General features: G+C 42.7%; 1 protein-coding gene across 1 annotated transcript; it reads left to right on the top strand.

The window, feature by feature from the left end:
* Positions 1-74,955: 74,955 nt before the first annotated feature.
* Positions 74,956-143,668, top strand: LOC311128946 (von Willebrand factor C domain-containing protein 2-like; the record flags this gene model as incomplete). The annotated part of the gene is made up of 4 exons (XM_084161183.1): positions 74,956-75,408; positions 115,759-115,884; positions 134,101-134,230; positions 143,517-143,668. The coding sequence occupies 4 exons, from the start codon at positions 74,956-74,958 to the stop codon at positions 143,666-143,668; spliced, it is 861 nt and encodes a 286-aa protein (XP_084017309.1).
* Positions 143,669-144,179: the final 511 nt, after the last annotated feature.

Genomic DNA, 144,179 nt, shown 5'->3' with positions numbered 1-144,179 from the left:
TTGCAGACAGGATTTCCGATCTTTCAGTGGATTTGGACAGCCAGTTGAAGCAAAAAGTAAAGTCATTTATTGCGTTTTCGGTTGCAATTGATGAAAGCACGGACATTACAGATGTTGCACAACTGGCCATTTTTTCATCCGCGGAGTTGATGACACATTGACCGTCACCGAGGAGTTCGTGGAGTTGGTGCCGATGACAGATACAACGACAGCAGCTGATATTTTTACCGCACTCGTCGGCGCGCTGGACAGGGTCGGAGTGGACTGGTCCCGCGCTGTCAGCCTGGCTACAGATGGTGCGCCCTCAATGATCGGGAAAAAAGCAGGCGTTGTGACAAAGTTCAGAGAGAAAGTGCAATCTGCAAATGGAGGACGTGATTCTTTGACTTTTCACTGTATTTTGCACCAGGAGGCTTTGTGTTGCAAGTCATTAAAGATGGATAACGTCATGAAGGTGGTCATCCAAACTGTTAATTTCATCCGATCCAGAAGCCTGAATCACCGTCAGTTTGACAGCCTTCTCAGAGAGAAAGACCACATCTATGGCCTGCCATACCACACTGAGGTAAGATGGTTAAGCCGAGGTGCTGTGCTGAGGCGTTTCTTTGATTTACGAGAAGAAATTGAACAGTTCATGGAAGAAAAGGGCAAACCAGTGTTAGAATTTCATTCCGCAGAATGGATGCCGGACCTTGCATTTATGGTGGATGTTACAGAGCACCTGAATAACTTGAACAAACAGCTGCAAGGGCGCAACAAAGTTGTCACGCAGTATTATGACAGCATACGTTCTTTCAAGTTGAAGCTGTCATTGTGGGAGACGCAACTTGCCGGTGGTGATGCAGCTCACTTCCCCTGTCTGAAAAATGTGTGCGCGACCCAACATGTGGCAGACATGAAGAGGTTCAAAGATAAAATAACTGGACTGTTACGGGAGTTTGAGCAACGCTTTCAGATTTATGTTTATATGTTTTTATGTTGATGTGCTATTGTTTTTAATTGATTTTATTTTATTTGTATATTTAACCTATTCTTGACTCTGTGGTTCTTGCACTTGTTTGGGGAACAGGATTTCATTATTTTTATCTACATTTCTGCCTGAGAAATGACACCCTGATATAGTTCTGTGATCTGTGATATACTTCTGTGAATCACTGATGCATTGTGTGTTTGTGTGTTCTTTGTCCTCAGAACTTTCAAATAACTTGAGGTGTTTTATGATTAATAGTGATGTTGTGCTTTTGGACACTGTCCTCAGGCTCCAGCTTTATGTTTATATGTTTTTATGTTGATGTGCTATTGTTTTTAATTGATTTTATTTTATTTGTATATTTAACCTATTCTTGACTCTGTGGTTCTTGCACTTGTTTGGGGAACAGGATTTCATTATTTTTTATCTACATTTCTGCCTGAGAAATGACACCCTGATATAGTTCTGTGATCTGTGAAACAGTTCTGTTAATCACTGAGGCATTGTGTGTTTGTGTGTTCTTTTTCTTTAGAATTTTCAAATAAACTTGACGTGTTTTATGATTAATAGTGATGTTGTGCTTGTACTATTTTGGACACACTGTCCTCAGGCTCCAGCTTTATGTTGTATGTTGATCGTATTAAAACAAAGAAAACAATCTGAAGTTGTTGTTTTTAAGTTATATATACCATGATTTTTCCGGTCCGGCCCACTTGGGAATAGATTTTCCTCCATGTGGCCCCTGAGCTAAAATGAGTTTGACACCCCTGGCTTAGACCGTAAAACCAAGTGTTTAGGATCTGAACACATACTGTAACTAAACACTTTTCTGTAACACTTTTTAAATGCATCAAGGCATTTAGAATTTCAATGAAAATGCGTCACAGTGTTTAGATTGTAAACACCAGAACATGTTTATTCGCTGTAACACTTTTTAAACACATAAACATGTTTATGCTGCACAAGGCGTTTAGGTTTTGAACACTTCTGTAAGTTGGAAAGCCGTATTTTAATATTTCCCAGCATTACAGTGTTTGTCAGTGACAGAGACATGGTTGTTGCATACAAAAGCTAAGTTAGAAGTTATCACCAAGTGACTGTCAATGTGTCTGTATAGCTATGAAAATAAATCCCTTAATGACACGATATTATATATACATTTCATAAGGCCTATAAGTTCTGGCCTAGTTATCTTTGACATTGTGGTCTAAAAATCCTGGTTCATGAGCCACATCAGACCTGCATGTCACAATTATTTATGTTTGATGACGGAGCTCTGAGGCAGGAGTCAAAAAACATTAAGCAGCGAACTTCGAAGCAGTGTGCCGATGCGTATCACTTTATCAGAAGTATGTCATCAATGATGTCCGAAGCGTTGTTTGATCACGTGCTTTTTCAAACCGTGTGTTGCAAAATGCGAGATCCCACTGATTTCGCCTGTGGTTCCGGTGCTTTCTTTGATTCCAAGCTGCTTTCAAACACAGACCTCTACTGGGCACCGTACTTACAAATATAGTTAGGGTGTTGTACAAAAAGTTTCACCTGACCGGTAGCTTAGCAGGTAGAGGAGGGAACTATGGAACATTCAGGGACATGAAGGTATGAGGTTGAATCCTGTTGAAGACACACTATTTTGAAAATGGTTTTATGTGAAACCACACTTTCTACAATGTTGTTCAAATAATTGTTTTATTTAGTATAGTATAAACTTCTGTCTTAAGCATCCTAAAAAATGCCATAGATTCAGTTTTTGAAAAATTGTCAACTTGAAGGCAAAAAAGGGAAGCATGATGTAAGATGCGAACTTGCTATTCCAACGGATCATAGGCTACTAATGCCAACGACTGGTGGAGGACCAGAGCAGACCAACGACCAGACCAGCCAACACCAAGACCAGACCAGAACCAACACCCTCCTTCTCCAAATCGTGTGAACCCTCCAAGTTCACAGTAATTCTACTCTCAGACACAGAATCAAAAGTAGTAGAGATTAGTATGAAAATGTATGCACTAACTGTAAGTCGCTCTGGATAAGAGCGTCTGCTAAATGACAAATGTAATGTATGTATGTAATGTAGTTACAGTCCAATTCGAAGCTGTGCAGCATCTGCAGCCAACTGGGCCATCTGGCCACAGCCATCATCTGCAGAATCTGTAAAGGAGACCATCCCACCTCAAACTCTTGTTAAATGTCCAATATCCCCGCCCTCGTGGAAAGTATGTCGTAGTTAGATGGAAGGCTATAAACTGTGGTCTGATCGCATTCAATCCTCAATCTGTTAAAAAAAATGTGGGCACCATAGAAAAGGATACTAGAAAATAATCAATCCGACTAGCTTGATTAAGCCTCCTCCAAGTATATCTTACAAGATCCGGGCTTTTAAGCCTCCAAATATCCGTCAATTCCAATGTGTCAATATTATTCGTAATCTCTATGAGCACCAGAGGGTGATAGCTGGTAGTATGATTACCTTTATAGTCCATTGACGTACTTAAAACTGTGTTGTAGTCCCCCACCATTATAATAGAGTTATTTGTATCTTGGAGACTAATTAGATTATTATAAATGTTTTCATAGAATTTTGGAACGTCATTATTTGGTCCATATAGATTTATGATCCATAACTGTTTTTCATCAAGTAGTATATACAAGGCAATCCATCTTCCTTGAGGATCTATTTGAACGGATTGTACCAAGATCCAAATTGACCCACATTTTTTATTTAACAATTGCTAATGGGGCTATCCTTAAAATCTGGAAGGTGGCGCATTTCCTCCCCCTTCACAAAGGCAGGGATCCTTTTGACCTATATAACTACTGTCCAATTTCTAAACTATCTTCCCTTGCAAAAATATTAAAAAACTCTCAGCTAGAAACTTTTTAAAATTCAAATGATATACTTAATGTGCACCAGTCTGGTTTTGGACACAGACATGGCACCTTTTCAGCAGCTACGGTTGTCTTAAATTATGTGTTAAATTGCTTAGATCATAGGAATCACTGTGCTGCCATATTTATAGACATATCCAAGGCCTTTGATACTGGCGACCATCCCCTACTCATTCAAAGGTTGTCTGAAATGGGCCTCGACCAGGCATCTTGCAAGTGGTTTGGGAACTATCTGTCAGACAGGACACAATGTGTGCTTTCTGATGATGTCAAGTTACTGCAATATTCCTAAAGGTGTCCCGCAGTGGTCAATTTTGGGACCTGACCTCTTTACTATTTATATAAATAATATTGGTCTATCTGCAAAAACCTGTAACATTCATCTGTTTGCAGATGACACTGTTATTTACGCAATTGCCCCTACTGCTGACCAGGCTATGTTAGAGCTGCAATCTGATTTTGTTGCCTTGCAGAAAGCCCTTGTTGATTAAAAATGTCAGATGGTTTACATATTTATGCATTGGATGGTTCTCCATCGAGCAGGTTCCAACCTATTAATATCTGGGCTTTTGGATTGAATGTGACATTTAAAAAACATACGGATGAGCTAGTTAAGAAGCTGGGATTTAAAGGAGGCTTCTTTTATAGAAATAGATCATGCCTCTCCCTAAACAGCAGGAAGCAGGTTGTACAGGAAACCTTCCTGCCAGCTCTTGATTATGGTGACGCCATTTATCAGAATGCAGCAGCCACTACTCTAAAATCCTTGGATGCAGTGTACCATAGCGCACTTCATTTTATCACAGGTGACAGGTTTTAAAACTCATCACTGCATTCTTTATCAGAAGGTAGGCTGGACCTCTCTAAATTCCCAAAGATCACTTCATTTTTCCCTTTTTGTTTACAAAGCTCTGCTGCACATATCTCACGTCTCTGTTAAGGTAAAAAAAATACAAGGCAGCAAACCCACTCACAGGGTTGGTTAACTCTTGAGGTCCCTCGTGTCTCTACCACCCTAGGTAAATCAGCCTTTAGTTTTGGAAAAATTTACAATCCTCATTACATCTTGAATCCCTGGTGCCAGTAGTGCAGTTTAGAACGCTAATGAGGAATACATTCACTGAGGTTTGTGAGTGTTTTGGTTGATTGTAATATTTATTTGTGCTGTGGAAATGTAGTGTCATTTTTTTGCTGTTTTATTGAATTATCGTGTAGATTTTTTGTTCTCAGGGCACCATTGAGAATGAGACCCTGGTCTCATTTGGGCTCCTCTGAATAAATAAAAGTAAAATTATATATATTTTTTAAATGGTACCCATGAGTTCATCTGACTCTGGGTAGATAAAGTTCCATTTATTTGGTTATTCCAAAAGCTAAAATGTCCAATAAATGTGGTTAAAATTCTGGAATAATAAACAATACAAACAATAAGTAATCAATCCAACTTAAGCTAATCAAAAAAAAATTTGGAAAATTATGCATTCAATCAAAAAAAGTTACAATAATCAGTCTGTCAATTAGTTAGTCAGTTTGTCCACAATTTGTTAATTTTCATTTAACTTTTTTATATTTTTTTATGAGTTGGCATAGATTGTTCTGGTTTGGAGTCTTGCTTTGTTGGTCTGGTGGAGTGGTTGACGGTGTGTTTGTGTCTTTGTATTGGGAAGGGGAAGGTGTGAGGGGCTGGCAGTTGCTGGATGACAGTTGTGTTTGGTCGGTGCTGTGTCCAGGGTTGGTGCTGGGATTGGGAAAACCTGGGTCGGTGTTGGGGCCAGGTTGGATATCGTGCTGGTACTAGGGCTGGAAACTAGTGGTTGGTGCTGGGTCTGCTGCTGGGACTGGGGACCTGGGAAAAACAGAAACCTGGAACCAGGAACTGAAGCTGGCGCTGGGTCGGGATATGAAAAGAGGGGAGGAAGGACAACCTGAGAAGCAAGTAGACACACAAGGAAGCCCTAGACCCAGGTCAATTATGGCTCTCCCCTGTGGTCCGCTCGCTCCGGTTGAAGGTCTAATCCAGGGTTCTTCGATTCCGATCCTGGAGGGCCGAAACACCTCTGTTTTTCATCCTCTCCTTCTAATCAGGGGCTAATTCAGACCTGGGACACCAGGTGAGGGCAATTAACTACCAGGTAGAAATAAAAAACAGAAGTATTTCGGCCCTCCAGGACCGGAATTGAAGAACCCTGGTCTAATCTTTGGTCCTCCTCTGTGCCTCGTCTGGTGGTCTGGTGCTGGGACTGGTACTGGATCTGCAGAGGGGAGGAAGCAGACACACCTGGAATCACAAGACCCGGAGGTCAGTGATGGTAATCCCCTGTGGCCATCTCGCTTCAGGCTTCATTCACAAAATCTCAAAGTATCCCTAACATTTGATGACAACAGATGAACCGGATTAACATTTACTTTACTCTCACGGGTGGCCAGAAATATATATTTGGAAGCCATGCCCTTACTAAGCCACGCTTCCAGGAAACAGCTAAACTAAGTGACCTAACTGGCTTGGTTAAAATAACCCAACGTGTGTTCTGTCCACCCAGTTTTTAACCCAGCATTTTTTTTGTGTACAGACAGCCTCCAATTTGAGGAAGACCCTGATGATACAGTTAATTGATACTGTAAGTACACCACGTTATACAATATTTTAAACAAAACCTTCCATTTCCTGATGGAAATGTGTGTGCTTGCATCTGCCAGTATTTTTATGGTAGTGAAAAAAAGCTATTGCTGAAATTCTAGTTGTTCTACTTCATGTTTCGTCCGGCTCCTATGTAGTGTTAGTGAGAGAGAAAAAGAGATATAAAGAGAGAAGGTAGTAAATATAGAGATTTGTTTTTATAAATGTAACCTCCACTGAGTCTCTGTAGAAATCCATAACGATCACATCAAGACTGCATGGATATTATGTTTTTGTTTCCTTTATTATTCTAAGAAATGTTTTATTGGATGCCATAACTTTTACTAGCCTTGCTAGACTCTCATCACATTCCACCTTGAAACTTTACAGTTTGTCCTCCTTGCGTCACTGGCTATGAGATATGTAGACATTTGTATTCGTCCCATGATAGGACACAAAACTTGCATTTTGTTCTTCCTTTACCTTTTCTGTTCAAAGTACTTTGTATGGAGCTGAACTATCTAAACTAACCTCTCAGGTTAAAAAGTCTCTGGATGCATCCCAAATGGCACCCTATTCCCATATTGTGCACTACTCCCTATATAGGGAATAGGGTGCCATTTGGGATGCAACCTATGTATTTCTTGATTTTCTTTGTAAGCATACTATTGACCTTTACAAGAGGAAGAGGATGAGAGGAGCCTTGTTAGAAAATGAAAGGTTGTGACCAAGTGTGTCTCTGGTAATTACACAAACAAGAATGACTTAAACACACACTGGCAAACACACACACACACACACACACACACACACATTACCACAACAGCAAGACTGCCTTTCAGCAGATTCATACCCAGGTAGATTCATCCGCAATACCCTGACAGCTTTTCCAAGTCAGTAAATACAATGCCTTGCAAAAGTATTCATCTTTCTTGGTGTCTTTCCTATTTTGTTTCATTACAACCTGAAATTTAAATGGATTTTTATTTGGATTTCATGTAATGGACATACACAAAATAGTCCTAATTGGTGAAGTGAAATTAAAAAAATAAATGATGGAAAAGTAGTGCGTGCTTATGTATTCACCCCCTTTGCTATGAAGCCCCTAAATAAGATCTGGTGCAACCAATTACCTTCAGAAGTCACATAATTAGTTAAATAAAGTCCACCTGTGTGCAATCTAAGTGTCACATGATCTCAGTATATATACACCTGTTCTGAAAGGCCCCAGAGTCTGCAACACCACTAAGCAAGGGGCACCACCAAGCAAGCGGCACCATGAAGACCAAGGAGCTCTCCAAACAGGTCAGGGATAAAGTTGTAGAGAATTACAGATCAGGGTTGGGTTATAAAAAAATATCTGAAACTTTGAACATCCCACGGAGCACCCTTAAATCCATTATTAAAAAATTGAAAGAATATGGCACCCCAACAAACCTGCCAAGAGAGGGCCGCCCACTCATGGACCAGGCAAGGAGGGCATTAATCAGAGAGGCAACAAAGAGACCAAAGATAACCCTGAAGGAGCAGCAAAGCTCCACAGCAGAGATTGGAGTATCTGTCCATAGGACCACTTTAAGCTGTATACTCCACAGAGCTGGGCTTTACGGAAGAGTGGGCAGAAAAAAGCCATTGCTTAAAGTTTGGTGTTCGGCAATAGGCATGTGGGAGACTCCCCAAACGTTTGGAAGAAGGTACTCTGGTCAGATGAGACTAAAGTTGAGCTTTTTGGCCATCAAGGAAAACGCTATCTCTGGCGCAAACACAACACCTCTCATCACCCCGAGAACACCATCCCCACAGTGAAGCATGGTGGTGGCAGCATCATGCTGTGAGGATGTTTTACATCGGCAGGAATTGGGAAACTGGTCAGAATTGAAGGAATGATGGATGGCGCTAAATACAGGGAAATTCTTAAGGGAAACCTGTTTCAGTCTTCTAGAGATTTGAGACTGGGACGGAGGTTCACCTTCCAGCAGGACAATGACCCTAAGCATACTGCTAAAGCAACACTTGAGTGGTTTAAGGGGAAACATTTAAATGTCTTGGAATGGCCTAGTCAAAGCCCAGACCTCAATCCAATTGAGAATCTGTGGTATGACTTAAAGATTGCTGTGCACCAGCGGAACCCATCCAACTTGAAGGAGCTGGAGCAGTTTTGCCTTGAAGAATGGGCAAAAATCCCAGTGGCTAGATGTGCCAAGCTTATAGAGACATACCCCAAGAGACTTGCAGCTGTAATTGCTGCACAAGGTGGCTCTACAAAGTATTGACTTTGGGGGGGTGAATAGTTAAGCACGCTCAAGTTTACCGTTTTTTTGTCTTATTTCTTGTTTGTTTCACCCCAAAAAATATTTTGCATCTTTAAAGTGGTAGGCATGTTGTGTAAATCAAATGATACAAACCCCCCAAAAATCCATTTTAATTCCAGGTTGTAAGGCAACAAAATAGGAAAAATGCCAAGTGGGGTGAATACTTTCGCAAGCCACTGTATATGTGGACTTGATTGAGGGCAGGAGAGAATGGGGTGAAGACGTGAGACAGTGTGTGGAGAGATACTGTATACAGTATAGATAATCTGTTTTATTCATTTTCAAGGATATATACAGATGTTTTAATGGATCCAGTCAGTGGTAGGGTGGGGGCAGGGGTGTATATCCCAGATTTCAATGTTAGAGTATGTAAGCGGTTAACTGATTATGTGTCAGTGTATGCAGCTGAGTTGATGGCCATGATTATAGGTTTGAGATGGGTGGAGGAGGTGAAACCACTCAGAGTGGTGATCTGCTCTGATTCGGCTGCAGTGTTGAGTAGTGTGAAGACGGGAAGGTCGGTTAGGGGAGACTTGTTTGTGGAGACCATGGTGCTGTTAATGGGATTGGAGAGGATGGGAGTGGTGGTAAGCTTTTGCTGTGTCCCCTCCTATGTGGGTGTGGAGGGTAATGATAAGGCCTATGTGATGGCTAAGAGTGCTATTAGGAGAGGAGGTAGATATTCAGGTCCTGCTGGGCCGCAGGGAAGTGATCCGGGCAAAAGGGCTCGATCTTTGGCAAAGGGAGTGCGATGCTAGTAGTAAGGGGAGGCAATTTTATTGTGTAAACAGATCAGGAAAGTAAGAGTATGGGATGAAGGAGAGAGGAAGTTGAATGCCATGTTGTGGATAATAGGGAAACAGGTCTGTGTGATGAGTGTTTAGTGGTGGAGCGTTTGTTTATATTTTGTGAACTGTATGACGTAGATAGGGAGAGATTGTGTGAACTGGTTAGAGAGGCTGGATGGGGTTGGGGTTTGGGTGGTGTAGAGGGGGGAGGAAAGGGGAGGGAAGTGGTGTCTAGGGCTCTATTTAACTTTCTTAGAGGAACAGGAATAATGAAGAGAATTTAATGTAGGTAGGCCGTGATTGGCTTCACACTCCAGTACAGTAGATGGCGGTGTATGCACCTTAAAAGTTGGATGCGCTCCACCAACCCAAGAAGAAGAACAAGAAGAAGAAGAATAAGAAATGTCAGTGTTTGAGTTGCTTTGTGTATCACCAAATTTGCTTGAGGTGATTTTACTGCAACACTGCATCCAAGTTTCTTGACATAGGTCAGTCAAGGCGAGCCTGTTTTTTCAAACCTCCTGGTAGTTAGCCATTAGAGGATAAAGTAATTTTTCTCAAATCTTGAGCATTTCTATCCCAAATAATATTATGGGTGTTTCTTTTGTCACTCAAAAGGCTATTTTACATGGGAATCAGAATGACTGATGGGGGCCTTTAACCCAGCATTTTTTAGAGTGTGGTATTGATTAAAGAAAACATTGGGTTGTTTGTAAACCAACTGGCTGGGCATTTCTTACAGTGCATACGTATTTCATAAGGCCTTATTTTGAGGGCCTAGTTTTACCCTAATACCGGGGCCTGAAACTCATACACATCACTTTGAACCAAACCCTCGCACATCTTTATCCTATTTTCCAGCATGCTCTATTGCAGGTTGATTTTTAGATTTTTTTCTTTCAATATCTATGTTTGTGCATGTACATTGATTGCTTGATTAATCTTACGCTACACAAAGATAAATAGCATACCATTTTCTAAACTAATCTTATCGGTTAAAATTTTTTGCACCCATTACTGAAATGTTTGTTCCAGTTTAAATGCCTTAGGTAATATTACCTTACTTATTATGAAAATATGTGTTACTTCATTTTGAAGCTGCAAAAGTGGTCTACTGTAATGTTGAGGTGATTCCATGTCCCTCATGTATTTAATTCTAGCTATAGACTATAAGATTAATATCTAAAAGCCCTCCAAACCATGTGCTTATGATCATATATTTAGACTAATTCATCTAACTGTTGTAGTTTTAGTTTCTTTATGAAATATTTGGCAGCCATCAAGTAAATATTTTTTTTGTTTTCAAATAATTTGCATATATTCAAATACCTTGAAATATTATTTGGTTTTCTGAGAGGAATTGAAAATACTGTACTTTCAAATATTATTTGTTTTTCAAAGATCTGTATTTGAATATCGAAGAAAATAATTGCCTTTTAGTTGAAACACTATATAAACTATATTAGACTATCTTGAGTTTTTGAAATACAACTATTTTCTACCCACGTCTGCATCATACGCTCACTACCGTTTAAATATTTGTTGGGTAGTTCTTCTTCTTCAGTCTTGCCTTTTACATCATGCTACATACTGACTCCTACTTGTGATAGAGATGCATGCTCTGTACAGTACGTAAAAGTTAACAGAAGTGTACTGTAACAAATCAATCCATTGCAAACTAAACAAAATGGTTAAAACACTGCTGATAGGATAGGAAGGGCTGGGTGTTTACTTTTGACAAAGTCCCAAATGGCACCCTTTCCCTACATAGTGCACTACAAGGAATAGGGTGCCTTTTAGGACTCAACCTCGCCTCAACCTAATACAGAAAAGGCTAAGATAAACGGATGTTAGGAGAAGCTGACAGAGTAATATGTTTATGTTCCATCGTTGTTACACACACACACACACAAACACAAACCATTTTGCGACAGTGCACGAGTAGTACAAGAGTATTTAAATGATTTTGAGCCCTATGTATGTAGCAAATAGTGTGCTATTTAGAGATGCAGACACTGTGTTCCCTGTAGAAGGCTTCCAGGGTTTTTTAAATATTCATCCATCCTTTTTAAAGGCAGGGAACAAAAGGAAACTGCCACAATGAAAGGTAACCCATGGAAAACTGAAAATCAACGTAGTAGACTATCCAGATTCCAGCACCATTTTCTTTCTTTTCATGTTGCTGGAACACTACTCCCTCAGTTGGTCATAATGACAGATACCTAAAACCAGTTCTCAAATGACAATAAGCATGAAGTAATAGGAGGGAGTAAGACACAGATTGTGAAAAAAAAATGTTGCAATAAATCATGATTGGAAATAAGATTGTGTCATGCCAGGCATGTTACTAATCATGTCATTGCTACATTGGATGGACGTACTATAGAGCAAGTCAAAGTGTACAAATATTTGGGAGTGTGGGTGGATGACAAGCTGAGCTTCACTGTTCATGTGGAGTACTTGATAAGGAAGCTCAAGCTAATAATAGGTTTTTATTACCGGCATAAGGCTTATTTTTCTCTGGAGGCACAGGAAGGAGCTGGCACGATGTACATTACTGGCGGCTTTAGATTTTAGTGATGTTATATATATATGCAGGCCTCAACCACTACCCTGAGAGCACTTGATTCAGTATATCATGCGGCCCTCATCCAAGATGGCGTAGCAGTGCGGACGCTTTTATTTCATCGTCCTGTGTAAATATCCCGTTTCTTGTTTTTTTTGGTCTATTTTGTATATATTTCTCAATTTTTACTTTCATTCTTTAACTAAATATACTTTCCTGCAACCCGCCTCACCCAACGTGGAAAGGATTCTATTATTTCTTTATAACTTTCATCAAGAACCTTAAACTGAAACGTGTGTAGCCGCAATCTGAATTGGCTACCTGCTATTAGTTACCGTTAGCGTCTTCACCACTGTCCGTGGCCTACACTATCCACCAGCCAGCTCTAGCTCTAGCCTGGACAATTCGTCGGCCAGTCTGCACAGCGTGCTATCGACCCAGCGTGCTATCGACCCAGAGCTTATTGGACTTTCTGCCGGAATCACTGGACCCTAGCGCCGGATCATCACAACCAGCTAGCTAGCTGAGTGTAGCCGCAATCTGAGTGTAGCCGCAATCTGAATTGGCTACCTGCTATTAGTTACCGTTAGCGTCTTCACCACTGTCCGTGGCCTACACTATCCACCAGCCAGCTCTAGCTCTAGCCTGGACAATTCGTCGGCCAGTCGGCACAGCGTGCTATCGACCCAGCGTGCTATCGACCCAGAGCTTATTGGACTTTCTGCCGGAATCACTGGACCCTAGCGCCGGATCATCACAACCAGCTAGCTAGCTGCAACCTGTTGTTGGCTGATTACCATTGCCCTATAGCAAGCACCAGTTAGCCTTGAGCTAGCCTCAGGCCCATTCTCCCGGCTATCTACCTCTCTGTCAACCGGACGGGACCTCCTAGTGTTGACACTGAGCCCCGCCGATCCAACACGACTGGTTTGCCGACGAAATAGTCTGATGTGGTTTCAACAGGCTTCCCGTTGCGACGACCACGAAGATCCATCTGCCAGCCCCGGCCCGCTAGCACACGCAAACTACAACTGTGCTCCCTGCTAGCTGTGCTGAAGCACCAATTTGAACTGCTCTCGGACTCACATATTGCTGTTCACTGGACCTTATGATCACTCAGCTGCACAGCTGATGCCTGCTGGACTGTTCCTTTACACGGTACCCTGTCCTGTTTATTCTGTTTAGTCTTAGCCCAAACGTTATCGCTATTTCCAGTTGTGTCTTAGCTCTCTCTAATAACACCTGTGACTGCTTTATGCCTCTCTCCCATGTCAATTATGCCTTGCCTATTGCTGTTTGGGTTAGTTCTTATTATACAATTTCACTGGAGAACCCCTAGTCCCTCTCAAACTACCTCATATAGTTCCTTTGTTCCACCCCCCATACACGCCAAGACCGGCTCAATCGATGCCTCCAATGACGCTATCTCTTTCATTGTTACCCAACGCTTAGGGTTACCTGAACTGTACTCATATCCTTCCATATCCTTTTCTGTACATAATGCCCTGAATCTTTTCTACAACGCCCGGAGAACTGCTCCCTTTATTCTATGTACCCAACGCACTAGAAGACCAGTTCTTAAAGCCTTTAGTCGTATCCTTATTCTAGTCCTCCTCTGTTCCTCTGGTGATGTAGAGGCTAACCCAGGCCCTGCAGCCCCCAGTATCACTCCTACTCCCCAGGAGCTATCATTTGTTGACTTCTGTAACCGTAAAAGTCTTGGTTTTCTGCACATAAATATCAGAAGCCTCCTTCCTAAGTTTGAGTTATTCACTGCGTTAGCACACTCCGCCAACCCTGATGTTCTAGCAGTGTCTGAATCCTGGCTTAGGAAGGCCACCAAAAATTCTGAAATTTCCATCCCCAACTATAACATTTTCCGTCTAGATAGAACTGCCAAAGGGGGTGGAGTTGCAATCTACTGTAGAGATAGCCTGCAGAGCTCCATCATACTATCCAGGTCTGTGCCCAAACAGTTTGAGCTTCTACTTCTAAAAATCCACCTTTCCAGAAATAAATCTCTCACTGTTGCCGCTTGCTACAGACCCCCCTCAGCCCCCAGCTGTGCCCTGGACACCATATGTGAATTGATTGCCCACCATCTATCCTCAGAGTTCGTACTGCTTGGTGACCTAAATTGGGATATGCTTAACACCCCGGCCATTCTACAATCTAAACTAGATGCCCTCAATCTCACACAAATGATCAACGAACCTACCAGGTACAACCCTAAATCCGTAAACATGGGTACCCTCATAGATATCATCCTGACTAACTTACCCTCTAAATACACCTCCGCTGTCTTCAACCAGGATCTCAGCGATCACTGCCTTATTGCCTGCGTCCGTAACGGGTCCGCGGTCAAACGACCACCCCTCATCACTGTCAAACGCTCCCAAAAACACTTCAGCGAGCAGGCCTTCCTAATTGACCTGGCCCATGTATCCTGGATGGATATAGATCTCATTCCGTCAGTAGAGGATGCCTGGTTGTTCTTTAAAAGTAATTTCCTCTCAATCTTAAATAGACATGCCCCATTCAAAAAATATAGAACTAAGAACAGATATAGCCCCTGGTTCTCCTCAGACATGACTGCCCTTGACCAGCACAAAAACATCCTGTGGCGTACTGCATTAGCATCAAACAGCCCCCACGATATGCAACTTTTCAGGGAAGTTAGGAACCAATATACACAAGCAGTTAGGAAAGCAAAGGCTAACTTTTTCAAACAGAAATTTGCATCCTGTAGCACTAACTCCAAAAAATTTTGGGACACTGTAAAGTCCATGGAAAATAAGAGCACTTCCTCCCAGCTGCCCACTGCACTGAGGCTAGGAAACACTATCACCACCGATAAATCTACAATAATCGAGAATTTCAACAAGCATTTTGCTACGGCTGGCCATGCTTTCCACCTGGCTACCACTACCCCGGCCACCAGCTCTGCACCCTCCGCTGCAACTTGCCCATGCCCCCCCCGCTTCTCCTTCACACAAATCCAGACAGCTGATGTTCTAAAAGAGCTGCAAAATCTGGACCCCTACAAATCATCTGGGCTAGACAATCTGGACCCTTTCTTTCTAAAACTAGCCGCCGAAATTGTCGCAACCCCTATTACTAGCCTGTTCAACCTCTCTTTCGTAACGTCTGAGATCCCCAGAGATTGGAAAGCTGCCGCGGTCATCCCCCTCTTCAAAGGGGGTGACACTCTAGATCCAAACTGTTACAGACCCATATCCATCCTGCCCTGCCTTTCAAAAGTTTTTGAAAGCCAAGTCAACAAACAGATCACCGACCATTTCGAATCCCACCGTACCTTCTCCGCTATGCAATCCGGTTTCCGAGCTGGTCATGGGTGCACTTCAGCCACGCTCAAGGTCCTAAACGATATTATAACCGCGATCGATAATAGACAGTACTGTGCATCCGTTTTCATTGACCTGGCCAAGGCTTTCGACTCTGTCAACCACCGCATTCTTATTGGCAGACTAAATAGCCTTGGTTTCTCAAATGACTGCCTCGCCTGGTTCACCAACTACTTCTCAGATAGAGTTCAATGTGTCAAATCGGAGGGCCTGTTGTCTGGACCTATGGCAGTCTCTATGGGGGTGCCACAGGGTTCAATTCTTGGGCCAACTCTTTTCTCTGTGTATATCAATGACGTCGCTCTTGCTGCTGGTGACTCTCAGATCCACCTCTACGCAGACGACACCATTTTGTATACATCTGGCCCTTCATTGGACACTGTGTTAACAAACCTCCAAACGAGCTTCAATTCCATACAACACTCCTTCAGTAGCCTCCAACTGCTCTTAAACACTAGTAAAACTAAATGCATGCTCTTCAACCGAACGCTGCTTGCACCCGCCCACCCGACTAGAATCACTACTCTCGACGGGTCTGACCTAGAGTATGTGGACAACTACAAATATCTAGGTGTCTGGTTAGACTGTAAACTCTCCTTCCAGACTCACATTAAGAATCTCCAATCCAAAGTTAAATCTAGAATTGGTTTCCTATTTCGCAACAAAGCCTCCTTCACTCATGCTGCCAAACATGCCCTCGTAAAACTGACTATCCTACCGATCCTTGACTTCGGCGATGTCATTTACAAAATAGCCTCCAACACTCTACTCAGCAAATTGGATGTAGTCTATCACAGTGCCATCCGTTTTGTCTCCAAAGCCCCATATAATACCCACCACTGTGACCTGTACGCTCTTGTTGGCTGGTCCTCACTACATATTCGTCGCCAAACCCACTGGCTCCAGGCCATCTATAAATCACTGCTAGGCAAATCCCCGCCTTATCTTAGCTCATTGGTCACCATAGCAACACCCACCCGTAGTCTGCGCTCCAGCGGGTATATCTCACTGGTCATCCCCAAAGCCAACACCTCCTTTGGCCGCAATTCCTTCCAGTTCTCTGCTGCCAATTACTGGAACAAATTGCAAAAATCTCTGAAGCTGGAGACACTTATCTCCCTCACTAACTTTAAGCATCAGTTGTCAGAGCACCTTACCGATCACTGCACCTGTACACAGCCCATCTGAAATTAGCCCGCCCAACTACCTCATCCCTATATTGTTATTTATTTTGCTCATTTGTACCCCAGTATCTCTATTTGCACATCATCTCTTGCACATCTATCATTCCAGTGTTAATACTAATTGTAATTATTTTGCACTATAGCCTATTTTATTGCCTTACCTCCATAACTTGCTAAATTTGCACACACTGTATATTATATGTATTTCTGTTGTATTTTTGACTTTGTTTTGTTTTACCCCATATGTAACTCTGTGTTGTTGTTTTTATCGCACTGCTTTGCTTTATCTTGGCCAGGTCGCAGTTGTAAATGAGAACTTGTTCTCAACTGGTTTACCTGGTTAAATAAAGGTGAAATAAAAATAAATAAAAAAGGTTCATTACCAATCAAAAACGTGTAACACATCATTGTGTTCTCTACAGCGCCGTTGGCTGACCGTCATTGACCGTGCATAGGCTGAAACACTGGTATACACTGATTTATAAGGCCAAATTGGGTAAAATGCCACTTTATCTCTGTTCTTTTTTAATCAGGGAAGTAAATAAATATAAATTACAGTCCCATTCTCTTTTGCTTTCAACAGTACCAAGAATTAGAACAAGTCATGGTAGAAATAGTTTTAGTTACTCAGCTCCATGTTCCTGGAATTTTCTCCTGGACATTTTAAAATGTGATGATCTAGTCACATTGGTGGAGTTTAAACACTTCGATGTAAATATCATAGGAGAGTGTAATTGTCTTTAGGACAGCTGTTTTTTAGTTATGACATTTGTATTTCTTTACATAATATGTAATTGTTGAACTGTATGTGTGTTTATAGTTTTGTTCAATGTTGTCTTAGTGTATGTAAGTTGTTTTGTCTGAAACTTGGTTCCCCCTGCTGCTGTTGGACCAGGTCTCTCTTGAAAAATAGATTTTCTCAATGAGAAAAACCTGCATAAATAAAGGTTAAATAAATAATTAAATGTCTGTGTCCCAAATGGCACCCTATGGGCCCTGGTCAAAAGTGCACTAAATAGGGAATAGGGTGCTATTTGTTTGAGATGAGGGTCTACTTATGGAAAACCAAGAGAACAACCAAGATCTTGAGAAAATTGCTGAAGAACCAACCAGCATCCTTCCTGTAATTCAAGGTCAAAGGTGAGGTCCGACTGATCCAGTAGTTTGCTTTCTTGCAACTGAGTAATTATATTTCTATGGTTACAACATTAAATCATAGAATCCAGTGAGTTCCATTCATTCCTTGACCTCCTCAGGATTCTATTCCATGCGGAGAGGAAGGCAGAGAGAACAACAGACAGTATGAGGGATGGGGCTATGACACAGTAAGAGATATGGATGTAGATTGGACCAATAAATACTAGCCCAGAGACAGGGAGGGGACAGATGCATTAGTTTAATCCACTTTCAGAAAGGCTGCGGGGCTGGGAGGCTGGCTGTGCCAATAGACTCTATAGGATCCTCCTTGAAGAGTCTTGAGGGGATATAGAGCTGGATAGATATGGGGGCTGGTTTAATGTAAACAACTAATGTCTACAATATGTCAGGGCCTGTATTTATAAAGCATTGCAGAGTAGGAGTTCTGATCTAGGATCAGTTGCCACATGTCCATACAATCTTATTCATTATGATCTTCAAAGACATTATGATTGAAAAACGACATTCCTTTACGTTGTACACTTAGGGTGATACGTGATCACTGGCCAGAATGATTTATAACACAGCAAGACACAGGACATGGATTATTCAACACATTACCCACAAACATAGGGAGAAAAACAATCAACCATGTTCTTCTGTCAATACATTTGAGTTTGTCTGTTGGATGGAGAGCAGTTGTTAGAGAAAAAAAAAGAACAGAAAAGTGTAACATCCTTGGATCAACATTGTGATTGATGAGTTGACCCTGAGAGAAAGTAAATATGTCTTCAGTCCGAGTACCCGGTCCTCTATAAATCTGTTGGGATGAGGGTTGGATGCATGCAGAGATGGGAGGAATAACGTTTGCTCATGCAGAGCAAAGGACCTGCTACCCTTTCTTCTGATTCAGTGTGCATGGGCAATGCAATAGCAGGGCGAAAAGCCATCCATCAAACTGGTCCATTCGTAGTCATTAAAAGTCTCTCCTAGGCCACAACAATAGCTACAGTGCCTTGCTAAAGTATTCAGCCCCCTTGGCTTTTTTCCTATTTTGTTGCATTACAACCTGTAATTTAAATGGATTTTTATTTGGATTTCATATAATGGACATACACAAAATAGTCCAAATTGATGAAGTGAAATGAAAAAAATAACTTGTTTCAAAAAATTCAAAAAAATAAATAAAGGAAAAGTGGTGCGTGCATATGTATTTACCCCCTTTGCTATGAAGCCCCTAAATAAGATCTGGTGCAACCAATTACCTTCAGAAGTCACATAATTAGTTAAATAAAGTCCACCTGTGTGCAATCTAAGTGTCACATCATCTGTCACATGATCTCAGTATATATACACCTGTTCTGAAAGGCCCCAGAGTCTGCAACACCACTAAGCAAGGGGCACGACCAAACAAGCGGCACCATGAAGACCAAGGAGCTCTCCAAACAGGTCAGGGACAAAGTTGTGGAGAAGTACAGATCAGGTTTGGGTTATAAAAAAATAACAGAAACTTTGAACATCCCACGGAGCACCATTAAATCCATTATTAAAAAATGGAAAGAAAATGGCACCACAACAAACCTGCCAAGAGAGGGCCACCCACCAAAACTCATGGACCAGGCAAGGAGGCCATTAATCAGAGAGGCAACAAAGAGACCAAAGATAACCCTGAAGGAGCTGCAAAGCTCCACAGCTGAGATTGGAGTATCTGTCCATAGGACCACTTTTAGCCATACACTCCACAGAGCTGGGCTTTATGGAAGAGTGGCCAGAAAAAAGACATTGCTTAAAGAAAAAAATAAGCAAACACGTTTGGTGTTCGCCAAAAGGCATGTGGGAGACTCCCCAAACATATGGAAGAAGGTACTCTGGTCAGATGAGACTAAAATTGAGCTTTTTGGCCATCAAGGAAAACGCTATGTCTGGCGCAAACCCAACACCTCTCATCACCCTGAGAACACCATCCCCACAGTGAAGCATGGTGGTGGCAGCATCATGCTGTGGGGATGTTTTTCATCGGCAGGGACTGGGAAACTGGTCAGAATTGAAGGAATGATGGATGGCGCTAAATACAGGGAAATTATTGAGGGAAACCTGTTTCAGTCTTTCAGATATTTGAGACTGGGACGGAGGTTCACCTTCCAGCAGGACAATGACCCTAAGCATACTGCTAAAGCAACACTCGAGTGGTTTAAGGGGAAACATTTAAATGTCTTGGAATGGCCTAGTCAAAGCCCAGACCTCAATCCAATTGAGAATCTGTGTTATGACTTAAAGATTGCTGTACACCAGCGGAACCCATCCAACTTGAAGGAGCTGGAGCAGTTTTGCCTTGAAGAATGGGCAAAAATCCCAGTGGCTAGATGTGCCAAGCTTATAGAGACATATCCCAAGAGACATGCAGCTGTAATTGCTGCAAAAGGTGGCTCTACAAAGTATTGACTTTGAATAGTTATGCACGCTCAAGTTTTCTGTTTATTTATCTTGTTTGTTTCACAAGAAAAAATATTTTGCATCTTCAAAGTGGTAGGCATGTTGTGTAAATCAAATGATACAAACTCCCAAAATATCAATTTTAATTCCAGGTTGTAAGGCAACAAAATAGGAAAAATGCCAAGGGGGGTGAATACTTTCGCAAGCCACTGTATTGATCTCTGAAGCTATGCTTTTTTCTTTGCTTCCTTATAGACTCATTTTGAATGTCGATTCATATGTTTCAGTTTACAAAAACAAACCATTTTTCATGTCTTCATTTTGGAGGTTGCCTTGCATAAATTATAGATTTGATCACTGGTTACTGGATGTGAACTTTATCCAATGCATGTTGTATGCTTGCCATCTTTTCCTTTGCATGTGTGTATAATGATGGTAGGAATATTGTCTGCTGTCCTGATTGCTTGGGCAAGCACATCGAGTGAACGTGATTTTACTGTGTATCAGGACTGGTGTGTACAGAGAAAGAAACAGGTAAAGGGAGTGAGTTTCTTGAAGTTAGATTGGAATAAAATATGTTTTAAAAATACAAAGGTTTGTTTTGATATATCAGTTATTACGCCAATAGTGATTTGGCAGTTGTACTTGTGGCAAGTTAGTGAGATAAGCCTTCTGACCACCTACCCAGATGTAAAACTTCTAACTACCATTTCCAATACATTTTAAATGCCTTTTAGATGGAACCAGATCCCAGATGGAATTTCAATGGGAACATGTGGCCTTTTCAGTGTGCGTTCCTCTGCTACATTTGGGCACTAATGCCTTCCCTAGGCTCTAAAATGGCTGGATAAGTCAGAGGAACAGCTGACAAGACTTGCTTGGCAGATGTGTCCTGCAAATTTGAACACAATCGAGCAGATTGAGGCCTTTTCAATGGCACAGATGGGAGGACACAGAGGGAGGAAACAGGATGCTATACAACATCATCTCTAATGCAGGACATTCTGTAAATACAAAATGACCCATTTTGTACAAACAACATTCTGTTTGGATTCTGCCCAACTTTGAATAAGTTTAGCACCATCCGCATAAGGAAAAAGTTGTCATTTTATTAAAGGATGGAAGGGATGTTCTCGAAAAAACATTATACAAACCCAGAAGGAGAGAGAGAGAGAGATGAGAGAATTAGAGGGAGCATACTTAAGTTCACACAGGACACCAGATAGCCAGTGCAATGTTACATTATATGGTGACTACCCAAATGGCACCCTATTCTTTATAAAGTGCACTACTTTTGACCAGAGCACTATATAGGGAATAGGGTGCCATTTGAGACGTAACCATTAGATGCTATTTCCCTCTCCTCTCCAATCCCTGGAATGATTTTATAAGCTACCAGATATATCAGAATCCCTGGTCTTTGTTGATAAGAGTTGAGTTATATTTGAGCTGGGAGGAGGGAGTGAGGATTTGAATGGCATTTACACTTTACTGGTGAGCATTCCTTAGGGAGCATAGCTATAAACTGTTGTAGATTTCAAGGCGACATTTAAATCCCATTAAGAGTCTGTACTCAAATGCAGTTTACTTCATAATGTACGGCACATTCCTAATGCTTTGTACTATACTTCTGAGGAGCATTATTATATATTTTTATAATCTTACGGCAGTTAGGAGTCAACCATATCTAAATCACTTCATTAGCAAGCTGTCCAGCTCCTTGGAAGTAGGCAATAGGGAAATTACTGGATGCACTGCAAAATTAAAATTTTAAATAAATAGAACTAAAGTCAAGGTTGGTCATTTGTTTTTTTCTAGTGTGTGGTTTTTACAATTGTTTTTGAATACTGTAAATTACTATATTATACTTATTTTTCCATATTGCACATTTGTTTCACTAGTTTCTAAACGATTCCTGTTGCAGTTTGCATCATTGCTACAGTATGTATAGGTTGCCATGCCTCTCCCTGTGACTTTATGACATTTTATTGCATAAGGCGAATGGGTAACACTTTATGTTAAGGGTCCGTAATAAACCCTTTATAAGGCATTTACAGACACTATGCTCCCCATTTATTAATCATGACTCCCACATTTGTAAATGTTAGTAAGCTAGTTATTTACGCAGGTATATCTATTTCACTAAACATCCTGTGTTGTGTGCTTATTCTTTTAGCAGGTACTGCTGGAATGTCTACCAAAGGCATGCAATCTTTTTGTGAGAAATTGCACTGGTCACTCAAAATATTTATTAAGTATTTATTAAGCATACATAGCACTCACTTTAGATTAGGGGTTACAAAAAGACTAATGATTAGTAAATGGTTTATAAATGTGGGAGTAATGATTAATAAATAGTGAACTCACACTTTATAACGGAACCTTAAAATAAAGTGTTACCTGCTATGTTACCTTATGATAGCCAGGAAAAAGGTGTGCAGACGATTGTCTTTTTTTTAATGTATTTTTTTACTTTATTAGCTTTTGATGGCAGTGCAGAATAAACATTTTTTTTCAATCTGTGTAATCAGCCTTTTCAATCTAAGACAGGGCATTCTGCTCTCCTGTAAGCAGCTGAGAGTATTTTTCCAGTTGTAACTAAGAAGAATAATGCATGAGTAAAAAAATATACAGTACCTGTCAAAAGTTTGGACATCTACTCATTCAAGGTTTTTTCTTTATTTTTACTATTTTCTACATTGTAGAATAACAGTGAAGACATCAAAACTATGAAATAACATATATGGAATCATGTACTAACCCAAAAAGTGTTAAACAAATCAAAATATATTTTATATTTGAGATTCTTCAAATAGCCACCCTTTACCTTGATGACAGCTTTGCACACTCTTGGCATTCTCTCAACCAACTTTTGACTGGTAGTGTATATATATACTGTATATATTCTAAAGGTGACTAATCCAAAAACATCTGCCTTTTTTTCTATCAACCAACAAGCAAACGAGCGCCGCCACACCTGTTGTGTATCTAGACTTCAGATATGTGATTATGGAAAGAGGAATGATGAAATCCAGCAATCTGGACGTGTAAACTGTTTAACTCTCCGTTGGTCTCAGTGCACGGCCCATGATCCTAACAGTATGCTCCAGATGACACATATCATCAGGCTTGTATCAGTCTCTGCTCTGTTTCTCATAAATCCCAGCTTAGTGTGAATTTCTAAAACATCCCCATGGTGTTAGCGGTGCTAATCTCTACGGGAATACAGACAGTAATAAAACAGTGTGCAGACGGCTACAAATGGCCACCGCCATGGGGGAGACAGATCAGAATGACATTAAGCAAAACAGTTACACAGAATGTGCATGTATGAGTGTGTGGGGGGGTTTCTTAGGCTTGAGTCACATTGCTGTGTCTAGTAACCCAAAGTCACAATCAACTGAGTAATGGATCTGGCCATAGAGATCTACCCAGTAACCCAGAGTCACAATGTACAATGGATCTATAGAGACAGCCCCCTAACCTTCTCAGTGGATTCTCTAGTTTCTCTACGACTCTTCCCTTGGGTGCTTTGCTATTGTGTCATATCCAACGTAAATTGTTTAAAATATGTTTATCTTGAAAACGTACTTAAATCTTAATGTCACACATTTAAAGGACTATTTGGGAACAAGACAAAAGCTGGGTTAAGTGAGAGAAAATATATAATCAAACATTTCACTCTGAATCTGAGATTAAAATATTTATGATGAAAAGGCATGATTTAATCTTGGTTTTTAACTTCTATGTTTAAAAACCAAACTTAAAACAACTCTCAATTTGGTTCTGGTAACTTTCATCTTCTTCAAAGCTGTTCCCTGCCCTACAGCAAGTATTCTATTTTCACTTCCTTTTTCTCTGGTATGTTTCAACGACATACAATTACTTTCCCCAGATGGAAAACATTGAAGAAAATGTTTGAGGCCTTGTCAGAAAAGTATTTCATAATTCTGACACTTAGGGGGAAAATAACACTTCACTGACAATTAGTTTGTTGCGTGAATTTAAAGGGTTCAAATGAGAACAGTCCTTAATTATTCAAATGAAAGGAGAGGAAAAAGGAATTCAAAGTGACATTTTCATGACTTCTCAGTCACATCCATTCATGAGCAAAAGGGGATTGTTGAATTATATTTTCCAATTACTACCAATTACGAGATTCATTTTTAAATCTGTTTTCGTTTTGCACTTTCAAAGAAGAAGAGCCCTTGGCTTCTAACACTCTTCTTGCTCATACGTCATAGATAGACTGCTTTAACTGTGATAACTATTTGCTAGTGTATGAGACTAAACAACAGATAGACAGGCATATTTCTGTCATGGATAAAATAGAAACAGACAAACCATAATGTAGCTATTGCTGAGAGAACCTTACCCGGAGCTATTTTGAATGTGTCATCCACTCCTTCCTCCTCCTTTAAAAGGTGTTGTTGACCTCAATCTGTCTGTCTCACTCTCTCTCTCTTTACCAATCACTGATTCTGTCAGGCAGGATTTCAGATGGTCTCTATATCTATTGGGGTTAAACTCTGCTTGCGTGCTAAAATATATTTTATTTTATTTACCCAGCAGTGGTATTTTCTGCCACCCATCAATCTAGACAGAAGAGTTTTTACGTTTTGAATGAAATATCAATTTTTCATGTAATTGAGACAGAATCAAGGACGTTCAAATGTTTAGCGAATCACAGCACAGTTTGGCACCAACAGGGTACATCAGATCAACAGAGTCGCTGGTTGGAAACAAAGCTCTATGCCTTCATGACCAGGAAAGGGTTAGAAGTAGTTAGCGCTCAACCACCTCTGTACCAAAGCCACTCAATCGTACCCTTTGATATATGGAGAAGAGTGCTCCTCTGAATTGAGGTTTAATTTGCCTGTGGCGACCCAGGGTTTGAGAAAGCCTACTGTGACTGGCTAAGGGCAGGTGGAGGATAAGTGAAGTTGCCTTGTATTTTAATGGAGGTCATAAATGCAAAAGAGCTCATGTCTTCCCAGCCTCCATAAAAGGAAATTCTACATAATGTTACCCCTGTGAAGGAAGGGCATGAAATACAAAAATGTACTGCATAGGATTGAATTATGAAAGCTGAAATATAAAACTTCAATGAAAATCAAAATAGTTTGTGTCTTGTAATAATGCCTTTTTGATGGTTATGATATATGCTACCATTTAGCCTACAGTAATGGTCATTTAATAGCGGTATGAACAAAATAGGATTCCACAATATTAAAATAATGTTATTAAAAGGAATTATTACAACTGAACTTGTTGCCAATGATCTAGACTACACATTTGCGGTTTATTACATTCAGTCCAGTGTTCGTGATAGAGAAGCAACTCTTGATACTATGCCAGGACAGATCTGCAGGACACTTTGAAACTAGTGTAGCAGTTATAAAGGATATGCAGCACCTAGTAAGCATACAGTCAAGAAATGGGGTATTACCATCACTCTCTTGAGCACAGTAATGACCAAGCATGGACAGTACTTCACTGATAGGGTTTAGGGCTAACAACTAAAAACTGCATAAAACAAATCAAAGTTAGCTTTACTTATAAAGTAATGACTTCCCATAACCATGAAGCATGTTTGGCAAGTAAAACTATTCGTTTTATTAAGCTTTGAGCTTGCAAAAAGCTTTGTCATGTTAACGACCACTAGTTAGGTTGGCTAGATAGCTTAGTGCTAGTTTTGAGCAAACATGAAGGCTTTGAGGAGAACATGTTAGAAACTCACTAGTCCAAAGGCCGGCAGATGGCGTTATTGAGTCGTTTTATCTTACCGTCCAAAGGGAATGAATGCAGCCGGCTATACACTTGTATCCCCGTAGACCGGTTTGTACATTAACATTCTCCATTCGGGCTGCGAAAGCGTCAGTTTCCTCCTTAACTCGATTTAATGGCGTGAAGGTGAAAACATTTTGGGAAAATATGCATACTTTATTTATTAAACAACCTGATTGACTGAACACGATACACAATGTCCGGGACTAGCATTAGCTACTCTAGAATGGTTGTAGAAAATTGTGTTTCATAAAGAAAGTATTAATATTTTTTCTGCCTTCTCACCATTAAACCACATGTGGCTTGCTTGGTCGGGCACGCATGCCCCAGGGTTACGTTCAGTATAGCCAACAGTGGTGGAAAAAGTAACCAATTTTCATAGTTGAGTAAAAGTAAGATACAGTGGCTTGCGAAAGTATTCACCTCCCTTGGCATTTTTCCTATTTTGTTGCCTTACAACCTGGAATTAAAATGGATTTTTTGGGGGTTTGTATCATTTGATTTACACAACACTTTGAAGATGCAACATATTTTTTATTGTGAAACAAAAAAATAGAAAACTTGAGCGTGCATAACTATTCACCCCCCCCCCCCCCCAAAGTCAATACTTTGTAGAGCCACCTTTTGCAGCAATTACAGCTGCAAGTCTCTTGGGGTATGTCTCTATAAACTTGGCACATCTAGCCACTGGGATTATTGCCCATTCTTCAAGGCAAAACTGCTCCAGCTCCATCAAGTTGGATGGGTTCCGCTGGTGTACAGCAATCTTTAAGTCATACCACAGATTCTCAATTGGATTGAGGTCTGGGCTTTGACTAGGCCATTCCAATACATTTAAATGTTTCCCCTTAAACCACTCAAGTGTTGATTTAGCAGTATGCTTAGGGTCATTGTCCTACTGGAAGGTGAACCAGTTTCCCAGTCCCTGCCGATGAAAAACATTTATTTTTATTTATTTCACCTTTATTTAACCATGTAAGCCAGTTGAGAACAAGTTTTCATTTACAACTGCGACCTGGCCAAGATAAAGCAAAGCAGTGCGATAAAAACAACAACAACACAGAGTTACATATGGAATAAACAAAACGTACAGTCAATAACACAATAGAAAATCTATATACAGTGTGTGCAAATGTAGTAAGTTATGGAGGTAAGGCAATAAATAGGTCATAGTGCAAAAATAATTACAATTTAGTATTAACACTGGAGTGATAGATGTGCAGAAGATGATGTGCAAATAGAGATACTGGGGTGCAAATGAGCAAAATAAATAACAATATAAATAACAATATGGGGATGAGGTAGTTGGGTGGGATAATTAGAGATGGGCTGTGTACAGGTGCAGTGATCGGTAAGCTGCTCTGACAACTGATGCTTAAAGTTAGTGAGGGAGATAAGTGTCTCCAGCTTCAGAGATTTGTGCAGTTCGTTCCAGTCATTTGCAGCAGTGAACTGGAAGGAATGGCGGCCAAAGGAGGTGTTGGCTTTGGGGATGACCAGTGAGATATACCTGCTGGAACGCATACTACGGGTGGGTGTTGTTATGGTGACCAATGATCTAAGATAAGGCGGGGATTTGCCTAGAAGTGATTTATAGATGACCTGGAGCCAGTGGGTTTGGCGACGAATATGTAGTGAAGGCCAACCAACGAGAGCATGCAGGTCACAATGGTGGGTAGTATATGGGGCTTTGGTGACAAATTGGATGGCACTGTGATAGACTACATCCAATTTGCTGAGTAGAGTGTTGGAAGCTATTTTGTAAATGACATCGCCGAAATCAAGGATCGGTAGGATAGTCAGTTTTACGAGGGCATGTTTAGCAGCATGAGTGAAGGAGGCTTTTTTGCGAAATAGGAAGCCAATTCTAGATTTAACTTTGGATTGGAGATGCTTAATGTGAGTCTGGAAGGAGAGTTTATGGTCTAACCAGACACCTAGGTATTTGTAGTAGTCCACATATTCTAAGTCAGACCCGCCGAGAGTAGTGATTCTAGTCGGGCGGGCGGGTGCAAGCAGCATTCGATTGAAGAGCATGCATTTAGTTTTACTAGCGTTTAAGAGCAGTTGGAGGCCACGGAAGGAGTGTTGTATGGCATTGAAGCTCGTTTGGAGCTTCACTGTGGGGATGGTGTTCTCGGGCTGATGAGAGGTGTTGGGTTTGCGCCAGACATAGTGTTTTCCTTGATGGCCAAAAAGCTCAATTTTAGTCTAATCTGACCAGAGTATCTTCTTCCATATGTTTGGGGAGTCTCCCACATGCCTTTTGGCGAACACCAAACGTGTTTGCTTATTTTTTTCTTTAAGCAATGGCTTTTTTCTGGCCACTCTTCCGTAAAGTCCAGCTCTGTGGAGTGTACGGCTTAAAGTGGTCCTATGGACAGATACTCCAATCTCCGCTGTGGAGCTTTGCAGCTCCTTCAGGGTTATCTCTGGTCTCTTTGTTGCCTTTCTGATTAATGCCCTCCTTGCCTGGTCCGTGAGTTTTGGTGGGTGGCCCTCTCTTGGCAGGTTTGTTGTGGTGCCATATTCTTTCCATTTTTTAAATAATGGATTTAATGGTGCTCCGTGGGATGTTCAAAGTTTCTGTTATTTTTTTATAACCCAACCCTGATCTGTACTTCTCCACAACGTTGTCCCTGACCTGTTTGGAGAGCTCCTTGGTCTTCATGGTGCCGCTTGCTTGGTGGTGCCCCTTGCTTAGTGGTGTTGCAGACTCTGGGGCCTTTCAGAACAGGTGTATATGTATACTGAGATCATGTGACACTTAGATTACACTCAGGTGGACTTTATTTAACTAATTATGTGACTTCTGAAGGTAATTGGTTGCACCAGATCTTATTTAGTGGCTTCATAGCAAAGGGGGTGAATAAACCACTTTTCCTTTATTTATTTTTTAGAATTTTTTGAAACAAGTTATTTTCACTTCACCAATTTGGACTATTTTGTGTATGTCCATTACATGAAATCCAAAGGAAAATCCTTTTAAATTACAGGTTGTAATGCAACAAAATAGGAAAAACACCAAGGGGGATGAATACTTTTGCAAGGCACTGTACCTTAATAGAAAATGACTCACGTAAAAGTGAAAGTCACCCAGTAAAATCCTACTTCAGTAAAAGTCTAAAAGTATTTTTTTTAAATATACTTAAGTATCAAAAGTAAATGTAACTTCTAAAATATAATTAAGTATCAAAAGTAAAAGTATAAATCATTTCAAAATCCTTTTATTATCAAATCAAATCAAATTTTATTTGCGACATGCGCCGAATACAAAAGGTGCAGACATTACCGTGAAATGCTTACTTACAAGCTTACTTACAAGCATTTATTTTTTAATAAAAAAGTAAAATAAAACAACACCAACAAAAAAGTGTTGATAAAAAAAGAGCAGAAGTTAAATAAAATAACAGTAGGGTGGCTATATACAGGGGGGTACCGGTGCAGAGTCAATGTGCGGGGGCACCGGCTAGTTGAGGTAGTTGAGGTAGTTGAGGTAATATGTACATGAGTTAAAGTGACTATGCATAAATAATGAACAGAGTAGCAGCAGCGTAAAAAGATGGAGTGGGGGTGGGGCGGCAGTGCAAATAGTCTGGGTAGCCATGATTACCTGTTCAGGAGTCTTATGGCTTGGGGGTAGAAGCTGTTGAGAAGCCTTTTGGACCTAGACTTGGCGCTCCGGTACCGCTTGCCATGCGGTAGCAGAGAGAACAGTCTATGACTAGGGTGGCTGGAGTCTTTGACAATTTTGAGGGCCTTCCTCTGACACCGCCTGGTATAGAGGTCCTGGATGGCAGGAAGCTTGGCCCCAGTGATGTACTGGGCCGTACGCACTATCCTCTGTAGTGCCTTGCGGTCGGAGGCCGAGCAGTTGCCATACCAGGCGGTGATGCAACCAGTCAGGATGCTCTCGATGGTGCAGCTGTAGAACTTTTTGATGATCTGAGGACCCATGCCAAATCTTTTCAGTCTCCTGAGGGGGAATAGGCTTTAATGGAAAATTGTCAGGGGAAATGTATGTAGTAAGAAGTACATCATTTTTTTTAGGAATGTAGTGAAATAAAAGTTTTCAAAAACATAAATAGTAAAGTACACATACTACTTAAGTAGGGGCGGCAGGTAGCTTAGTGGGTAAGAGCGTTGTGCCAGTAACCGAAAGGTCGCTGGTTCAAATCCCCGAGCCGACTAGGTGAAAAATCTGTCGATGTGCCCTTGAGCAAGGCACTTAACCCTAAATTGCTCCTGTAAGTCGCTCTGGATAAGAGCGTCTGCTAAATGACCAATTTATTTATTTTTATTTTTATTTTAGTACTTTCAAGTATTTTTAATTAAGTACTTTACACCACTGATAGCCAAAAATTGTCAAACGTTGAAGATAGAAATGAGCCGCTATTATTCCTTATTCTACATGGTCTATCTCAGTGGTTCCCAACCTTTTTTGCTTGGAGCCCCCCCCCCCCCTACTTGTATCTAAGAAAAGCTGAGCCCCCCCCCCCCCCCTCCAAATCTTTGTTGGCAAAAATGTACATCATTTATAGTTTTTCTTTCCTTTTCTCTTTGGTTTGCCCTGGATATCTTTGTGTATAATTAACTGTAGGCCCATACACACACATTCTTACAAAAATAATAATAATGATTCATTATCAGTGTAATAAGTGATTAACATCATCTATATAGCTCTGTCCTAGATCTCCCTCAGACCAATTCACTGAAACGGGGCAGTTTGTTGCATACACACATGCTCATCATGTGAACACTGGTTTTGACACAGCTATAGTGTATGTAATATAACAATAACAAACAGTAAGTTACAATCAATAACTTTTTCCTTCCTTAAAAAACTAATGGCCACCTTGGGCCTGCATACCTCTGTGGTGTCGAGAAAATGATGCTAGTTATGCTGTGATAACAAGGAAATCCGCTTACACTGTACTTTGATTATAAAGGTTTATTATATCAAAGGATTCCAGCGTAAGTTTACAGACATCTGCAGACATCTGGAGAATAACCGGCTCCAATCTGTAATATGTTATTCTCCCCGTCCTTTGTTTTAACCCATAGTATATATCCTATGTAACCTGATATGGGTGTTTTCCCCTACAGACCAATCCCAGGACTCCACCTAACAGACTTCCTCTGCCCCTATATAACTACTCTCCAGATGCTCCCTTTAAGCTTAGTCAACATCCTCTAAGACCATTTGCAACCATTAGCAACATCATAAATTGCTCAGATACCACATATTTCACCCCTTCGAGACTAATTAAGTCTCGAAACCAAAAAGAATAGGATTATGACAAATAACAATTTTTCTCTTATTGAGTAACTTTTAACAATAATCCAAATTTTATGGAGAGTAAACACCTTTTTCTATGGAGTGTAAATACATGTCTATGAAATATGAACAAATCTTTATGGAGTGTAAATACATTTCTATGAAATATGAACAAATCTTTACGGAGTGTGAGAGCGAAAAACCTGTCTGGCAGCTTTCTTTCCAAATATCCATCAATCAATCAAGACAGTAAAATTCTCTCATGGCCCCTCTGCCCCAGGCAACCACTTAAGTACTCCAGATCAATTTATACATCTTTATCAATGCATTTTAAACTATGATGCAATTTGAATACACATGAAAGCCTCAGCAAAGAAAATACAATCAAAAATGTCCACATTCAGGCTGGTCAACCCATCGGACCCTCCTGTGGATTCTCGCTATCCCTGCCTAGACCCAATATCCCTATGCATCCACAAAATAAACAAAAACATCTGAGATCCCCACATGTACCCAATAACAGCAAATATCATTCTTCAAAAATTAATACAGAAAGAATATGACACAAATTATGTATTACACATGCAAATATGTCTATATATCATTGCAGACACTGGAATGTAGTCCACTACACTTCATCTCCTCAGCAGTGTCGACTTCCAATGCAACGTCGATGATGGAATCTGAACCTTTCCACACCTTCCTTGTTCCACTTCCTCCAGTCCATTCATATTGTCCCTTCATATTGTCCCTTCATATTGTCCCTTCATATTGTCCCTTCATATTGTCCCTTCATATTGTCCATGTTTGAGTATTTGAATCCCCTCTACACATTCCCCCATATGCTTCTGGAAGAAAAGAAAATACCAAACAGTATCTTTTGCAAAACAACACATTCAAATTAAAACATCAATATCACCTAAAAATTATATATACAATTATATATAAAATGAATCACATTCCATTTCCCCCTTTGATTCATCACAAAATACTAACTATCACACTAATGTTTAAAAACATGTGAAAAATTCTAAATTGATATCTATCCATCAATACTCCTTTGAGTCTTGACAGAAGGTTAAACCCTCTTATCATTTCATTTGCAAAACCCTTCAAATTATAGGTAATATTATCTATGTTATCTTCCAAAAATGTTACACCATACCATGGAAAAAATTCCCCACTTCTCTCCTAGACTTATCCTCCAATGGTAGGCTTCCCAGACTATTAAACTTCTCTCTTTCAGAATCAGATTTATCTCTTTCCCCGAGCTTCCCCTCTTTTAATTGTAAAAACCTCATATGGAAGCTTCAACTTCAACATGTAATAACATCCTATCCATCCATAGGGTAAGAATATATTCTTTCTCACCACAAACCCCAGATGTTTCTAAAATTCCCAATAGTCACATTACCATACAAAACTTCTCTCTCCATCAAAGTCCTTCTCTTCTTACTAAATGAAACATCAAAAGTTACATTATATTTCTCATTACTAACCTTATGTTCCTGCTTACCCAAAGTCATCATATAATCATCACCATCTGATATTCCCCTAAACATCCCCTTTCCATCATATGTTTTATTTTAACAAAAACAGCTTCTAGCCCTCACTGGTTTCACCTCCAATGCTTCATGAAGCGCTGTTAACTGATTTTCCTTCCCATCTAACAAATTCACATAGGTTAATTCATTTAACCAATAACACTTAAACCTAGGTCTAAACAAATGCTTCCACAATGACATTATTTTATCTCTTAATGATTGTTGCTGATACAACAGCCATGATAAAGCATAAGATTGACACATACTTATAGAGGTTTAGCCACCTTCTCTAAGATTCAACCCCATGTTCCTAGTGCTGAAATTCTCAACAGACATGGACCCTCAATATTCCTCACTGATCTTACAGAATGAGGTAACTTCTTGAACTAAAGATTCCTACCTGCCCATCCATCTTTAATTTCCAAACAGAAGAATCAAATCCATATGCATAGTTTCTCTCTTCCCTAACGAGCAGTATTGATCAGATATATCTTCTTGTCTTCCATCAAAATCAAACAACTCATCCTGTACCTCCATGATAGTATTCTCCCTAATCTTTCCCTCTAACATTACTCAAAATAAGTTAGCAATCACTCATAACCCTCTTCCACTTTATATCATTGTACAAAATATACTTCCTTTCACTAGGTGAAACAGCTTCTACTTCTTATCCTCATAACCACACTTCTTCTCCATAATTATCTCTCCACATGAGAGGAATGTCAGCTCTACACATTCCTTCTCTCACATCTACAAGGAAGATGAGCTGTACCACCCATCCTAACCCTAATGACAGTATTTTCCTCTAAAATTGGTGCTGGAGCGATTGGCTCCCTTGTAATCAAATGTGATATATTTATAGCTTTAATAACTGTCAATGTTGAAAGAGTTGAATTGCTTCTCACTGTTGTTTTAATAGGCTGAAGTGTTGATGTCATTGTTGTTGATGCATCTATTTTCCCCAAAGCTTTGAACTCTTTACTTGTATTTCCATCTATCACCACTAGTGTCACTACATTAACTCTCAGTCCCAACTCTAATCCCTCACTTTCAAACTGTGGATTATAAAAATTACATTTATAATCACCTTGATCCCCCTGCTGGGAATTGTAAATATAGAGACTACAATCACCCTCAATCTTCATTCTTCTCTTATCATTCAGCAACGCATACTTTCTCAATGCAACTGCTCCTAACAGATCTAAACTCCTGCCATATCTATCTTCCCACTGAACTCTAAATTTCCCTTCACCACTGTTCTCTCTCTCTTACTAACTAACATTGAAGCTGAGCTGACTGTCCTAGAGTTCCTTCAACCCTAGTTTTCATAACTTTTTAGTCTGACTTTTTCCCAAATTTTTCCAAAACCATTTCACTGATTTATCCACAAATTCCTTTCCCACTAATTTTAGGATATGTGATCGGGAAGACCCCACCTGCTTATGACTTCTTTACACAAAAACTTGAGCATCTTTTAGCTTAGTTTGTCATCTTATTCCCCTCTTGGTGTAGGAATGTAACCAAGAATAACAGTCACCCCCTGTAAACATTATTTTTCAGACAGATTGTCCACCTTCCTATGACATAGTCAATCTATTCAAGCAAATATGGTTCCCAAAAACCCTACTCCTTTATAATCTTTCTCCTAATCTCCCCCTTGCAACATTAGCTAACCCCTAGCTTCCTAAATCATCAGACCTAATAGGTCCAGAGGTGCTACTATCAACCCCTCATGGTTTCTCCCAAAACAACAAACATTCTTACTGCTTTTGAAAGTCCTTCAATTTCTGGTTCAATCCCTTGGATTGCTTCATCTTTCAATGGATACTGATTCTTCCAAGGAGGTCTTGCTCATCGTCGAAGTTCAACTTTCACCTCAATTGGGCTGAATTCACAAATCCAATATCAGTACTACTTTGATATCACAAACATTCTTGAACTTTTTGCAAAATCATCCATCTTCACACTGCAAATTGATTCATGTCTCATCCATACAGCTTATTACTCTCCTTGTCCTTGAGCCAAAATCATCATTTTCAGAAATCGCTGATCTTCACTCCTCCAAATCCCCCAATTCTCTTCCATCAGCACAAAAACAGCTTTCTCTGCTTCTGTCATCATTTCTCCTATTTACTTCTGCTCATGGCCCTCAGAAACCAACAAGGTTACATGTGGCACACTCTTCTAAATCTCAAATTCTTTATCCAGATAATCATCTATGTTTATCTTCATAGCTGCTCCTTGTGGTCCTAAAATTATTCAACATAAGCTGAGTTGAACTTTCTTTAGTTGATGACTCAACCATTCCCCTGAGTTCAATTCGGCAGCATTCTTCAAATACTTGAGCTGAGTTGAAATGGATATTCCAGAAGCCTCGCATCTGGCCTATTTTCCCCCTTAAATTTCTTCCATATCTTAGCCTGCTTCAAAAAATCTTCGCTGAGATTTCCAATCCAGAATACTATAGACTAATCCATCTCTGTCATCATCAACAATTGGTAAACCTTTTCCTTTGCACTTCTACCAGACAGCCGTCTGGTGTACATCTTATTGTACAGTTCAATTTCCACAATGCATCTCTTCCCAACAATGCAATAGGTATATGTTCTGATACCAGTATGGGTATTGTAATTTTCTAATTTTCATAGCAGAGCTCAATTGGTTCCTTAAAAGTAATCAACTGTTTTACTCCCTCAAATCCCTGTCCTAATTAGTTGATTTGACATAGTGAGATGTGTAACCTCTTCAGGCTGAACACAGATAAAAGCAGTTCCGCTATCCATTATCACTTCCAATGGTCCGTTGTTTATTTTCACCTCAATTGTTGGATCTTTTTCCCCTAACTGGTGCTACCAGCTGACACCCCCCTTTCGGATCTTCTAGGCACCCCTAGAATCCTTGCTCCTTGCCCCTATAAGGGTTCACCTGTCCTCCAGATGATCTTCACTTGCTCCTGTATCTTCCTCTGAAATTCCCTCTTGTGTTTCCTTCTGGCCCATTACACTCACAGGCAAAGTCACCAACCTGTCCACAATCATAACACACTTCTCAAGATTGCTGGAAGTATGGCTTAAATCTTCCTCCTCTTCCTCTTTCTAAGCCTTCTCGTCCTCTTCCTCTCCAATTCTTTGTCTTTCCAGAAACAGGCTATGAATATGAAACAGCTTGTACCACTAGTTGTGGCTGGTACAATTGCGGTTGGAACTGGTTCGGTTGAAGCTGTGGCAGTGATTGTTGATTTGGTGCACACTGATTCTTCATAACCAAAGCTTTTCTTTCTCCTTCTTATTCTCCCCCAGTTGTATTTCATCAAGTTTTCTGAGAGTTTCTTGGTCCTGTTCTTTCTAGTTGTGTTCCTTTTTCCTTTACAGCTCCACTTTATGGGCTATATAATCTCTATAGACACCTTTTGTCATGCTTCCAAGTCCAACCACCTCTGCCAGTTTGCTCCTTACTTGTGAGGGCAGTCCCCTCTGCAGTTTAGCTCTCAAAATCGACTTCTCAATTTGACTCACATCTGGATCATTTCCAGCAATATTTCTCCACACTTGATGAACTCTTGACACATAGGCTGTCAGATTTCCTTGTTGTCCTAGTGGGTCAATCAGAATGTTGTCAGAATGCACATTTGTTCGAAACGTATCTTTCAGTGCTCTCCACAGCCGATTTCTACTTGCAGCCAACAATTCAGGGTCATTCACTTCAGTCCCCACATATCTATTAAGTCCCGCTCTCTGAAAAATGTCTTCCATATCTGGAATCCCAAGGAGATTAGCCAAAAGTCTCTTAATGTCTCCTATGGCAGACTATGTTCCCACCATCATTTCTTCCAATTTTTGAAATCCAAGGATATGCTCCATCTTGAAGAGTAGGCAGCTTCTCAAGTATATCTGACATATCTGAATTCTTCAAATGCTTATATTCTAGGTTCTGTCCTCGAAATATCATCTGGCATCATCTTCTTACTTGTTCCCTCTTTCCTTTCCTCAATGTATTATTCTTCTCCAATTCTTGGGATCCTTTTCTCAGCAGTTTTTCTTCTCTTCTGTATCTTCAGCTTCTTGAGTTGTTCTTCCAGTTCTCTTACTTCTTCTAAATTATTCCCTTTATCCAGGCATGATACGCATCGGTCTATATCTCTTTCTATTTATTCTGTGCTAATCATTGTAGGATAAAATCCTCCTGAACATAAAGCACCTTTAATCTCCAAATCTTCATCGCTTTCTCCATCTTCACTTTCATCAGAGATCGAATCTCTAGTATCCTTCTTCTTCCTTCAACTTCCATAACCCCTTCTTTCCTCTCTTGCCAACTTCCTTCTGATCACAGAGTCATATCCACCCATGATCTCCTCTCAATCACTCTGATCATCATCATCATCATCTTCAAGTTCCATCTTCCTGAACCTCACTCCACCCTTAGTTTCCAGACATCTCGTTTTCTTCTTACTTTTGGAGTTTTGGATTTATCTTTATGGTCGTTTCTGCTTTTCCTCTCTCTATTATTCAAACACTTTCATCATGTTGATGACGTCAGGGTTAAGAATCCCTTCCACTGGCCATGGTTGTTCAATGTCACGCCAACGTTTTTTCCCTTTCCAGATAACCTTGCAATACCATTAACTAAAGGATTACTATTTTGTACTACATCAACAGGAGTAATTACTTTTGTAGTTTTGATGTCCTTTTTCCCCATTGTAACGACTCTTTTATATGTTTCCCTCCTTTTTTTTATTATAATTTTTTTTATTAATGATTTAGTTAATTAATCAATCACTTAATTAATCAATCAATCAATTAATTAATTAATTAATTAATTAATTAATCAACATATCCATTTATTTTATTTATTTTATTTTACCAAATTATTGATTAGTGGCAATCTTACCACATCCGATCAGGAAAAGTAAAGGAAAGTAGTCAACTTCAGAGCAATCCAAAAAAGAAAGACCTCTAATCCAGCAACACTACAGCACTCACAAACCCATTGCTTAATAAGCACCCAAAGACCTTCATTTTACAGAATAATGTCAGTGCTCGATTTCCCCACTCAACTCTAATCAAACCCACTCATGCACAAAAACTCCAAAATGCAATTCTTAATTACATCAATTGATCAGTCTGTTGCCAAGTCCTTGTCAAATTGTCACAACATCAAATATGCTAGGCACACAAAATATCCTCTATGTGAAGGTAAGTTTTGTAAATAGAACAGTACTAGCCTTGATTTGACTTGATCCGTTGCAGCACACTCTGTCGCGTGATGCACTCGTCAGCACCTCCTCTCTCTCTCTGTCTCCTCCTTCTTATCGTCTCTCATATCACAGAAGAACAAAGAACAGACAAGAATTTAGTATTTTATGCACTCACTGGGTATTTCAACCATTCAATATTCCTCTGTTCATATTCGCTCTAAAAAATAAGCAAACAGCTTAACTCAGGAATATTATAAATAGCTCAATAACATTTTATTTTATTTTATTTATTTAATTATTTATTTTTTTTAATCCGTCAACATTTCTCTCATTTATCAATTCAATAGATCTCAATCAAATAGTTTCATCGTCAAGCAACAGCCGATTTAACAAACAGAATACTTTAATCGTATGTAAGTCTCCATCTCCCTCTCTGTCTGCTCTGAGTCTGCGTCTCCCAACAGCTCAGTGCAGGCAGAGAGTGGCACATTTGCTCTACGTAACTCTATGCTCATAAAATCACACGCATGCGTAGTTCATGCACTACTGCGATTTCAGAGTGGAGGGAGCTCTCAAGCAGCTCTCTCCCAGCTAGACAACAGAAAGTAGACAAACCCACTGTCGCTCCGTTCTCTCCCCCCATAGACAAACAGTAACACTTAACAGAGCTCACAAACCAGCACAAAACATAGAACACAAATCCTACTCTCTTTTACACACATACACATACAGTTTAAGAGGCTTATTTCCGTTCCTACGGACCTCTAAGCATGCTACTATCATCGTGCCATTTTTCCTTTGTTCCTAAATTTTTGCTACCTCGAGTTCGCGGATATCCAATGAGCGGTTACATCAAACATATACTTTGTCAACTATAAGTTGAGCGGTAACTTGCAATCAAATGTATATACCACAACCCACAGTCCCCGGGACTGACCTAAACCCACCTAATGCGCTTTTAGGATTTTCGGCCCATCCTAATGATCGCCTCATTTGAGGGCTTTCCATAGATTCGCGATGCCCTAATTTGTATACATTTTCCTTAGTTCCTGGCCTTTCCTTCCTTGTATTCTTTTTGAATTTTATTCAAGCAAAATATCCCTATAGACACTCCCCCCTGTTTGCGTTGTTACCAGCGCAAACAAATTTAGAAATTTAGAATGGACTCCTATCCCACAGCAAATAACAGCAAAGCACACACGCAAGTTCTTAACGGTGCATTCATTCAACGCACACACACAGACACACGAACTAACCAGTGCCCAAAGTAGTGAGAAAACTCACCCTTATCTGCCGGACTCTGGAGCAAGAGTCAGCTCAGCGCCCATGAATGGAACGCTGAGAAAAGACGCAACACGACCAATACCTCGTCGCCATTATGTGGTGTCGAGAAAACGATGCTAGTTATGCTGTGAGAACAAGGAAATCCGCTTACACTGTACTTTGATTATAAAGGTTTATTATATCAAAGGATTCCAGCGTAAATTTACAGACATCTGCAGACATCTGGAGAATAACCGGCTCCAATCTGTAATATGTTATTCTCCCCGTCCTTTGTTTTAACCCATAGTATATATCCTATGTAACCTGATATGGGTGTTTTCCCCTACAGACCAATCCCAGGACTCCACCTAACAGACTTCCTCTGCCCCTATAGAACTACTCTCCAGATGCCCCCTTTAAGCTTAGTCAACATCCTCTAAGACCATTTGCAACCATTAGCAAAGTCATAAATTGCTCAGATACCACACCTCTGACCAGGGATGGGATGTCAGGTGTGATGCTAGTGACAGCCAGCCTGAAGTCCTGGTAGACATCGAGCCTGTTACGGGCTTTTGTTTTTATTGTTACAAGCGCGCTGAAGGCCGTCTCAGACAGGTACGTAGTGCTGAATGGTAGAATAACCCTTGTAGCTGCGTGTTTGGCCAGTCTAGGTGCAACAGCGTGTCCTTTGACAATCCAAAACTTGTTGTATCCGTCCTCGTGGAAATATTTATTTGACACATCGGCAAAACAGGGTTTAATTTCCTCCCGAAGCATGTTCATGTGCCGGGTAAACTCAGTGCGTAAAGACGCAGGCACTGAGTTTGTTGTAGCTCCCCTTTTGACATTTTTCCAACTCTGTACTCCAGTTTCCGCACAAAAGCGTTGAGAGCGTCTTTGTACTGCATGACGTTTCATTCAGGACCCTGCATCCGCTTGTTTGTCTCATTGTAGAGAGTGAATGTATCGGCTAGGTATGCCGTTTTGATCCAAAACGCATCAGTCAGCTGTTCGCACAGTGGTCGATTGTGACCTTGCAAGAATTCCTTTATTTTTTAATGCAGTTCCATAAAACGCACAAGCACTTGTCCACGTGACAACCAGCGTACCTCTGTGTGTAACAGCAGTGTTTGATGTGCTTCATCCTCACACAGCTGGGCAAACAGTCTCTTGTTAGTAGGGTGAGCCTTAATTAAGTTTACAACTTTAACAACAGTTGCCAGGGTGTTACTAAGGTCTTCCGAAAGTTTTTTACTGGCCAATGCTTGGCGATGTAGCATGCAGTGGAAAATTGCACACCCCAGGGCTTTTTCCTTCAATGAGCTGTTAAATCCCTTGTTTTTGCCCATCAACGCTGCAGCCCCATCAGTGCAGCATGCAACAATATTCTCGTAGGGCAGATTGTTGGATGAGAGATATGAGTCCATAGCTATACACATATATTGGCCTGTTGTTGTTGTGGCTAGATTGGTAGACATAAGAATGTCTTGTTTCAAGTCATCACCGTCATTATGTTGCACATAAACGATGAGCACGGATTTGTCTGACACTGTTGTTGTTTCATCCAACTGAATGGCAAAGGGAACATTCCTAAGCTTCTCGTGCAGCTGGTTTTGACAATCTCCAGCCATTTTATCAATTCTGTCTTTGACAGTGTTGTCAGAGAGTGGGACGGTTCTCATTTTATCCACCACCTGTGGGCCACACAGCCTCTCTACAATTTTCAGGCAGGCGGGTTTGATTAGCTGCTCTCCAATATTGTGCGGCTTTTTAGCCTTGGCAATTAATAGCGAATACTCAAATGACGCCTCCGTGGCTATGTGTAAATCACTGCCTGTACTTTCAAATTATTTTCTGATATCTGTGGATCATATTGGTAGTGCCAACTGCTTCTTCCTCTCAAAAAAATCCTGACCTTCACCAATAGTCTCCTGGTGTTTTGTTTCCTGGTGTCGTTGCATTTTGCTTGGCTTCACGCTGTCATTAGCTAGCTTCTCGCCACAAATGACACATTCTGGCCGAGTCCTGTCCTTCAATAAAACCGAAGTTAAGATAACTCTTGAGATATAGCCTTACTTTCTTTTTTGATGTTGAGTCATCAGTACTTTTACGTTTCTTAGACATGTTGTTTTATTCATAAAATAGTGATGCTCTGACTGCAGGAAAAACGAGCTGCTAGCTGAAACTGATTGAGCGTGGGTCATTGATGTGCATAATTTTCTCCCTGGAAATTACCGCTTTTACGTTTCTCTGCCTTTATTATTATTTTTTAGATTGGCCTTGTAGACCATGTAGACTATAATGTCTGCCTATAAAAAGCATCTAGTAGCATGTTGTGTAAGGATGATTAAAAAGCATAGGCCTAAATACTAGTGTATACAAAGGTATTGCAGCTCATTGTCAGGTTTCAGATAACCCTGACCATGGTCCCTGACCTCTTCATTGTGAGCTATGCTGCTTACAGTACAATAAATGGCTGGTAAAATCATCTGAAAAGTGGAACAATTTTCACAACAGAACTCCTCCACATTATTTATTTCCTCTGATTCCAGTGATGACTTGAGGCTCTGTGAAAACCTTTCACACATTGGAATTGTGTTATTATCTCCCTCTTCATTACGGACTGAAATTACCTTATTATTGCCGGTGAATAGGAGAGCCACAGAGATATGACCCAAGTCTACCCCACAGTATTAACACATTATCATGGTTTGACGCTCAGGGAAAACATATCATCCATCATCTATCTCTTTGTATTTTGATACATAATCATGGACATTGAATGAACCATTGATGAGCTCCTTTACATGTTGCAGTCGGGAATGCAAACAACCAGTAATAACAGTGCAAACATCAACAAATAATATAACATTTTATTTGTCACATGCGCCAAATACAACAGGTGTAGACCTTACCGTGAAATGCTTACTTACAAGCCCTTAACCAACAATGCAGTTTTAAGAGTTAAGAAAAATATTTACGAAATAAACTAAAGCAAAAAATAAAAGAGCAACAATAAAATAACAATAACGAGGCTACAGTTGAAGTCGGAAGTTTACATACACTTAGGTTGGAGTCAATAAAACTTGTTTTTCAACCACTCCACACATTTCTTGTTAACAAACTATCGTTTTGGCAAGTCGGTTAGGACATCTACTTTGTGCATGTGTCACGGATTCTGCCGAGGCTGCCCCTCCTCCTTGCTCGGGCAGGCTGCGGCGTTTGTCGTCTCCGGAATACTAGCTACTGCCGATCTATGTTATATGTGTCTATGTTGCACCTGTTTTCTACAGTGGGGAAAAAAGTATTTAGTCAGCCACCAATTGTGCAAGTTCTCCCACTTAAAAATATGAGAGAGGCCTGTAATTTTCATCATAGGTACACATCAACTATGACAGACAAAATGAGGAAAACAAATCCAGAAAATCACATGGTAGGATTTTTAATGAATTTATTTGCAAATTATGGTGGAAAATAAGTATTTGGTCAATAACAAAAGTTTCTCAATACTTTGTTATATACCCTTTGTTGGCAATGACACAGGTCAAACGTTTTCTCTAAGTCTTCACAAGGTTTTCACACACTGTTGCTGGTATTTTGGCCCATTCCTCCATGCAGATCTCCTCTAGAGCAGTGATGTTTTGGGGCTGTCGCTGGGCAACACAGACTTTCAACTCCCTCCAAAGATTTTCTATGGGGTTGAGATCTGGAGACTGGCTAGGCCACTCCAGGACCTTGAAATGCTTCTTACGAAGCCACTCCTTCGTTGCCCGGGCGGTGTGTTTGGGATCATTGTCATGCTGAAAGACCCAGCCACGTTTCATCTTCAATGCCCTTGCTGATGGAAGGAGGTTTTCACTCAAAATCTCACGATACATGGCCCCATTCATTCTTTCCTTTACACGGATCAGTCGTCCTGGTCCCTTTGCAGAAAAACAGCCCCAAAGCATGATGTTTCCACCCCCATGCTTCACAGTAGGTATGGTGTTCTTTGGATGCAACTCAGCATTCTTTGTCCTCCAAACACGACGAGTTGAGTTTTTACCAGAAAGTTATATTTTGGTTTCATCTGACCATATGACATTCTCCCAATCCTCTTCTGGATCATCCAAATGCACTCTAGCAAACTTCAGACAGGCCTGGACATGTACTGGCTTAAGCACGGGGACATGTCTGCACTGCAGGATTTGAGTCCCTGGCGGCGTAGTGTGTTACTGATGGTAGGCTTTGTTACTTTGGTCCCAGCTCTCTGCAGGTCATTCACTAGGTCCCCCCGTGTGGTTCTGGGATTTTTGCTCACCGTTCTTGTGATCATTTTGACCCCACGGGGTGAGATCTTGCGTGGAGTCCCAGATCGAGGGAGATTATCAGTGGTCCTGTATGTCTTCCATTTCCTAATAATTTTTCCCACAGTTGATTTCTTCAAACCAAGCTGCTTACCTATTGCAGATTCAGTCTTCCCAGCCTGGTGCAGGTCTACAATTTTGTTTCTGGTGTCCTTTGACAGCTCTTTGGTCTTGGCCATAGTGGATTTTGGAGTGTGACTGTTTGAGGTTGTGGACAGGTGTCTTTTATACTGATAACAAGTTCAAACAGGGGCCATTAATACAGGTAACGAGTGGAGGACAGAGGAGCCTCTTAAAGAAGAAGTTACAGGTCTGTGAGAGCCAGAAATCTTGCTTGTTTGTAGGTGACCAAATACATATTTTCCACCATAATTTGCAAATAAATTCATTAAAAATCCTACAATGTGATTTTCTGAAAAAAATATTCTCAATTTGTCTGTCATAGTTGACGTGTACCTATGATGAAAATTACAGGCCTCTCTCATCTTTTTAACTGGGAGAACTTGCACAATTGGTGGCTGACTAAATACTTTTTTTCCCCACTGTATGTCACACACCTGTTTCCCATTTGTGTAATCACGCCTACCCTATTTAACCCAGATGCTCCCAATGTGACTTGTGCGTGGTTGTTTTTCGTTTCGTGTGTCGTTTGGTGAGCGGGTTAGTTCCTTCCTGCGTGAAGGTATTGCTGTGTTGTTTTCTTTACTCAAGTTCAGTAAAGTACGTTTCCTTGAGTTCTGTGTCCTGCGCCTGACTTTGATCCACCGCATTACGCTGACACTTGTTACAGAACCACGCGCCATCTATGGAGTCAGCAGGTACAGCTCGTCAGTCCAAATCTATGGAGGAACGTTTTCAACGACAGGAGAGTGTCATCCAGGCGCTCGACACCGCCATGGAGAGGGTGATGAACACGATGGACCATTGGGAGAGAGGTGGCCTTCCCACACCTCCTCCAACCACTCTACCACCCATACCACAGTCCACCTCTTCTCCACCTAGGCCCAGTGGGATTCGGCTCTCGCTCCCGAGGGCATATGACGGCACACCAGCCGGGTGTCAGGGTTTCCTGCTCCAGGTAGAGCTCTACCTGGCAACCATCCACCCGGCGCCCTCGGGATACGAGAGCGTGTCCGCCCTTAAATCCTGTCTGTCTGGGAAGGCGCTCGAGTGGGCCAATGCCGAGTGGGGAGGAATTGACGCTGCATCTGTCCGCTATGAGGAGTTCACCCGCCGCTTCCGGGCGATATTCGATCATCCACCAGAGGGGAGAGCAGCGGGCGAGCGTCTGTTCCACCTACGACAGGAGAGGAGGAGCGCCCAGGATTTTGCACTGGAGTTCAGGACATTGGCAGCCAGCGCCGGATGGAATGAGAGGGCCCTGATCGACCACTATCGGGCAGCCTAAGGGAGGACGTTCGGCGGGAGCTGGCCTGCAGGGATACCATTCTCAATCTGGAGATGTCCATCAGGCTGGATAACCTGTTGGAGACCCGCGGACGTTCTGATCAGGGCTCATTCATTCCATCCCCCAGCACCTCCGACTCTACCCCCATGGAGCTCGGAGGTGCTGCACTTAGGGAGACCAGGAGAGGGGCCGTCCCCTGCACCAACTGTGGCCGTAGAGGACACACTGCGGTTCGGTGCTGGGGAGGGTCTCCAGCGACCATCTCAGGTGAGTAGGCACCCGACTCACCCAGAGCTCCCTGTTGGTCAGTTGTTTATAGAGGTTGTGTTTCCTGAGTTTTCTCCTCATTCCCAGCATAAGGCGCTAGTAGATTCAGGCGCAGCTGGGAATTTTATTGATCGTCAATATTCTCTTTTCCAGTCCACGCATTAGATAGTCACCCGCTAGGGTCAGGTCTAATCAGGGAGGTTACCACACCACTCTCTATGAGGACGCAGGGGGGTCATGAGGAGAGGATTAGTCTCTATCTGATTGATTCTCCTGCGTATCCTGTGGTGTTGGGACTTCCCTGGTTAACCACTCATGATCCCACTATTTCCTGGCAACAGAGGGCTCTCAAGGGATGGTCCAGTCAGTGCTCGGGGAGGTGTGTAGGGTTTCCTTGGGGGCTACTACGGTGGAGAGTCCAAACCAGGTCTCCACAGTGCACATTCCTTCTGAGTATGCCGATTTGGCTCTCGCCTTCAGTAAGAAGAGGGCGACTAAATTACCACCCCATCGTCCAGGGGATTGTGCGATACATCTCCAGGTAGGCGCTGCACTTCCCCAGAGTCACGTGTATCCTCTGTCACAGGCGGAGAAGGCAGCTATGGAAACATATGTCTCCGAATCGCTGAGACAGGGATACATTCGGCCTTCCACTTCACCTGTTTCCTCAAGTTTATTTTTCGTGAAGAAGAAGGATGGTGGGTTACGCCCGTGCATTGATTACCGTGGGCTTAATCAGATCACTGTCAAGTACAGCTATCCCTTACCTCTGATAGCATGTATGACGGAATCACTGCATGGAGCGTGGTTCTTCACGAAATTGGATCTCAGGAGCGCGTACAATCTGGTGCATATTCGGGAGGGAGATGAGTGGAAGACGGCTTTCAGCAATACCTCAGGACACTATGAGTACCTTGTCATGCCATACGTGTTATTGAATGCTCCATCAGTCTTCCAAGCCTTCGTCGATGACATTTTCAGGGATCTGCACGGACAGGGTGTAGTGGTGTATATTGATGACATCCTCATATACTCTGCTACACGGGCCGAGCATGTGTCCCTGGTGCGTAAGGTACTTGGACGACTATTGAAGCATGACCTGTATGCCAAGGCGGAGAAATGCTTGTTCTTTCAGGAGTCCATCTCCTTCCTAGGGTACCACATGTCCGCGTTTGTGGTGAAAATGGAGAGTGACCGCATTTCGGCCATGCGTAATTGGCCGACTCCAACCACGGTGAAGGAGGTGCAGCAATTTTTGGGATTTGCCAATTACTACCAGAGGTTTATCCGGGGCTTTGGTCAGGTAGCGGCTCCCATTACCTCATTGCTGAAGGGGGGACCGGTGCGTTTGCGGTGGTCAGCTGAGGCGGACAGGGCTTTCAATCGTCTGAAGAGCCTGTTTACCTCGGCTCCAGTGCTGGCTCATCCAGATCCCTCCTTGGCCTTCATAGTTGAGGTGGACGCTTCGGAGGCTGGGATAGGTGCTGTACTTTCCCAGCACTTGGGCAAACCACCCAAGCTCCGCCCCTGTGTGCATTATTTTCTAAGATGCTCAGTCCAGTGGAGCGCAACTATGATGTGGGGGACCGAGAGCTGTTGTCCGTGGTCCAAGCCCTGAAAACGTGGAGACATTGGCTTGAGGGGGCTAACCACCCTTTTCTCATTTTGACTGACCACCGCAATCTGGAGTACATCCGGGCGGCGAAGAGATTAAACCCTCGCCAGGCAAGGTGGTCAATGTCTCTCACCCGTTTTTGTTTCACCCTTTCGTACAGGCCAGGCTCCCAGAATGCTAAGGCAGATGCTCTGTCCCGACTGTATGACACGGAGGAGAGTTCCGTGGAGCCCACTCCCATACTTCCGGCGTCGTGTCTGGTGGCACCGGTGGTGTGGGAGGTGGACGCGGACATCGAGCGGGCGTTGCGTAACGAACCCACTCCTCCCCAGTGTCCAGAGGGTCGTGTGTACGTTCCGCTGGAGGTCCGCGATCGGTTGATCTATTGGGCTCACACGTCACCCTCCTCTGGGCATCCTGGTATCGGTCGGACAGTGCATTGTCTTAGTGGTAAGTACTGGTGGCCCACCTTAGCTAAGGACGTGAGGGTTTATGTTTCTTCCTGCTCGGTGTGCGCCCAGTGTAAGGTTCCTAGACACCTGCCCAGAGGGAAATTGCAACCCCTACCCGTTCCACAACGACTGTGGTCCCACCTGTCGGTGGATTTCGTGACGGATCTTCCTCCCTCACAAGGGATTACCACGATCCTGTTCGTTGTGGATCAGTTTTCTAAGTCCTGCTGCCTCATTCCTCTGCCCGGTCTCCCTACGGCCCTACAAACTGCTGAGGCCCTATTTACACACGTCTTCCGGCACTATGGGATACCTGAGGATATATAGTCTGATCGGGGTTCCCAGTTCACCTCGAGGGTTTGGAGGGCGTTCATGGAACGTCTGGGAGTCTCGGTCAGCCTTATCTCAGGGTTTCACCCCGAAAGTAACGGGCAGGTGGAGAGAGTCAACCAGGAGGTGGGTAGGTTTCTGAGGTCGTATTGCCAGGACCGGCGGGGGGAGTGCTCGGCCGTCCTTTTCCTGTAGTCCACAATCATCTCCTTTGTCTTGATCACGTTGAGGGAGAGGTTGTTGTCCTGGCACCACACTTCCAGGTCTCTGACCTCCTCCCTATAGGCTGTCTCATCGTTGTCGGTGATCAGGCCTACCACCGTTGTGTCGTCGGCAAACTTAATGATGGTGTTTGAGTCGTGCTTGGCCACGCAGTAAACAGGGAGTACAGGAGGGGACTAAGCACGCACCCCTGAGAGGCCCCCGTGTTGAGGATCAGCATGGCAGATGTGTTGTTGCCTACCCTTACCACCTGGGGGCGGCCCGTCTGGAAGTTAAAGATCCAGTTGCAGAGGGAGTTGTTTAGTCCCAGGGTCCTTAGCTTAGTGAAGAGCTTTGAGGGCACTATGGTGTTGAACACTGAGCTGTAGTCAATAAACAGCATTCTCACGTAGGTGTTCCTTTTGTCCTGGTGGGAAAGGGCAGTATTGAGTGCAATAGAGATTGCGTCATCTGTGGATCTGTTGGGGTGGTATGCAAATTGGAGTTGGTCTAGGGTTTCTGGGATGATGGTGTTGATGTGAGCCATGACCAGCCTTTCAAAGCACTTCATGGCTACAGACGTGAGTGCAACGGGTCGGTAGTCATTTAGGCAGGTTACCTTGGTGTTCTTGGGCACAGGGACTATGGTGATCTGCTTGAAACTTAGTCAACCTGTCCCTGACTCGGCCAGGGACAGGTTGAAAATGTCAGTGAAGTCACTTGCCAGTTGGTCAGCGTACGCTCAGAGTACATGTCCTGGTAATCTGTCAGTCTTGTGAATGTTGACCAGTTTAAAGGTCTTACTCACATCGGCTACGGCGAGACGGATATATCACAACATATTTAATTTAAACATACAGTGGAAGAACAATCTTAATTATAAAGTTAGAGCAATAAATGGAATATCAGGCAAAGTTGAGTTGTGTTCTTTTACCAAGAGGTATAAGTGCATGCTAAATGAAAGACAAATACAGTTAATTGACTCATGAGATGTTTAACATAGCTACTTCTCAGTGATTTCTAATGTGAGTACAAAAAGACTAGCATCATTACTCTATCTAGAAATTGCCCCCGCCATGCAGTTTTTGTTCTTGCTGAACTGTACAACGTTCCAAATGGCAGCGTATTTCCTACATACTGCACTACATTTGACCTGGGCCCATATGTCTCTTGTCAGACGTATTGCACTAGATAGGCAGTAGGGTCCCATTTGGAAAGCAGACTAATTTTGATGAATAGTTTAAGAAAGTTGGCCCAAAAAAGCCCACAGCTACATTTAATTCCTCTCTCTCCCTCTTTCTCACACCAAGGCAGAGCTGTACCAGTGCTGTAACGTTTCACATTTCAGCACAGTGAATTATTGATGTATCCTTCCAGGCCATTCCATCAGTCTTCTGGCTGGCTACAACTGATTACATCTGCCTTCCTGCCAGTAAGTTAAACTTTACAGACTACCGACAAAATGTTCCCTGTTACGCATAGTCGAGCTCTTCACTTTTACCCACTATATCGGGCAAGTACTGTAGACACCTCTAGCTAATGTCAGCTACCACTGTACCAAGTATATAACACTGCACATTCTGGTAAATATAAGAATAGAAATGTATAACTAGCAGTTGTGATAAAAAAAAAAAAAAACGTGCCAGGGTTATGGATATGTTTCTAAACACTTGAATTGTGATGCTAAAAACTGGAAGAAATAACATTTTGGCAGTTGCCATCAATATGCATATTCATAGTGTCTCAGAGCAGGAGAGCTGATCTCGGATCAGGTCCCCCCTCTTATTCATTAGAATTTAATATGTAAAACTGATCCTAGACAAACACTCATATTCTGAGATGTTTTGCGAATATGGGCCCAGTTCTCTGAATCCAAATTACAAGTTGATCAATGGCTAAATTAGAGGTAGGGAGAGTAATATGCCAAAATTGTGCTAACAGCGTGCTAAAGGCTGCCACTTAGTAGGCTGAAGGACCATGGCCCCCAAGAGAACCACAAAATCCAATTATTTTGGTTAACAGGCTGACCTTCGCACGTCTAATGCCAGCTTGTCCCTTAGCTTATTTTCCTTGAGGCTAGCAGCCACTCCAGGGTCTCAGCAAACCTCTAAATATTGCTGTGATTGCACTCAGAAGTAATATCCATCTTCATCAAACACTTGTTTTGCGTCCCAAATAGTACCCTATTCCCTATATAGTGCACTACTTTTGACCAGGGTCCTATGGGAATGGGGGATAGGGTGCCATTTGGGACGCAACTTATGTCTGCACTTGGAGGAATGTTGATGGAATGGAGCTGTCGGAGACTTCGGTTCCGTGCCAAGAGATTGCCAAAATGTCAGATTTATTTTAACTATATATTCTTATAGATAATGTATGAGTCTGATCTAATGTCATTTTACATTGGTCACAATCTGGTCTCTAAAGACAACAACCTTAAATACGTCATATAAACAATCTGGGTTGAAATTAACAAAAGTAGCAAATGGATTCTGTTTGGGGAAACACCTTTGCATGCAAAAGCTTTCAAATTGACTTTGATGAATGTAGTCTTAGCTGAGTGATTTGGCAGGTTATGAGGTGTAAGCTATGCATTAATAAATAAAGGGATATTTTCGACTTTGTTAGACATATGGTAACCTCTGTAATAGAGACCCTCTCTATTCACTCTCATCTGGTGCCTACGTGCCATTCCAAAGTGGCATACATTAACATAATATTGCATAATTCGCCCTGCTAGGGAAAATTGAAATTAGAGAGGAAAACATATCAGCCTGGAGCATCCCAGCCCTTGACTTCCCAGCTCCACATGCAGGAATTTGTGCCAAAGGCTTTTCTGTGGATAAACAAGAGGAATTATTGAGCTTTTTAGAGTGTGATGAGGCTTTGAAAGCCCTCTAAATCTCTCTCGCTCTCTCGCTCTCTCTCTCTCTCTCTCTCTCTCTCTCTCTCTCTCTCTCTCTCTCTCTCTCTCTCTCTCTCTCTCTCTCTCTCTCTCTCTCTCTCTCTCTCTCTCTCTCTCTCTCTCTCCCCACTCTCCCTCTCTATCTCCCCACTCTCCCTCTCTATCTCCCTCTCTTTTAAACAACACCCAAGTCTGAATCGCATTAATTGAAATAAGATTTTCTACACTGAACAAAAATATAAACGCAACATGCAAAGTGTTGATCCCATGTTTCATGAGCTGAAACAAAAGATCCCAGAAATGTTCCATAAGCACAAAACAATTATTTCTCAAACATTTTGTGCACAAATTTGTTTACATCCCTGTTAGTGAGCATTTCTCCTTTGCCAAGATAATCCATCCACCTGACAGGTGTGGCATATCAAGAAGCTGATTAAACAGCATGATCATTACAAAGCTGCACCTTGTTCTGGGGACAATAAAAGGCCACTCTAAAATGTGCAATTTTGTCACACAACACAATGCCACAGATGTCTCAAGTTTTGAGGGAGCAAGCAATTGGCATGCTGACAGCCGGAATGTCCACCAGAGCTGTTGCCAGAGAATTTAATGTTCATTTCTCTAACTTAAGCCGCCTCCAACGTCGTTTTATAAAATGTGGCAGTACGTCCAACCGGCCTCACAACCGCAGACCACTTGTATGGCGTCATGTGGGCGAGCGGTTTGCTGATGTCTATGTTGTGAACAGAGTGCCCCATGGTGACAGTGGGGTTATGGTATGGGCAGGCATAAGCTACGGACAATGAACACAATTGCATTTTATCGATGGCAATTTGAATGCACAGAGATACCGTGACGAGATACTAAGGCCCATTGTCATGCCACTCATCCGCCGCCATCACCTCATGTTTCAGCATGATAATGCACAGCCCCATGTCGCAAGGATCTATACACTATTCCTGGAAGCTGAAAATGTCCCAGTTCTTCCATGGCCTGCATACTCACCAGACATATCACCCAGTGAGCATGTTTGGGATGCTCTGGATCGACGTGTACGACAGCCTTGTTCCAGTTCCCGCCAATATCCAGCAACTTCGCACAGCCATTGAAGAGGAGTGGTATAACATTCCACAGGTCACAATCAACAGCCTGATCAACTCTATGCGAAGGAGATGTGTGGCCCTGGATGATGGTGACTGATGGTCTCACCAGATACTGACTGGTTTTCTGAACCACGCCCCTACCTTTTTGTTAGGTATCTGTGACCTAGAGATGCAAATCTGTATTCCCAGTCATGTGAAATCCATAGATTAGGGCCTAATGAATTATTTTCAGTTGACTGATTTCCTTATATGAACTGTAACTCAGTAAAATCTTTGAAATTGTTGCATGTTGTATTTATATTTTAGTTCAAAAATATAAACACAACATGCAACAATTCCAAACAATTTTACTGACGTGGTTACACGTGGTCTGCGCTTGTGAGGCCGGTTGGGACGTACTGCCAAATGTTCTAAAGCGACGTTGGAGGCGGCTTATGGGAGAGAAACAAACTCTGGCAACAGCTCTGGTGGACATTCCTGCCGATTGCACGCTGTCTCAAAACTTCATACATCTTTGGCATTTTGTTGTGTGACAAAACTGCACATTTAAGAGTGGCCTTTTATTGACCCCAGCACAAGGTGTACCTGTGTAATGATCATGCTGTTTAATCAGTTTTTTGATATGCCACACCTGTCAGGTGGATGGATTATCTTAGCAAAGGAGAAATGCTCACTAAAAGGGATGTAAACAAATTTGTGCACAAAATGTTTGAGAAATAAGCTTTTTGTGCATATGGAACATTTCTGGGACCTTTTATTTCAGCTCATGAAACATGGGACCAACACTCTGCGTTTATATTTTTGTTCAGTGTATATTCGCTTGATGCTCCTGGAGGAGAGCCAATTGAACACAGGCTCCACTACAGAGAGCTTAGTTGGGTCGTTGCACGGAATGAGTGCCTTATGCGTAGAATTTGTGCACCAATATTGAATTTTAAAAGCCTGTTATATTAAATGAAGTGCCCTTTAATATAGACCACATTCTGAATTCAATAAAATTTTTATATGAATAAAGGCTTGCTAAGTTGCCAAAATGGATCATTTGGACATCCTGTGTCACTTCTAGGAAGATTTTAACCCCAACATTTCTCCAAGTTTCACCATCATTGTAAAGCCCTAGTTATTTTGTTGCTTTATCAAAGTCATTTCTGAATATTATTATGTATTTCATGTGATTGATGATTAATTTATGTCCCTTATTTTAAGGTAAATCCTGTTACGTGAACTGAACTTTCGTTTTAATATGGTGAAACTATTCCTTTTTAAATATTTCAAAAGAAACATGGAGCGTATAATAGTCAAATCATATAGTAAAAGCAGATGAGCTGGTTCTACTCTTCATGGCCATTTTCTGATGTTTTGTGATTCAGCATTTTGAATGGAAAACTGAGTGGGTCGAGCATAACACGTCAACACTGTTATCCATAGATAGACAGGCTAGAAATGTTTTAACAATTTCATTGTATTGTGAAGCTTGCATTCAATTGCCACTCTCTGTTGCACACAAAAATCTTCAATTTCCTCTGTCAGGAGTTATGGCTGATTTAAGAAGAAATCGTCAACCCTGTTACTTTATTTGGCACTTAATAGGCACTTACTATATTCTTTTTTTACTTATTGAGATGGGAAAACGTTTTTTATTAAGTTGAACATTATTTATAACAGAATGTTAAAATTAGGTGAAATCAAAAGTTAAACTTCTCAAAAGGCACCGAATTGGTGGAACGGCCCAGTTATTTTATTGTAAGCCATATAGAATACAACACAAGCTCTCTTTTGACAAACTGATTTTTTAAAATCAAACATAAAAATGAATGACAAACTGAGCCACTACGTCATTTTGTAGCCACTACGTCACTTTGGTACTTTATTATTATGTACAGTATAACAGCTTTCGTAGTGAGATTCCAATTTGTTTGTCTGATTCAAGCTGTGAAGCTGAACAGGTGCTGTGCAGAATTGCAGCGAGCAGCAGAGGCAGAATAGAAATGGCATGAAAATGATTGTTTTTCCTGCCTAGAGTTCAACAGCTCCCATAGCCTACTATTCTCATCACTCCATCCTCCAGGGGATAGAAGGGGGATGGAGGGATGAGATGGAGGGCTGAAAAGGTCACTGGAGAGGTAGAGAGGTTTGGTTCCTGGGTGTAAACAGTCCCTGGAGGGGTCGCTCTCTCTCAGAGTGCAGCATGGGGAGGCCACGTGCCCCACTAACACACTCTAATTGATTATCAACCAAACCAGGAACAACCAGATGCTCAGCATCCAGTCCGCAGCATTAGCCTAATATCAAGCATTAGCATGAAGAATGATAACCTGCCACTTCCAAACAGAACAACATTAATTACAACTGATGGGTGAATCTGCTAAACAAGATTTTAATTTTGACATAATATATTCAAAGTAAGATTAAACTATATTGGCCATTTTCATCTTGAATTCAGAGTAACGGCCATGTACTAAAGCAGTCACAGATGAATGGAGCTTTTTGTATTCATGTTTTGTGTTGTATGCATAATTTCAAATTCCAAATTAAATTCTGGACTTGAAGCAGGAAGTGGAGGATTTACTTGGAATTGAATTTGAATTATATTTGTGGAATTGACCCGAACCATGGTATGAATTCTAAATGACCAATTTCAATAGATTTTCTCCAGTGGTACCAGAAGAAACTGGTACAATGGGACCAGTGTCATTAAATGGGGCAGCAGAAAAGAAAAGGAGGGGTAGGTGATAATGTATTGATTAATCACATGGAAGTCCAGCCGTCCTGCCAGCTAATCGATTAGACCTCAACCTCAACGGTTCCTCCCAGTTACTGTGAAGAAAAAATGAAGAAGAAGAAAATGATTTTGGTCCGATATACACTACCAGTCAAAAGTTTGGACACACTTACTCATTCAAGGGTTTTTCTTTATTTTTACAATTTTTTACATTGTAAAATAATAGTGAAGACATCAAAACTATGAAATAACACATATGGAATCATGTAGTAAACAAAAAAGTGTTAAACAAATCAAAGTATATTTTTTATTTGAGAATCTTCAAATAGCCACCCTTTGCCTTGATGACAGCTTTGCACACTCTTGGCATTCTCTCAACCAGCTCCACCTGGAATGCTTTTCCAACAGTCTTGAAGGAGTTCCCACATATGCTGATCACTTGCTGGCTGCTTTTCCTTCACTCTTCGGTCCGACTCATCCCAAACCATCTCAATTGGTTTAAGGTCGGGGGATTGTGGAGGCCAGGTCGTCTGTTGCAGCACTCCATCACTCTCCTTCTTGATATAATAGCCCTTACACAGCCTGGAGGTGTTTTGGGTCATTGTCCTGTTGAAAAACAAATGATAGTCCCACTAAACCCAAACCAGATGGGATGGCGTATCGCTGCAGAATGCTGTGGTAGCGATGCTGGTTAAGTGTGCCTTGAATTCTAAATAAATCACTGACAATGTCACCAGCAAAGCACCCCTCCATGCTTTACGGTGGGAACTACACATGCGGAGATCATCAATTCACCCACACCGCGTCTCACAAAGACAGAGCGGTTGGAACCAAATGTCCACCGGTCTAATGTCCATTGGTCCGTTAGTAGTGGTTTCTTTTCAGCAATTCGACCATGAAGGCCTGATACACACAGTCCCCTCTGAACAGTTGATGTTGAGATGTGTCTGTTACTTGAACTCTGTGAAGCATTTATTTGGGCTGCAATTTCTGAGGCTGGTAACTCTAATGAACTTATCCTCTGCAGCAGAGTTAACTCTGTGTCTTCCATTCCTGTCGCGTTCCTCATGAGAGCCAGTTCATCATAGTGCTTGATGGTTTTTGCGACTGCACTTGCAGAAACTTTAAAAGTTCTTGAAATGTTCCGTATTGACTGACCTTCATGTCTTAAAGTAATGATGGACTGTCGTTTCTCTTTGCTTATTTGAGCTGTTCTTGCCATAATATGGACTTGGTCTTTTACCAAATAGGGCTCTCTTCTGTATACCCATCTACCTTGTCACAACACAACTGATTGGCTCAAATGCATTAAGAAGAAAATAAATTCCACAAATTAACTTTTAAGAAGGCACACCTGTTAATTGAAATGCATTCCAGGTGACTACCTCATGAAGCTGGTTGAGAAAATGCCAAGAGTGTGCAAAGTTGTCATCAAGGCAAAGGGTGGGTATTTGAAGAATCTCAAATATAAAATATATTTGGATTTGTTTAACACTTTTTTGGTTACTACATGATTCCATATGTGTTATTTCATAGTTTTGATGTCTTCACTATTATTCTACAATGTAGAAAATAGTAAAAGTAAATAAAAACCCTTGAATGAGTAGGTGTTCTAAAACGTTTGACTGGTACTGTACCTTTAAAGAACTTACCTACAGATGCAATCACACAATTTTGCACCTTCAAATGAATTATTGGAGTTGCTAATGTGCATTTTGTCATTGCACATTGTATCAACCCATAATCATTGAGCAGCATGACCATCGTTACCATGGTAGCATCGTTACCTAGTAGTCACATTTTCCTTTTCCTGTCGTCTGATATTTTGTCTGCATCCCAAATGGCACCCTTTTGCCTACATACAGTGGGGGGGGGGGGGGGGGGAGTGTTTAGTCATCATAGGTACACGTCAACTATGACAGACAAATTGAGAAGAAAAAAATCCAGAAAATCACATTGTAGGATTTTTTATGAATTTATTTGCAAATTATGGTGGAAAATAAGTATTTGGTTGGTCACCTACAAACAAGCAAGATTTCTGGCTCTCACAGACCTGTAACTTCTTCTTTAAGAGGCTCCTCTGTCCTCCACTCGTTACCTGTATTAATGGCACCTGTTTGAACTTGTTATCAGTATAAAAGACACCTGTCCACAACCTCAAACAGTCACACTCCAAACTCCGCTATGGCCAAGACCAAAGAGATGTCAAAGGACACCAGAAACAAAATTGTAGACCTGCACCAGGCTGGGAAGACTGAATCTGCAATAGGTAAGCAGCTTGGTTTGAAGAAATCAACTGTGGGAGCAATTATTAGGAAATGGAAGACATACAAGACCACTGATAATCTCCCTCAATCTGGGGCTCCACGCAAGATCTCACCCCGTGGGGTCAAAATGATCACAAGGACGGTGAGCAAAAATCCCAGAACCACACAGGGGGACATAGTGAATGACCTGCAGAGAGCTGGGACCAAAGTAACAAAGCCTACCATCAGTAACACACTACTCCGCCAGGGACTCAAATCCTGCAGTGCCAGACGTGTTCCCCTGCTTAAGCCAGTACATGTCCAGGCCCGTCTGAAGTTTGCTAGAGTGCATTTGGATGATCCAGAAGAGGATTGGGAGAATGTCATATGGTCAGATGAAACCAAAATATAACTCTTTGGTAAAAACTCAACTCGTCGTGTTTGGAGGACAAAGAATGCTGAGTTGCATCCAAAGAACACCATACCTACTGTGAAGCATGGGGGTGGAAACATCATGCTTTGGGGCTGTTTTTCTGCAAAGGGACCAGGACGACTGATCCGGGTAAAGGAAAGAATGAATGGGGCCATGTATCGTGAGATTTTGAGTGAAAACCTCCTTCCATCAGCAAGGGCATTGAAGATGAAACGTGGCTGGGTCTTTCAGCATGACAATGATCCCAAACACATCACCCGGGCAACGAAGGAGTGGCTTCGTAAGAAGCATTTCAAGGTCCTGGAGTGGCCTAGCCAGTCTCCAGATCTCAACCCCATAGAAAATCTTTGGAGGGAGTTGAAAGTCCGTGTTGCCCAGCGACAGCCCCAAAACATAATTGCTCTAGAGGAGATCTGCATGGAGGAATGGGCCAAAATACCAGCAACAGTGTGTGAAAACCTTGTGAAGACATACAGAAAACGTTTGACCTGTGTCATTGCCAACAAAGGGTATATAACAAAGTATTGAGAAACTTTTGTTATTGACCAAATACTTATTTTCCACCATAATTTGCAAATAAATTCATTAAAAATCCTACAATGTGATTTTCTGGATTTCTTTTCTCTTTTTGTCTGTCATAGTTGACGTGTACCTATGATGAAAATTACAGGCCTCTCTCATCTTTTTAAGTGGGAGAACTTGCACAATTGGTGGCTGACTAAATACTTTTTTTCCCCACTGTGTTGTCACGACTTCCTCCGAAGCTGCCTCCTCTCATTGTTCGGGCAGGCTTCGGCGTTCGTAGTCATCGGCCTTCTAGCCTCTTTTCATCATTTCATTTGTTTTGTATTTTTTTCCACACACAGCTGGTTCATATCCCCTCGTCAGTCTCTGTATAAATATACCCTCTGCTCCCCATGTCTTTGTGTGTTATTGTTTCCATGTGGAGGTGTCGCTAGCTCGGTTGAGCATTATGTACTTTTATCGCCGGGATATTCACCCGTGTGTTTTTGTTTTCCCTGTATGCATTGAAGTTGCACTGTATTTGGTTTACCCATTGATGCTATCTGCTGTATTGGACGAATAAACCATATTCTGTGATTCACACCTCTTGCGCCTGACTCCGTCCAAATCACCCGCTACAATAGTGCATAGGGCTCTGGTCAAAAGTAGTGCACTATATAGGGGATAGGGTGCCATTTGAGATACAGTCTTTTCCTCAGTGACAGGTTTTAATGAGGTTGTCAAGTCCCCCTCGGTATGCTTCTAAACACTGTTTCCTTTCATCCCCTCATTCCACTACCAAATCAAATCCCCACTCAGAGCCACAGTGTCACAAGATTATCCTCCAGCAAACCTGCCCCATTAGGTTGGGAGGGAGGGAGGGAGGGAGGGAGGGGGAAAAGGGGTTCAATGATTACCAAGGAGCCAGTCCATGATCATCGCCATCCTGATGCATTATGGAAACCAACGGTTAGATGTGGAATTGTACATTTGTCCCTACTGACAGCAGCATTGAGACTAAATCTACGTCCCAAATGGCACCCCATTCCCTATATAGTGTACTAATTATCAGGGGCTCAACTTTGGTTTTAGAAGTGGGGGGGATATAATTATTATTTCTATTTTTTATCCAGTCAGACAAACACTCCAAACAGCCTACCCGACCTCTCTGTCGTCCGCATGGTCCTAAATCACACCGTTGCCTTGTTTTGTATCACATTCCAATGATAAAACTGGGGGGGACAAAAATGCATTTTCAGAATGTGGGGGAGGACATGTCCTCCCCGTCCCCAGTGAAAGTTGTGCCCCTGCTACTTATGACCAGATCCCTATGGGCCTTGGTCAAAGGAAGTGTACTGTATAGGGAATTGGGTGCTATTTGGCACTCAGACTAAAGCTGATTCAGTGACAAATGTGTTGCAATGATGCACCAGCATCATCACTCTGTCATGGATTTATTGGAGTTATTTGCATGGCCCTTCTTGTAGCTCTCATCAGAGTAAATGGGTGGACACTGAGTGCATTGATTTAACCCACAGAAAGCGGAAACCAAAAGATTCAATATTTTGCTAAAACAATCAATGCAGCTGATCGGAAGTCGAAGCCATCCATTTTCTATCCATTTTGCAAATGTAACAGAAATGATTTGGGGCTACGCTCATCTGATGAGTAACGGTGCTGATACCTAAACAATCGTGGTAGCTCTCCAAGTTAATGACTAGGCTTTAGCTCAGCAAGCTGACAGTCTAATGGCGTGGGCTCGAACCCCAGTCTGCCACACAATCCATTTACGTTGACTGATAAATGGGTGGCAGGTAGCCTAGCGGTTAAGAGCGTTGAGCCAGTAACAGAAAAATTGCTGGTTTGAATCACCTAGCCAACTAGGTGAAAAATCTGTCGAAGGCACGTAACCCTATTTTCTCTGGATAAGAGCGTCTGCTAAATTACGTAAATGTAAAATCCACCGCTGTAATGCAACACTTATTTTATATAGAGATTTTAATACAGTGGTTTCTACCCATGATGACAGGAGCTTTATTTCCCTCTAACCCCCTCTCTCATTATATCCAGTTAACTTGTTGTGGAAACATCAGGAGCCTGCAGGAGCCTGCTATATCAAAGGCAGGCAAAGATATGGGCTCTCTATCCCTATCCTCAGGGGTGGCATAATTGATGCTGATTACATAGAATACATTACACCCATAACAGACTCCCTTTGACCCTGCATGTGGTCATAATCAATCTGATTGACCCCTGGCTGCCTGTGCAGAGCAGCAGCACACAGCACACTCCACCCTCCCACACGTTGCACTGCTGTTTAAGATGAGCCTTTGGGGATCTTCTTTCCTTCCTCACTTTTTCCTTGCTTCTTTCTCCCTGCTGCCTGCCTTATCAAACAGCTAAAGACTTTAACAAAAATGCCTATAGTGAATCAATCCAGGTCAATCAGATATGTCAATATCAGTTGTGTGAGTCTATACAGTGTTGTATCGGCACAAAACCAGGAAGAGTTCATTATTATGTACGACAATCCTCTATAGTCCAGGGCATGTATTCACAAAGGTCCCTCCAGTCCATGTCATATTATTCATTATCATCTGAAAGTTCCTAGATCACCAGTCCTGCTCTGGGACTTTTTGAATACAGCCTCAGGTATTTATAACAGAGGCTTAATTAAAAGCAAAGAACGGTGACATGAACTCAACAGCCTCTCTTTGTCTCCTAATAGCAGTGTGTGGAGTGCTGAATCAGTCTTTGGAGACAGAGCAGCAGACCCGGGTTCAAATAATACACTGAACAAAAATAGAAATGCAACAATTTCAAAGATTTTACTGAGTTACAGTTCGCATAATGAAATTAATCAATTGAAATAAATTAATCAGGCCCTAATCTATGGATTTTACGACTGGGAATACAGATATGCATCTGTTGGTACCATATACCATAAAAAAAGGTAGGGGCATGGGTGAGAAGACCAGTGAGTATTTGGTGTGACCACTATTTGCCTCATGCAGCATGACACATCTCCTTCGCATTTGGAATGTTGTCCCACTCCTCTTCAATAGCTGTGCGAAGTTGCTGGATATTGGCGGGAACTGGAACACGCTGTCATGCACGTCAATCCAGAGCATCCCAAACATGCTCAATGGGTGACGTCTGGTAAGTATGCAGGCCATGGAAGAACTGGGACATTTTCAGCTTCCAGGAATTGTATACAGATCCTTGCGATATGGGGCTGTGCATTATCATGCTGAAACATGAGGTGATGGCGATGGATGAATCGCACGACAATGGGCCTCAGGATCTCGTAATGGTATCTCTGTGCATTCAAATTGCCATTAATAAAATGCAATTGTGTTCATTGTCCGTAACTTATACCTGCCCATACCATAACTCCACCACCACCATGGGGCACTCTGTTCTCAACATTGACATCAGCAAACCGCTCACCCACACGACGCCATGCAAGCTGTCTGCCCGGTACAGTTGAAACCGGCAATCATCCATGAAGAGCACACTTCTCCAGCATGCCAGTGACCATCGAAGGTGAGCATTTGCCCACTGAAGTCAGTTATGACGTTGAACTGCAGTCAGGTCAAGACCCTGGGGAGGACGACAAGCACGCAGACGAGCTTCCCTGAGACGGTTTCTGATAGTTTCTTCGGATGTGCAAACCCACAGTTTCATCAGCTGTCCGGTGGCTGGTCTCAGACGATCCCGCAGGTGAAGAAGCCGGATGTGGAGGTCCTGGGTTGGCATGGTTACGTGTGGTCTGCGGTTGTGAGGCCGGTTGGGCGTACTGCCAAATTCTCGAAAACGATGTTGGAGGCGGCTTATGTTAGACAACTTAACATTCATTTCTCTGACAAAAGCTCTGGTGGACATTCCTGCAGTCAGCATGCCAACCTCCAAACAAGCTTCAATGCCATACAACAGTCCTTCCGTAGCCTCCAACTGCTCTTAAACTCTAGTAAAACTAAATGCATGCTCTTCAATCTAACGCTGCTGGCACCCGCCCACCCGACTAGAATCACTACTCTCGACAGGTCTGACCTAGAGTATGTGGACAACTACAAATACCTAGGTGTCTGGTTAGACTGTAAACTCTCCTTCCAGACTCACATTAAGCATCTCCAATCCAAAGTTAAATCTAGAATCGGCTTCCTATTTCGCAACAAAGCCTCCTTCACTAATGCTGCCAAACATGCCCTCGTAAAACTGACTATCCTACCGATCCTTGACTTCGGCGATGTCATTTACAAAATAGCCTCCAACACTCTACTCAGCAAATTGGATGTAGTCTATCACAGTGCCATCCGTTTTGTCACCAAAGCTCCATATACTACCCACCACTGTGACCTGTACGCTCATGTTGGCTGGTCCTCACTACATATTCGTCGCCAAACCCACTGGCTCCAGGCCATCTATAAATCACTGTTAGGCAAATCTCCGCCTTATCTTAGCTCATTGGTCACCATAGCAACACCCACCCGTAGTATGCGCTCCATCAGGTATATCTCACTGGTCATCCCCAAAGCCAACACCTCCTTTGGCCGCCATTCCTTCAAGTTCTCTGCTGCCAATGACTGGAACGAACTGCAAAAATCTCTGAAGCTGGAGACTCTTATCTCCCTCACTAACTTTAAGCATCAGTTGTCAGAGCACCTTACCGATCACTGCACCTGTACACAGCCCTTCTGAAATTAGCCCACTCAACTACCTCATCCCCATATTGTTATTTATTTTGCTCATTTGCACCCCAGTATCTCTATTTGCACATCATCTCTTGCACATCTATCATTCCAGTGTTAATACTAATTGTAATTATTTTGCACAATGGCCTATTTATTGCCTTACCTCCATAACTTGCTACATTTGCACACACTGTATATACATTTTCTGTGGTATTTTTGACTTTATGTTTTGTCTTACCCCATATGTAACTCTGTGTTGTTGTTTTTTATCGCACTGCTTTGCTTTATCTTGGCCAGGTCGCAGTTGTAAATGAGAACTTGTTCTCAACTGGCTTACCTGGTTAAATAAAGGTTAAATAAATAAATAAAAAATTAATGCACGCTCCCTCAAAACTTGAGACATCTGTGGCATTGGGTTGTGTGACAGAACTGCACATTTTAGAGTGGCCTTTTATTGTCCTCAGCACAACGTGCACCTGTGTATTGATCATGCTGTTTAATCAACTTCTTGATATGCCACACCTGTCAGGTGGATGGATTATCTTTGCAAATCAGAAATGTTCACTAACATGGATGTAAACACATTTGTGCACAGAAATAAGCTTTTTGTGCATATGGAACATTTCTGGGATCTTTTATTTCAGCTCATGAAACATGGGACCAACACTTTACATGTTGCATTTACTGTATGTTTTTGTTCAGTGTCTTTGAAATCTTTCAAATACTGTACTTTTAGAGTTTGCTTTAGCCTAACTGGAGTTTTAGATGGGTATGGTTTGCACTCTTACGACTATTCTATTGGTTCTATTGTTATAGGCAAGCTCAATCAAGCACAGCTGTATTTTAAACAAATTCAAGCAGTATTTGAAGCCAGGTCTGATGGAGCAGTGCATTAGTCTTCAGAGACGGAGCAGAGCCGAAGACTACTAGCCACAGCTCTTTGCGAGAAGGAGGGAGGTACAGAACAAACAGAGCAAAACAAAAGGACTGAAACAGCTCTTTGGGACAGAAGGAGGCAGAAGGAATGAGAGCTCCTAGCCCAACTCAGTGGAAAATGTCATCACCCACAGGGGGCCGTTACACATAGTTTAGTCTGACTAAACCCCTGAACCTTACCCTAACCTTAATCCTAAACCAAACCCTAGCTTCTAACCCTAAAACTAACCCTAAATAAATGGGCAGGTCTATATGCTTGCGGTAATATTGAAATGAAAGCCACTTATCACAAAGTACACTTGTCATTTACTGAATATAATAATGATAATATCAATTGTATTACTATGCAGCATAAAGACATGATAAGACATTGAATGCTAAGGCATTGAACAGTTGGGTTAATTCCATGCCTTAATAATGTGTACTAATTGATATATTTACCATAATGAGGTTGCTTAACTGACAGAAGACAGTTTTTTATCTGAAATATTTGGATAATCTATAGAGAGAAATTCATTTATTTTTGCTCCGATATTCTTAACAGCAGGGGATTCCAGCAGCTCTGCCAAGGATTAGATTTGTCACAGTGAAATTATGCTAGGATTACTTTAAATACAAGGGAAGATTATGACAACGTCAAGAATGACACAGCCTATAGGCAAGAATATGAAGGGAATAATATGACAGTCTACTATACTGGAAGGGAATAATATGACACAGTCTACTATTACTGGAATGGAATAATATGACACAGTCTACTATTACTGGAAGGGAATAATATGACACAGTCTACTATTACTGGAAGGGAATAATATGACACAGTCTACTATACTGGAAGGCAAGAATATGACAGCAAGAAACTGTATCCCAAATAGTACTCTATTCCCTATCTAGTGAACTACTTTTGACCAGGGCCCCTAGGGAACAAGGTCTCATTTCGGACACATTCGGACACAGACAGTATCTACAGGGACAAATATGTTGGTAGGAAGAACACTGTCTACTTTACTGGAACTCTACTCTCATGTGAAATTCCCTCCTCAAGGACACATTGTAAATACGAGGACTCATCAAGAAAGAAAGACATTCCTACAGTACACAGGAGGCTGCTGAGGGGAGGACAGCTCATAATAATGGCATGAATGGAACGGTATCAAACACATGAAAACCATGTGTTTGATGTATTCGATACAATTCCATTTATTCCATTCCAATGATTACTACGAGCCCATCCTCCCCAATTAAGGTGCCACCGGTACGCCTTTCCCCAAGAAAGACATACCTACAGTACACCTCTCCCCAAAAAAGACATACCTACACAGCAAATTGGCCAGTGGTGATTTTTCAGTGTAACATTTCTAGTGTTGATTCAGGAGTTAAATTCACTCTGTAAGAGTGAAATTAACAGTCATTGGTGTAAAATAACCCTTAGTTAAATAAAGGTTAAATAAAATAAAAAAAATATAATTTAAAAAATAGTGTTGTCGTTAATAACCAGAGTTGTTGTTTTACACTGTGGAGAGTAAAACAGTTCCATCAAAACCACACCCATCATTATCATATTTCCCAGCATGCTCTACTGCAGGTAGATTGTTTTAGGATTGTTTTTAATATTATTCTACACAAAGATAAATAACATAAATTTTTCTAAACTAATCCAATCAGTTAGTTAGATTTATTGCACACGTTACTGATATGGTTGTTCCAGTTTAAATGCTTTAGGTAGTCTTCAAATCAACTTTCCTCACCCTGACAGTCATTCTGAATGCTGGTTGCGGGTGAATAAAATGTCCAACTGTTGGATATTCTAACTGGATGGACTCCACTACCAGCTCTCACGGTCTCATATCAGAATTATATAGTAGTGATGGGGATACCAAGCATCCAAGAAGCATTGAGGATTTCCAGCCAATTGTGTCTAAAATAGGTTAATTGATCAACACGGTGTACACTAGTGGTACCTGCTGGTCAAAAGAATTTGGAGCAGCCAAATGATTATAGATGACGTCGTACACACCGTAGCACGTGCGCAGGGTAGCCTTTTGTCTTCTAACGAAACCAATACCAAACCAATCAGGTGGTTGTTCGACAAAACGAAGCTTCGGACATCATTGATCACATGCTTCTAATAAATGATACAAGAATCAGCACACTGTTTCGAAGCAAACTGCTTAGCATTTTTGACGCATGCCTCGACACTCTGGTTTCAAACGTAGAATTAGACATTCATCCATGTTTCTCAAACGTCAAATTTCAAAGTTGTTCCAAATGTCAAATATCGAAGTGTTTAATGTTAGTTTAGACATGACTTCTGCATTTTTAAGGTTAGGGTTAAGTTCAGGCATGACCTCAAAGTTCTTAAGGTTAGGCATTAACTCTGACTCGTTAAGGTTTGGGAAAGGCTTAAAACAAAAAGTACTTTCTATCGCTGGATTTGAACATGCAACCTTTGGAATCAGAGGCAGATGGTTGGATTTGAACATGCAACTTTGGAATCAGAGGCAGATGGTTGGATTTGAACATGCAACCTTTGGAATCAGAGGCAGATGGTTATGCCCATCCACAACACCCTAGCAAAACCGAAACCTACTTGAAGGTAACAGCGCTCACTGTTGCCCCTAGTTGCCGGTTTCCACGTCATCTCTCGACATCCACAGACATGGATGGATGTCAAATATTGACTTGTGTCACGGGTGACCTGGCTGGGATTCCAATAGGAGTTCGACATCACTTTGCAAGCCAGCATAATGTGACTTGCAGGCCTGTAAACCAGGAGTTTCCTAACACCACTGTGTTAGGGTAAAACTAGGCCATCAAAGTAAGGCCTTATGATATCTGTATTGTCATAGAGTCAACTTTTTATGATAGCATTCACCTAGGAAGCCACAGGCCTTCAAATTAAAGAATTCAATAACTACAGTTGAAGTCGGAAGTTTACATACACTTAGGTTGGAGTCAATAAAACGTGTTTTTCAACCACTCCAAAAATGTCTTGTTAACAAACTATCGTTTTGGCAAGTCGGTTAGGACATCTACTTTGTGCATGACACAAGTAATTTTTCCAACAATTGTTTACAGACAGATTATTTCACTTAAAGTGGTGATCCTAACTGACCTAAGACAAGGAATTTTTTACTAGGATTAAATGTCAGGAATTGTGAAAAACTGAGTTGAAATGTATTTGGCTAAGGTGTATGTAAACTTCTGACTTCAACTGTATGTCTCTGTCACTAACAAATACAGTCATTGGTGGTAAATCTACAATCTTTAACACTTTCAAAAGTGTTATTTTAACGCCAGTTCTGTGGGACTCATATGTTCACTGAAAATAATGTACATTTAACACTTTTAGAGTTAAATGTACACCATTGATTTTGCTTTGTACAGTACACCTTTCCCCAGGAAAGACATACCTACAGTACACCTCTCCCCAAGCAAGACATACATACAGCTCTTTGGCTGTCATGTCATGCAAGAGAACATCTTTGTACAGTGACTGACATAATATGTACCTCAAGGCTGTAGAGGCAGGCCTCACCTTGGGCCTCTACTGCCACTCTGGCATTCAGTTTATTAAGCCAGCGTGAACAGCCGTGACTGAATATAATACAGAGAAAATCTGCTAGCAGTCTATAAATGTAACCCTAATGGCTAAACCATTATAACATTGTTACAGTCCCTGTCTGGTTGCAGTGTGTGAATGCAGTGCTGGGAATGGAAAAGGAGGAGGAGGAAGCATGCTGCTTCTTCATTTAGCTAATTGAATTGGAATCGCTCCTACAGATGTAGAATCTTAATTTGATCACTCCTTTGTTGCTGAGAATTTTCATGCACAGTAGCAAATGCAAACTTGTACTGTATTCAAGGTTTAAAAAGGCTTCTAAAGTTTGTAATTTCCACTTTAAATTTGCAGACCTGATTTGCCATAACAAAGAAATTGTCAACCTCTACAAAAAATGTCCATTAATTATATTCTGCATAATAACTGACATTTCCTGTTGCTGCAGGATTATTTTCAAATTAAGATCCTACATCAGTATACTGCAGTCTGCGATTTTCTTCCCTTTGTTTTGTACAGTATGTCAAGCAAGTGCAGCTGTAGGAGCAGCAAATAATTACACTTTTGGAAGTAGCTAAAGAAAGAAAGTCAGCAGTGAGAAAATAAATAAATGCCCACCCAGCAAATGCTAACTTGTGAGATGGAGCTATTTTTTTATACTATTTCACTTGTTTCTGCTTGGCTGTAAACAACAGTAATGTCTGTTGAATGTTTTCCACAAGCCAAAGTGAAAGGCTAATGGACCAAGGCTTGCTGTAGGAGTGGTTAGTTGTCTGAAACAACACACCCTACCTAGCCTACCTTATAACCCTATATGGACCAGTGTGCAGTAGTGTCACTAAATAATTGATCCACCTTGTTCTGGCTTGATGCCTTCCCAGTTGGAGTCCTGCCTTAAAGATGCAATCTGGGAATCTGTTCAATGGTCAATTAAAAAGGAAAGTGATAGGTAAGATATACAAAACCTTGCAGAGAGCATTCCCAACTTACAATCTCTTTAAAAAATATATATAAACTATTGGAACCAAGACTTCAAAAGAACGGATGTTGGCACAAGATGGAGGGAAAGTTGGAGCATAACTAATGAAATTACAGTTAACGGAAATGTAAGCTTAATCCAGTAGAAACTAATGTATAGAATGTATTATAATAGAGACAGAATTCACAAATTCTACAGCATAACAGCAGAGTCATGTTTAAAGTGTAAAACTAACAATGATTCAATTATCCACGCTTTCTGGGAATGCTATAAAGTCAAAAAGTTATGGGCAGAGCTAGAAAGTTGGTTGTCAGAAATATTACAATGTAAATTTACATTAAATCCGTCTGTCTGTATATTTCAAGACATGGCATATGGGGGTGTAGTGAGATACCCAACTGGCTGGATGATTCTCTTCTCATCAATCATCTTGAAAAAACATATACTAAAAACTTGGAAATCAATTAATCCACCATCATTAAAACAATGGTAAAATCTAATGATTTGTTAATGAAATATTGAAATAGCATGGGCGACATAGAAAAATAAATTGGTACAATTTAAGGCCATGTGGCAAACAATAATGCAGGCACTAGGGATGGAGGTGTGAGTATGCGGGTCTGGGCAGAGGAGATGTAGTTGTTGTGTGCGTCTGTAAGTTCATATGTGTATGTTTGTATTTGGTGTGAAAATAGTAATTAAAAAAGTGACTTGGCTACTATGGCACAGATTTTTTTTCTTCCAGATTGAAACCATCAGTGTTTCTAGGCTTCATACAATCAAACAACCAGGTCACATATAAACATATAGTGTTAGAGATGGGAGATGCTGTGATCCAGAGCTAAGAACTAAGCATGCACAGCCTGTGACTGTGGCTGCACGTCAAGCTCCTGCCCCATGGTCATGAAGAGCGGGATCTCATTCAGAAGTCACACAAGCCTGTTGGGTCTCGTTAACATCTTCAGAGGCTAACACGGAGGGCGACCATGACTCAAAGAGGCAGGAGGAAGGAGAAAGGACTGTGAGGATGTCTACTATATACACCCTGATAAATACAAGACGTGATGGTGAAGAAAATGTCATCTTGTCAAACCAACTGGCAAATTACACACTTAGGGCTGGTTTCCCAGTAGACTAATGAGCGATTTCAGTAGAGATTATCCATTTAACTTTTTATGATCAGGACTAGGCTTTGTAAACGGTGTCCGGTAAACTGGTCCATAGGCTTTGAGGGTGTAGAAGAATATGAAAACATGAAGGATAGCATCAAAAAGAGCTGTTTCTTTGCGAATTATCCATCACTATAAGACATCAACCCAGGGCTCTAACACAATTGATCCTGATTAGCCCTGATAGGTGTTATTTATACTCCATTTAAAGGAGCATGGCACTGACTCTGACAGAGAGGACAGAGACAAGGCTAGGCACACACATATGGACTTACTCACATACTCACACACACACACAAACACACATACACACACACACAGCATCCTACAGTACAGTACATGCTACATGCCTCTGCGTGGCTGCTGTGTCCAGTGAGGTATTATGAGTATGTTTTCACTCAGAGACTAATCCACCCTTGACATTTTACACCATGTTAGCCAGAGAGTCCCAGGGACAACCTTAGAAGAGAGCTCTAGTTATATCCATTATAGACATGAACCATACTCCTGTACTGTACAAGCAAATGCCTTGGGAGCTGAGCTCTGTAGTTTCTGTTCTCTCTTTTTCTCCCCTCGAATCGAAAATGTTGCACCTCTTTAGGTTCTCTGTAGAGCAGAATTATGCTGATCTTCAATCCTGTGAAATTACTCTGTAGTCTATTCTGAAATGAACATAATGCCACATTGTGCACCATCCTTTCTCTACACCTTGTACAATTTGTAAGTCTATTTTTCAGTTATTTCCTGCAAGAATGGTACAGTGTGTGTGATCTAGACCATATGCTACAGTAGCAGAAATAACCTCTGCGCACAGACAAATTGTGCTATCTGGTTTTGAAGCTTTCAATACAAAGTGCTCCATGTGATATTTAAGAGAGCAAACCCCATCCAGCTATTTCGTATGATTCAGTGCATTTTGGGGGGATATCAGCAGTGGCGGCTCCTGAAATTTTTTTCAGGGGGGGCAATTTTTCTGATGATTTAGGTGACCTACACACATTTTAAAAAAGATATGTCCAGCAACAACATGAAGACAGGGGCAGCATATAAGTCAATACCAGAAGCATTTATTGACTGATCTCAAAAGTGTTGGCTTACCAGGGTTGGTGGAGCCCTCAGTTTCATCTTTGCCTCGCAAAGCTAACTCAAACACTCCGCAAAACTTCACACACTGGATTAGCCGGCTGAGGATGTGGCGGTTCTTGCTAATGTCGTAGTAAATATATTTGTTATAGTGAATATGGAATATGATATGTTGAGTAAAATGTTGTGCTAAGATCTATTTAGGTCAGGAGCTGGTTATAAGTTATGTTCCTATCCAATAACAATGGACAAAAGGGTCCTATCTTGTCAGCCTTGTCAGTTTCAGTTCTCCAGTAAACTTGTGATTATCAACACTAACCTCATCGTTGTGGCGGCGGACAGCTAGCCTGTATCCCTCATCCAGTTGAGTGGGAATGTTCACTCTCCCCAAAGCAGACAATCTCAAACAGATATCCATGTGGGTCTTTGACAGCTCATGTTTCTTAATCTTTCCTGAAAGATGGTGCATGTCCGTTACACACCAGTCGCTGTCCAAGCGGTGCTGTCTGCCGTGCCGCCTTCAGGGTGAAAGAGTAAGCAGGGGGTAGCAGAAGACTGCATTAGCTACATCGCAGCCTGCTAGCCAGGTTTTTGTTCGTACCAATTTTTGGAAAATCCTCGGGTGTAGGACTTCCCCCCTTTAGTAGAAACCTGTTGAATTATTAAATTTGGTCTGGGAGGTCCTAATTGTTTCGTTGCCAATTTATCTTGATTTGTTCGCCGACAAAAAGTAACTTATTTCAAAGAGACAATCGAGTTGCACTGAACGCTATAGCCATCTTGATAGTAGTACGTGAATTGATTGATGAGGCTACCCGCTCTTTTCTTAGTTACGTTCATGGTTACGTTACGTATGACGAAAGCGCGTAAGTGCAAGCCCTCAGAAACCCATAGAGATTGTATTGAAAAAATAGATTTTACATGGGAGTCTATGACAGACTTCTGGGCGATTTTCAACCTGACTGAAATCGCCCCAAAAGGGGGGGGGGGGGGGGCATTTGAAGCACGACTTTAGCCTGATTGGACATTTAGTGGCACTGTGGCAGATCAGACGTCTAGATTACAACACTGATAACTACTGTTGCCGTGATATAATTGATTAGAAAAAAAATCCCTTCCTTTTCCCGTTTGGTAGTGCGTCGCCCATATCGCCTTATTGAACACACCGCCCCTGGATATCAGTACAATAAAATGCCACTTCAAGTTCTTTGAAGAGTGATCTAGCTGCGCCGAACCATTTGCTTTTTCCTTCCTGGTCTGGGGAGCAATACAAGATGGGAAAGATCTCCGATCTCTGCGTGCTCAGCGGGACGCTCGACTGAACAGCGACAGTGCTGAAGACACCGCCTTAGAAGAGAGCTCTAGTTATATCCATTATAGACATGAACCATACTCCTGTACTGTACAAGCAAATGCCTTGGGAGCTGAGCTCTGTAGTTTCTGTTCTCTCTTTTTCTCCCCTCGAATCGAAAATGTTGCACCTCTTTAGGTTCTCTGTAGAGCATAATTATGCTGATCTTCAATCCTGTGAAATTACTCTGTAGTCTATTCTGAAATGAACATAATGCCACATTGTGCACCATCCTTTCTCTACACCTTGTACAATTTGTAAGTCTATTTTTCAGTTATTTCCTGCAAGAATGGTACAGTGTGTGTGATCTAGACCATATGCTACAGTAGCAGAAATAACCTCTGCGCACAGACAAATTGTGCTATCTGGTTTTGAAGCTTTCAATACAAAGTGCTCCATGTGATATTTAAGAGAGCAAACCCCATCCAGCTATTTCGTATGATTCAGTGCATTTTGGGGGGATATCAGTAAAATAAAATGCCACTTCAAGTTCTTTGAAGAGTGATCTAGCTGCGCCGAACCATTTGCTTTTTCCTTCCTGGTCTGGGGAGCAATACAAGATGGGAAAGATCTCCGATCTCTGCGTGCTCAGCGGGACGCTCGACTGAACAGCGACAGTGCTGAAGACACCGCTGTCTGCCGCTGTGCCCTCTTCCGCTGTCGGTGGTCCTGAAGTTAAGTGCGTCCTCTCACACTCACAGGGGCGATGAAAGCGCCTCTATTCTGCACTCTCCTCTTCACAACATTGACCGAATAGGCGGAGGACTTGAATCGGGGCTTTTTCGCTTCAGCTTATTCAACTAACGAGAATCAAGCTATGATTGGTAGGCTACCATGTTCTCTGCTTCTTCCCAGTGAGTACGCACGAAAAAGTGTGGAAAATAAAATAATATATCTTTGGTAGGCTAAGCATTTAACTTTGACTGGAAATGCGGGGTTTAAACTTATTTTATTTTATTTATTTATTCTCCTCTTAAAGTTGCATCTTCCGGAGTTCGCGTCTACTATCATTCCAATTGCACTCGCTGCTGGATGTATGTTACAAGACAGAATTATGTTTTTGATCTACCTGCAGCATTTGGAAATTGATTGAAATGCCTATTGGCAACAATAGAGGGAAATATCATTTCGTAAAAAATTTTATAGGCTTCTTTTTCACACATCAACTGGCTATTGTTATCTTTATCTACGGGAAATAAGGGATAGTCTGAGTCATGTATCAGACTGATTTGTGTGTGCATATCACATCGCTCGCGCTGCTCGGAAGGCATCGGTACCGAAAATGGTCTCATGTCTAACTGCTTTTACGCACATCGACAGCAACTGAAGGGGGATTATATTTTTTATCTGAAGCCTGTTGGTTTTATCCAATGGTCAATCTAGAAATTATTGGATCCTTTGTTTAATCCATTCTACCGGGTTTGGATCTCTGTTGATCCCGACTCCAACTAGTGGAACCGAACATTTCAACGCGGTGAGTCTATAATGCCCAATGTATCCACCTTCCATTCACTGTAAAACTTATTCTAAAACCTCATGTATTTTTTACATTATAAACACATCATGTTTCTATTGACATTCTGCAATTTATGTAATAAATGTAAGAATACACAGAACATTATCCAGTGTTAAATCAACACTGGTCCAGTGTCTATATGGGTCCACACTTTTCAGTGTAAAATTAACACACTGGCTAGAGGAGAGGAGAGACAGGGTGGGGGGTAGAGGGAGACAGACAGGGTGGGGGGTGGGGGGGGGGGGTAGAGGGAGACAGACAGGGTGGGGGGGTAGAGGAGAGACAGACAGGGTGGGAGGGTAGAAGAGAGACAGGGTGTGGGGTAGAGGAGAGACAGGGTGTGGGGTAGAGGAGAATGGGTGGGGGGGTAGAGGAGAGACAGGGTGGGGGGGTAGAGGAGAGACAGACAGGGTGGGGGTGGGTAGAGAAGAGACAGACAGGGTGTGGGGTAGAGGAGAGACAGGGTGGGGGGGGTAGAGGAGAGACAGGTTGGGGGGTAGAGGAGAGACAGACAGGGTGGGGGGGTAGAGGAGAGACAGACAGGGTGTTAAGCCTTATTTGCATATTTCGCAGAGTGCCTTGCCATTCAGTGAATTGTAAAGTTACAAACCATGACTGTATTTGTTAGTGACAGAGACATGATTGTTGCATTCCTAAACTGTTCAGTCCTCTGGCGTTCATCAAGTGCGATCCTACGCAAATACGATATCATAAAAATGTAATTACTGAAACACTTATTTCATCAGGTCTTGTTTTGAGGGCCTCATTTTAACCTAATACGATGGCCTGAAACTCATGGTTTACAGGCCACATCAGGCCTGCAAGTCACATTATGCTGGCTTGCAACGTGGTGTGTAATTCCTATTGGAATACAGTCAGAGTGGGGATATTACATTTTTAAAAAATTTATTCACCCACAACCTGCATTTAGAATGACTGCCAGGGTTGGGAAGACCAAGATAGGAGACTACACCAGGGTGTCAAACATACGGTCCAATCCGGCCCATTTTAAATGACTAAAACCAAATCGAAACTGTGTAGAAATGATAATGGACCTACATTCATACAGTTTCTTGACTGTTTCCAGCTCGCTAATAATCACCGAAATGAAAGCTAGACAGTCAGAGAACATCGTAAATTTCAAAAACGACGGATAGAGGACACATTTTGACAGTGAGGAAATTTAACACATTTTCAGTGGGGCCCTCTGGACCTCGTTGAAGATCGAATGCAGCACCCGGGGAAAAATTTGTTTGACACCCCTGACCTACACCATCTAAACTGGAACAACCATTTCAGTAAAAAGTAACATATTTTTTCACTGCCCCATAGCAAAAACTGTGGAATTGCTTGAAATTAGCTTTAAAACTGCAACATTTTCTCATAGCAAAAAGTGTGGAATTACATTTTAGTTTTAATTAGGATTTAGTTTAACACTGGTTATTAAAACCAACACTGGGGTTATTTTACACCAGTGAGTGTTAATTTAACACGAACATAATTCATTTAACACCTGGATCAACACTCGAAATGTTAGACTTTTGTGTTAACGTTGAACTTTTTCTTTAAACTGTTACACCGTATAGACACTGGACCAGTGTTACATTTAACACTAAGTGTTGAATTAACACTTGAGAATTTGCTGTGTTAGATTGTAAATATTTTCTGGGAATGTGTCCGTTGTTGTGGACACTTCTAATTGAAAATATCCCATTCCATTTGCATGATATCATCAGCATGTCTATTTTGCACCTGCACCTGCACCCACACAGCCTTGTCTCCCTTCATGCTGCACAGACTGGGAATGGAATGGGCAAAGTAAATGCAACTTCGACCCTCTCCTTGACTGCAATAGGAATACCGCGGCGAAGGATGGGCCCTCTCTTTCCAACAACCTGCATTGTCCTCCTTGTCCTCCACGCCACCTTGTCACCAGCCTCCCTCAGTCCCGAGGATTACGTTGCGGACGAGGCAGAGCGAACTGCCAACAGCGACAACATAATTTTCGATGATTACCGGGGGAAAGTTTGCGTGGACGACAGTGGCTTCGTTTACAAACTGGGGGAGCGTTTCTTCCCAGGACACTCAAACTGCCCATGCATGTGCACTGAGGATGGGCCGGTGTGCGACCAGCCGGAGTGCCCCAAGATACACCCTAAGTGCACCAAAGTGGAGCACAATGGATGCTGTCCCGAATGCAAGGAGGTTAAAAACTTTTGTGAATACAGGGGGAAAACATACAAGATCCTGGAGGAATTTAAGGTAGGGATGTTTGGTGTTTATTGTTTTAATTTGCGTAGTCTATTGATCAGTCGTTTGTAATCATTTAAAATGTTCATTTCTCATTTGGATGCAATTGCATTTGTACCACAATACACACAATAAGCAGGTATATAATTAGTGTTGCTTAAGGTAGGCCTAATGAGCTGAATGTGACAATTGAATGTGATCAAAACAATGCAGTGTTGACTGCTGTTTGCCCACTCATAACATAGTAAATCCATGCCAGATCAAGAGGGTCAACTATAACTTGTATTTTGTTTTTCCCCAATGGTCTCTGCCTGTCGTAGAATCCACACAACAAATTCTTCAGTGATAACCTCTATGGGATCGGTGTCCCGCATACGGGATGGTTGAGCTAACATGCGCTAATGTGATTAGCATGACTGTTTCCAGGACATAGACATGTCTTATATGGGCAGAAAGCTTAAATTCTTGTTAATCTAACTGCACTGTCCAATTTACAGTAGCTATTACTGTGAGCAAATACCATTATATTGTTTGAGGAGAGCGCACAACAACAAAAAACGTATCACGGCAACTGGTTTGATACATTCACCTCTGAAGGTTAATAATGTACTTACATTCAGTAATCTTGCTCTGATTTGTCATCCTAAGGGTCCCAGAGATACAATGTAGCATAGTTTTGTTTGATAAAATCAATTTTTATATTCAAATGTAGAAACTGGGTTCTACAGTTTGAACCCCTGCTGTCTCTGGCTCCACACCCACCCCGCCCGGCCATCTAGATGTCTGAAAGTTAGTGTATAAGCTAATGATCCATCATGTATGACATTCCTGGGAGTGTGTAAACTTCCATTTTGTATTACCATATCATTTTTGTATGTTCTCTATAGTTTTGTACTTGAATATGTATCAATTGACCAATTCGGCACATTTGGGCAGACTTCATTCAAAATAGTCCAGTATTGCAATGCTTCACTGGATCAATCTGAAACTGTGCGCACACAATGCAATATTATATTGTTTGAATTATTTATTATTTTGAATTTTAAAATAATGATGATTCACAGTGATGAATTTAGGAAAACCAAATAAAAGGACCTTAACCTTTTCAGGGTTCTTACCTAACCTTAACATTTGTGGTCCTCTGTAGCTCAATTGGTAGAGTAGTGGGTTCATTCCCGGGACCACTCATACGTAAAAATGTATGCACACATGACTGTAAGTCGCTTTGGATAAAAGCGTCTGCTAAATGGCATATTATTATATCATATTATTGCTATGTAATCAGTTTGGTGATTTTGAGTGGCAAATGACTCCAAATCCCAATTTGACGTTTCTGCTGAAGTCAAAATCTGGCGTATTAGGTAAATAAAGCGATGAGTTCATGTTGCACTATGACTATACACTGTAAAAACTGTAACTTGTTTTTAATGGTATCTTATGTTACTGTAAATTCCAAATAAACTTTAGTTTAACAGTACATTATTGTAAGGAAGTGCTTTCTTTACAGTAATGTACAGTAACATACTGTACCTTTTTTACAGTAACTTACAGGTAACTGGTTGTCAGTAATTTACCGTTAAAACAAGTTGTGTTTTTTACAGTGTAATATAATACATTAAGACAGAGTGTTGAATCAACATTTAAAGTGTTGAGTCTGTGGACCCATATTTACACCGAAACAGTGTTAAATGTTAACTCAACTTAGTGTAAAGTCCTATTCAAATACAGTATTTCCCAGAGTGCCTTGCCTTTCGAGTAAATTGTGGAATTACCACCCATAACTGTATTTGTTAGCGACAGATACATATTTGTTCCATTCATCTATTTCCAGTCCTATGGCCTTCACCAAGTGAGATCCTAAGTGAATAAGTTATCTTTAAAAATATATATTCAATACAATACCATACGTATTTCATAAGACCTTATTTTGAGGGCCTAGTTTTACCCTAATACAGGGGCCTGAAAGTCATACACATCACTTTGAACCAAAACCATGCATGTCATTATCATATTTCCCAGCATGCTCTATTGCAGATTGATTTAAAAAAATAAAACGTTTCAATAGCTTTGAAACCATGCCTCTGTCACTAACAAATACAGTCATGGGTGGTAACTCTACAATGGTCATCTAATCAAACAAAAACAAAAACAAAAGTAATCAATCATAAACAAAATAATTGGGAGAATTAGTCTGTCAGTCAATCAGTCCGTCAGTCCATCAGTCAGTCCACAATGTGTCTGTGTCTGTGTCTTTGTGTTGTGGGCGGTGAAGGGGTCTGGGACCGGGAGAAAATTGGGTTGTTGCTGGTGTTGGGGCCAGGACTGGACTGGAAGTGGTGTTGGTGCTAGGACTAGGTCGGAAAACTGGAGACCAGGGAAAAAACAGGAACCAGGAACAAGGAACCAGGGCTGGTGCAGGGTCGGGATCTGGGTCTGTAGAGGGGAGGAATGACAACCTATGGAGCAAGCAGACACACAAGGGAGCCCTAGATCAAGAGGTCAATGGTCGTACTTCCCTGTGGCCTGCTCACTCCAGGTGAAGGTTTGATCTTTGGTCCCTCCTCCGCGCCTCATCTGGTGGTCTGGTGCTAGAAACCGGGTACTGGGTTGGTGATGGAACTGGGTCTGTAGCGGGGAGGAAGGACAACCTGAGGAGCAAGCAGACACACAAGGGAGCCCTAGACCCGGATGTCAAGGGTGGCACTCCCCTGTGGTCCACTCGCTCCGGGTGAAGGTTAGATATTGGGTCCCTCCTCCACACCTGTTCTGGTGCTGTGACTGGGTCTGGTGCTGGAACTGGTGTTGAATCTGCAGAGGGGAGGTTAAGGTTGGGGTTAAGGTTAAGGTTAGAGGAGAGGCTGGGCCTGAACCTGGTGGCAGTGGGAAAGATGTAAATGTGCAAGTCTTATGATGCAGTAAATCATGGTATCTTGTATTCAGGCCTACGCCTACTCTGTGGATTAGAAATTGACAAAATGGGATTATATTAGATAATCTGGTATGCATTTAAACATCCTTCAGGCCAAGATTCTCAAGTGTCTCAAGCATCTTGGCTGTGACAGTGGGGGGCGTAATGGATATGGCTGATTAGTAATGACACTTTGTGCTGCACAACTACAGGCACCTTGCACTTTATCAATGGGCTTGGAGATTCCCCAAGCACATTCATCAATGGCAAACTGGATGCTTTGAGCCATGGTTGGAGCTGTACCATGCTTGAGGTAGGCTGGCCTATTATACTGGCCTACTATAATGGCCTACTATACTGGCCTACTATACTGGCCTACTATACTGGCCTATTATACTGGCCTACTATACTGGCCTACTATACTGGCCTACTATACTGGCCTATAACACTGGCTACTATACTGGCCTACTATACTGGCCTATTATACTGGCCTTCTATACTGGCCTATTATACTGGCCTACTATACTGGCCTACTATACTGGCCTATTATACTGGCCTACTATACTGGCCTACCATACTGGCCTACCATACTGGCCTATTATACTGGCCTACTATACTGGCCTATTATACTGGCCTACTATACTGGACTATTATACTGGCCTACTATATATATATATTTTTTTTTCTCACCTTTATTTAACCAGGTAAGCCAGTTGAGAACAAGTTCTCATTTACAACTGCGACCTGGCCAAGATAAAAGAGAGCAGTGAGATAAAAACAACAACACAGAGTTACATATGGGGTAAAAAACAAAACAAAAAGTCAAAAATACAACAGAAAATATATATACAGTGTGAGCGAATGTAGCAAATTATGGAGGTAAGGCAATAAATAGGCCATAGTGCAAAATAGTTACAATTTCGTATTAACACTGGAATGATAGATGTGCAAAAGATGATGTATAATAGAGATACTGGGGTGCAAATTAGCAAAATAAGTAACAATATGGGGATGAGGTAGTTGGATGGCTAATTACAGATGGGCTGTGTACAGGTGCAGTGATCGGTAAGCTGCTCTGACAACTGACACCTAAAGTTAGTGAGGGAGATAAGAGTCTCCAGCTTCAGAGATTTTTGCAGTTCGTTCCAGTCATTGGCAGCAGAGAACTGGAAGGAATGGCGGCCAAAGGTGGTGTTGGCTTTGGGGATGACCAGTGAGATATACCTGCTGGAGCGCAGACTACAGGTTGGTGTTGCTATGGTGACCAGTGAGCTAAGATAAGACAGGGATTTGCCTAGCAGTGATTTATAGATGACCTGGAGCCAGTGAGTTTGGCGACAAATATGTAGTGAGGGCCAGCCAACAAGCGCGTACAGGTCACAATGGTGGGTAGTATATGGGGCTTTGGTGACAAAACAGATGGCACTGTGAAAGACTACATCCAATTTGCTGAGTGGAGTGTTGGAGGGTATTTTGTAAATGACATCGCCGAAGTCAAGGATTGGTAGGATAGTCAGTTTTACGAGGGCATGTTTGGCAGCATGTGTGAAGGAGGCTTTGTTGCGAAATAGGAAGCCGATTCTAGATCTAACTTTTGATTGGAGATGCTTAATGTGAGTCTGGAAGGAGAGTTTACAGTCTAACCAGACACCTGGGTATTTGTAGTTGTCCACATACTCTAGGTCAGACCCGCCGAGAGTAGTGATTCTAGTCGGGTGGGCGGGTGCAAGCAGCGTTCGGTTGAAGAGCATGCATTTAGTTTTACTAGTGTTTAAGAGCAGTTGGAGGCTACGGAAGGAGTATTGTATGGCGTTGAAGCTCGTTTGGAGGTTTGTTAACACAGTGTCCAATGAAGGGCCAGATGTATACAAAATGGTGTCGTCCGCATAGAGGTGGATCCGAGCGTCACCAGCAGCAAGAGCAACATCATTGATATACACAGAAAATAGAGTCGGCCCGAGAATTGAACCATGTGGCACCCCCATAGAGACTGCCAGAGGTCCAGACAACAGGCCTTCCGATTTGACACATTGAACGCTATCTGAGAAGTAGTTGGTGAACCAAGCGAGGCAGTCATTTGAGAAACCAAGGCTATTTAGTCTGCCAATAAGAATGCGGTGGTTGACAGAATCGAAAGCCTTGGCCAGGTCGAAGAAGACAGCTGCGCAGTACTGTCTTTTATCGATCGCGGTTATAATATCGTTTAGGACCTTGAGCGTGGCTGAGGTGCACCCATGACCAGCTCGGAAATCGGATTGCATAGCGGAGAAGGTACAGTGGGATTCGAAATGGTCGGTGATCTGTTTGTTAACTTGGCATTCAAAAACTTTCGAAAGGCAGGGCAGGATGGATATAGGTCTGTAACAGTTTGGATCTAGAGTGTCACCCCCTTTGAACAGGGGGATGATCGCGGCAGCTTTCCAATCTCTGGGGATCTCAGACGTTACGAAAGAGAGGTTGAACAGGCTAGTAATAGGGGTTGCGACAATTTAGAAAGAAAGGGTCCAGACTGTCTAGCCCAGCTGGTTTGTAGGGGTCCAGATTTTTCAGCTCTTTCAGAACATCAGCTGTCTGAATTTGTGTAAAGGAGAAGCGGGGGGGGCATGTGCAAGTTGCAGAGGAAGGTGCAGAGCTGGTGGCCGGGGTAGTGGTAGCCAGGTGGAAAGCATGGCCAGCCGTAGCAAAATGCTTGTTGAAATTCTCGATTATTGTAGATTTATCGGTGGTGACAGTGTTTCCTAGCCTCAGTGCAGTGGGCAGCTGGGAGGAGGTGCTCTTATTCTCCATGGACTTTACAGTGTCCCAAAACATTTTGGAGTTAGTGCTACAGGATGCAAATTTCTGTTTGAAAAAGCTAGCCTTTGCTTTCCTAACTGTGTATATTGGTTCCTGACTTCCCTGAAAAGTTGCATATTGCGGGGGCTGTTCGATGCTAATGCAGTACGCCACAGGATGTTTTTGTGCTGGTCAAGGGCAGTCAAGTCTGAGGACAACCAGGGGCTATATCTGTTCTTAGTTCTGAATTTTTTGAATGGGGCATGCTTATTTAAGATTGAGAGGATAGCACTTTTAAAGAACAACCAGGCATCCTCTACTGATGGAATGAGGTCAATATCCATCCAGGATACCCGGGCCAGGTCAATTAGAAAGGCCTGCTCGCTAAAGTGTTTTAGGGAGTGTTTGATAGTGATGAGGGGTGGTCGTTTGACCGCGGACCCATTACGGACGCAGGCAATAAGGCAGTGATCGCTGAGATCCTGGTTGAAGACAGTGGAGGTGTATTTAGAGGGTATATTTGTCAGGATGATATCTATGAGGGTGCCCAGATTTACAGATTTTGGGTTGTACCTGGTAGGTTCGTTGATAATTTGTGTGAGATTGAGGGCATCTAGTTTAGATTGTAGGTTGGCCGGGGTGTTAAGCATATCCCAGTTTAGGTCACCAAGCATTACGAACTCTGAGGATAGATGGGGGGCGATCAGTTCACATATGGTGTCCAGGGCACAGCTCGGGGCTGAGGGGGGTCTGTAGCAAGCAGCAACAGTGAGAGACTTATTTCTGGAAAGGTGGATTTTTAGAAGTAGAAGCTCCTGGATAGTATGATAGAGCTCTGCATGCTATCTCTACAGTAGATTGCAACCCCACCCCCTTTGGCAGTTCTATCGAGACGGAAAATGTTGTAGTTAGGGTTGGACATTTCTGCATTTTTGGTGGCCTTCCTAAGCCAGGATTCAGACACTGCTAGAACATCAGGGTTGGCGGAGTGTGCTAATGCAGTGAATAACTCAAACTTAGGGAGGAGGCTTTGGATGTTAACGTGCAAGAAACCAAGGCTTTTACGGTTACAGAAGTCAACAAATGATAACGCCTGTGGCGTAGGAGTGATACTGGGGGCTACAAGGCCTGGGTTAACCTCTACATCACCAGAGGAACAGAGGAGGAATAGAATAAGGATAAGGCTAAAGGCTTTAGAAAAAAAGGGGCAGATTTCCGGGTGTTGTAGAATAGATTCAGGGCATTATGTACAGACAAGGATATGGAAGGATATGAGTACAGTGGAGGTAAACCTAAGCGTTGGGTAACGATGAAAGAGATAGCATCACTGGAGGCACCGATTGAGTCGGTCTCCGCGTGTATGGGGGGGCGGGACAAAGGAGCTGTCTAAGGCAGGTTGAGCTGGGCTGGGGGCTCTACAGTGAAATAGTACAATAAGAAATAACCGAAACAGCAATAAGCAAGGCATATTGATATGGGAGAGAGGCATAAAGCAATCACAGGTGTTATTCGAGAGAGCTAAGACAACAGCTGGTAATGGCGACAAAGTTTGGGCTGAGGCTAAACATATACAGGATGCGGTACCGTATAAAGGAACAGTCCAGCAGGCATCAGCTGTATAGCTGAGTTATCATAAGGTCCGTTGAACCGCAATAGGAGAGTTCAGGGGGTAGTTCGGGGTGCTGCTACAGCACTGGCGAGCAAGAGGCCCGGCGTGCGTGTGCTAGCGGGCCGGGGCTAGCAGATGGATCTTCATGGTCGACGTCGTAACGGGAAGCCTGTTGAAATCACATCAAACGATTTCGTCGGCAAACCAGTCGTGTTGGATCGGCGGAGCTCCGTGTCAACACTAGGAGGTCCCGTCCGGTTGACAGAGAGGTAGATACCCGGGAGATGGGCCTGGCTCGAGGTTAGCTCAAGGCTAACTGGTGCTTGCTAAGGGGCAATGGTAATTAGCCAACGACAACAGCCATTTGGTTGCAGCTAGCTGGTTGCGATGATCCGGAGCTAGGGTCCAGTGATTCCTGCAGAAAATCCGATATGCTCTGGGTCGATAGCACGCTGTGCAGACTGGCCGACAAATTGTCCAGGCTAGAGCTAGAGCTGGCTGGTGGGTAGTGCAGGCCACAGACAATGGTGAAGACGCTAACGGTGGCTAATAGCAAGTAACCATTCGGTTGCAGCTGGACTAGTTTCAGCTTAAGGTTCTTGATAAAAGTTTTAAAGAAATAATAGAATACTTTCCACGTTGGGTGAGGCGGGTTGCAGGAAAGTATATTTAGTTAAAGAATGAAAAGTAAAAATTGAGAAATGTACAAAATAGACACACACAAAAAAAACGGTCTATTTACACAAGGACACACAAAAAAACACGACCGCACTGCTACGCCATCTTGGATTGGATGGCCTACTGGCCTACTATACTGGACTACTATACTGGCCTATTATACTGGCCTACTACACTGGCCTACTTCACTGGCCTACTATACTGGCCTACTATACTGGCCTATTATACTGGCCTACTATACTCTCCTACTATACTGGCCTATTATACTGGTTAAAATCTACCCATACCAAGGCCTACTCTAAGGCCTGAACTGGGCTGATCTATTTATATGATGATTAAACATGGCAATTAGTCGTGTTGGAGTCGGACATTACATGATGGAAGAGGCTGAAGCACATTGTCAGCGTTGGAGGGGTAGTTAACGTTGGAGGGGTATGCGTCAGTCGGGTGAGAGCCAGATAAGATGGCATAGTCATTTATTTATTGTTCTGTAGTTGCCATGGCACCAGCCTAAACAGAGAGCAGCCTTAACAGAGAGCTAAAACAGAGAACTCCTGTAAATATGTACATGTTTAATTATTTGTTAGAGTTTTTTTTTTTTTTTATCAGCTGTTTTGTTTTTGATAATGTTGAATTTTATTGCATATATCTGGTGGTTTTGACCCACAGATTTGCAGATAGACTATAGTGGCAGGTCAACTCTTTTTGGCTTGGTTAGCTAGCTAGCTAGCTGGCTAATTGTTTTTGTTCGAATGATGCATCTGGAAAATGTAACAGCTTTTTTGTTTCACCTGGCTGCTGGTTCCTGATCTTTTGAAAACATCAATTGAAGAGTCACCTGAAGCCTGAGAAGAATGGGAGATGCAGTAAATTAATGCAGTGCTGAGGCAGAGGGCTTGTAGTGAGGATGACTGGCTAGTACTCTGAACTGTGTGTGGTGAGCTTTCTGGCACCCAGAGCTGCTGAGGCATCACCCAACTGGTTGCCATACATTGTGAAGGAGGAGAAGTCCAGTAGCTACATGACTCTACATGACTGGTTCCCAGAGTAGCCCTTTACATGATCGTCACCAGACTCTTCATCAGCCATCTCCCTGACCAACCTTCCTCTGATCAAGCCATGAACTGGCTTATAAACATGACCTATACTATAGTGCTGCTCATCATTTTCACTTGCATAGATAGACCCATTTTTCACTCACACACTGTTGCCTATATCCCCCAGTAGTGTTTAATAGAACTCTGCCGGATAATGCAGCAATCATTCTAAGCATGAGAAGGAATTGTACCAACTTTTATCTCAGAACATATCTTTTTGACCTGTCACAGTGACAGGAGGAACACCTGGGGGATACACGATGAGTTGAATACAGTACAGTAGCTCTGACATGACAAACATAAACAAAACCATGCAGAGATATGCCCTGAATAGTAATGCTATTGTGAATGTAATACCTTTTTTTACTGATGTGAAATAGGAAATGTTATATTAGACACCGTAGGCTAGCTAATCCCATGATGCCTCCCTAATCTGCTGTTAGAGCATTGTTTTTCTCTCTCTGTCAATAAAACACAATATACACTATTTACAGGGTTCATGTTTGTTATTATAAACTGGGTGGTTCGAGCCCTGAATGCTGATTGACTGACAGCCGTGGTATATCAGACCGTATACCACCGGTATGACAAAACATATATTTTTACTGCTCTAATTACGTTGGTAACCAGTCTATAATAGCAACAAGGCACCTCAGGGGGTTGTGGTATATGGCCAATATACCACGGCTAAGGGTTGTATCCCAGGACTCCGCGTTGCGTTGTACATAAGAACAGCCCTTAGCCCCTTCAGGCCTTATTGCTTAATTATAGTGTAAAGAAACATACCAAACCTTATGAGTAGAGGAGAGTATCATATAATTCCTAGTATATTTTGTGTAAATTAATCTGGTGTGGATGTGTATAGATTGCATTTGGATTACTGTTACAGTGCTATTTGGGTTGTTAATTGGATTTGTTATGACATTTCTTGATTTCTTGTTGTTCTTTCTGTTTCTGTTTTTGTTTTTTTATTGATTATTTGTGTACCTGTTTGACAGTTTACTGCATTGTTAGGAGCTAGTAACATAAGCTTTTCACTGTACCTGCTATAACATCTGCTAAACTATGTACGCGACCAATAAACTTTGATTTTGATTTGAGTAAAAGTTTTAGAACAAATAGTACAATTTAAAATTAGGCCAATTATATAATATAATTATTTGAATTACTCCGCTAGCCAGTCGTGTCACACACCTTTCACATTGTGCATTATTTTCCATAGAACGCATAGAGCCCCGAGTTGATTATCCTGCTTATACCACGGCTATAATTTAACACCAGTGCTGCCAACTCTCACGTATTGAGCATGAGACACACGCATTTGACCCTCTTCTCACGCTCACATGCCACACCTCTTATTTCGAACGGATTGAAAAAAGTACTGCTTTTATTTTCTAATTAATCCAGTTAATTCAGTGCGTTAACTTTTAAACTGTTCCTCCAAATCGTTTTGAGATGAAGCATATGCGCCTGCAATTCTACGTCACAAGGATTGTAACCGCGGAAGATCCATCATTTTCCTGCAACATCAGTGTGAACCGCAGCAGATTGAAGCTTGTGATTGGTTTATTAAGGGTCCGGGACCAAGGTGATTAGATGCGCGTTTGCAAAGAAATGCCCCTCGCGATTAGAGTGGAACAGGTGGGAAGGGTGCAATTGTGGCCTGCAATTCGTGGCGTTCCTGCATGTGGGCATTCGTACATCTGCAGGAATCCCCCTTTATACTTCTATTGGTAAATTTTTAAGCTAGGACAGGCGGGAGGCAAGAGTAATGCCATGTACTGTACTCCAGTACAGTACATGGCATTAATGCACAATAATGTTGGATGCCAGCCGCCGATAAACCCCACAGAAGAAGGGGCGGGGGTGACAATGGTAGCTAGCTAGCCGTACACAGGTAGACAGTGTCCTTTGTCCCCGCCTGTTGGGCACTGTTTTCCCGCAGTTCTGTTGACGACGGCAATGGCAGGTGTTCTTGGGGGGGGGGGGGGGGGGTTCTTGCAGATGCAGGAATGCCCACATGCAGAAACGCCCGGAGTTGCGAGCTGCTGTTGCGCAGTGTTGGATCAGGCAGCCACGGCACACTGGACAGGTACTACTGAACAAAGTTTATGAACAAAATGTTGTTTTGTACATAATTTTCAACAAAATCATTTGCTGTCACTCCTGTCCCTGTAGCAAAATTCTTCCTTTTGACAGAATGTGATACTAGTGATTTCATCCACCACTTGCAAGAGCCCAGATCCATAGGCTACAAAAATTCACCTTTTTTGGACATTGGCAATTTAGCACTAGGTTCATTAGGCTGTAACATCGAAAAGGTGGCATTCAGCAGGAATTTTGGTAGGGTGACCTGATTTGTTTAAATATGAAAATGATTTTGCCCAAACAGATTATGAACCCAAATGTGTAACTGATTCTAGTGGGGGGACAATACATTGAAAGATAATTTGGGTTGGATGTAGGGGCAGATTTAGGCTATGTCATTGCGTTATTTTATGGCTGGTTATGACACCTACGTAAGAGTGTCAAAACCCACAAAACCTACCACGGTAGTAATTTTATGGCTGATTATGACACCAGGAGCAGATTTCAAGAGCAGTACAAGACACCCTCTTTTTGACTGATGACTATCATAAGGGCATGTATGCGAGAGGCCTATCTGGTTTATGGGATAATGATGGTCATAATGCTTCTTGAAAGTGTCATAAAGTGTATTTTCTTAGTCCAAGTAAAGTGACACAGGATGATCAAAATGCTTCTTGACAATGTCATAAAGTGCATTTTCTACAAGTTATTTGAAATACGATGGAAAAAAACATGACTGTAAAGAATTCATTACAACATCAAATAATTTATGAAATGTGGGTTTTGACACTCTTATGTAGGTGTCATAACCAGCCATAAAATAACGCAATATATGTCACAACAGGTGTCAATATATGGGTCATGTCAGCTGTTATGACATAATATTATGACATGGTTGTGACCGTGTCATAGGTGTTATGACGCTGAGTGTCAAGTAAAGTGTTACCAATTTGGGTACATTATCTTTGTGATTTATTTTGTCTTTCACAATTGCTGATGCAAGTCATTAGAACAATTTCCATCCCCTACAATGGGAAAAAATATATAATAATTAGTGTGCAAGAACACTACTGTTATTCCTCATACTTTTATTATATTATTTGTCTTTGAAAGCATTTATGGACAGTGTTGAATCAAGGCTACATAAAATGGCTATATTGAAACTCCCCTTTCCTCAATTATCACTTTTTGTCATTTTATTATTGTGCACAAGCTGCTAGGTGAAAATGGTAGGCGTACTGTAAATTCTAAAGATCTTGTCTATGTAAAGTAAGATGATGGCAAGTTTTGCAAATCAGCCACAACCACCTGAAGATTGATATTCATTAGATTTTAGATGTGGGGTAATTTATAGAAATCAAATATCACATGAACATATTCAAACCCAGAGGATTTGGGAAACATAGATCAGGGGTGGCCAACCCTCTTGGAGACCTACCTCTAGGCAGGATTTTCTACGGTCCTATTTTAAAGGGATAGTTCACCCAAATTAATTACATATTTACATTTTTGTTCCTTATGGACAAGGAGAGACTGCAATCCAGCCTATGGTTAGCCACTGCCACCAATCATTAATATTAGTATTTTCTAACCAAAAACAAATATAATTCAATGTCCCCAAGTTAGCATACTCTAAATCTCATGCCCAAATAATCTCAAAGTAGCTTCAAACCATGTGGTAAAGTATTGTGTGTTTTCAACGTTAAAATAATCTGTAATACATCTGACCTGTGAATTGTAAACATTTTTATTCCACCCTGGTCATGGAGGTTAAGCCATGTTTCTTCTTTTATGGGGGGGGGCCCTCAGACTAGGGGATGGAGCAATTGACATTCACAATAGGAAATGTAACTCCTAGCTATCTTCAAAGGTTGGCAGCCATGTTTACCCCATTTGCCACTAGAAATATGTTCATTTGCCAGTATAAATGTGTTCAACATCTGCTGAAGTAGCTAGTAAGTTTAATAGATATCTACAGTAGTTGCCTGGGTAACCAAACAAACCAACAGACTTGCTAGCTTAGCTAACCACACCATCCCACTGGGCACATACCAATGGTTTACAGTATATATACACTAGATGACTAATTTCGGGGTGCTGTGTTGAAGCCACCATGCCTCCATCTTGGCACTCCCCCACCATTGTAAAAAATATTTTGGAAGCTATAGAAACGCATTTATTAATGTCTACATTCGTTTTTGCCACATTTATTCTATTACAGACACCATAATGTATATTTAAAATATATATGTTTAAAAATCCTTAAAGTATAATTTTTAGAAATGACTAATGTTACTGTCCCCACAACAACATAAAAATACTTAAATACATTAATTTTGTCCTTGAAACATTTAATTTAATGGATGACTGCCAATATGTCCAGTGGCTTTAATTAAAGCCTCTCAATGGCCAATTCATACACTATATGGCCAAAAGTATGTGGACACCTGCTCATCGAACATCTCATTCCAAAATCATGGGCATTAATATGGAATTGGTGCCCCCTTTGCTGCTATAACAGCCTCCAATCTTCTGGGAAGGCTTTCCACTAGATGTTGGAACATTGCTGCAGGGACTTGCTTCATTCAGCCACAAGAGCATAAGTGAGGTCGGGCACTGATGTTGAGCGATTAGGCCTGGTTCGCAGTCGGCGTTCCAATTCATCCCAAAGGTGTTCGATGGGGTTGAGGTCAGGGCTCTGTGCAGGCCAGTCAAGTTCTTCCTCACCGATCTCGACAAACCATTTCTGTATGGACCTCGCTTTGTGCATGGGGGCATTGTCATGCTGAAACAGAAAAGGGTCTTCCCCAAACTGTTGTCACAAAGTTGGAAGCACAGAATCGTCTAGAATATTATTGTATGCTGTAGCGTTAAGATTTCCCTTCACTGGAACTAAGGGGCCTAGCCCGAACCATGAAAAACAGCCCCAGACCATTATTACTCCTCCACCGAACTTTACAGTTGGCACTGTGCATTTGGGCAGGTAGCGTTCTCCTGGCATCCGCCAAACCCAGATTCATCCGTCGGACTGCCAGATGGTGAAGCGTGATTCATCACTCCAGAGAACGCGTTTCCACTGCTCCAGAGTCCAATGGCGGCGAGCTTTAGACCACCCCAGCCAACGCTTGGCATTGCGCTTGGTGATCTTAGGCTTGTATGCAGCTGCTCAGCCATGGAAATCCATTTCATGAATCTCCCAACGAACAGTTACTGTGCTGATGTTGCTTCCAGAGGCAGTTTGGAACTCGGTAGTGAGTGTTGCAACCGAGGACAGATGATTTTTATGCACTATGCGCTTCAGAAACTCGCCGGTCCCGTTCTGTGAGCTTGTGTGGCCTACCACTTCATGGCTGAGCCGTTGTTGCTCCTAGACGTTTCCACTTCACAATAACAGTAATTACAGTTGACCGGGGCAGCTCTAGCTGGGCAGAAAGTTGACGAACTGACTTGTCGGAAAGGTGGCATTCTATGACGGTGCCACATTGAAAGTCACTGAGCTCTTCAGTAAGGCCATTCTACTGCCAATGTTTGTCTATGGAGATTGAATGGCAGTGTGCTCGATTTTATACAGCTGTCAGCAACGTGTGTCACTGAAATAGTCAAATCCACTAATTTGAAGGGGTGGCCACATACTTTTGTATATAATTTATAATATAGCATCTGCAATCCAGTGTTTATATACAGCATTTGCACAGACGTCAGTTCAATGTATTGTTTGAATTTACAATTGGTTGAGTTGTCAACTAATGTGAATTCAACGTGAATTCAACAAAACAATTTAAAAGTTGGTTGAAAAAAAGATTACATTTCCTTACGTTCATGACTTTTTGCAAATTCAATCAGTTTCCTACATTGATTCAACGTCATCACACTGCTTACTTAGCGAGTACCACTTCCTCCGTATTCAGTCCCTCCAGGATTCCGCGATTCTCTGATTGCATAATTCAATGCAAAATCAACCAATCAGCCCATATTATGCGAGAGCTCGCAATTTTGACCAATCCCCGCACTTTTAGCGCATAAAAGGGTCCAATCAAAAGCGGGTTCGTAATTTTTACCAATTACTGAATTGTTACCGTGGAAAATGGCCCAATCCAACCACACGTCAACAACGTTTTTTCCCCCTGGCCTATCAGCGTATTCACGTGCGAAGTTGAAGGCTGATAGGCAGTACAATGGACAGAAATCAATCTCAGACCATGCAAATGTTTTACATGAAAGTTGGGGGAAATTGTTTTGCACTCCGTGCAACGTTGTGCTGGAACACAAGAGAAAGTCAACAATCAACAGTCACTTCGAATCAGCAAAGCATATGAGAATGTCAGAACAGTTCCCACAGCAGCGGCAGATCACCATGACAGATCACCATGACTGAAGTGGTAGCAGGGAAGACTGTCGCAAGCGCTGAAAGAATCAAGGTGAGTGGCGTTTTACTCAAACTTTTACTCCGCTAAGCTTGGCTTTAGTAGGGTGGTCGGCACTTTGCTCTCCCCAGTCTGTCAATGGAGAGCGCTGCTCAAAGCACTGAGTGCAATTTGTCAGCTTTGCCGTTTTAAACTCTCTGTAAAACTTAATACGGATCACAAAAGCACAATCTTTCTGGATGTTTTAGAAATGGTAATAGTGTTTTAAAAGTACATATCAACCACAATACTTTATTTTTACGTGTTCTGTTCTTTATCTCCCTTACGACCCCTTCAGAAAAAAACACAATCTCAAGTATTTTGAAGACAATTTATGCGAAAGTAATATCGATCCTCAAATTGAAAGTGATTGATCAGCTTCAAATCTATTTTTTTTTTTGAGAGAGAGAGAGAGAGAGAGAATGTGAGTGGGAATGGGAATGGGATCTCGTGTTGATAGCAAGCCCCAAGCCTGATGGAGAGGTGTGAACGTGTGAGTGGATTATGACACACGGATATATATTTTATCTAATTAATTGGTGCAATTGTTATTTTTCAGATTTGTGAAGATTGGGTACGCACTTGCACAGCAGTCAACATGCCCCTTTCCAAAAGTGTTCACCCCACAATGAGGCAGTTTCTGAAGGAGAAAGTCATCATTGGAGGTGCCATCCCTGGATACCACCAGCTACAGGAAAAGTACTTGGGAGATGTCTACCTGAAGGTGAAGGAAGAACTCAAGCAACATCTTGCAGAGAAGCCAGTGGCTGTCATCTTTGATGAAACTCCAGATGTTGAAGGAAGATGTGTACTAAACATCCTCATCGCACCAATTGAAAAGGATACCTTGGGGAAAATTCTTGTTTACCTCGCAGAGACATTGTTTCTGGAGCAGTGAAACCATTCAACAGTTTCCATGGCGGTGGTGAAATGTCTACAAGACCATAATATCTCCAATGATGACTTCATTGTCTTTGACACAGACAATACTGCGTACATGAAGAAAGCCTACAAAGCTGCACTTCAGTCATTGTTCGCCAATTCCCTGCACATAACATGCATGGCTCACATCATGAATCTGATAGGGAGTGCTTTCCGCAAACCTTTTGATCAGCTGAACGCAGATGTTTTACCAGGCAGGAGCACGCAAAAGAAGATACCTTACCTTCCTCACCACCAAACTGGCAGGACGGAAGAGAGCAACTATGGCTCCAAATCCATGTGCAACACGCTGGAACTCATGGCTCTCAGCAGTGCAGTACCACTCAGAGCAGTTTGGCCTCTACAAGAGGTTCATAGAGATGGAAATATAGGTATAATTAAAATCTACATGCATTCTACAATTGCTTAAGTCATTGTCATTTACAGTTGAAGTCGGAAGTTTACATACACCTTAGCCAAATACATTTAAACTCTGTTTTTCACAATTTAATCCTATAAATTAATTTCCCTGTCTTAGGTCAGTTAGGATCACCACTTTATTTTAAGAATGTGAAATGTCAGAATAAGAGTAGAGAGAATTATTTCTTTCAGCTTTTATTTCTTTCATCACATTCCCAGTGGGTCAGAAGTTTACATACACTCAATTAGTATTTGGTAGCATTGCCTTTAAATTGTTTAATTTGGGTCAAACATTTCGGGTAGCCTTCCACAAGCTTCCCACAATAAGTTGGGTGAATTTTGCCCCATTCCTCCTGACAGAGCTGGTGTAACTGAGTCAGGTTTGTAGGCCTCCTTGCTCGCACACGCTTTTTCAGTTCTGCCCACAAATGTTCTATAGGATTGAGGTCAGGGCTTTGTGATTGCCACTCCAATACCTTGACTTTGTTGTCCTTAAGCCATTTTGCCACAACTTTGGAAGTGTGCTTGGGGTCATTGTCCATTTGGAAGACCCATTTGCGACCAAGCTTTAACTTCCTGACTGATGTCTTGAGATGTTGCTTCAATATATCCACATAATTTTCCTTCCACATGATGCCATCTATTTTGTGAAGTGCACCAGTCCCTCCTGCAGCAAAGCACCCCCACAGCATGATGCTGCCACCCCCGTGCTTCACGGTTGGGATGGTGTTCTTTGGCTTGCAAGCCACCCCTTTTTCCTCCAAACTTAACAATGGTCATTATGGCCAAACAGTTCTATTTGTGTTTCATCAGACCAGAGGACATTTCTCCAAAAAGTACGATCTTTCTCCCCATGTGCAGTTGCAATCCGTTGTCTGGCTTTTTTAATGGCGGTTTTGGAGCAGTGGCTTCTTCCTTGCTGAGCGGCCTTTCAGGTTATGTCGATATAGGACTCGTTTTACTGTGGATATAGATACTTTTGTACCTGTTTCCTCTAGCATCTTCACAAGGTCCTTTGCTGTTGTTCTGGGATTGACTTGCACTTTTCGCACCAAAGTACGTTCATCTCTAGTAGACAGAAGGCGTCTCCTTCCTGAGCGGTATGACGGCTGCGTGGTCCTATGGTGTTTATACTTGAGTACTATTGTTTGTACAGATGAACGTGGTACCTTCAGGCGTTTGGAAATTGCTCCCAAGGATGAACCAGACTTGTGGAGGTCTACAATTTATTTTCTGAGGTCTTGGCTGATTTCTTTTGATTTTCCCATGATGTCAAGCAAAGAGGCACTGAGTTTGAAGGTAGGCCTTGAAATACATCCACAGGTACACCTCCAATTGACTCAAATGATGTCAATTAGCCTATCAGAAGCTTCTAAAGTCATGACATCATTTTCTGGAATTTTCCAAGCTGTTTAAAGGCACAGTCAACTTAGTGTATGTAAACTTCTGACCCACTGGAATTGTGATACAGTGAACTATAAGTGAAATAATCTGTCTGTAAACAATTGTTGGAAAAATGACTTGTGTCATGCACAATGTAGATGTCCTAACTGACTTGCCAAAACTATAGTTTGTTAACAAGAAATTTGTGGAGTGGTTGAAAAACAAGTTTTAATGACTCCAACCTAAGTGTATGTAAACTTCCGACTTCAACTGTATATCATTGTAATTATGCAGAAAAAAGTGGCCTACATTTTTTGTAAGCCATGATGGCATTTCACAGTGAGTATAAGTAATATTTATTATGTTCCATTCATAGGTGTGTGGCCGAAGTTCACCACAGTCTGTAGAGAAACTCCATAAGATGCTACAAGACCAAGAGCTGGATCAGTCGCTGCAGATTCAGCTGAACATCATGGCAGACAAGTGCAAAGTCATCCTGCAGCTTCTCGACATCTTCCAGAGCAGACGCCCCATGACAACAAAGATCTTTCACTATTTAGAGGATTTGCAGATTAACATTGCAGCCAACAAAGAACTACAGTATGAGGCTTGTTCACACTACCTTGACGCAGTGAAAACAAAAATCTTGAGCACTGTTGAAGTGGCATTCAGCAATGCAGAGGGAAAACTTACAAAGTACATGTCAGATGGACAGCCTGCCATGGAGTTACTCCAAGAAGTTAGTGTTTGATCCACGTCACATTGCGTTTATGGATGACAGTGTCCAGCTACAAGGCTATTCCAGGCTTCAGTGAGGTACCGAGAGATGAACTGGATACCTACTTGACCAATGTAGGAACAGCAGCACTGAGAGCCACAGTGAGTGGGGTGGTGGATTTGGATATCTTCTGGGATGGACTTCAAGAGAGACTTCCTGTGTTGAGCACCCTGGCCAAACGCTACAAAGATGCAGTCTCAAACTCAGCTGATAATGAGCAAAACAACAGTATCTACAAGCTTGTGTTGTCCAGCCGTAGGCGATCAACCTCTAATAACAACCTACAAGCCTTGGTCTTCATGTACCACAACCAACGACTCTGCAGTGGAGCAATTGATATGGAGGAGGATAGGGAGGATAAAATGGAGGATTACATTGAGATATAGGCCTAGATGAGCTAGGCCCTTGGTCACCCCCCACCTCTCGTTATGTTCAGTAAAAGAGCTGTGTTTGTTCAAAAAAAGAAACTTTGTCTCTAACTGTTTTCATGGAAGATGAACTTGAGATATAATATGTCTTAATTGCAGATTGGACCCCAGGTGTTTATTTTGTCCTAGTTTAATATTTTTATGTTGGAACTCTGAGCTAGCTTCCACCCCTTTTTTGTTCAGAAAAATAGCTGTTTGTTCAGGAAAATAAACAAAATTGAGCATTTTAAATGTTTCTAATTGTTTTTGTATTATGTATTCTGCTTAAAATCGTCCTAAAACTGAGCACATATTACTTTTTATTGCTTTATATGAAATGAACGTGAAAAAAAACATTGCAGAATTTCAGAAAAGCTGCTGCAAAATCAAGTATTTTTGGCTGCAGAAATCACACAAAAATGTCTCCTGAATCGGCTTACCAGTCAGCGCCACGCGAAAAGATAGCTACAGTGCCTTGCAAAAGCACTCATCCCCCTTGGGGTATTTCCTATTTTGTTGCATTACAACCTGTAATTTAAATTGATTTTTATTTGGATTTCATGTAATGGACATAGACAAAATAGTACAAATTAGTGAAGTGAAATGAAAAAAATTACTTGTTGAAAAAAATTCTAAAAAATAAATAACGGAAAAGTGGTGTGTGCATATGTATCCACCCCCTTTGCAATGAAGCCCCTAAATAAGATCTGGTGCAACCAATTACCTTCATAAGTCACATAATTAGTTAAATAAAGTCCACCTTTGTGCAATCTAAGTGTCACATGATCTCAGTATATATACACCTGTTCTGAAAGGCCCCAGATTCTGCAACACCACTAAGCAAGGGGCACCACCAAGCAAGCGGCACCATGAAGACCAAGGAGCTCTCCAAACAGGTCAGGGACAAAGTTATGGAGAAGTACAGATCAGGGTTGGGTTATAAAATAAAATATCCGAAACTTTGAACATCCCACGGAGCACCATTAAATCCATTATTAAAAAATTGAAAGAATATGGCACCACAACAAACCTGCCAAGAGAGGGCCGCCCACAAAAACTCACGGACCAGGCAAGGAGGGCATTAATCAGAGAGGCAACAAAGAGACCAAATATAACCCTAAGGAAATGCAAAGCTTCACAGCGGAGATTGTAGTCCATAGGACCACTTTAAGCCATACAGTCCACAGAGCTGGGCTTTACGGAAGAGTGGGCAGAAAAAAACCATTGCTTAAAGAAAACAATAAGCAAACACGTTTTTTCGCCAAAAGCATATGGGAGACTCCCCAAACATATGGAAGAAGGTACTCTGGTCAGATGAGACTAAAATTGAGCTTTTTGGCGCAAACCCAACATCTCTCATCACCCCAAGAACAACATCCCCACAGTGAAGCATGTAGTGTGGCAGCATCATGCTTTGGGGATGTTTTTCATCGGCAGAGACTGGGAAACTGGTCAGAATTGAAGGAATGATGGATGGCGCTAAATACAGGGAGATTCTTGAGGGAAACCTGTTTCAGTCTTCCAGAGATTTGAGACTGGGACAGAGGTTCACCTTCCAGCAGGACAATGACCCTAAGCATACTGCTAAAGCAACACTTGAGTGGTTTAAGGGGAAACATTTAAATGTCTTGGAATGGCCTAGTCAAAGCCCAGACCTCAATCCAATTGAGAATCTGTGGTATGACTTAAAGATTGCTATACACCAGCGGAACCCATCCAACTTGAAAGAGCGGTTTTGCCTTGAAGAATGGCCAAAAATCCCAGTGGCTAGATGTGCCAAGCTTATAGAGACATACTCCAAGAGACTTGCAGCTGTAATTGCTGCAAAAGGTGTCTCTGCAAAGTATTGACTTTGGTGGGGGTGAATAGTTATGCACGCTCAAGTTCTGTTTTTTTTTGTTTTTTTCTTGTTTGTTTCACAATAAAAAATATACAAAGTGGTAGGCATGTTGTGTAAATCAAATGATACAAACCCCCCAAAAATCAATTTTAATTCCAGGTTGTAATGCAACAAAATAGGAAAAATGCCAAGGGGGGTGAATACTTTCGCAAGCCACTGTATTTGATGGCGCAAGTGCACAGCAAATTCTCCAGTGTTAAAAATTAAATAACACAGAGTGTTAAATCAACACTGAAAGTGTTGAGTCTGTGGACCCATATAGACGGAGCAGTGTTAAATTAACACACTGCTTAGTGTAAAGCCTTATTCAAATATTTCCCAGAGTGCCTTTAGAGTAAATTGTAGAGTTACCACCAATGACTATTTGTTAGTGACAGAGACATGGTTGTTGCATTCATCCATTTTCGGACCTATGGGCTTCACCAAGTGAGATCCTAAGTGAATATGTTGTCATTAAAAATATATATTATTTAACACAATAACATACGTATTTCATAAGACCTTATTTTGAGGGCCTTGTTTTACCCTAATACAGGGGCCTGAAACGAATAGACATCACTTGAGCCAAAGCCACTACCCATCATTATCATATTTCCCAGTATGCTCTATTGCAGGTAGATTTTTAGAATTGTTTGTTTCAATATCTTTGTTTGTGCATCTACATTGATAACGCTACAATTTACTCGAAAGGCAAGGCACTTTGTGAAATATGTTTTCCATAACCAAAAATATTGTTGTTTCAGCTGTTTGAAGCTGGTGTACAAAACCGAAAGTAAAAGATACAAAAACAAAACATAAGAACGGAAAGCATAGAAATAGCGCACATGGAACAGATCTACCGCTTCTTAGACTTGCTTTCAAGTAGAATGATAGATCTATAACTCACATTTCTATGTGAATTTGGTCAGGTTGCCCAAAAAGTTACATATTGCCACTTTAACACTGTTCTGGTGTCTATATGGGTCCACAAACTGAACACTTTCAGTGTTGATTTAACACTCAGTATTATTATTATAAAAATGTTAGTAACACTGTAGAATTTGCTGTGTGGCGACACTTCAGGTTGAGGAGTAAGTTTCACACATCCCCATGTGCTACACTAGCTTGCTATTATGAAAATCGAATTCAACAAAAAATAAATCAATTCGACTTTTGCTTTCAAAAACAGCTCAAGCATAGAACATGTAAGAATGAACTTCATACTGTCCTTCTGTTACACCGTAATATGGTTGAGCTCCCCAGGTGATTGTAGTTACTGTATAGCTTAGGTTTCCATTATGACTTAGCACTCATGTACAGTGGGGAAAAAAAGTATTTAGTCAGCCACCAATTGTGCAAGTTCTCCCACTAAAAAAGATGAGAGAGGCCTGTAATTTTCATCATAGGTACACGTCAACTATGACAGACAAAATGAGAAGAAAAAAAATCCAGAAAATCACATTGTAGGATTTTTAATGAATTTATTGGCATATGATGGTGGAAAATAAGTATTTGGTCAATAACAAAAGTTTCTCAATACTTTGTTATATACCCTTTGTTGGCAATGACACAGGTCAAACGTTTTCTGTAAGTCTTCACAAGGTTTTCACACACTGTTGCTGGTATTTTGGCCCATTCCTCCATGCAGATCTCCTCTAGAGCAGTGATGTTTTGGGGCTGTCGCTGGGCAACACAGACTTTCAACTCCCTCCAAAGATTTTCTATGGGGTTGAGATCTGGAGACTGGCTAGGCCACTCCAGGACCTTGAAATGCTTCTTACGAAGCCACTCCTTCGTTGCCCGGGCGGTGTGTTTGGGATCATTGTCATGCTGAAAGACCCAGCCAAGTTTCATCTTCAATGCCCTTGCTGATGGAAGGAGGGTTTCACTCAAAATCTCACGATACATGGCCCCATTCATTCTTTCCTTTACACGGATCAGTCGTCCTGGTCCCTTTGCAGAAAAACAGCCCCAAAGCATGATGTTTCCAACCCCATGCTTCACAGTAGGTATGGTGTTCTTTGGATGCAACTCAGCATTCTTTGTCCTCCAAACATGACGAGTTGAGTTTTTACCAAAAAGTTATATTTTGGTTTCATCTGACCATATGACATTCTCCCAATCCTCTTCTGGATCATCCAAATGCACTTCAGACGGGCCTGGACATGTACTGGCTTAAGCAGGGGGACACGTCTCGCACTGCAGGATTTGAGTCCCTGGCGGCGTAGTGTGTTACTGATGGTAGGCTTTGTTACTTTGGTCCCAGCTCTCTGCAGGTCATTCACTAGGTCCCCCCGTGTGGTTCTGGGATTTTTACTCACCGTTCTTGTGATCATTTTGACCCCACGGGGTGAGATCTTGCGTGGAGCCCCAGATCGAGGGAGATTATCAGTGGTCTTGTATGTCTTCCATTTCCTAATAATTGCTCCCACAGTTGATTTCTTCAAACCAAGCTGCTTACCTATTGCAGATTCAGTCTTCCCAGCCTGGTGCAGGTCTACAATTTTGTTTTTGGTGTCCTTTGACAGCTCTTTGGTCTTGGCCATAGTGGAGTTTGGAGTGTGACTGTTTGAGGTTGTGGACAGGTGTCTTTTATACTGATAACAAGTTCAAACAGGTGCCATTAATACAGGTAACGAGTGGAGGACAGAGGAGCCTCTTAAAGAAGAAGTTACAGGTCTGTGAGAGCCAGAAATATTGCTTGTTTGTAGGTGACCAAATACTTATTTTCCACCATAATTAGCAAATAAATTCATTAAAAATCCTACAATGGGATTTTCTGGATTTTTTTTTCTCAATTTGTCTGTCATAGTTGACGTGTACCTATGATGAAAATTACAGGCCTCTCTCATCTTTTTAAGTGGGAGAACTTGCACAATTGGTGGCTGACTAAATACTTTTTTTCCCCACTGTACATGAGGTTGCCAATGGCATTTATTTCCTTAATGCTCTTGCGAAACTATATATTTACTAACTAGAACATTGATTGCATTCATCATATTCTAAATCAGCTCTACAGGTGGTTGTATTTAATGGCTTCGCTCTTAGAAAAAAGGTGCTATCGAGAATCTAAAATGGTTCTTCAGCTGTCCCTGTAGGAGAACCCTTCGAATAACCCTTCTTGGTTCCAGGAAGATCCCTTCGTTTTTCCACAGAGGGTTCTACATGGAACCAAAAAGGGTTATCCTATGGGTACTGCCGAATAACCCTTTTGGAACTTTTTTTTTCTTACAGTGTTTGGTAGTTTCCATTAAACTTTAGGGTTCATTGTGCATGAGGTTGCCAATGGCATTCATTTATTTTCATTGTAATGTGTCCCCAATCATCAACTTGTGTGATGGTTAGCATTAAATCAAACTATGCAATTGTTAATTCCCCAGCAAACCATGGTCCGTAAAGTTTGGTATAAAAGTTAGTCAGTAGCTAGGTTTCCATCCAATTGGCAAAAGATTTTAATGTGAATATTCTAGAATATGCATAAAGAAAATATGCACATTTTCCCACCAGTGGTATGTTTCAACCAAATGGACTTGTTATGGATAGAAATCAGTGCGTGATGACGTAGTGCACACAATTATTTTTTTTCTGTACCGAATAGAAATCTAAAGATCAATGTGTTTCCATCGCATTTTCAACTCTACCGATAGTTTTGTCACAAAAACTGTTGCGTTAAATAGCAAATGTGCCTACTCTGGTCTTGGCACGTGCGCTCTAGCCAACAGCTCGCAGATACAGTGCAGGAAGGCTGTGTGGGTAGGCTAGTCTACATAATGAGATTATTATGGATGAGAGCGAGAATATTTGTCAAATAGCAGTCAAGCATCGCTCATCATGTCACCAGAATAAGACCTTCGATAGTTATTGGAAAGCAGCATCAAGCTCATCACTGTGCACTTTCACCATCCTGTGAAGTTCATCATAACTTATTTTATCTGTAGCCTAATAAACTGCATGGTTTCCCAAGTAGTGGGAGGACCACACACCATATCGTTGCATGACTTTACTTTGTTTCCACCGCTATTTCCCGCATAATTCATTGTACCAACACAAAAGGATCCCACCATGTCGAACTAACAAATTATCTGTTGGCATTTATACAATTACACCAAAACGTCCTGTTTCCATCACAGCTTTTTAAAAATATATTATATGACTTTACTTGCATAAAAACTGTGGTTGGACATGTGGTTAGTGGCACAAAACTGTGTCAGTTTTAGTCTGACAAGCAAACTTTGTAATTTTGTTTGCAATCTCTCGAATCGCTCAGGTCATTGATTTGATTATCCTATTGTCCATGTTCCACCTTTGTCCTTCAACTCAATTCAATTCAATCACACTATGACTGCTCACCCCAGTGAAACACCTGCCACTAATTTTAGACTCCTTATTCCCTTTATAGTCCATTACTTTTGACCAGGGCCGATGGGGCAGTGCAATATAAAGGAAATGGGGTGCCATTTGGGACTCACCCTGGGTGGATTGGTGTTGAGCGGACGAGGCCTCTTAGGCCTGTATTGGGATGCAGATCCATGCTCCCCTCAGGGAGAGAGAGAGGCCTGTAAGTAAAGCCTGCTGGTTTGATATGAGATCAAGTCCATCAATAGTGCATCTCACCCTCACATCCCCACTAACCTTGAGTGGCAGGGCCCGGCGAGAGGGAAGGATATTTCACGCCTCTTGAAAAAACATTAATTTGTTCCTATCGATTTTCTCAACTGAACAGAGAAATTACAGGGGGAGGCTGACCAGAGAGGGGAAACTGTGGCTGGTCAATGAAAATCGCCATTTTCAGTTAGTTTAGATGAATAATTGATATAGCCAAGAATTCCCATTGACCACAGCTTTGAAGTTTCGATCAGATCACTGTTGTGGAGTTGTTGATCCGTGACAGGCATCTGATGACTTGAGGAAGCTAAAGTCTAATGTCACGACTTCCGCTGAGGCTGCCCCCCCTCCTGGTTCGGGCAGGCTTCGGCATTCATTGTCACCGGAGTACTAGCTACTGCCGATTCTCATCACTCCACTTGTCATGTCTTGTCAATCACACACACCTGGTGCTCATTCCCCTAATTAGTATGTGTATAAGTGTTCCCTCTGTTCCCCTTGTCTTTGTGAGTGATTGTTGGTTGTGAGAGCGTGTAGCTCGGTTGAGCGACTATTCACTGTGTTTATGCCAAGGTGGATGTTTTCCCTTGTAATAGTTTTGTTTGACGCTTTGGGCGTTTGATTTATGTAAATGGAATAAACTCTGGACTTCGGTATTTTACCTCCTGCGTCCGACTCCTTCATTCACACCTCGTCACAGAATCACTCACCTGATCTGATATGGAGTCAGCAGGAGAAGACCGCATGCCTGGAGTTGTGGCAAGGGTCCAGGAGCATTCCTTGATGTTGGCCAGCTTGGGGGAAGCGATGGATCGGGTTCTTCAGGTGGTACAACGCCTGGAGAGGAGAGGATCTGATCTATCAAGAACAGCTGGTCAACCGGATCCAGCCACCTACACCACTGGAGGGATCCAGATATCCCGGCCACCGGCATTTGATGAGACGGCAGCGCGATGTAAGGGATTCCTACTCCAACTGGAGTTGTATTTCTCCAGCATCAGGCCGGCGCCCCGGGAGTGGGAGAAGGTATCCGTCCTCGTTTCCTGCCTTTGTGGGAGAACCCTGGAGTGGGCCAACGCGGTGTGGAACGAGGGAGGTACTGTGTTGGAGGACTACGGGGAGTTTGCTCGCCTCTTTCGGGCCGTTTTTGATCAGGGCGAATGACTGGTTCATCTGAGGCAGGGGACGAGAACTGCTCAGGACTACGCGCTGGAGTTCCAGACGCTGGCAGCAGGGTCCGGGTGGAACGAGCGGGCCCTGATCGAGCATTTCCGGTGCCACCTAAGGGAGGACGTCCGACGGGAGCTAGCCTGCCGGGATGCCATGCTATCGTTCTCCCAACTGGTGGACATGGCCATCCGGCTGGACAATCTGCTAGCAGCCAGAGGACGTCCTGGTAGGGGTCTGCCCGTTCCCACTCCGGACGACTCTGACCCCGAGCAGATGGAGCTGGGGGGAGCCGCTGGTCGAGAGAGCGCAGGAGGACATTCCACTCCCCATCAGAGCACTTGATAGATGACAATTAGGGTCCGGGTTGGTTAAGGAAGTTACGGTACCAGTCACCATGATTACGCAGGAGACGCATGTTGAGCAGATCACCTTTATGATTATTGAGTCTCCTGCTTACCCTGTAGTCTTGGGTATCCCGTGGTTAGCCCTTCACAACCCCAATTTCTCATGGCCGCAGAGGGTTCTTACGGGGTGGTCGCGTGAGTGTCCGGGTAGGTGTCTAGGTGTTTCTGTTGGTGCGACCACGGTGGAAAGTCCAGACGGTACCCCCACCGTGCGCATTCCCCCCGAATACCATGATCTGGCGCTCGCGTTTTCCAAGACGCAAGCGAATAAATTACCACGGGAGGGGGATTGCGCGATAAACCTTCGGGTAGACACTGTACCTCCCAGGAGTCATGTGTATCCCCTGTCACAGGCTGAAACGGAGGCTATGGAAACATACGTCACCACGTCCCTGCGCCAGGGGTATATACATCCCTCCACTTCACCTGCCTCCTCGAGTTTCTTCTTTGTGAAGAAGAAAGATGGCGGTTTACGCCCGTGCATTTATTATCGACCACTGAATAATGTGACGGTACGATTTAGTTATCCTCTTCCCCTCATTCCTTCAGCGTTTGAGTCAATGCATGGGGCCCGCTTTTTCACCAAATTAGACCTCAGGAGTACCTACAACCTGGTGTGTATTCGGGAAGGGGATGAGTGGAAAACAGCATTCAGCACAACCTCAGGGCATTATGAATACCTGGTGATGCCCTACGGTTTGATGAATGCTCCATCCGTTTTCCAGTCCTTTGTGAACGAGGTGTTTTGGGACATGCTTGGTCGCGGTGTGGTGGTCTACATCGATGATATCCTGGTGTATTCCGCTACGCGCGCTGAGCAGGTGTCCCTGGTTCGCAAGGTACTGGTCCGACTGCTGGAAAATTATCTTTATGCCAAGGCAGAGAAGTGTGAGTTTTTCCAGCAGTCAATCTCCTTCCTTGGATATCGCATTCCCACTACAGGTGTGGAGATGGAGGGAGACCGCATTGCAGTCGTGCGTAATTGGCCGACTCCAACCACGGTAAAGGAGGTGCAGCGCTTCCTTGGCTTTGCCAACTACTATCGAAGGTTTATTCGGGGCTTTGGCAAGGTCGCAGCTCCCATTACCTCCTTGTTGAAGGGTGGGCCATGCCGGCTCTGCTGAGGCTGATTTGGCCTTCAGTAGATTGCGGGGTCTGTTCACCTCATCCCCGGTACTGGCTCACCCCGATCCATCACTACCGTTCGTAGTGGAGGTGGATGCGTCCGAGGTAGGGATAGGAGCTGTCTTATCCCAACGCTCGGGCACGCCAACCAAGCTCCGCCCCTGTGCCTTCTTTTCTAAGAAGCTCAGATCAGCGGAGCAGAACTACGACGTTGGTGATCGGGAGCTGCTGGCTGTTGTCCGAGCTTTGACGATGTGAAGACATTGGCTCGAAGGGGTGAAACACCCTTTCCTCGTCTGGACAGACCACCGTAACCTGGAGTACATTCAGGCAGCGAGGAGGCTGAATCCTCGCCAGGCCAGGTGGGCCCTCTTCTTCACCCGGTTTGATTTCACACTCTCATACATTCCGGGTACGAAGAACGTTAAGGCAGACGCACTGTCTTGGCTGTATGACACAGAGGAGAGGCCCAGAGACAACACCCCCATACTCCCGGCCTCATGCATTGTGGCGCCGGTAGTATGGGCGATGGACGCAGATATAGCGCAGGCATTACGCACAGATCCATCGCCACCGCAGTGTCCAGCTGGGCTGCAGTACGTGCCTGCGCTTATCCGTGATCGTCTGATCTACTGGGCACACACGTCACCCTCCTCTGGTCATCCAGGTATCGGTCGTACAATGCGCTGCCTGACCGAGAAGTACTGGTGGCCTACCTTGGCTAAGGACGTGAGAGTGTATGTTTCCTCATGCTCAGTGTGCGCCCAGAGTAAGGCACATAGGCACCTCCCAGCGGGTAAGCTACAACCTTTACCAGTTCCACAACGACCATGGTCTCACCTGAGTATTGATTTTCTCACTGATCTCCCCCCTCCCAAGGTAACACCACTATCCTGGTCGTTGTGGACCGCTTTTCAAATTCCTCCTTCCTCTGCCCGGTCTCCCCACGGCCCTACAAACTGTGGAGGCTCTGTTTACTCACGTCTTCCGGCACTACGGGGTACCAGAGGATATAGTGTCTGACCGAGGTCCCCAGTTCATGTCTAGAGTCTGGAAGGCGTTCATGGAACATCTGGGGGTCTCGGTCAGCTTGACCTCTGGATTTCACCCTGAGAGTAATGGGCAGGTGGAAAGGGTGAATCAAGATGTGGGTAGGTTGCTGCGGACCTACTGTCAGGACCGGCCGGGGGAGTGGTCGGTGTTCCTGCCATGGGCAGAATATGCTCAGAACTCTCTCCGCCACTCCTCCACTAACCTAACACCCTTCCAATGTGTTTTAGGTTACCAACCGGTCCTGGCACCGTGGCACCAGAGCCAGACCGAGGCTCCTGCGGTGGATGACTGGTTTCGGCGTGCGGAGGAGACTTGGGACGCTGCCCACATTCGCCTCCAGCGCGCCGTGCGTCGTCAGAAGGCCAACGCTGACTGCCACCTCAGGGAGGCCCCGGTGTTCGTACCGGGGGATCGGGTCTGGATCTCGACCCGGAATCTGCCCCTCCGCCTGCCCTGCCGGAAGCTGAGCCCGCGGTTTGTGGGGCCGTTTAAAGTCCTGAGGAGAATAAACGAGGTGACATACAGGTTGTTACTCCCCCCTGATTACCGTATTAAGGGTTGAGGGATTTCCACTGTCGCCATCCCACTCGCCCTGCTCCACGTCCTCCTGGCCGTCCCCGAGGCCGGGGTCGGCGCACTGCTGGAGCCGCGCATCGGGGGGGGTACTGTCACGACTTCCGCCGAGGCTGCCCCCCTTCCTGGTTCGGGCAGGCTTCGGCGTTCGTTGTCACCGGAGTACTAGCTACTGCCGATCCCATTCTCATCACTCCACTTGTCATGTCTTTTCAATCACACACACCTGGTGCTCATTCCCCTAATTGGTATGTGTATAAGTGTTACCTCTTTTCCCCTTGTCTTTGTGAGTGATTGTTTGTTGTGAGAGTGTGTAGCTCGGTTGAGCGACTAGTCACTGTGTTTATGCCAAGGTGGATGTTTTCCCATGTAATAGTTTCGTTTGACGCTTTGGGCGTTTGATTTATGTAAACGGAATAAACTCTGGACTTCGGTATTTTACCTCCTGCGCCTGACTCCTTCAGTCACACCTCATCACACATAATCACCACAGTTGTGCCTGCATGAAGTGTCTATTTATGAAAGTATTAATTTCTCTTTGAATTACTGTATAAAACGATGACAGCATGGTGTCCAGCAGAGTAAACAAAAAATCAAACGGTGTCGGTAGCTTCTGATCGAAGCCCCAATTAAGAGGATGCTGACAGGGCTGGCTGGTTAACCTTTGGTGTGGGCTGCAGTGGCATTTCCTTGGCCGTCGTCCTGGCTCTTTATGCAGAGCTCCGCATTTACTGAACACAGCAGGCGGGGAAGGAGTCCAACAGAGATCTATATCTTTAAGACCCACAAGGGAGGTTAGATCTCTTTAAGGTTGGAGCTCTCTCTAATATCTCTTCTAAACACACAGGCATGCAGACATAGGGATAATGAGAGAAACACTGGGGTTTTGGAACACGAGCAGTATATTTAAGACCCACAAGGCAGGTTTCATCTCTGTAAGGTTGGAGATGTCTCTGAGCCGTGATGCACTGGCCTGGTTAGACATTCAACATAGTTTCTGGAACCGTGCTGGAAAGGACAATGTAGGAAGGATATATCTGAGCCAGCATGTGAAAAGGGTATTATATTTATCCTTAACACAGGCCATGAGAGAGACACAAAAGTTTTAATCTCACAGATCAGACTGTATCACCACCTTGTCCAACGTTTTATGTGTCTCATAGTTACTAATTCACTGATCATGGAATAGGGAATGTGATCAATCTTTTGTGCAAGTGTCTCAGGGTTAAATTATGTACAGATGTAGGGATCTTAATTTGGTCACACTTTTGTTGATGAGAATGTTCCTGCTCAGCATGCAAACTTGTAGTGTATTCAAGGTTTAAAAAGGCTTTTAAAGTTTGTCATTTCCACTTAAAAAATGTCAGACTTCATTTGCCCTAATGTAAAATTTACCAACTCCTACAAGAAATGTCCATTAATTATAATCCACATAATAATTCACATTTACTGTTGCTGCATTATTTTCCTGCTGGAGAAAACTGGCTCAAATTAAGATCCTACATCTGTAGATGCCGTGTCAGTAATAAAACCCATTGATAAGTAAGGACTCTCTAACCATTGATTGATCACGGACGGTGCCCTGTAATCTGTTAAGAAATATGCTCCAGCCTTAAAGACCTCATTCATCAGAAAGTGAATATTTCCATCCACATAATGCTGAGTCAGTCTCTATTGTGCAGTGGTCTGTTTTAAATATGGATGTAATGTAGTTGATGTGGAGCTACTTCATTAGTCTGATGGACAGTTGTGTGATTAGGTGACGGGGACAGTAGAGTGAAATGAATAGTAGTTCCATAGAAATATAATCATATTTCTGAGTTCGTCTCTGTAGAAATAGAATCATATTACTACAGGTGGGTCTTTGCTGCTGTGTTATATACAGTACTATAGTACACTCTCAGTACAGTTTCATTTCAGATTCATGTAATGTAGTATAACGCATATATACATATACACTACAGTTCAAAAGTTTGGAGTCACTTATAAATTCACTTGTTTTCGAAACTTGTCCATTAAAATAACATCAAATTGATCAGAAATACAGTGTAGACATTGTTAATGTTGTAAATGGCTATTGTAGCTGGAAACGGCTGATTTTTTTTATGGAATATCTACATAGGCATAAAGAGGTCCATTATCAGCAACCATCAGTCCTGTATTCCAATGGTATGTTGTGTTTGTTAATCCAAGTTTAACATTTTAAAAAGCTAATTAATCATTAGAAAACAATTTGGCAATTATGCTGGCACAGCTGAAAACTGTTGAGACTAGTTGAGTATCTGGAAAAAGCAGAACTTAAAATTTGGTACAGAAACCTTTGTTTGCAATTACAGAGATCATACGTTTACTGTAGGTCAGGGTTCTTCAATTCCGGTCCTGGAGGGCCGAAACACTTCTGTTATTTATTTCTACCTGGTAGTTAATTGCCCTCACCTGGTGTCCCAGGTCTGAATTAGCCCCTGATTAGAAGGAGAGGATGAAAAACAGAGGTGTTTCGGCCCTCCAGGACCGTAATTGAAGAACCCTGTTGTAGGTCTTGACCAGGTTTGCACACACTGCAGCAGGGATTTTGGCCCACTCCTCCATACAGACCTTCTCCAGATCCTTCAGGTTTCGGGGCAGTCGCTGGGCAATACGGACTTTCAGCTCCCTCCAAAGATTTTCTATTGGGTTCAGGTCTGGAGACTGGCTAGGCCACTCCAGGACCTAGAGATGCCCTGGCTGTGTGTTTCGGGTCGTTGTCATGCTGGAAGACCCAGCCACGACCCATCTTCAATGCTCTTACTGAGGGAAGGAGGTTGTTGGCCAAGATCTCGCGATACATGGCCCCATCCATCCTTCCCTCAATACGGTGCAGTCGTCCTGTCCCCTTTGCAGAAAAGCATCCCCAAATAATGATGTTTCCACCTCCATGCTTCACAGTTGGGATGGCGTTCTTGGGGTTGTACTCATCCTTCTTCTTCCTCCAAACACGGTGAGTGGAGTTTAGACCAAAAAGCTCTATTTTTGTCTCATCAGACCACATGACCTTCTCCCATTCCTCCTCTGGATCATCCAGATGGTCATTGGCAAACTTCAGACGGGCCTGGACATGCGCTGGCTTGAGCTGGGGGACTTTGCGTGCACTGCAGGATTTTAATCCATGACGGCGTAGTGTGTTACTAATGGTTTTCTTTGAGACTGTGGTCCCAGCTCTCTTCAGGTCATTGACCAGGTCCTGCCGTGTAGTTCTGGGCTGATCCCTCACCTTCCTCATGATCATTGATGCCCCACGAGGTGAGATCTTGCATGGAGCCCCAGACCGAGGGTGATTGACTGTCATCTTGAACTTCTTCCATTTTCTAATAATTGCGCCAACAGTTGTTGCCTTCTCACCAAGCTGCTTGCCTATTGTCCTGTAGCCCATCCCAGCCTTGTGCAGGTCTACCATTTTATCCCTGATGTCCTTACACAGCTCTCTGGTCTTGGCCATTGTGGAGAGGTTGGAGTCTGTTTGATTGAGTGTGTGGACAGGTGTCTTTTATACAGGTAACGAGTTCAAAAAGGTGCAGTTAATACAGGTAATGAGTGGAGAACAGGGGGGGCTTCTTAAAGAAAAACTAACAGGTCTGTGAGAGCCGGAATTCTTACTGGTTGGTAGGTGATCAAATACTTATGTCATGCAATAAAATTCAAATTAATTACTTAAAAATCATACAATGTGATTTTCTGGATTTTTGTTTTAGATTCCGTCTCTCACAGTTGAAGTGTACCTAGGATAAAAATTACAGACCTCTACATGCTTTGTAAGTAGGAAATCATGCAAAATCGGCAGTATATCAAATACTTGTTCTCCCCACTGTATGTACAGCTGAAGTCTGAAGTTTACATACACCTTAGCCAAATACAATTAAACTCAGTTTTTCACAATTCCTGACATTTAATCCTAGTAAAAATTCCCTGTGTTAGGTCAGTTAGGATCGCCACTTTATTTTAAGTGTCAGAATAATAGTAGAGAGAATGATTTATTTCAGCTTTTATTCATTTCATCACATTCCCAGTAGGTCAGAAGTTTACATACACTCAATTAGTATTTGGTAGCGTTGCCTTTAAATTGTTTAACTTGGGTAAAATGTTTCTGGTCGCCTTCCACAAGCGTCCCACAATAATTTTGGTGAATTTTCGCCCATTCCTCCTGACAGAGCTGGTGTAACTGAGTCAGGTTTGTAGGCCTCCTTGCTCGCACACGATTTTTCAGTTCTGCCCACACATTTTCTATAGGATTGATGTCAGGGCTTTGTGATGGCCACTCCAATACCTTGACTTTGTTGTCCTTAAGCCATTTTGCCACAACTTTGGAAGTATGCTTGGGGTCATTGTCCATTTGGAAGACCCATTTGCGACCAAGCTTTAACTTCCTAACTGATGTCTTGAGAAGTTGCTTCAAAATATCCACATCATTTTCCTTCCTCATAACGCCATCTATTTTGTGAAGTGCACCAGTCCCTTCTGCAGCAAACCGCTTCACGGTTGGGATGGTGTTCTTCGGCTTGCAAGCAACCCCCCTTTTCCTCCAAACATAACGATGGTCATTATGGCCAAACAGTTCTATTTTTGTTTCATCAGACCAGAGGACATTTCTCCAAAAAGTACGATCTTTGTCCCCAAGTGCAGTTGCAAACCGTAGTCTGGCTTTTTTATGGTGGTTTTGGAGCAGTGGCTTCTTCCTTGCTGAGCGGCCTTTCAGGTTATGTCGTTATAGGACTTATTTTACTGTGGATTTACAGTGAGGGGAAAAAATGTTTGATCCCCTGCTGATTTTGTACGTTTGCCCACTGACAAAGACATGATCAGTCTATAATTTTAATGGTAGGTTTATTTGAACAGTGAGAGACAGAATAACAACAAAAAAATCCAGAAAAACGCATGTCAAAAATATTATACATTTATTTGCATTTTGATGAGGGAAATAAGTATTTGACCCCTCTGCAAAACATGACTTAGTACTTGGTGGCAAAACCCTTGTTGGCAATCACAGAGGTCAGACGTTTCTTGTAGTTGGCCACCAGGTTTGCACACATCTCAGGAGGGATTTTGTTCCACTCTCTTCTCCAAGTCATTAAGGTTTTGAGGTTGACGTTTGGCAACTCGAACCTTCAGCTCCCTCCTCCCTTTGACGGTGGGGATGGTGTTCTTGGGGTCATAGGCAGCATTCCTCCTCCTCCAAACATGGCGAGTTGAGTTGATGCCAAAGAGCTCGATTTTGGTCTCATCTGACCACAACACTTTCACCCAGTTCTCCTCTGAATCATTCAGATGTTCATTGGCAAACTTCAGATGGCCCTGTATATGTGCTTTCTTGAGCAGGGGGACCATGCGGGTGCTGCAGGATTTCAGTCCTTCACGGCATAGTGTGTTACCAATTGTTTTCTTGGTGACTATGGTCCCAGCTGCCTTGAGATCATTGACAAGATCCTCCCCTGTAGTTCTGGGCTGATTCCTCTCCGTTCTCATGATCATTGCAACTCCACGAGGTGAGATCTTGCATGGACCCCCTGGCCGAGGGAGATTGACAGTTATTTTGTGTTTCTTCCATTTGCGAATAATCGCACCATCTGTTGTCACCTTCTCACCAAGCTGCTTGGCGATGGTCTTGTAGCCCATTCCAGCCTTGTGTAGGTCTACAATCTTGTCCCTTACATCCTTGGAGAGCTCTTTGGTCTTGGCCATGGTGGAGAGTTTGGAATCTGATTGATTGATTGCTTCTGTGGACAGGTGTCTTTTATACAGGTAACAAGCTGAGATTAGGAGCACTCCCTTTAAAAGTGTGCTCCTAATCTCAGCTCGTTACCTGTATAAAAGACACCTGGGAGCCAGAAATCTTTCTGATTGAGAGGGGATCAAATACTTATTTCCCTCATTAAAATGCAAATCAATTTATAACAATTTTGACAAGCGTTTTTCTGGATTTTTTTGTTGTTATTCTGTCTCTCACTGTAAAAATAAATCTACCATTAAAATTATAGACTGATAATTTATTTGTCAGTGGGCAAACGTTGTCACGCCCTGGCTCTGGGGATGCTTGTATGTTGAGCCAGGGTGTGAGTGTTCTTTATGTTTTGTGCTCGTTGTGTCCGTTCTAGTGTTGTATTTCTATGTTGGCCGGTGTGGTTCTCAATCAGAGGCAACGTGTATCAGCTGTTGCTTGTTGTCTCTGATTGGGAGCCATACTTAAGCAGCCAGTTTTCCCACAGTGTTTGTGGGATCTTGTTTCCAGTGTGGTTTGTGTTAGACCGAGGACGTCACGTTATCGTTTGTTGTTTTTGTTCGTGTAATCACTAAATAAAAAGTATGTTCGCATTCAACGCTGCGCCTTGGTCCTCTGTTCCCGACGATCGTGACAGAAGATCCCACCAAAACTGGACCAAGCAACGTGTCCAGGAGCCATCGCCAGGGGAGTCTCTAGTGGATCGCCTTTGCAACCTCGACTGGGCCAAGCCAAGTGAAGAGCAGAGAGGTTGGACTTTGGAGCAGTGGAGTAAGAGTCTCGACTGGGCCAAGCCAAGTGAAGAGCAGAGAGGTTGGACTTTGGAGCAGTGGGGTGAGAGTCTAGCGAGAAATATGGAGGCCTGGTCCACGGGGAGGAGAGACACCCAGAACATTTTTAGGGGGGGGCTCACGCCGTGGACGACGGGGCAGCAGGAGGCCGCGATAGAGCGGTCCAGCGGGTTGGCAGAGGAGGCCGCCAGGTTACGGGGGCCACTGGTCACAAAGGGGAAGGAAAGTGTAGAGGCACGGCGAGAGGTACTGGTATGTGTTACCAGTCCGGTCCGGCCCGTTCCTGATCCCCGCGTAGGGCCAGTGGTGTGTGTCGCCAGCCCGATCCGGCCTGTTCCTGCTCCCCGCACCAAGCCTATGATGCGCGTCGCCAGCCCGGTCCGGCATGTTCCTGCTCCCCGCACCAAGCCTATGGTGCGCGTCGACAGCCCGGCCCGGCCTGTTCCTGCTCCCCGCACCAAGCCTATGGTGCGCGTCGCCAGCCCGGCCCGGCCTGTTCCTGCTCCCCGCACCAAGCCTATGGTGCGCGTCGCCAGCCCGGCCCGGCCTGTTCCTGCTCCCCGCACCAAGCCTATGGTGCGCGTCGCCAGCCCGGTCCGGCCTGTTCCTGCTCCCCGCACCAAGCCTATGGTGCGCGTCGCCAGCCCGGCCCGGCCTGTTCCTGCTCCCCGCACCAAGTCAGTGGTGCGCGTCGCCAGCCCGGCCCGGTCCATTCCTGTTCTCCGCACCAGGTCAGTGGTGCGCTTCGTCAACCCGGGTCGGCCTGTTCCTGCTCCCCACACCAAGCCAGTGGTGTGCGTCATCAGTCCGGCACAGCCCGTGCCTGTTCCACCGGTGCCTGGTCCGGTACCGGTCAGCTGCTCCACGTCGGAGCTAGAGTAATCCGCTCCACCAGTGTTCAGTCCAGCTCCGGCCAGCAGGGCCAGACCGGACCAGGGGTACTGTGGGGGGTTAGAGAGGGATTGGGGATCATGCCCAGAGCCGGATCCGCCGCCAAGGCGGAGTGCCCACCCGGTCCCTCCCCTGTGGTGTTCTGTTGGCGCGGTCGGAGTCCGCGCCTTTGGGGGGGGGTACTGTCACGCCCTGGCTCTGGGGACGCTTGTATGTTGAGCCAGGGTGTGAGTGTTCTTTATGTTTTGTGCTCGTTGTGTCCGTTCTAGTGTTGTATTTCTATGTTGGCCGGTGTGGTTCTCAATCAGAGGCAACGTGTATCAGCTGTTGCTTGTTGTCTCTGATTGGGAGCCATACTTAAGCAGCCAGTTTTCCCACAGTGTTTGTGGGATCTTGTTTCCAGTATGGTTTGTGTTAGACCGAGGACGTCACGTTATCATTTGTTGTTTTTGTTCGTGTAATCACTAAATAAAAAGTATGTTCGCATTCAACGCTGCGCCTTGGTCCTCTGTTCCCGACGATCGTGACAAACGTACAAAATCAGCAGGGGATCAAATACTTTTTCCCTCACTGTAGATACTTTTGTACCTGTTTCCTCCAGCATCTTCACAAGGTATTTTGCTGTTGTTCTGGGATTGATTTGCACTTTTCTTACCAAAGTACGTTCATCTCTAGGAGACAGAATGCCTCTCCTTCTTGAGCGGTATATGGCTGTGTGGTCCCATGGTGTTTATACTTGCGTACTATTGTTTGTACAGATTAATGTGGAACCTTCAGGTGTTTGGAAATTGCTCCCAATGACGAACCAGACTTGTGGAGGTATACAATTCTTTTTCTGAGGTCTTGGCTGATTTATTTTGATTTTCCCATGATGTCAAGCAAAGAGGCTCTGAGTTTGAAGGTAGGCCTTGAAATACATCCACAGGCAGGGGCGGTGTGTTCAATAGGGCGATATGGGCGACGCACTGCCAAACGGGAAAAGGAAGGGATTTTTTTTCTAATCAATTATATCACGGCAACAGTAGTTATCAGTGTTGTAATCTAGACGTCTGATCTGCCACAGTGCCACTAAATGTCCAATCAGGCTAAAGTCGTGCTTCAAATGCCCCCCCCCCCCCCCTTTTGGGGCGATTTCAGTCAGGTTGAAAATCGCCCAGAAGTCTCTCATAGCCTCTAATGTAAAATCAATTTTTTCAAATATCAGAGCTTTCAATACAATCTCTATGGGTTTCTGAGGGCTTGCACTTACGCGCTTTCGTCATACGTAACGTAACCATGAACGTAACTAAAAAAAGAGCGGGTAGCCTCATCAATCAATTCACTACTACTGTGAAAATGGCTATAGCGTTCAGTGCAACTCGATTGTCTCTTTGAAATAAGTTACTTTTTGTCGGCGAACAAATGAAGATAAATTGGCAACGAAACAATTAGGACCTCCCAGACCAAATTTAATAATTCAACAGGTTTCTACTAAAGGGGGGAAGTCCTACACCCGAGGATTTTCCAAAAATTGGTACGAACGAAAAACCTGGCTAGCAGGCTGCGATGTAGCTAATGCAGTCTTCTGCTACCCCCTGCTTACTCTTTCACCCTGAAGGCGGCACGGCAGACAGCACCGCTTGGACAGCGACTGGTGTGTAACGGACATGCACCATCTTTCAGGAAAGATTAAGAAACATGAGCTGTCAAAGACCCACATGGATAGCTGTTTGAGATTGTCTGCTTTGGGGAGAGTGAACATTCCCACTCAACTGGATGAGGGATACAGGCTAGCTGTCCGCCGCCACAACGATGAGGTTAGTGTTGATAATCACAAGTTTACTGGAGAACTGAAACTGACAAGGCTGACAAGATAGGACCCTTTTGTCCATTGTTATTGGATAGGAACAGAACTTATAACCAGCTCCTGACCTAAATAGATCTTAGCACAACATTTTACTCAACATATCATATTCCATATTCACTATAACAAATATATTTACTACGACATTAGCAAGAACCGCCACATCCTCAGCCGGCTAATCCAGTGTGTGAAGTTTTGCGGAGTGTTTGAGTTAGCTTTGCGAGGCAAAGATGAAACTGAGGGCTCCACCAACCCTGGTAAGCCAACACTTTTGAGATCAGTCAATAAATGCTTCTGGTATTGACTTATATGCTGCCCCTGTCTTCATGTTGTTGCTGGACATATCTTTTTTTAAATGTGTGTAGGTCACCTAAATCATCAGAAAAATTGCCCCCCCTGAGAATTTTTTCAGGAGCCGCCACTGTCCACAGGTACACCGCCAATTGACTCAAATGATGTCAATTAGCCTATCAGAAGCTTCTAATGTCATGACATCATTTTCTAGAATTTTCCAAGCTGTTTAAAGGCACAGTCAACTTAGTGTATGTAAACTTCTGACCCACTGGAATTGTGATACAGTGAATTATAAGTGAAATAATCTGTCTGTAAACAATTTGTTGGAAAAACTTGTGTCATGCGAAAGTAGATATCCTAACCGACTTGCCAAAACTATAGTTTGTTAACAAGACATTTGTAGAGTGGTTGAAAAACGAGTTTTAATGGCTCCAACCTAAGTGTATGTAAACTTCCGACTTCAACTGTATATAAGACAGTTTTGAGAGTATGAGAGAGTTGTGCCACTCACCCTACAGGGTTCCCCGTCCGACGAGGAAGGGACCAGTCCGCCCACCGTCGCGCCCGTACAACCCCCGGTCCTACCCCCAGCCTCAGCCCCAGCCTCTGCAGCGCAGCTCCAATCAAGAACCAGGAGATATAGGGTGAGTTCAGATCCCAGGCCGTAGAGATAAAACAACTGTTCTATATTTATGTCCCAGGTGAAAAGGACAGGACACAACAGGCTGTAGGGCTGAAATCCGATCAATCCCCATCCCATCCGTGCTCCTGACTGAGATCTCTAGGGGAGAGGGTTACAAAGAGGGGTGAGAGATGGGGTGAGAAGGACATTAAAGACATTTGTTGTTGGGTCCCCATCCATTCAAAAATCACACAAAAAGCAACTGTAGTCTTACAAGCTACAATTCTTTATTTTGTTTCTGCATAATGTTGATGCTCTTAAATATACACTGAGTGTGAAAAACATTATGAACACCTGCTCTATCCATGACATAGACTGACCAGCTAAATCCAGGTGAAAGCTATGATCCCTTATTGATGTCACTTGTTAAATCCACTTCAATCCGTGTAGTTGAAGGGGAGGAGGCAAGTTAAAGGAGACAGGTTAAAGAGGGTGAATTGGCAAGACAAAAGGTTTATGTGCCTTTGAACAGGGTATGTTAGTAGGGGCCAGGCGCACCGGTTTGTGTCAAGAACTACAGTGCTGCTGGTGTTTTGACGCTCAACAGTTTCCCGTGTGGATCAAGAATGTACCATCACCCAAAGGACATCCAGCCAACTTGACACAACTATGGGAAGCAATGGAGTCAACATGGGCCAGCATCCCTGTGGAATGCTTTCGACACCTTGTAGAGTCCATGCCCCGACGAATTGAGGCTGTTCTGAGGGCAAAAGGGTGGGGGTGGGTACAACTCATCAGCTAACGTCACTTCTTGTGAATTTTGAAGCATTTATGTCATTTCAAAAAAGCACATAAAGGCTTCATAATTCATAAAGGTCATGTTAAATGACTGATAGTATCTTATAGAACAAAACATATAAGATATCCTAAGCCTGTATTAACCTCAGACCGTATTTTCAGCATTTATCCTAAAACCCTATTCTTTCCCCATAATTTTCCCCATAGGAATGGCTGAATGAACCAGAGGTAACTCATATCCGTTTTTTAGGAATACAAGCGGTTACCCACATTGTTATAAGAGACAGATTTGACACAGTCTAATGACATGGGAACCCAAGAGATCCAGCTCTGAATCTACTGAATAGTAAAGCACTCATCAGAATCATAACAGAAGTGACTGCAGTAGAAGTTTCTAAATAAAATGCAGTTATTTACTAAAGATACTTCTGGACAAAATGGCAAAGTTGAGGTTTAATGCTGAGGGTTTAATAACTCTTAGCTCTCTCTCAACTGCCCACATTTGTAGAGTCTAATGACATTGCAACAGCTTTTTAAACACTGATCAGGCTCATAAGAGAAGTGTCTGACTGCAGTAAAAGTTCTGCAACAAAATGCAGTGCCTTTCAAGATCCCAATCACAAATATTACAGGAAAACCAATTTGCAAAGTAATAAAAATAAAATAAAATAAAGTAATATCACCCTTTGCACAGCAGAAAATTATAGAATGGAGGACAGAACACACGCTCGCACACACGCGTGTGCACACACACATACACTCACACAACCCCCCTTCACCGCCCACACTGCACATCCTACAGTAATTAGTGACTGTGCTCTTCAGCACTGACACCTATGAGAGGAAACCTTCTATAAAAAGCATCTAAAATGAGTTGCTCACATTGATTTTCCTATCCAATTTGCCTGAGGAAAGCTGAAAAGCTGATTAAGAGAAGCAAACAAGTACGCCAGAGATAACTGGAGCATTGAACTAGTTTGAGCAAGTTCCCTTCATAACGTATTTAAATTAGTTATTGAGTGAGGAAAATAAAAGCTAAAAAAGGTTGCCTTGTGTGTCTTTATCTGACTTTCGATTCCCCTTATTCCCCCATCCCTTCATCTCCCATCTCCACCTCTCCTCTCCCATCCCTTCATCTCCCATCTCCCATCTCCACCTCTCCTCTCCCATCCCTTCATCTCCAATCTCCCATCTCCACCTCTCCTCTCCCATCCCTTCATCTCCCATCTCCACTCCACCTTTTCTCTCCCATCCCTTCATCTCCCATCTCCACTCCACCTTTTCTCTCCCATCCCTTCATCTCCCATCTCCACCTCTCCTCTCCCATCCCTTCATCTCCCATCTCCACCTCTCCTCTCCCATCCCTTCATCTCCCATCTCCACCTCTCCTCTCCCATCCCTTCATCTCCCATCTACACTCCACCACTCCTCTCCTCTCACATCCCTTCATCTCCCATCTCCACTCCACTCCACTCCACCTCTCCTCTCTTTCGCTCTGGTAACATAAGATGTTGTTTTGACGCGGGCATCACTATCATTTATTTTGGCTACCCATAGACCTCATCACTTTTACTCTCATCACCCTGCCCCTGCATGACTTTCCCTCTCCCTCCCCCCAAACTACATCCTAATCTACACCCCAGGGAGTTCTTCCTCATCTCCCTGATCCCATAGAATAGTCTCAGAGTACAACCACTACAGTCTCTAATGCAGCTTTGACAGTCAGTTCACTCTTATATGAACCTGGATGGGCTCACAAATCACCATAGAGTTTGTTTCACAAACACACTAGCACACCCCTCGGCATGGTTGAACATGGTCTTGGTGTTCTACTTTCTTTTGTGAGTTACTGTAGTACTTACAGACCGTGTCATGATGAATCCACTTCACCGTACAGTAAATCTCACACAAAAGGTTGCATTCAAAGCACTCTAGCACCGTTACAGTAAATACATTGATGGATGAGTGCACTAGCCTGCAATGTATTATTGAGATGCAGGAAGTACAGCAGACAATGTACAGTGGGGAAAAAAAGCATTTAGTCAGCCACCAATTGTGCAAGTTCTCCCACTTAAAAAGATGAGAGAGGCCTGTAATTTTCATCATAGGTACACGTCAATTATGACAGACAAAATGAGATTTTTTTTTCCAGAAAATCACATTGTAGGATTTTTAATGAATTTATTTGCAAATTATGGTGGAAAATAAGTATTTGGTCAATAACAAAAGTTTCTCAATACTTTGTTATATACCCTGTGTTGGCAATGACACAGGTCAAACGTTTTCTGTAAGTCTTCACAAGGTTTTCACACACTGTTGCTGGTATTTTGGCCCATTCCTTCATGCAGATCTCCTCTAGAGCAGTGATGTTTTGGGGCTGTCGCTGGGCAACACGGACTTTCAACTCCCTCCAAAGATTTTCTATGGGGTTGAGATCTGGAGACTGGCTAGGCCACTCCAGGACCTTGAAATGCTTCTTACGAAGCCACTCCTTTGTTGCCCGGGCGGTGTGTTTGGGATCATTGTCATACTGAAAGACCCAGCCACGTTTCATCTTCATTGCCCTTGCTGATGGAAGGAGGTTTTCACTCAAAATCTCACGATACATGGCCCCATTCATTCTTTCCTTTACACGGATCAGTCGTCCTGGTACCTTTGCAGAAAAACAGCCCCAAAGCATGATGTTTCCACCCCCATGCTTCACAGTAGGTATGGTGTTCTATGGATGCAACTCAGCATTCTTTGTCCTCCATACACGACGAGTTGAGTTTTTACCAAAAAGTGATATTTTGGTTTCATCTGACCATATGACATTCTCCCAATCCTCCTCTGGATCATCCAAATGCACTCTAGCAAACTTCAGACGGGACTGGACATGTACTGGCTTAAGCAGGGGGACACGTCTGGCACTACAGGATTTGAGTCCCTCGCGGCATAGTGTGTTACTGATGGTAGGCTTTGTTACTTTGGTCCCAGCTCTCTACAGGTCATTCACTAGGTCCCCCCGTGTGGTTCTGGGATTTTTGCTCACCGTTATTGTGATCATTTTGACCCCACGGGGTGAGATCTTGCGTGGAGCCCCAGATCAAGGGAGATTATTAGTGGTCTTCTATGTCTTCCATTTCCTAATAATTGCTCCCACAGTTGATTTCTTCAAACCAAGCTGCTTACCTATTGCAGATTCAGTCTTCCCAGCCTGGTGCAGGTCTACAATTTTGTTTCTGGTGTCCTTTGACAGCTCTTTGGTCTTAACCATAGTGGAGTTTGGAGTGTGACTGTTTGAGGTTGTGGACAGGTGTCTTTTATACTGATAACAAGTTCAAACAGGTGCCGTTAATACAGGTAACGAGTGGAGGACAGAGGAGCCTCTTAAAGAAGAAGTTACAGGTCTGTGAGAGCCAGAAATCTTGCTTGTTTGTAGGTGACCAAATACTTATTTTCCACCATAATTTGCAAATAAATTCATAAAAAATCCTACAATGTGATTTTCTGGAAAGAAAATTCTCAATTTGCCTGTCATAGTTGATGTGTACCTATGATAAAAATTACAGGCCTCTCTCATCTTTTTAAGTGGGAGAACTTGCACAATTGGTGGCTGACTAAATACTTTTTTTCCCCACTGTATACTTCCTGTACATTTTAAATATACTTTCATTTCAGATGTATGAAATGAATAACAATGCAACCAGTCAAGAAATTGTATTCAATGTGTTTGTCTTGTTATGATTACAGAGAAATATGTAATTATTCCGGGTGATCGTATCAAATAAATTAATCTTACAGTCTTTGTAAGAGACACTGTGACAGCACATGAACAAATATCGCATGGAAGTAACACAACTTTTACAAAGGAAATAAATAATAGCTTCAGTTGAATTCAACAATCCATATCTAATGTATCTCTCGATGAGTAGTGTGCAATTTCTCATTTTGTTTCATCTTCTATCTATGCCATGAAGAAAAACATGTTTATTATATGATGGTAAATATAGAGTGTAGTGAAGGCTTGTCAGTATTTTAACTTTTGGCATGTTTCATCACCTCCCCAATAGATTTGGCAGTGGCACCAGATCAAGCAAATTCAGCGAGATCTATCCATCCATTTACATGTACAAGAAAACTTGAGTCATTTTACTGTACATTATTTTTACTATTTTTTACATTGTAGAATGATAGTGAAGACTTCAACGCTATGAAATAACACATATGGAATCTTGTAGTAAACTAAAAAGTGTTAAACAAATCAAAATATATGTTATATTTGAGATTCTTCAAATAGCCACCCTTTGCCTTGATGACAGCTTTGCACACTCTTGGCATTCTCTCAACCAGCTTCACCTGGAATGCTTTTCCAACAGTCTTGAAGGAGTTCCCACATATGGTGAGCTCTTGTTGGGTGCTTTTCCTTCACTCTGCGGTCCGACTCATCCCAAACCATCTCAATTGGGTTGAGGTCGGGGGATTGTGGAGGCCAGGTCATCTGATGCAGCACTCCATCACTCTCCTTCTTGGTAAAATAGCCCTTACACAGCCTGGAGGTGTGTTGGTTCATTGTCCTGTTGAAAAACAAATGATAGTCCCACTAAGCCCAAACTAGATGGGATGGCGTACCAGCAAAGCACCCCCACACACCATAACACCTCCTCCTCCATGCTTTACAGTGTGAAATACACATGCAGAGATCATCCGTTTACCCACACCGCGTCTCACAAAGACACAGCGGTTGGAACCAAAAATCTCCAATTTGGACTCCAGACCAAAGGACAAATTTCCACCGGTCTAATGTCCATTGCTCATGTTTCTTGGCCCAAGCAGGTCTCTTCTTCTTATTGGTGTCCTTTAGTAGTGGTTTCTTTGCAGTAATTCGACCATGAAGGCCTGATTCACACAGTCCCCTCTGAACAGTTGATGTTGAGAGGTGTCTGTTACTTGAACTCTGTGAAGCATTTATTTGGACTGCAATTTCTGAGGCTGGTAACTCTAATGAACTTATCCTCTGCAGCAGAGCTAACTCTGGGTCTTCCATTCCTGTGGCAGTCCTCCTGAGCGCCAGTTTCATCATAGCTCTTGATGGTTTTTATGACTGCACTTGAAGAAACTTTCCAAGTTCTTGACATTTTCGGTATTGACTGACCTTCATGTCTTAAAGTAATGATGGACTGTCATTTCTCTTTGCTTATTTGAGCTGTTCTTGCCATAATATGGACTTGGTCTTTTACCAAATAGGGCTATCTTCTGTATACCCCCCTACCTTGTCACAACACAACTGATTGGCTCAAACACGTTAAGAAGGAAAGAAATTCCACAAATTAACTTTTAACAAGGCACACCTGAAATGCATTCCAGGTGACTACCTCATGAAGCTGGTTGAGAGAATGCAAAGAGTGTGCAAAGTTGTCATCAAGGCAAAGGGTGGCTACTTTGAAGAATCTCAAATATAAAATATATTTTGATTTGTTTAACACTTCTTTGGTTACTATATGATTCCATATCTGTTATTTCATAGTTTTTATATCTTCACTATTGTTCTACAATGTAGAAAATAGTCAAACTAAAGAAAAACCCTTGAATGAGTTGGTGTATCCAAACTTTTGACTGGTACTGTATATCATGTAGTTTGAGGAGTCTGGTGTTCTCTGAAAAACAGAGGAAGCTCTGAATATGGCAGGTTTCATGAAAGTCTGCTTCATGAAATTACATGTTACTAGTTACAAGATGAGGATACTTGAGTTGTCTGACAGCTCACGTTTACTAAAATTTCTGTTAGACCATTATCCCAGAGCTACAGTTTTATAACAATTCCATAGACATTTAAATGCCTTTAATGATAATGTTGCTGCCAGTCTGTGTATATAAAGTGCATTTTTATTATTTATGACAATAAAATACATAATAAGGCCTTTCTTTGGGGGCCTAGTGATGTTAGGTTTGATACCGGAGCTCTGAGGCATGCATCAAAATTGCTAAGCAGTACACTTCAAAGCAATGTGCTGATGCCTGTATCAATTTATCAGAAGCACATGATTAATGACGCCCGAAGCGTCATTTAGTCAAACAACCACCTGATTGGTTTGGTATTGGTTTGGTCGAAGACAAAAAGGCTATGGGGTGTGGGATGTCATCTATAATAATTTGGCAGTGCCAAAAAAAATGACCAGCAGGTGCCACTAATGTACACTGTGTTGATCAAAGCCTCGAGTAATGAACCTGTTTTCAAGACAATTGGAAAACCTCAATGCTTCAGGAAACTTCGTTTTCACCATCACTAGTTATAGCCTAACATAGTGGTGTTAAGAATATCCTAGTTTACAGTACATCACTGGGGCCAAGCTTCCTGCCATCCAGGACCTCTATACCAGGCGGTGTCAGAGGAAGGCCCTAAAAATTGTCGAAGACTCCAGCCACCCTAGTCATAGACTGTTCTCTCTGCTACCGCACGGCAAGCGGTACCGGAGCACCAAGTCTAGGTCCAAAAGGCTTCTTCACAGCTTCTACCCCCAAGCCATAAGACTCCTGAACAACTAATCATGGCTACCCGGACTATTTGCATTGCCCCCCCAAACCCACCCCACCCCTTCTTTTACGCTGCTGCTATTCTGTTTATTATCTATGCATAGTCACTTTAACTCTACCCACATGTACATATTACCTTAATTACCTCCACTAACCGGTGCCCCCTCACATTGACTCTGTACTGGTACCCCCTGTATATAGCCTCCCTACTGTTATTATATTTTACTGCTGCTCTTTCATTATTTGCTATTTTTTACTTAACACTTTTTTGTCTTTTGTTAAAAACTGCATTGTTCGTTAAGGGCTTGTAAGTAAGCATTTCACTGTAAGGTCTACACCTGTTGTATTCAGCAAAATGTGATTTAATTTGACTTGATCAGGTCTGCAAGTCACATTATGCTGGCTTGCAAAGTGACATGTAATTCCTATTGGAATCCAGCCAGAGTTAGGATATCCAACAAGTAGCATTGTTAATCACCTGCATTCAGAATGACTGCCAGAGTTAGGCAAGATTAATACTGAGACTACGTCAGTCATCTAAACTGGAACAACCATCTCAGTAATGGGTGCAATACACCCAATAGATTGGATTAGTTTAGAAAACTGTATGTTATTTATCTTTGTGTAGCATAAAATGTATCAACCAATCAATGCACAATCACAGATATGCTGGGAAATATTTTATATTTATTTAACTAGGCAAGTCTAGTCAGTTAAGAACAAATTCTTATTTACAATGACGGCCTACACCGGCCAAACCCGGACGACGCTGGGCCAATTGTGCGCCACCCTATGGGATCCCCAATCACGGCCGGTTGTGATACAGCCTGGAATTGAACCAGGGGGTCTGTAGTGACGCCTCAAGCACTGAGATGCAGTGCCTTAGACCGCTGCGCCACTCGGGAGCCCGATATATGGTTCTATGTAGAACCGTTCTTGCCTTCCAAAGAATCCTACTTGCCTTCCAAGGAATAATAATAATAATAATATGCCATTTAGCAGACGCTTTTATCCAAAGCGACTTACAGTCATGCGTGCATACATTTTTGTGTATGGGTGGTCCCGGGGATCGAACCCACTACCTTGGCGTTACAAGCGCCGTGCTCTACCAGCTGAGCTACAGAGGACCACTAGAATCATCAAAGTAAAAACAGTTCTTAAGATAGGTAGAACCCTTTGCCTTACAAAGAACCCTTGTCTGCCAAAAAGGGTTATTCTGATCAATACGGCTCTTGGTAGAACCCTATCCCTCCACAAAGAACCGTTTTTGAACCGTTATTTTCGAAGAGTGTATGTGTTGTTATGTGTTAATAACATGAAGACTACGTTACCCAACAGGTTAACGAGGGGGGAAGTTGAAGTATGCATTGCATGGCTACACAAGGAGATTGCTAGCTGAAGTATCAGTTTATTAAAAGTAGTTCAACCTGCGCCCCGGTTTGTCATTATTTAAAGTAACAAACATAACATGGTGTCAGATTGGTAGTTGATATGATGAGACAGAGAAAAGAAAGGAGTAACTCTGCAAATTTCCGTGACGAAATTGTAACATTCTACCACAAGTCAAGTGACATGAGTAGTCGAAGATGCTAGCTTGCAAGAGCGATGCCAACGAGCCGCAGCAGCGAGAGTGTCAGCAGCGAGCAGTGTTGCCAACTTAGCGACTTTGTCGCTATATTAAGCAAGTATTCAGACCCCTCTAGCGACACATTTTAAAAACATAGACTAACGACAAATCTAGCGACTTTTTCTGATGTTATTGGAGACTTTTGGAGACGTGAAAGCACGTAACGTTCTTACTCTTCTCAACAAGCAGCGGGTGCTGTCGTGGGCCGACCCCTGTCCCAAAGCACTCACAGGCGGCCCAGTCCTCGCGCAGCAGTCCCTCCCAGCTGCAGTCAGAGCAGGATATGTTCACCCCTTCGCGTCCAGACTGCAAATTAATCGAGCATGCGGGAAGCCGCCGCTGGCTGATCACGCCCTGGCTTACATTCAGGGCAGGATGTAAATGTAAAATGTTCTTTGTCTAAAATAAATCACTGCACAAAAATAAATCACTGCATTTGACTCACACAGCCTCAGTCCTTACTCACCTCGTCCACTGTGTGTGCCTCTCTGTGACATAAGCTAAACATCTAGCTGGCTAGCTCATCATGTCTCAGTCTCAACTGTACACTGAAAAATACAGAAACGAGTGGGAATCAAACCCTGAATTCAAAGGCTGGTTGAAGCCGTTTATTGGAGATGATACACGGGCATACTGCCTGTATTGTAAGGCTGATTTCTACGCCAAACTTAGTGATGTAAAAAAACACGACAACTCAAAAACATACTCAAAAGGCAAAGCCTTATAACAGTTCCACCCAAAACAAGCTGCCATTTCTGGTTTAAAAAATTGACTCTGCAAAAAAGGCTGAGGCCACCAAGGGATTAGCTATCGCTGAACACTGTTCCATGCTGGCATGTGATCACATTGGAGAAGCATGTAGAGCTGCTTTCTCAGACTCCACTGCTGCTACCCACTTCAAAATGCACAGGACAAAGTGCACAGAAATGATTAATGGTGTTTTAGCACCATACTTTCTGAAAAAGTTGGTCGCAGATGTGGGTGACCAGTGTTTCAGCCTCCTCCTCGATGAGTCCACGGATGTAAGTGTTTCTAAGTACCTGGGGGTTGTGATAAGGTACTTTAGTGACACCAAGCAGACAATTGTATAAACATTTCTGGGGCTTGTTGAGTTGGAGGGAGGAGATGCCAAATATATAGCCCGTGCTGTTGTGGCTTTCCTCGAGAAGTGTTGTCTTAAAAAAGAGAAACTCCTGGGGATATGGACTGTCAATGCCTCTGTTATGACGGTGATTAACAATGGGGTCCATAAAGTGCTGAAGGAGGAGTATGGCCTCAAAGATCTAGTTCTTATTTGCTGTGTGTGCCACTCTCTGCAGCTTGCTGTAAGTCATGCTTCCAATGACAACATCCCCCATACTGTGGAGTACTTGGTACGAGAGACTTATAACTGGTTTTCAGTGTCTCCAAAGCGCATTGAGGCCTACAAGGCCATATATGAGACCATCAACTGTGGGAAGAAACCTTTACAGATAACCAAGGTGTGTGCCACACGTTGGCTCTCCATTGAACCCGCGGTTTCACGCATTTTGGACCAGTGGGAGGAGCTTAGGCTGCATTTTGCAGTCACCAAGTCCAGTGAACACTGCCACATGGCTGAGGTTTTATACTCCATGTACAGTGATCCTCAAAACATATTGTATCTACTTTTTTGAAGTCACTGCTGGGTGAGGTACAGTTGGCCATCAAGGCTTTTGAGGGAGAGCAAGTAGATCCTCTTAAACAACTTGACAGCTTGGTTAGTCTGATCAAGTCTGTGAGCAGCAGGGTGCTGAATCCACTGGCAAATGTTGATGTACTCAAAGGGCCAATAGATGGATACATCAGTCCCAAACCGTACCTTGGTTACCTTTTTGAGTCAAAGGCAGCTGAGCTCCACCTTGCACCTGAGGATGCAAACAATGTCCGAAAGCGGTGTGTAGCTTTCACCATCTCCCTCACTAATGAGTTGAGGGTGAGACTGCCGGACAACATCGAAGCATTGCAGTACATGTCAGTTTTAAATGTGGAGGAAACTCTAAAGCACAATAAGAAATATAAAACATAGCCAAGCTCCTTGGCTACTCTCCTGCAGAGATAGACAAGATTGTCCAGCAATGGCGTGCCATCCATCTTAGTAAATGGAATGAGACAAAAAACACACTGGGCTTCTGGAGTGAGATCTGGAAGTTCAGGGATTCAGCTGATATCAACCTGTTTCAAGAACTTGCCATGGCTGCTGTGTCTGTGTTGTCCTTGCCACACTCGAATGCTGAAGTTGAGAGAGTATTCAGCCAGATGAGTGTGGTGAAAAGCAAACTTAGAAATCGGATGTCCTTGCAGACCCTTAACTCCATCCTGTACATTCGATATGGACTGAAGCTGTCTGGTGAGGCTTGCTATGAGCACCAGCTGCCTGATAATGTTTTGCAGCTTTTTGGCACATCAGCTGCTTACTCATTTAAGTCAGCTCCCTCAGTTGCTGAACCTGCCATAGAGAGCCTTGACCAAAATGACAATGACCCACTCTTTCTGTGAGCCAGCACAGCCTGTGTGTGTGTGGAGGGGGGTCTGAAAAAAAAAAAAAAAAAACTGAAATAGGGCCAGACTAGTTACCATCATTTTCTCACATTGCCATTGACCGTTTTTTTCTATTGTCTCTTTTTGGTCCATTTAGATTGTTAATGTAGATTGTATACAAAAAAAATGTTTAAAATGTTATGGTTAAAAATGTTTTACTGTGACTTGTAGGCTCCTAAGTGGACCATAAGGTTAAAAACCAAACCAAACTTAAGAAAACTAAATAAAAAAACAAAAATAAATAAAAAAAGATAAAATAACAAATAAAATTAAAAACTAAGTAACACCGCCAGAGTGTCTCTTTTGGGTCACTTTTGCCGGTCCCAAGCCCAGATAAAGGAGGAGGGTTGGAATTGTGACATAAAAAAAAACAAGAATCGACAGAAGAAAGTTCATTTGTAGTTCTAAACATATTTAGGGTGTTTTTTACTCACTTTTTGTCTCTCCCACAACATTATTCCTCTCTCCTACAGCGTCCATCACAATTACATGCACATGGTTAATTATGCAAATTAGGTGATGAAGTCATTTAGCGACTTCTAGCGACTTTTAGGACAGCCAATAGCTACTTTCCTTACTGAGGAGTTGGCAACACTGGCAGCGAGAGCGAGGCTGCATTGGAATCTGTTGACGAACAAGTTGATGAGCAACCTACCGAAGCAAAATAAATTGAAACTGTACCTGTTTCCCGAGTGTTTCCCGTCATGAATAGGCTTAGTCCTCCTACTCCTATGCAGTTAACAGGCAATCTAGCTGACAATTGGACACGTTTCAAGCAGAGATTCAATATCTACCTAGCAGCCAGTGGAGCAGGGGGAGATGATGACAAATGGAAAGCTTCCATTTTTCTGCATGTTATTGGAGAGGATGCATTGGACATTTACAAAAGCTTTCAGCTAGACGAGGCAAACTAGAAAAATGACTGTGCTCATGGCTAAATCTGAGTAGCACTGACTCTGGGGACTCGTATTTGTTGAGTCAGGGTGTGTATTTTCTGTGTGGTATGTTCTATGTTGCATTTTCTATGTTTAGATCTAGATCGTGTAGATCTATGTTGGCCGGTGTGGTTCCCAATCAGAGGCAGCTGTAGCTCGTTGTCTCTGATTGGGGACCATACTTAGGTAGCCTATTGGCACTAGTGGGTTGTGGGATCTTGTTCCGTGTTAGGTATGTTTGTTTTGTGTACCTTGGACTTCACGTTTCGTTTGTTGTTTTGTCATTGTGTTTATTCGGAAAAATAAACATGTACGCATATCACGCTGCGCCTTGGTCTGACCCGTCTGTAAGCGAACGTGACAAAGTCGCTCTGGATAAGAGCGTCTGCTAAATGACTAAAATGTAATATGTGTGGAGCAGCTGAAACCAGCAGAGCACAAGCTAAAGAGCTGAGCAGTGATGAGATGTAGTGCAATAAAAAGAGAGGAGCAACACACACAAGGCTTTTCAAAACAAAAACAAGCAAAAGAGAAAAATCTAAACACTACATGTGGAAAATGTGGATATATCCACAAGCCAAAAAATGGCCCTGCGTATGGCAAATCGTGTAACAACTGTGGGGAAAATAATAATTTCTGAAAATGCTGCAAAGCTGAGGCTACAAAGAAAAAGGTTCACACAGTGAATGAAACTATAATACCATTCAGGCTCGATAATGGAGCTCAGGTAAACCTGTTGTCGCTGGATGACTACAAAACACTGAAAGTGAAGAGCAAAATACACCCTGTGAAAATCAAGGTTCCTGGTTATACTGGGGAGAACGTACAAGTTAAAGGAAGCTGCATAGTAACTTTACAGTTCATAGCACAGCTGCTGATCGTGGAAAATAACGTACAGCCTATTCTAGGAATCAGTGCATGTGAAAAGCTCAATTTGGTGAAAAGAGTGTATGTATGACATCACAGACTGAAAATGACCAAGAATCGCTACTGGCTGAGTACGAGGACGTGTTTGAGGGTCTTAGATGTTTACCTGGAGAACACAAAATATGTACTGATGACAAAATTACTCCAGTTGTGCATGCGTGCAGAAAAGTTCCATTTGCACTGAGGAAAAAGCTCAAGGAGGAACTCGGACGCATGGAAAAGATGGACGTCATCACAAAAATGGATGAACCTACAGATTGGGTAAGCTCACTGGTTATTGTGGTGAAAAAGAACGGCGATCTCAGGATATGTCTAGATCTCAACAAAGCTATCAAGCGAGAGCATTTCAAGTTTTCAACCAGAGAAGAGATAATGTCGCAGTTTGCTGGAGCAAAGTGGTTCAGTAAGCTTGAGGCCTCATCAGGATTCTGGCAAATGAAGCTAGATGATGCAAGCTCAAGGCTATGCACATTCAACACACCTGAGGGCAGGTAGAGATTTCTTAATCTACCATATGGGATTCTCTCAGCACCAGAGGTCTACCACAAGACAATTCACATGATCTTCGAGCACATTCCAGGAGTAGAGACCATGATGGACGACATCATTGTCTGGGGGTCCACAAAAGAAGAACACGACATGAGAGTGAGACAAGTGCTGGACCTGACACGAAAAGTCAACCTGTAACTAAACAAGGACAAATGCGAGTTTGGTGTGAAAACACTTACCTTCGTGGGACTTTCAGAGGATGGTGTCACATCAGCCATCAACAACATGGAGCGCCTGAAGAACAAGGATGACGTGAGACGCTTCATAGGCATGATCACCTACCTTGCAAAGTTCATACCTCAACTTTCAGCACAGTCTGCTCCACTCAGATGTCTTCTGGAACAGAAAAACGAATGGGAATGGTCCCATGAGCAGGAAAACTGCTTCAAAAATCTAAAGAAGACAATCACAGAAGAGCCAGTGCTCAGGTTCTATGATCCAGAGAAAAGCACAAGGATTTCTGCAGATGTGTCACAGTTTGGCCTGGGAGCAGTTCTTCTGCAACAGCATGACGACACATGACAACCCGTCGCTTATGCGTCCAGAGCCTTGACAGGCGCAGAAACAAGGTATGCACAAATAGAGAAAGAACTACTGGCGAGCACATACGTGTGTGAAAGGTTTCACCAATAAGTCTACGGACAAGCCTTTGAAGTAGAGCCCGACCACAAACCATTGGTGTCAATCATGTCTAAGCCACTGAATTATTGTCCAATGAGAATCCAGAGAATGTTGATCAGACTACAAAAGTATGATGTGAACACAGAAAAACATTGAGATTCAGGCCTACGTCGACATGATCGTAGCATCACTTCCTGTGTCTTTTGAGAGAATGGCACAGATCAAAAGAGAGACCGCAGCTGACCAAACAATGACAGAGTTGAAAGAAACAATACTGATAGGATGGGCTGCACAGAAAAACAACTGTCCAAGGAGAATACAGGATTACTGGATGTGCAGAACAGAGCTCACTGTTGTGGATGACATAGGCAACAAGATTGTCATTCCCATGACAATACGCAAATAAATGCTACAGAAAATACACGAGGGCCACTTGGGTGAGGAAAAATGCAAACAACGAGCACGAGAAGTAATGTACTGGCCAAGAATGAACCAGGAAATCAGCCAGACCACTGCTTCATGTGAATTGTGTTTGACCTACAGGCCAAAGCAGCAAGCAGAGCCGCTAATGCCTCATCCAGTACCCAACCGACCCTACTACAAAGTTGGAGTTGACCTTTTTGACTGCAATGGCAAAAGTCACATTGTTGTTACAGACTACTACTCAAACTACCCTGAAGTAGCAACACTGCCAACTACCTCCAGCAAAGCTGTAATCACCTACCTGAAATCAGTCTTCGCAAGACATGGGGATGCGTCTGAACTGTACTCGGACAAGGGCCCGCAGTTCTCAAGTTCTGAATTCCGATCGTTCGCTAACGACTGGGGATTCTGACACATCACCTCCTGCCCCAACTACCCAAAGTCCAAAGGCTTAGCAGAAAGTTCAGTCAAAATTGTCACAGGTCTGATGAAAAAGGCACATGATGGAAAGGAGGGCTTCCTAAAAGGTCTGATCTACCGCAGCGCCCCGCTGCAGAATGGACTTTTACCTGCACAAATGTTGATGGGACGTTGCATCAGAACCAACCTACCCATCCATGAGGACTTGCTAACACCCAGAGGTGCTCACAACGTCAAACTCGCAAAGGAAAAACAGAAAGACAAACAAAAACAGCGACACGACAAAAGTGCAAGACACTTACCTGAACTGAAACCTGGAGATCATGTACGACTCCGAGACATCACTACAGGAACCTGGATGCAGCAAGGGTGCGTGCAGAGAGAAGTTGCACCATGATCCTATGAGATCCAAACGGAGCATGGATCACAACTGAGACGAAACAGAGTGGATCTAAGGCTTCAACCATTCACTCAAGGGACTGAGGATCATCAGGAGGGTACTGCTGAAGCGTCAAATGCCTTTACCAATGGACAATTCAGTCAGAACACCCTGACTGACAATGAACGCTGTCCAACTGCTTCAGGAAGCACTTCAGCAGAAAGACCAAAAAGGACTGTCAGAGCCCCTGAAAGGCATATTGAGAATTGTGGCTGGATTGGATGTTTTTGTTTATGTGAAAATAAATAGAGCCACAATAGAGTATTGTTGGACAGAGACTGCATTTAGTTGAGAGAAAGAAAAGGGAAAGAAATGTGTGTTATTGGAAATTGCATTTTATGCAGGTTGACTAAACAAATGTGATGTGACATGTTTAGTTACAGAGAAAAATTAGTTTTCTTTTAAAGGAAGGAAGATGTGTTGTTATGTGTTAATAACATGGCTATGTGAGGGGGGAAGTTGACGTATGCATTGCATGGCTACACAAGGAGATTGTTAGCTGAAGTATCAGTTTATTAAAAGTAGTTCAACCTACGCCCCGGTTTGTCATTATTTAAAGGAACAAACATAACAGTATGTATCACTAACAGTGAGGTTTCACAGTGAAAGTCATGCAGTTTCATTAAAAAAGACTGCCATTTCACCCTCAGGCACAAACTTGTTTGTTTGTTCTTGTTCACCATTGAGCTTAGTACAATTAGGGAGCGTTTCCATGGATAAGAGCCCTTGGCTCTGAGGCCAAACAGTGTTATTGAAGGCATAGACAGGGGATCATTAGTGTGTGGGACAGTCTCAGTTTGGCAATTACCTATGTACAAAGTTTAAACACCCTGGCTACTGAGAGGGCTCAGGGCTCTCCTCTCTCTCTCATCACCCTATTGACTCCCACACACACACACACACACACACTCCGCCAGCCAGGCTGAGGCACCGCTCCAAATGTATGAGTCAACATCTCTCTGGCTTTGTCTCAAATGGCTCCCCACTCCCTTTATAGTGTACTACTTTTGACCAGGGCCCATAGGCCTCTGGTCAAAAGTAGTACACTATATAGGAAATAGGGTGACATTTAGTACGCACACTCTGTTAAGTTGGGGTGAAGAAAAGGCCATTGGGGATGCAGGGACTTTTAACATTGCTAAAAGGATACCCTTTGCAGTGGGTGAATGTGCAAATGAAAGATAGTGGTGCTGTCGTACTCTAGAGCCAGTGAATTGCTTTCACTGTAGCTTATAACATGATGGCATACATTCTAAACTACAAAAGGCATGTAGTACACGCAAAGGAAAAATAGGTGCTATCTTGAACCTTAAAGGGTTCTTTGGCGGTCCCCATAGGATAACCCTTTTTGGTTGCTGGTTGAACCCTTTTGGTTCCAGGTAGAATCCTTTTGGGTTCCATTTAGAACCCTTTCTATAGAGGGTTCTACATGGAACCCAAAAAGGTTATCCAAAAAGGGTTATCCTATGGGGACAGCCGAATAACCATTTTGGGACCCTTTTTTCTAAGAGTGTACAAACTATGATCGAAATGTGGTCAGTGGGTAAACTAACTGTTTCTGCAAACATGGCATGACAACGACTGTTGGAGTTCATTCTGTTTCAAGTGGGTTGAGTTCTCCGAAGGACAATATTCTTTACGTGAGCTAAATATTTACCTTTTGCTACAGACATACCTTTTTCTCTTTTATTCTACCTTGGACTTACTCTGAAAGTCCCATGGAGATACAGTAACTTTTTTTCCAATAGGAGACCTGCCCATGACATTAGGTAGCAGTTGGATATCAATAGGTAGAGAGGGGCAAATGGAAACATACCCAGGTTGATGTGGCTTGATTGAGATTTTCCAATTCAATTACTCTGTTTCCAGCATGGCCCCCAAGGTTGAGTAGGCTAAGCATTGTTGGTTAGGAACACTGCTAGATCATATCATAGTTGTCAGTTTGCAAGTTGAGTTTCACTGTATTTCCCAAAAAAAGGTGCTATCTAGAACCTAAAAGGGTTCTTCGGCTGTCCCCATAGGAGAACCCTTTGAAGAACCCGTTTTGGTTCCAGATATAACCTTTTTGGGTTCAATGTAGAACCCTTTCCACAGGGGTTCTACCTCGAACCAAAAAACGTTATCCCATGGGGACAGCAGAATAACTCTTTTGGAACCCTTTTTTCTAAGAGTGTGCAGACATCCTACTGTGACCATGGGTTGATCTTTTAAATGTTCAGTCAAATAAACCTTGTCTTTTTTCAAGGCTTATAACTTGATATTAACAGTAATCTTGCCACCATGTTGTTACAATGGCTATATGATTGGTTTTCAAATGCATTTAAAATCTCTCTTTCTCCCTCCCTCCATCCCTCCCCTTTGTCTCTCTTTCTCTCACCCCCCTCCCTCCCTCTCTCCATTTTCTCCCTCCCCCCTCTCTCCCTCCAGCCTTCGCCTTGTGAGTGGTGTCGCTGTGAACCAAATAACGAGGTGCACTGTGTGGTGTCTGACTGTGCCATCCCAGAGTGTGTCAACCCAGTCTACGAGCCAGAACAGTGCTGTCCCATCTGTAAAAACGGTAAGGCGCTTTCTGTCGTGTGTTTCTGACACACACACACACACGTTTTACTGAAATGCTTTATGTATATCAACCTTACGATTGCATTGCTGGTTGTTGTGCACATGTAGTCTGGTAAACCAGACTAACGCTGTGCTTACCATTGTTTCACAGAACAGAATGATGAACATAGCTATTTGTCTGGTTGACCAGGCTAGTGTGTTTGTATATTTCTTGCTGATCTTGTGTTTTTATTGTGAGCGCGCTGGAGAGTTACATTTCTAAAGGATTCATTACACATTCATTACGCAAATAACCTTGAAACATGTAACTGTTTGAACCTCAACCCACACACACACACTACAAAATAATAACACTTTTATCACATCGAAACCAACCAAAAGATGATCTCTTCCTCTACGTCTATCTTTTCATGATCAGAGTCTTCAGTCTCTTTAATCGAGGACGTCCGTCTTTTATGTTTTACTGTGTATTAAATAATTTATTTGGGGGGTTGCCCGGGCGCTAATGAGGACAATACTAACTGCTTTAATTAAATACAACCCACTAAGCAGAATTAACACTGCAAATGTGTATGAGTCTCAGGACCCTGTATTTGTGTAAAACTAGGCCCTCAAAACAAGGCCTAATGAAATATGTATGATATATAGTTACGTTTGATACCGGAGCTCCAAGGCATGTCGAATTCGCTAAGCAGTGTACTTCGAAGCGGTGTGCCGATGCCTGTATCACTTTATCAGAAGCACGTGATCAATGACGTCTGAAGCTTTGATTGGTTTGGTAGAAGACGAAAAGGCTACGCTGCGTACGTGCTACGGGGTGTGGGATGTCATCTATAAAATTGGCTGATCTAAATTATTTTGACCAGCAGGTGCCACTAATGTACACTGTGTTGATCAAAGCCTCGAGTAATGAACCTATTTGCTATTTTACAGTTAGCATCCCAAATGGCACCCTATTCCCTGGTGGACTACTTTCGACCACACTGTAAACGTTTCCTGTGAAATTTACAGTAACTTACTGACAGCAATTGGCCAGTAAGTTACTGTAATTTATTTTACAGTACAGCTAATGTAATCCATTTTACGTTAATCCATTTTACAGTACCAAAATGGTATATTACTAGAAGTATCCATTGCACGTTTTCATTTTTTCCATTTACATTTTGGTCATTTAGCGGGCACTCTTGTCCTTAGCAACTTACAGTCAGTGCATTCAACCAAGATATCTTATGATATAGCTCTGACCATCTCTGGATAGTGCCAATACAATACTGAGATATTCAAGATAACTTAATGCCAGAGCAATGAAACACAATAAAACACAGTAAAAGTGACTATTGAACCGTAAGAAAATTATTTCTACAGTATTTTACTGTAATTACAAGGGATTAGACCAAGCAGGTTGTCTGTAGGCATTTACATATTACAGCATATTAATAAATACTAGGTGTTTATATCAGTTACACTTTAGGCCTTAAAAAAGGCTTCTAAAGTGACAGTGACTACAGGGTAAAACAGATAAAAAGAACATGGCTAACCACTCATTCATTAAAGGTCCATTTATTTGGTTATTACAAAATTCAATACATGTTCAAATTTCTAATCAAATTTAGTTAAACTCCAAAAATAATAAACAACTCAAACAAAAAAGTATCAATCCAACGTACGTTAGTCAAATCAAAAGAAAAACAAACAATCATCAGTCCATCAATTTGTCAGTCAGTCATGGTTGGTCTGGTGGAGTGGTTGGCAGTGTGTTTGTGTTGTTGTGTTGGGTGAGGGGAAGTGTCTGAGCTGGAAGTTGCTGGATGAAGGTGTCGGTTATGGTTGGTCAGTGTTGAGGCTGGGACAGGGAAAACCTGGGCAGGTTGGAAATCGTGCTGGTACCAGGGTTGGAAAACCAGGGGTTGGTGCTGGGTCTGTGAGAGAACAGGAACCAGGAACTGGACTCTGTAAAGGGGAGGAAAGACAATCTTTAAAGGTTTGATACTTGCTGCCACTAAGGGAACCACTACTACGTTTCACTTAAATTAAATCAATCACTTAAATTGGTACAGCACTCTCACTAACGGGTAGAACAAATATAGCCTCTTACAAGACACGCCTCAAAATATGTTAATAGTTCAGACTCTTTCCCCGCCCACAACATTTTCCCACAATGCACCATCATTAATACTGTAAAACACATGTAAGGTATTTTACTATTTTACTGTGCATTCTACAGTGTTTTACTGTTGAAATTACAGTGTGCTGTAAAATAAATGTACAGTATTTTACTGTGCATCCTACGGTAATCTACTATATTCAGTTTACACAGTATTGTACTGTTGATTACAGTAAGTTACTAATAAAATTACAAAAACGGCTAACATTGTAGGGCCCACCGTGTGCCATATGGGACACACACATAGCCATGGAGAATAAGCTTTAACATGCATCAGCAGACACACATACTTTGACTAAAGTACTCTGACTTGCAGAGGGCTTCATCAGGCTTTCTTCAAGGTTTCCTTAGGCAAATTAAGCTGAGAATCCCTAAGCACTATGCAAATGTAGCTACGTTTAGCCTTGAACAACCTAGCTCTATCCTAAAGGGATATAAATTAACTTATATGAATTTGATTTAAATATGAATTTACTTTATGTAAGATACATTTAAATTATTCACAAGTAAATGTAGCTTACATAAAGTTGTTTTACACTTTTGCAGGAAAAATACACATGGGAACTAGTCTTATTAATCTGACCTGTCGGTCACTGTATTCCTGATTGACAGTCATGTGACAACATAGAGACACAGGTAACATGTATCCCTGTAAACAACCACACTTGGCAGGGCAGCTCGATGCCCCATTCTCTCATCAACCTCTGCCCGGTTTGTCTATGACTAGTGCCAGCTGTACTGAGGGTGGGTAGTGGATCAATGAGAATTAGGACTTGGCATCAGGCCGCTCACGATATCTCCATTGAGGTAGAGGTTGATCGATGGGCTTTTATCATGTCTTAGTAGACCACGAGATGAGAATCGGCCTGGGCATGGAAGAGAGGAGTATGGGTACAGTGGGGGAAAAAAGTATTTAGTCAGCCACCAATTGTGCAAGTTCTCCCACTTAAAAAGATGAGAGAGGCCTGTAATTTTCATCATAGGTACACGTCAACTTTGACAGACAAATTGAGAAAAAAAATCCAAAAAATCACATTGTAGGATTTTTAATGAATTTATTTGCAAATGATGGTGGAAAATAAGTATTTGGTCAATAACAAAAGTTTCTCAATACTTTGTTATATACCCTTTGTTGGCAATGACACAGGTCAAACGTTTTCTGTAAGTCTTCACAAGGTTTTCACACACTGTTGCTGGTATTTTGGCCCATTCCACCATGCAGATCTCCTCTAGAGCAGTGATGTTTTGGGGCTGTCGCTGGGCAACACAGACTTTCAACTCCCTCCAAAGATTTTCTATGGGGTTGAGATCTGGAGACTGGCTAGGCCACTCCAGGACCTTGAAATGCTTCTTACGAAGCCACTCCTTCATTGCCCGGGCGGTGTGTTTGGGATCATTGTCATGCTGAAAGACCCAGCCACGTTTCATCTTCAATGCCCTTGCTGATGGAAGGAGGTTTTCACTCAAAATCTCACGATACATGGCCCCATTCATTCTTTCCTTTACACGGATCAGTCGTCCTGGTCCCTTTGTAGAAAAACAGCCCCAAAGCATGATGTTTCCACCCCCATGCTTCACAGTAGGTATGGTGTTCTTTGGATGCAACTCAGCATTCTTTGTCCTCCAAACACGACGAGTTGAGTTTTTACCAAAAAGTTCTATTTTGGTTTCATCTGACCATATGACATTCTCCCAATCCTCTTCTGGATCATCCAAATGCACTCTAGCAAACTTCAGATGGGCCTGGACATGTACTGGCTTAAGCAGGGGGACACGTCTGGCACTGCAGGATTTGAGTCCCTGGCGGCGTAGTGTGTTACTGATGGTAGGCTTTGTTACTTTGGTCCCAGCTCTCTGCAGGTCATTCACTAGGTCCCCCCGTGTGGTTCTGGGATTTTTGCTAACCGTTCTTGTGATCATTTTGACCCCACGGGTTGAGATTTTGCGTGGAGCCCCAGATCGAGGAAGATTATCAGTGGTCTTGTATGTCTTCTATTTCCTAATAATTGCTCCCACAGTTGATTTCTTCAAACCAAGCTGCTTACCTATTGCAGATTCAGTCTTCCCAGCCTGGTGCAGGTCTACAATTTTGTTTCTGGTGTCATTTGACAGCTCTTTGGTCTTGGCCATAGTGGAGTTTGGAGTGTGACTGTTTGAGGTTGTGGACAGGTGTCTTTTATACTGATAACAAGTTCAAACAGGTGCCATTAATACAGGTAACGAGTGGAGGACAGAGGAGCCTCTTAAAGAGCCAGAAATCGTGCTTGTTTGTAGGTGACCAAATACTTATTTTCCACCATAATTTGCTAATAAATTCATAAAAAATCCTACAATGTGATTTTCTGGAAAAAAAAATCTCAATTTGTCTGTCATAGTTGACGTGTACCTATGATGAAAATTACAGGCCTCTCTCATCTTTTTTAGTGGGAGAACTTGCACAATTGGTGGCTGACTAAATACTTTTCCCCCCCACTGTAGCCTAAGGTGCTGGAAGGAGGTGGTGCTAGGCTAGATAGTGTTTGATGTATTATACAGTCTATTTGATGCCATTAGATTTGTTTGTTCCAGCAGACACTGGTTTCGATTTGGTTCAGTGTAGTCTTGCACTGCTACACTTCCAAGTCTTGTGTGTTCACTCCGCTATTACTCAAGAAAACCGGAAACCGAGGTTTGTTCCAGAGCAGCTGAAGGGTGTTTCCAAATGCCTGGCTCTCTGTTAAAACACTAAACTCCTGGACAAGAAAATCATGCCGTCTGGTTTGCTTAGTATAAATCTAATCAAATGTTATTTGTCACATGCTTCATAAACAACAGGTGTAGACTAACAGTGAAATGCTTTCTTATAGGCCAATCCCAATAATCCAGAGAGGAAAAATTTTAAATAACCAAGCGGTGATACAGCCAGTCAAGATGCTCTCAATGGTGCAGCTGTAGAACGTTTTGAGGATCTGAGGGCCCATGCCAAATCTTTTCAGCCTCCTGAGGGGGAAGAGGCGTTGTCGTGCCCTTTTCACGACTGTGTTGATGTGTGTGGAACATGATAGTTCCTTAGTGATGTGGACACAGATGAACTTGAAGCTCTCAACCTGTTCCACAACAGCCCCGTCGATGTGGATTGGGGCGTGCTCGGCCCCCTGTTTCCTGTAGTCCATTATCAGCTCCTTTGTCTTGCTGACGTTGAGGGAGAGGTTGTTGTCCTGGCACCACACTGCCAGGTCTCTGACCTCCTCCCTGTAGGCCACAGGTGTCAAACTCATTCCACGGAGGGCCAAGTGTCTGCGGGTTTTTGCTCATCCTTTGTACTTAATTGATGAATTAAGGTCACAAATTAGTAAGGAACTCCCCTCACCTGGTTGTCTAAGGGCTTAATTGAAAGAGAAAACCAAAAACATGCAGACACTAGGCCTCCATGGAATGAGTTTGACAGCCCTGCTGTAGGCTGTCTAATCGTCGTCGGTGATCAGTCCTACCACTGTCGTGTCATTAGCAAACTTAATGATCGTGTTGGAGACGTGTATGGCCGTGCAGTCGTGGGTGAACAGGGAGTACAGGAGGGGACTAAGCACGCACCACTGAGGGGACCCTATGTTGAAGGTCAGCGTGGCGGAGGTGTTGTTGCCTACCTTCACCACCTGGGGGCGGACTGTCACGAAGTCCAGGACCAGTTACATAGGGAGGTGTTTAATCCCAGGGTCCTTAGATTAGTGATGATCTTGGAGGGCACAATGGTATTGAACGCTGAGTTATAGTCAATGAACAGCATTCTCACATAGGTGTTCCTTTTGTCCAGGTGGGAAAGGGCAGTGTGGAGTGCAATAGAGATTGCGTCATCTGTGGATATTTTGGGGCGGTATTCAAATTGGAGTGGGTTCAGGGTGTCTGATGATGGTGTTGATGTGAGCCATGACCAGCCTTTCAAAGCATTTCATGGCTACAGATGTGAGTGCTATAGGGCGGTAGTTATTTAGACAGGTTACCTTGACATTCTTGAGCACAGGGACTATGGTGGTCTGCTTGAAACATGTAGGTATTACAGACTGGGTCAGGGAGAGGTTGAAAATATCAGTGAAGACACTTACCAGCTGGTCAACACATGCTCTGAGTACGCATTACTGTAATACGCCAGGTGAATGTTAACCTGTTTAAAGGTCTTACTCACATCGGCTATGGAGAGCGTGATCACACAGTCGTCCGGAACAGCTGGTGCTCTCATGCATAGTTCAATGTTGCTAGCCTCGAAGTGCGCATAGAAGGTATTTATCTCGTTTGGTAGGCTTGTGTCACTGGGAAACTCGTGGCTGGTTTTCCCTTTGTAATCTGTGATAGCTTGCAAGCCCTGCCACATCCTACAAGCGTTAGAGCCGGTGTAGTAGGATTCGACATTGGTCCTGTATTGACGCTTTGCCTGTTTGATGGTTCGTCGGAGGAATTTGATGTAGAGCATTTACTTTTACTTTTTCTCAAGTATAATTTAGGCCCTGCAATAGACTTGTGTCCTGTAGCTCAGTTGGTAGAGCATGGCGCTTGCAACGCCAGGGTTGTGGGTTCGTTTCCCACGGGGGGCCAGTATGAAAATGTATGCACTCACTAACTGTAAGTTGCTCTGGATAAGAGCGTCTGCTAAATGACTAAAATCTAAATACAGGGGGTGTACTTGTACAGCAAGCTACTTCGCGCTACAGAAACAGGAGATAGGCTCCTGCCCTATGGGCCGTTCTGTTTCGGACAAGGCTAGCTACTTACTTTACATTACTTTTGAATCAAGATCATCTGCAGCCAGGCAGCAGGGACACAATCTGGACATGATTATCTGTTCCAAGATATGAAATAGCCTGCTAGGATTTCCTAATCTCAGCACCCAGAACCAAATCTCACATGCATGCTGGGCAACATTAATTGTTAAGTCTGTCACAAGAGACTTGTAGAAAGATAATATTATAACATTATCCAAAGCGACTTACTGTCCTGTGTGCATTAATTTTACGTATAGGTGATCCTGGGAATCGAACCCACTAACTTGCCGCGCAATGCTCTACCAAATAACTTTCCACAGAGGCTGAGGAGGCCTTTCCATGCAGAATTGGAATCTAGGAGTGACTTTCTCTCTCTGTGTGTGTGTGTGTGTGTGTGTGTGTATGTACAGTGGGGGAAAAAAAGTATTTAGTCAGCCACCAATTGTGCAAGTTCTCCCATTTAAAAAGATGAGAGAGGCCTGTAATTTTCATCATAGGTACACGTCAACTATGACAGACAAAATGAGAAAAGAAAATCCAGAAAATCACATTGTAGGATTTTTAATGAATTTATTTGCAAATTATGGTGGAAAATAAGTATTTGGTCTATAACAAAAGTTTCTCAATACTTTGTTATATACCCTTTGTTGGCAATGACACAGGTCAAACGTTTTCTGTAAGTCTTCACAAGGTTTTCACACACTGTTGCTGGTATTTTGACCCATTCCTCCATGCAGATCTTCTCTTGAGCAGTGATGTTTTGGGTCTCTCGCTGGGCAACACGGACAATCAACTCCCTCCAAAGATTTTCTATGGGGTTGAGATCTGGAGACTGGCTAGGCCACTCCAGGACCTTGAAATGCTTCTTACGAAGCCACTCCTTCGTTGCCCGGGCGGTGTGTTTGGGATCATTGTCATGCTGAAAGACCCAGCCACGTTTCATCTTCAATGCCCTTGCTGATGGAAGGAGGTTTTCACTCAAAATCTCACGATACATGGCCCCATTCATTCTTTCCTTTACACGGATCAGTCGTCCTGGTCCCTTTGCAGAAAAACAGCCCCAAAGCATGATGTTTCCACCCCCATGCTTCACAGTAGGTATGGTGTTCTTTGGATGCAACTCAGCATTCTTTGTTCTCCAAACACAACGAGTTGAGTTTTTACCAAAAAGTTATATTTTGGTTTCTTCTGATCATATGACATTCTCCCAATCCTCTTCTGGATCATCCAAATGCACTCTAGCAAACTTCAGACGGGCCTGGACATGTACTGGCTTAAGCAGGGGAGCACGTCTTGCACTGCAGGATTTGAGTCCCTCGCGGCGTAGTGTGTTACTGATGGTAGGCTTTGTTACTTTGGTCCCAGCTCTCCGGTGAGATTTTTGCTCACCGTTCTTGTGATCATTTTGACCCCACAGGGTGAGATCTTGCGTGGAGCCCCAGATCGAGGGAGATTATCAGTGGTCTTGTATGTCTTCCATTTCCTAATAATTGCTCCCACAGTTGATTTCTTCAAACCAAGCTGCTTACCTATTGCAGATTCAGTCTTCCCAGCCTGGTGCAGGTCTACAATTTTGTTTCTGGTGTCCTTTGACAGCTCTTTGGTCTTGGCCATAGTGGAGTTTGGAGTGTGACTGTTTGAGGTTGTGGAAAGGTGTCTTTTATACTGATAACAAGTTCAAACAGGTGCCATTAATACAGGTAACGAGTGGAGGACAGAGGAGCCTCTTAAAGAAGAAGTTACCGGTCTGTGAGAGCCAGAAATCTTGCTTGTTTGTAGGTGACCAAATACTTATTTTCCACCATAATTTGCAAATAAATTCATAAAAAATTATACAATGTGATTTTCTGGAATTTTTTTCCTCAATTTGTCTGTCATAGTTGATGTGTACCTATGATGAAAATTACAGGCCTCTCTCATCTTTCTAAGTGGGAGAACTTGCACAATTGGTGGCTGACTAAATACTTTTTTTCCCCACTGTATGTGTGTGCATTTACGGGTGCATGTGTGTGTGTGTGTATGTGTGTACTCCAGCCCTCTCTGTGCTGTCAAGCCCTCTCCTCTCCTTTCTCTTCTCTCCTCCTCTCTGCTTGCGGCGCATTGGGATGCAAAGCGTTCTACGTCGAGGGCAAGCCAGGCTAAGAAAAGCGCTTTAATGTTGCAAAAACAAGCCCATCGGTGCATGCCCGTGAAAGGATCTGTGTGTCTGTTCTGACTTCAAAACTCCCCAGGCAGGCATCACTCTGCCATCCTCTTCTAACAGAACCTCCCAAGAGAACTACCACCACACTCATTTCTCCTTCTCTCTCCCCTCCCTCCTTGTCTCTCTTCCTCTTGTTGCTCTCTTTCTTTCTCTCTCTCTCTCTTCCTCTGCTCCCATGAGGCAGGTCCAAATTGCTTTGCCGGAACGACGATCATCCCAGCCGGTATTGAAGTGAAGGTGGACGACTGCACCATTTGCCGCTGTCACAATGGGGACTGGTGGAAGCCAGCACAGTGCCTGCGCCGGGAGTGCCTCAACGGCCAGACGTTGTCATAGCAACCCCAGCGGGGACGGTGTCGGTGATGTGCTGCCAGGGAGCGGTCCTGCCTGCTGCAAAGGCAAACAAACAAACAAACAAAACGCTCATCTTGTATGATTGATATGATGGACAGGACAGGAGCACAATTCCTTGGCAACATTGGCTAGGAGACTGCATAACTAGCTGAACTGAAAAGCTGTCATACACAGTACCTACACACTACCACAACTTTAACCACAGAGGAGCGGAGAGAGCAGGTGGAGGAACTTTTCTTGAGACTGTTTTTTGTCTTCTGTTTTGACTGATTATTTTTATTTTCTGATAATTACTTATTGCTTATGCTGCTTATAAACACAATGTTTATATATTTAATGAAGTCATTTCCTCCTAACCATTAGCACTGTTAAACATGGTCAATAGTTTTCTGTCATCTGCTTGTGGTCACTCACTCACAGAAATGAGATCTAGAGGGTTGAACAGGACACAATGACCAGAGAACCAGTAAGCACCCACATCATGGCACTTTGA

Source organism: Coregonus lavaretus (assembly GCF_964263955.1).
Source record: "Coregonus lavaretus genome assembly, chromosome: 5".
NCBI classification, from domain to species: Eukaryota; Metazoa; Chordata; class Actinopteri; order Salmoniformes; family Salmonidae; genus Coregonus; species Coregonus lavaretus.
This window is presented reverse-complemented; position numbering and strand designations above follow the sequence as displayed.